General features: G+C 44.2%; 5 protein-coding genes across 10 annotated transcripts in view; 4 read left to right on the top strand and 1 right to left on the bottom strand.

Annotated features, from left to right (window-relative positions):
• Nucleotides 1-9,258, bottom strand: part of si:ch211-175m2.5 (uncharacterized protein LOC568697 homolog) — a 14,453-nt gene extending 5,195 nt beyond the window's left edge. Inside the window, exons 1-4 of the mRNA XM_056600640.1 lie at nucleotides 8,991-9,258; nucleotides 8,741-8,890; nucleotides 8,125-8,224; nucleotides 7,806-7,936 (exon numbers count right to left, since the gene is read on the bottom strand). Of these exons, the coding sequence (XP_056456615.1) occupies nucleotides 7,806-7,936; nucleotides 8,125-8,224; nucleotides 8,741-8,890; nucleotides 8,991-9,044 (435 nt within the window). The 5' untranslated portion in view covers nucleotides 9,045-9,258. The remainder of the gene's footprint in view (nucleotides 1-7,805; nucleotides 7,937-8,124; nucleotides 8,225-8,740; nucleotides 8,891-8,990) is intronic.
• Nucleotides 9,259-9,268: 10 nt separating this feature from the next.
• polr2g (RNA polymerase II subunit G) lies at nucleotides 9,269-11,756 on the top strand. Its single transcript, XM_056600643.1, has 8 exons — nucleotides 9,269-9,443; nucleotides 9,556-9,665; nucleotides 10,009-10,168; nucleotides 10,628-10,678; nucleotides 10,774-10,839; nucleotides 10,959-11,030; nucleotides 11,204-11,237; nucleotides 11,463-11,756. Exons 1-8 carry the CDS (start codon nucleotides 9,432-9,434, stop codon nucleotides 11,474-11,476), a joined length of 519 nt encoding a protein of 172 aa, XP_056456618.1. The 5' UTR covers nucleotides 9,269-9,431; the 3' UTR covers nucleotides 11,477-11,756.
• A 109-nt stretch (nucleotides 11,757-11,865) lies between these two features.
• Nucleotides 11,866-19,974, top strand: eef1g (eukaryotic translation elongation factor 1 gamma). Its single transcript, XM_056600635.1, has 10 exons — nucleotides 11,866-12,098; nucleotides 12,957-13,115; nucleotides 13,362-13,425; nucleotides 13,978-14,120; nucleotides 14,251-14,394; nucleotides 14,504-14,633; nucleotides 16,059-16,266; nucleotides 17,709-17,881; nucleotides 18,530-18,654; nucleotides 19,466-19,974. The coding sequence occupies exons 1-10, from the start codon at nucleotides 12,087-12,089 to the stop codon at nucleotides 19,622-19,624; spliced, it is 1,317 nt and encodes a 438-aa protein (XP_056456610.1). The 5' UTR covers nucleotides 11,866-12,086; the 3' UTR covers nucleotides 19,625-19,974.
• A 12,998-nt stretch (nucleotides 19,975-32,972) lies between these two features.
• ahnak (AHNAK nucleoprotein) lies at nucleotides 32,973-71,162 on the top strand. Of its 5 annotated transcripts, XM_056600620.1 has the most exons (7): nucleotides 32,973-33,269; nucleotides 41,265-41,332; nucleotides 47,698-47,755; nucleotides 48,250-48,285; nucleotides 49,606-49,762; nucleotides 49,867-50,117; nucleotides 50,224-71,162. In XM_056600620.1, exons 5-7 carry the CDS (start codon nucleotides 49,606-49,608, stop codon nucleotides 70,270-70,272), a joined length of 20,457 nt encoding a protein of 6,818 aa, XP_056456595.1. In that variant the 5' UTR covers nucleotides 32,973-33,269; nucleotides 41,265-41,332; nucleotides 47,698-47,755; nucleotides 48,250-48,285; the 3' UTR covers nucleotides 70,273-71,162. The 5 variants fall into 5 exon arrangements, with proteins under 5 accessions (XP_056456595.1, XP_056456598.1, XP_056456594.1 ...); XM_056600623.1 differs by lacking the exon at nucleotides 41,265-41,332; XM_056600619.1 differs by lacking the exon at nucleotides 48,250-48,285.
• Nucleotides 71,163-71,689: 527 nt separating this feature from the next.
• klhl4 (kelch-like family member 4) lies at nucleotides 71,690-137,162 on the top strand. 2 transcript variants are annotated; one of them, XM_056600625.1, is made up of 12 exons: nucleotides 71,690-72,134; nucleotides 103,559-104,053; nucleotides 113,641-113,808; nucleotides 119,686-119,822; nucleotides 120,668-120,864; nucleotides 124,097-124,309; nucleotides 126,501-126,687; nucleotides 127,106-127,330; nucleotides 131,368-131,530; nucleotides 132,520-132,732; nucleotides 134,273-134,444; nucleotides 135,574-137,162. In XM_056600625.1, the coding sequence occupies exons 2-12, from the start codon at nucleotides 103,563-103,565 to the stop codon at nucleotides 135,631-135,633; spliced, it is 2,226 nt and encodes a 741-aa protein (XP_056456600.1). In that variant the 5' UTR covers nucleotides 71,690-72,134; nucleotides 103,559-103,562; the 3' UTR covers nucleotides 135,634-137,162. The 2 variants fall into 2 exon arrangements, with proteins under 2 accessions (XP_056456600.1, XP_056456601.1); XM_056600626.1 differs by lacking the exon at nucleotides 103,559-104,053 and having other exon boundaries at nucleotides 71,694-72,134.
• Nucleotides 137,163-144,179: the final 7,017 nt, after the last annotated feature.

The raw sequence follows: 144,179 nt of genomic DNA, 5'->3' as shown, positions 1-144,179 counted from the left end.
AGCGTCCACCGACTCGGATAAGACCCATTGTTGGATCCATCTCCGGTGTAAGCGTACTGAGCTTACTGCTGGGCAGTACTGGTTTACCAGCCCTGAGACACGTAATCTCTCCTGGGAAGCAGTCTGCTTGGCTAGCCTTCAGCAGGAGGGCTTCGGCGTCAAGAAGGTCCGGTTGAGGTAGGGATGGGTCAGCCGCCGCCCCATCAAATAACTGCTGGGTGGCGTTGACCAGGTCTGTCCAGCTGTCGAACTGTGTGACGTCTGGTGTTTGAGGTGCCAGACTCATCTGTGTGAGGCCGCAGAAGATACTGTGCTTGAGCTCAGCAGCATCTTCTGGCTCTGTGGAGGTGGGAAGCGATGGCCAATTTTTAGGTGGACCACGGAGGAACGATGGCCCTTGAATCCACCGATTTGGCGCCGCCAGCTCAACCAAAGTCTTGCCGCGGGTGAGATCGTCGGCTGGATTGTTGGCCGTGTCCACATACCGCCAGGTGTGCAAGGACGTCAGGTCATGAATCTCTGAGACTCTGGTTCCAACGAAGCCCTTGAACCTGCAGGACTCGGATGTCAACCAGGTTAAGACGGTGGTGGAGTCAGTCCAAAGGAAGGTCTGGGTGATGCTTAAGGTGAGCTCTCGATGAACGAGGGAGGACAGCTGGGCTCCTGTCAATGGTGCATAGAGCTCTAGACGTGGCATTGACTGCTGGCGCTTCGGAGCCACCCTAGACCTTGCCATAACGAATGAGACATGGACAGTGTCGTCACTCTTCGTTGTGAGGTAAACTACCGAACCGTATGCCTGTTCAGAGGCATCACAGAATACATGCATTGTATACTCTGTGGCATCATTGGCGATGTCCTGTGGTGCGTAGGTTCGCGGTAGGGAGATATTTACCAGCTCCGGAAGTTCCCTCTCCCAGCTGGACCAGGCCTCAAGGATGTCAGAAGGAAGGTTTGGGTCGTCCCAGCTCCTCTTCTTCGCCCACAGTTTCTGGACGAGAACCTTGGCCCGCGTTGTGTAGGGAATGATGAATCCAAGAGGATCATATTGTCTGGCCAGCACCTTGTACACGTGGCGCATGGTGGGAATCTCGCTCTCCATCGGCTTGGGCTTGTAGCCAAGTTGATCGGTCGGACAATGCCACCGTAGGCCCAGAGCCGGCTCCTGAGGGTCGGTGCTCTTCTCAGCTAACCATAGCTCTGTGCTCTCTGATCTGGCAGTGGAAGGCAGATGGGAGACGACAGATGGGAAGTTACTTGCCCACTGCCGGATCTCAAATCCTCCCGAGGCCAGACACTGCCGCATCTTGTCCACGAGGAGCTTGGCAGACTCGGGTGTTGAAAGGCTCTGGAGACAGTTGTCCACGTAGAAGTACTGCTCTATGGACTGCAGGATGTCTTCGTTTCCCTCTGCGTGGTCTTTGACGTGCTTCTGCAGCGCAAACGTTGCACAGCATGGGCTGCTTGTTGTACCGAACGGCAAGACTTGCCACTGGTAGATGTTAGGTTGCTCTTCTCGTCGCAGGTTCCTCCAGGCGAACCTCAGCAATGGCCGGTCCTCTGGTAGGAGCCGAACCTGATGGAACATTGCCCGGATATCTCCACTGATGGCGACAGCATACTGCCGGAATCGCAGGAGGACCCCGATGAGCGATGGTCCAAGGGTTGGACCTGGGAGGAGTTGCTCATTAAAGGAGCATTTCACCGGTGCAGACATGAATATGTATTGAAATTGGGTCCTATATGTAGTCGAATAATAAAATAAAATTCTAATTTGGTGCCGTCTTGACCGAGAAAAGGCAGAAAGTGACTTTTTGGCGCTTGTGGATTGAAGACAACAACTCCCACCATGCACAGCTTCGCTGGCGGCCACTCCCGCTGATCATCTCCGCCTATCGGACACCTCCTTGTTCCATCTACTAATGGAACAAATCAGCGTGGAGCTTGAACCGACGTCACTAGAGTAGTGACGCTTGCACAGAAGCATACGGCCGACATCTTTCCTTATTCTGGGTGGAAATAGTAACATAGTTACGCCATTAAATGCGTTTATGTAAACATTTTTAGCGAGAAATGTGCATTTTAATTTCATAATGTTCGCTCATTGAATTTGAAGGATGTTTGGTTTGATAGTTATGACGAAGAGGGAACGCTCCATTCACTTGCATGGACAGCGTCTCTGGTCGCTAAGCAACCTCAACGTCTTGGCGGACTATATTATTGTTATTTATATCCGAGATTATTTAATCTAACCCGATCTAAACTCTATCATGTACCCAAACATGGCGGCGTTTGGGTTTCCTACCTCCGACTCCTAAATCCAGCGCAGCCACAAGCGCGTTGAACCATTTTTGTGACACACAATGATCAAGCGACAAGTTAGGCACGTTACACGCGTTTGGTGTGGCCGTAGGCCGTGTCCACCAAAAGCGTTTTTTTATGCGGCTTCACCCAAAAAATCGGCTTCGTGTGGACGGGGCCAAGAAGGCGAACACACGTCACCAAGACGGGGAGACAGCGCCAGGCGACTTACGCCACTATCTGCCAATGGATCGTGGATGCCTGGGCTGATATAACAGTCTCCACTGTGGTCCAAGCTTTCACGAAGGCAGGAATAATCACTGAACTGCCAGGCAACAGCAGCGACACTGACTCGGATAATGACGAGAGGAATCCGGGCATGTTGGATGCCGTACTCGCCCAACTGTTCAATTCGCACACACAAGAATTCGAGGGATTCGTAGACGGGGAATGAACTGAAAAAGGTGAGCTTACTGTTAAGAGATATTGATCAGATATTGTTAATATGCACATTAACGTTTGAACATCGTTACCATGGGAGTGACCGGAGTTGTCAGAACGCTTAATACAGTTTGACTTTATCTGACTGTTTTGTTGACATTCTCTTTAGCACAGCTCGGTCTTGTCGATGCATAACGCAACCCCAGTCAAACGTTTGACTGCAGTATCTTCTATTCTATGCGCCTAATAATCCGGTGCGCCCTATATATGAAAACAGTTCTAAAATAGGCCATTCATTAAAGGTGCGCCTTATAATCCGGTGTGCTTTATAGTACGGAAAATACGGTAGTCCTCGTTTGTGTTTCTTTCGAAATGGTGAACTTTTGCATGGAGCCATCTTCTATGTCAGATCCAGTACCCTCCGCCAATGTACTTCAGTTTTAGCAACAGCCTCTGTTATCTTAGCTTCAGACGCTGTGGATGTTAGTTTCTGCTGGTGAAGTCCCACCCACTGGCACTGCTCTAATAGGTCTGTAGCGTCAGTGGGTCCCACCCCCTAGAGGGGGGTGGGACTAGTGGTTGTAGTCTTACGAGAATCATCTCCTCTTACACTTCCTGTTTTCTTGTACGCAAAAATCGTCATATTGCGTCATAAAAAACAGGAAGTGTTGGAAATCGATACGGATCTCTCCAGTCTCTCCAGAAAATAAGGGAATGATGCTAGACCATTCAAAAATATGCGGGGGGTTCTAAAAATACAAAGCTTATGTGAAATGGGTGAAGTTGCCCTTTAAGGGAGAGGCCGCAGTAGGTGAAGGAGCAATCAAAGACTAGGCGATCCTTGCCGTTGTGATGGACGAGGTGATGGGGAATAAACCATGACTCACTGGACTTATCCGTCTCTTCTTTGCTGAGCTTGGTAACGCACCCTCCATCGATGAGCTTTTGGATCTCTGCTTCGTAGACTTTAGCCTTAGCTGGGTCTTTTTCCAGTCGGCGTTCTGTGCTGCGGAGCATTGGCATGACTGCTTCAGCAGCGGCTTTCAGCAGTGGCGCGTCCTTAGCCCGGAGCAGAGGTGTGGCATACCGGAATGTGTCAATGACCTTCACCCTCTCAGTGCGTGCTTCCAGGATGCTCACGGCCTCTTGGTCCAGACGGGACCGTACTGCTAGCTTCTCGCTTCGAAACGGGAGGACGTCGAGCTGCCAGAGACGTTCAACATGTTGGTAGTAGTCGTCTGGCGCTGGCTTGAGAGATGTGAAGTAGCATGAAGCAGCATGAGACCCGAGACCATCTGGACCCTGGAGCACCCAGCCGAGCGCTGTGTGTACAGCTGTGGGCTCTTTGGCTGTGATCAGGTGGGTGCAATCTGCACCGATTAGCAGTAGCGGACGCACCTTACTGAAGTTATGCAGCTGGAGGCCCCTCAAGTGGCGATAGCGCTTCTGAAGTGCAGTTACGGGGTAAGATTGCTCTGACAGGGCTAGCCTCCCCGCTGTGAAGGCACCCTTAACCAGGTGCTGTTCTGAAGGCCGTGCCAGGGAGGCCACATGGAAGTTTACCGACGCACCAGTGGGGCGAGCCACATCTTGGCGGATCGTCCGCAGAGCGAGAGATTCGGCTTCGCCTTTGAGTTCCAGGTGACGAACGGCAGCTGGCAATATTATTGTGCGTTCGGCCCCATCGTCAAGGATCGCGTAGGTGTGCAGCGACTTACTCCCATGGCTAAGGATGATTGGCACCACCTTGAGGTACACCTTTCCTCCTTGCTTGGAGTTGGCTAGTGAGGCCCGATCCTCTGGCGTGATGAGGTAGACACCGGGACCTGGCTTGGTAATGGTATGGAGAACTCTGAGGTGAACCTCCTGACATTCACTGCACGCTTTCTTCAGGGTGCAGGCATCTTGCTTATGGTTGGTACGACCACACTTACGACAACGCTTGCCGTCTGCTATCCACTTCTCGATCTCTTCCGGTGAGTGCCGGACGATGTCTGGACACTGTGATAGGTAGTGATCGGCACTCTTGCAGAAGAGACATATCCTCTCGAACTTCTGCTGCTTGGCCTCCGACCTAAACGTGTCTGAAAGCTGACGGCTGTCAGGTTTAGGCTTGTCGGAGCCATGATAAACTGAGAGGTTGCGAGGCCTGGGCACAGGAACTTGCCTATCTCTGTTGGGGGCCTGTGGCCCTTCAGTCCGATGGCGCTGTGCCATTCTTGCGGATAGTCTTTGAGCTTCAGCCTTCACCCTGAGCCAGTCTGAGAGGTCTCGAAGGTTGTACGGGTTTAGGCTGTTTGTATTGAGGCAACCTTGAGCCTGTAGATGCTCCACGAAGCCGTCCCTCGAGTGCTTCGGGAGCTTACTCAGGAGCCGATCGACATGGCCGGTCGACATCACTTCCATTCCGTTGGGCCCTTCCAGCGATGTAAGCATTCCCACTAGCAGGTCGACGCTAAGGGCGAAGCTCTGGAAGGCTTTGGAATCTCCTGCTTTGAGGTCAGGAGAGTTCAGGATCGTGGAAATCTCACTTTGTGCGAGTTGATGTGGCTGTCCGTATTGCCGCTGTAAGGCCTGCATGGCGGCGGTGTAGAGCTGCGCATAATGCCTGCAGGACTGTGCAATCAACCTGGCTTCATCCAGAACCAGGTGCTCCATAAGTACACGGTACTTGTAATGCTCAGAGAGTTCAGTGTGGGGGCTGAGTAGGTGGTCCAGCGTCATTTTAAGGTCAGTGAAGTCTCTCTCATTGTCGTTGACCAACTTAGGCATTTTTGGTACTGGGACTGGCTGCCTGGGAGGCTGGAGAGCGGATGGCATCTGTGTTGGTGTATATTGGGGCTGAAGGGCATACTGGACCGGTGCTGGAGGCACCAGCTGATAGGCTGGCTGAGTTGTTGGAGCAGGCTGGGGGTGGTACACCGGTTGTGGATGATGGCTCAGCTGGTACTGTAGTAGAGGCACCAGCTGATAGGCTGGCTGAGTTGTTGGAGCAGGCTGGGGGTGGTACACCGGTTGTGGATGATGGCTCAGCTGGTACGGTGGAAGAGGCGCCAGCTGATAGGCTGGCTGAGTTGGGATGACTGGCGGAGGCTGATACGCTGTCTGCTGGGGGACAGCAGGTGTGTATGGTAAGGGCGCCACTGCCCATGTGGGTGGTTGACAGGTAAACTGCTGAGGCGTGCCTCCTGGGTGCTGGCCCACTGGCTGGAGAGCAGCTGCAGCTGGTAGCTGGTGTGCGTGGTACTGCGCTGTTGCAGTCTGGGGTTGATATGTAGGCTGTGCAGGCGTAGATGGAGAATGTTGATACGCTGTCTGGGGTTGATATGTAGGCTGTGCAGGCGTAGCTGGAGCATATTGACACGCTGTCTGGGGTTGATATGTAGGCTGTGCAGGCGTAGCTTGAACATATTGATATGCAGTCTGGGGTTGATATGTAGGCTGTGCAGGCGTAGATGGAGCATATTGATATGCTGTCTGGGCAAGTGTCATTGGCGTAGGCTGATATAGGGCCTGTACGGCCGTTGGCATATTGGCGCACATGATCTGCACAGGCGATGACACAGGCTGGTTTGGATGGAAGGCAGGCTGGTACCCCGCTGCTGTTGACAGTTGTTGGCCCACTGCTTGCATCGCCTGGGAGTTAGACTGTGTCGTGACCATACTCGTCGCAGTGGGAACTGGCGGCCTAGGAACTGCTCCGAATAGCGGTGCTTTATTGTTGATGGCAGGGACTGAGTCAACGTGTAGCTCTGCTGCCTTTGGCCTAGTGTACAACCTGTTTGAGACCGCAATACTGCGGTTGTTGTGCACAGCGACGATGTTAGCGACAGCTTATCTTGAGGCTGGGTAGGTGGTCCCGGCTGGGGGGATAACGACTGCTGCTGAATAACACGGCTGTCTGGTTGGGGGTCCAACCAAGGTGATTGGTTCGACGGGACACCTAGACCAGTATATGGCGTGTGCTGTTGCGTAGGAGGACCTGGTCCGCTTGCATCGAAGCTGTATTCTGTTAAGTGCCGACTGTAGCGGCTCTGTTCGGAGGTGGGTGGCGATTGGAGCCCCACAGACACGTGCTGGTGGCTGGGCAGACTGCTAGCATCCGATGCTAAGTCCCATTGACTCGCCTTATCGTCGACTGCTCCTGGCGAAAAGGGACAGGGAGGGGGCCCGAGCGCGGTGTATAGCTGGTCACCTGTAGCGGCGGACTCGGTCTGCAGGCTGAGTGACCGCAGCTGCTGTGCGCTGGCGCTCTCGATGTCGTCTTTGAAGGAGGCAGTATAAGGCATGAGGGACTGTGGTAAGCTGACCTGATAGCCCTGCATGTGTGCTGGAAGTTGTCGCGGCCTTCCTCGTCCTTGTGTTCCGCTTTCGGCTGCTGCTGTTCTCTGTGCGTCCATGGCTCCGTCGTGGGTGAAGTATTCCGGTTTCGAAGGACCAATGTTGTAGAATGTATGTGTGTATTTGCTTGGATCACTTTATCCAGGACGGTAACTCCGGTCAGAGAGTAGACGCATACACAGGGAACAGTTCAGGATGTTTATATCTCTTGCAGACGAATGACATCAATGATGGCTTCAATAAGCAACCGAATGAATGACGGAATGGATGAACAGATGTATGAATAAATGAATGATGTAGGAATGATTTTTTCTTCACGAACGCATTCTCTGTCATGGCGTGTTAAGCAGTCGCGCGCAACGAGCTCTGGCGCAGCCCCGTACAACTCGTAACTCTAGGACCCTACGACGCTACCTGGGCTGCCCAAAGTGCCTGAATAGAAATAACACTATATATTATACGATACGATATTACAAACTAATAGGGAATTTACAACAGTGCATCTACTTTACGTGATCATAATCCAAACATTCAAAGAATTATCTTGGGCTCTCTTTAATATTGTTGTTTGCATAAGCATGAACAGCTCCGAACCAACCAAGTCTAGAGCACTGTATATGTATTCTCTGAACTTGCTTAAATAATGAATAGTCAGACTTTTAACCACAGCCCAATTAGGCTTCAAGTATATTGTCCCCTTTGCAGGGACTGAGGGTCTGTACCTGGTCGGCCAGAGTGGGTTTCTTGGAGTAAATCCGGTGCAGGGCGCTGTGGGACACCACACAGTAGAGACACTGGTTGTGCATACTTGTGGCCACCACGATCAGCTCCCGGTCGGCCTTGGTCAGCCCCCCTTAGACGAGGACACAATCACACAAAGAGTCTCACAACTGGAGAGAACAAACACACTGTGGAGGAGCATTGTGATATGGTGTGTGATGGTTTGTGTACATCGACAGGAGAAGCAGAATCTAATAAAAGCACAACGAATCTGCCCTCGTTCTGACCATCAACACAGACCAGCCAAAACAAGGACTTTACCTGTCTCCTTGTTCATCAGTTCATTGTAGTAGGCAAAGAAGGTCCGGAACTCTGCCGGTCGGTGAGAGAGGGCTTTGAAGACATTGGGCAAGAATCCCCCCTGAAGAGAAATACTGTTTAATATACTGTTACAACCTATAACTAAATACATAGTTTATTCTCCGCTGCTATGGATACTGTACTGTGTAATCATATATATATATATATATATATATATATATATATATATATATATATATATATATATATATATATATATATATATAGTCCTTTATTAATCTGGGAGCTGCATTGTTACTACCCAATGTAATGAGCTTGTTAAAAATAAGTACTCAAAAAAGACAGCATGACAGACCATAAATTAAGATACAATACTTAATCATCTGGCGGACACATATACACACATTGGGAATGTTGAAGTATAACCATGTGGGGAATGTTGAAGTGTACAGAAACATGGGGAATGTTGAAGCATACACACACATCGGGAATGTTGAAGTATACACACACAGGGGGAATGTTGAAGTATGCCTCCAAAACATATGAACTGGTTCTGTTCATGATTTGGTGTGGGGTCGGGCTGACCGCTTTACTACCGTGTTAAGAGGCTTGATACCTTTGTCTCAACCTCCTCCATCACTGCCGCTATATCCTCCGGTAGGTCCTTCTTGGGGGGGACTGGGTACCGGCTGATGCTCGGCGGGGGGGCGGTGGTGCAGAAGGTCGCCTTGACCGCAGCTCGTACCCCCGCGGGTCGGAGGGGAGCCTGATGAGTGACAGACAGTTAGTCAACAGTGCTAACACAGAGCTGTTCATGTTGCTTCACGTTGCATTGTTGGTCTTACGAGAGATCAAACGAAACTCACAAACATGTAGAAAGCAGCAGGACGTAGTAACTTCAGATGTCCACTGCCGGCCATAGTATCGAGGTTAGTTGACAAAATGGTTCTTGCAATAACCAGAATGATAATATAAGAAATAAACACTATTATTATTCTTCAACGAATAGCAACTCTATATCTCAACTTGACAATGACATAAAGTTTGTTTAGAAAAACTGTCAGGGGGCGAGTACAGGCTCGGCTGTCTATTGGTTCCCTGGTGGAGCTATTTATAGAGCAGCCCACACATTGGTCCCCCTCGCCGCCAGAGGGATTGTTCCAAAACTCAACTACCTCGATGGTTCATAACCCGGAAGTGTTTTAATCGTGGAGAAATCAAAATATCGCTCGCCGCCACTCATTTCGGATACACTTCGGGCTGTAAACAGACAATATTAATTTGGAGAATATTGAACATTAAAAGACATGTTTTACCATGTGAGTGGAGGAATGCACGTGTCTACAATAATTGATTCAAAACCTGAAAATTGTTCGATCATTTCCCCAGTGGATGAATCTGTAGTGTCCTTGTGTTCCTTGTGTTGTGTAGATCTCCCTGGAGCATGAGATCCTGCTCCATCCTCGGTACTTCGGACCGAACCTCCTTAACACCGTGAAGCAGAAGCTGTTCACGGAGGTGGAGGGGACTTGCACCGGCAAGTGAGTGTTCGTTATCATTTATCATAATTTATGGCTAGACAATCATCAATGTTGGGAGAAAGACTGCACGAAAGTCATTTCGTGATTTTCATCCAGACCTATAGCACGAGCCCTCGTGTGATTAACTGCTTAAAGGTGACAGGTTTAATATTCATTATAAAAGTCTTGGATTACTTTTTTATTTTCGAAACCGACCATTGTTATCGATTCTTAAAATAATGAAACGCTATTCGCTGCTAGTGCATCAACCAACAGGCATAGCAGCAACATTCTCAGTATATCTTCATGGCTTGTGCTGGGAAGTTATTTGTCCATTAAAACATTTTGAATGTGTCCTTCCCAGGTATGGGTTTGTTATCGCGGTCACCACCATAGACAACATCGGGGCGGGGGTGATCCAGCCCGGCAGAGGCTTCGTCTTGTACCCCGTCAAGTACAAGGCCATCGTGTTCCGGCCCTTCAAGGGGGAGGTGGTGGATGCTGTGGTCACTCAGGTCAACAAGGTGAGACGGATGCTGCTTTCAGATTTGCTGTTTGGGAATTTTGCAGAATAAACATGGAGGCATTTTGTATGACTTAGGAACAACAGCTGAGCAGTAGTGTAAGGAAACACAGTTGCACACAATATTCAGATTACTATCCAAGTACACCAAGTACTTTTCGCTACATTATTTGGTAATACAGGCTTCAGAAAGGTTGATGTATGGTCTTGTAAGGGCATTCAGCCTTGTTTGGTTTTATAGCTCTACTAAATGGGATTCTCACTTGGCCTATCCTAAAGCTTAGTAATGGTTAATATAAAGTATTTAAACGGTGAGGGTGGGTAGGTATGCATTCCGTCATGTAGTCAACTACCACTAGCCAAGGCCTTGTCTTGAAAAGTTAATGTTGAAAAAGTGGTATGTGTTGTAATTATGTGTCTGCCTATACTGACTTAGAACGTACACCATTTACCTCTGTAGGTTGGCCTGTTTACAGAGATTGGCCCAATGTCCTGCTTCATCTCTCGTCATGTGAGTGGCCTAAACTTTACTCTTGTAGTGGTTGATAAAGCTTAATGTTGGAAAGAAATGTGCAATTTAATGACCATATGTTTCCTATTTTATAGTCCATTCCCTCCGAGATGGAGTTCGACCCCAACTCAAATCCTCCTTGTTATAAAACAGTTGATGAGGTATGTGCTTCTTTTGTGTTCTGCCCCATCCACTATTTTGTTCTCTTAACCCACACACATGGTGAATGGGTATGCTGAAGTCGCAAAAGCATATTTTGATTACTTTTCTATCTGCTAAGGACATTGTAATCCAACAAGATGACGAGATCCGTCTTAAAATCGTCGGGACGAGAGTGGACAAGAATGACATCGTAAGTCTACCTATCAGTTAGACCTACCTCTGCATTTAAATATTAATTTGCATTTAATTAGTATAAAATCGATATTGCTGAATAAAGGCAAGATGGCCATTCCTTTTTCAAATGCAAAGTCAAACTGGAATCTGGTAGAATCCCATTCAATTGTTTGTCTTAATTTGTTTCAGTTCGCCATTGGATCTCTTATGGACGATTATCTGGGTAAGTGTGAAACTGAATGTTTCAAGTGGCTCCCTTTTGTTTGCATTTTATGAATTTAGAGTAATCACATTGCATTAAATCCTTAACTTTTTAATGTTTTTCATTATTTCTTATGATAAATGTTTTTCCTCGCAATTAATTGTGTGAAATAACTGAATAGGTATATTTATTCTTAGATCAATTACTGTTCAATGAGGTCAAATCAACACACACTTTGTTTTCCAGGTCTCGTCAGCTAAGCTTTGGCCATGTGGGTGTGGAAGACGGATTTCTATCTGGAAATATTTTGACAAAACATTGAAAAAGATAAAGTTTGCTACTAGCTGGAAACTACAATACTTAGTATATCAATAACATTATTTTTGTACGGTTAATAATTTTTCAATGGTACATGTTTCAGTTCTAAGTCATGACCAGTTCACGGAGCGATGCATGTGTCATCTGCATATTAATTGTTACTTTTTATTTTTTACATACATTGTCAGTAATAAAATATTTTGTTATTTGAATGTGTGAAGACTCCTTCATGTTCATGACTCGTTTCGTTTTCAATTCAATGTCTGCAGTGGGCATCATCAACATTAGACGATTGGTGCTTTAATCACCCGAGGGGTGGGAAATGTAGGCGTAATTCGATATTTATCTTTAATAAATTGTCACACACACGTGCAATTTTACTGATCATTTTTGTGAGTGATTCAGTCTCTTATTCACTCTAAAGGATATGGAAATTAACCCTAGAAAATGTTAAAAAAATAAAGCCGGGTGAACGCGGATATTGAGCGACGGACCCGGCTGTAAATACGTCAGTAGGCCGCGACGGCGGTCTTCCTTTCTCTCGTTCTGAAGATGGCGGCAGGGGTAAGTAAAATGGAGAGGTGTCTATTTTGGGGAATTTCCCTAAACATTGGAGTGTAATCGGCCGAACATCACACCCATCCGTGTTCTAATTCAACGGCTCGATTCGCAGCTGACTTAGTCAATGTGTTTTGGCCCTGTTTGTTTGAGTATTGGCAAGAAAGTCATTCACGGTTCGTGTTGGTCGAAGCAGCCCTGACGTAGCATGTACCCTCTGTGGTCCACCCCGAAATTCCGCCTGTGATGCTCCAGCCTTCCCTAGTCTGCCACGTTCACCTCTCGATCTCCGGTACTCCCAGCCCGGACTCCGCCATATTAACCTCTCTGTATATGGTACTCCCAGCCCGGCATCTGCCACGTTAACCTCGGTCTCCGGTACTCCCAGCCTTCACTAGTCTGCCACGTTAACCTCCCGGTTTATGGTGCTTCCTCACCGGCGTCTGCCACGTTAACCTCCCGGTCTGTGGTTAGGAGCACTGGGCCACTGTTTTCATATTTCGTGCGATGATACAATGATGAAGGTCCAGGCAAAATCGGACCCATATTTGACCATTGTGACCGAAGTTAGCTTGTCAACGTAATGGTTTATCAGCAATCAAACGATTTCAACAAACGATTGAAGGCTGTCCAACAGGCTTGTATGGGTTATTAAAACCGTGGTGACAAGTGTGACCTACTGTCACCAAGGCCAGGGCATTGTGGGCTCTTTAAATTTAGATCCATTGTTGGGTTTGCGACCAGTTGATTTTGGACTTAGTTTTTACACGTAGCCGTCTCAAACGATGTACAAATACAAACCAATCGTCTCAGTCTAATGCAGTCTCTATTAAACTTCCTTTGTCATGTCTTCTCCCCCCACAGACTCTGTTCACGTACCCAGACAACTGGCGTGCCTTCAAGGCGCAGATAGCAGCCCAGTACAGCGGTGCCCGGCTGAAGGTAGCTAACAACGCCCCTGCCTTCACCTTCGGACAGACGAACCGTACCCCGGCCTTCCTCAACAACTTCCCTCTGGGCAAGGTGGGTGTGATGGACATTCAATCTGAGGAGTGAAGTCTCCAGTTGTTCCAGAAATGTTCGACCATTCCAGAGATGACGAGGCCAACCCTGATAATTGACTATAATCCACATTAGTGTTAGCAATCTGGTCTAGTGGTTCAGTAATAATGAAGCTATTGAGCCGTTCCCCACTCGGGTTCAGATGGCAGAGGGGTTTATTTAAATGTTGCTATCAGGTTTTGTCTCATCTCCTCCACATCCCCACAGGTTCCGGCCTACCAGGGCGATGACGGCTTCTGTCTGTTTGAGAGCAACGCCATTGCCCACTTCTGTAAGTCCTTACTGCATGACCTTTATTCTATATAGTATACTTTAAACTGCACTAATATTAACCCGATAACATAATCTCATTGCCGTATAGGAGGCATTTTTGTTTTTTTTACTGTGTATTTGTCTAGGGAAATGTTGTCTGAAGCCTTTAATGAGCTGAGGGTTCTCTCCCTGTCATTGGGCAAGGCGGTGTCTATTCCTGGCACCAGTCTCATATCTGGAAGGGGAAGAATGATTGAGCCATATTCATCTCAGACTTGGGCACATCCTGCCTGACAACTGATCTGTAGACGTTTCTTTTTAAATTATTTATCGTGAGAAATGCTCTCATGTCCACCCCCCATCCAACTGGATTCCTCTAGTGGTTCCATGCTAACAGTGTTTTGAACACGAGATGAGATGCTGCTAAGAAGTTGACACCTGCTAGAGATCACTTCAGAGGATGTCTTGTGCACTTGACGTTGATGCCTTGCTTGCACTGCTGTATTGTTTGCGTAGTCAGGATGAGGCCGACTGATGCGTGTGTTTCTAACTCCGGTTCTCTGCTGTGCAGTGAGCAATGAGGCCCTGCGTGGAGCCACTCCCCAGGCCGCGGCTCAAGTGCTGCAGTGGGTGAGCTTCGCTGACGCAGAGATCGTCCCTCCGGCCAGCGCGTGGGTCTTCCCCACTCTGGGAATCATGCACTTCAACAAGCAGGTACGGCCCTCCGGTGTCTGAAGTTGATCTTATGAAAGAAAAGAGACTTTTTTTTTTTTGTAATTGCAAATGCAATAATCTTTCGGTGTTCGTTTACCGTGAATAAATGTTGTGAATGCTGCTTTTCCAGGCCACAGAGCAGGCCAAGGAGGAGACGAAGAAGGTGCTGTCAGTGTTGAACCAACACCTCAACACGCGTACCTTCCTGGTGGGCGAGAGGGTTAGCCTGGCTGACGTCAGTGTGGCATGCGCCATGCTCTGGCTGTACAAGCAGGTCAGAAACACACAGCGAGATGCCCGCACAAACATGAACGTCTTGTTTCTGTCAGTCTGCAGCTGTAGAAGCCCTTCAACACCCTCTGCTCTGTCCATCTTACCTGCAGGTGCTGGAGCCCGCCTTCCGCCAGCCGTACCCCAACGTGACACGCTGGTTCACCACCTGCGTCAACCAGCCCCAGTTCAAGGCTGTGCTGGGCGAGGTCAAGCTCTGCGAGAAGATGGCTCAGTTCGATGGTGAGCTATAGGCATGTTTGGATTATACTACTTTATCCTAACTTGAGTTTTTTCTGTACAGAAGGCATCATGGAATATTCTGGTCTCAATTTTGTTTTGTACTTTACTTTTTCTTAATCCAAAGGACATTGCATTTAATGCACAATTTCGATATGCTAACTACGTTTTTTCGTTTATTGGTTGTTCATTATATTTTGTACTTGATGTACTATGACAATCTTGTTAATGTGGATAAAAGCCATCTCCCTGTCATTGGGCAAGGCGGTGTCTATTCATGGCACCAGTCTCATATCTGTCAGGGGGAGAATGATTGAGCCATATTCTTCCCAGCCTTCTCAATCTAATGAGAAACAGGCTGTTTCATGCTATGGCCAAATCAATTTCTTTTTTAGGTTACGTCATTCTGTAATTTAAGACTACTAGAGCTGTGCAGTGGACAGGATAAAGTGGCCTCTAGTGGTGAGGTTGTAGATAGCGTTCAACTGAAGTCCATTGGTCAAAAATCCATTACGGCTCAATGGACTGTGCTTGGTTGTTGCTTTCGGTTATGTAGAGCGCCAGGTCAAAGTAGGAGGGGACAACGGAGCGGGTTGAATTTGTTTTCTGACTGCGTCTCGGGTGACCACGACCGGCGTTCTGCCAAAACAAACGCCAATGCCCACCTGCGACCTCTACAATGCTAGAGGCAGGCTTATGGCACTGTGGGGTGTTTTAAAGTGAGGACTCAATAACAATGTTTCTGGTGCTTCTGCACACAGAAGACATCTCACAGGCTTGTAGAAAAATATTACATCAACATCTGCTTGCCGCTGATGAGACAAGCTAACTCTTGGTAATTGTACTTTAAATCTCAAATTACATTTCTTCAACATTATCATTTAATGATGACAAACCCAAGTGTTATTTAATGTAACATACACTGCAATTGTATACTTAATGATTAAGATTGATGCTTTTAGAGGTGTTCCCTGAATGTTCTCTGGTCTATTAGGCGTTTCCGTTATCTTCTCCTTTTATAAGTCCTTAAGAAAATAGGTTGAACAGTAGCTTTAAAAAAAGCAAAATGACATGAAAAACAATCGCAATAATATCGTGTATCCTTATCCGGCCTGAATTAATGGTTGCCGCATGTATTGTTGCCGTATCGGCCATCCCAGATATAGCCTTTGACTTCGAGCTGCGACAGCGGTTCTCTCACACGTTCCGAAAGAGCCCCTGAACACTTTGACTTGGTAAACAAGGGCTACACAGAATCTGTTGACTTTTCCATTGTGCTTCTGATGGAAACCATATTGGCCGTTTGGAAAGCCGGCGACAGGCCTCCCACACGGCTGTGGATTTCACAACGCTCATTCTAGAACCCCCTCTGCCCGAGTCCAGCGAGCCAAGCCCATCTAACCCACAACATGTGTTCTCCTCCCGCAGCCAAGAAGTTTGCAGAGATGCAGCCCAAGAAGGAGTCTGCTCCGGCCAAGAAGGAGAAGCCAGCGAAGGAGAACGCCAAGCCGCAGGAGAAGAAGAAGAAGGAGGAGAAGAAGGCGGCCCCCGCTGCCGACGAGGAGATGGACGAGTGTGAAGCCGCACTCGCCGCAGAGCCCAAGAGCAAGGACCCCTTCGCCCACCTCCCCAAAAGGTACGGCCCCCGACCAGTCTGGGCCCTCCCATTGGCCGGCATGGTAGATGTACAGACCACGCCCAGGCTAGGCTCTCTTATTGGACGCCATGATCGATGTACAGAACACGCCTAGTCTGGCCTCTCCTATTGGACAGCATATTCAAATCACCAATGGGAATGCATTCCTATGAGACCTGTCCCATCATATCAGTCAAAGAGCTCTGGCAGCAGATGAAGGCTCTAATGTCCTTGTCATTACCTGCTTTTAACTAGCAATGCAAACACAAAACCAGTTAAAGGAGTCAATTGTTAATATTTGCCTTTAACCTCTGTCACTAGGCCTCTTCTCAAGGTTTTTGCCAGAATAACTGACCGAAAGTTAAGAGTAGATCTGCACCCCTACAAGATGACAATTGTGATATTGTTGTGCAAGTCAACAGATCAATCTGGATGCTACTGGGACAGTAAAATCTGTAACGAAGCATGAATGCAAGATTTATTTTCCGTCTGGAATATATTTAATGTTTGAGTTTCCTTTGGGAGATATTTTGTTTTTAGGGCATTTTAGCTGATGCTTTAGCCCAGAGTGACACGTTCATACACGCATTCACACAGCGACGGGGTTGTCAACCACACACAGCTCGTCTGACCCAAGGTTAGGTGCCTTGCTCAGGGACAACTCGGCTAGGAGGAGCCGGGCATCGGATGGCAACCTTCCTGTTAAAAGTCATCCCGCTCTACTGCCTGAGCTACTGCTGTTAGATGAAGAGGTTGATCTTCCGTCACTATTTTGCCTAAGCGAACTAATAATGAGTTGAGGATTATCTCTCTGTCATTGGGCAAGGCGGTGTCTATTCATGGCACCAGTCTCATATCTGGCAGGGGCAGAGAGATTGAGCCATATTCATCCCAGCCTTCTCAATCTAATGAGAATCAGGTTGTTTCATGCTATGGGCATATGTTATCTAATTATTTGATCTAAAAATATCTTCCTTGTTCTGTATTATATAAACTATAGTGATGTGTGGGGTTCCAGCCGTCCATGGCTCTATTTCAGTACACAATGGGGATGTTGAATGCATATTGTAAACCTCTCAAATGGCTTTTTTCTTGTGGGGTCATTCTACATAGCTCCAGCTATTGGATGGAACAGCGATTACAATCGTAGGAGCATTGTGCAATGTCTTTGATTTTAACATTACTGTGTGGACTGGTCACCTAACCTGAAGTACTGTTTTATTGCTGAGTTGAAATGTGTTTAACGTAGCATAATGGACGCATCGTACAAACGTTCTGTTAATCTATTTATTTGGAAGCAAAACTATTGTGTCCTGGTCTAACATGTGTAAAGGTGGAGACTTGCCATACATTTTTTTGTTTTGTTAAATTGGCTGTAAATTGTCAAAATGTAAAAGCTGTCCTGATTCCTCCAACATGTTGTTGCTGGTTTTGTGATGCAGCTCGTTTGTGATGGACGAGTGCAAGAGGAAGTATTCCAACGAGGACACCCTGACCGTTGCCCTACCCCACTTCTGGGAGAACTTCGACCCTGAGGGCTACTCCATCTGGTACTGTGAGTACAAGTACCCCCAGGAGCTCACCCAGACCTTCATGAGCTGCAACCTCATCTCAGGTGAGACCTGGTCCTCTTGGAGGGGGGGGGGTGGGGGGGGGGAATATCCAAAGTATAGTTTATTGTATTTCTGGTAGGGTCCCATTGTCATTGGGCTAGGTGGTGCCTATTCATGACACCAGTCTCATATCTGGCAGGGGAACAGATTAAGCCATATTCATCCCAGCCATCTCAATCTAATTAGAGGTTAACCCGGGTTAATGTGATGGAGATGCTATCCGAAGTCAATAAGGCAGAATTATTGCTGGGCTCTACCATAGACCTGAAGGCTCTACTGGTCAGCACATGGCTCACCCAGTGTCTCTACTGGTCAACACATGGCTCTCCCAGTATCTCTTAGGGCTGCTCGATTATGCAAAAATCATGATTATTCTGGTCAATATTGAAATCACGATTATCCAAACTATTATTTTTGAGTTTGAAAACATGATGTATCTATTCAGCATGTCTCTGCCAAAAAACACTTTGTAACTGATTTTCAAATCTAAAATAATGTACAGATATGTATCCAGCTGTTCTTCACTTTCTATTAAACATTTGATGAAAAAAAAATTGTTTAAATCGCAATCAAAATTTGGTTAACTGCCCAGCCCTACTGGTCAGCACACGGCTCACCCAGTGACTCACCCAGTGTCTCCTCCCTCTCAGGAATGTTCCAGCGTCTGGACCGGCTCAGGAAGAACGCCTTTGCCAGCGTTATCCTGTTCGGCACCAACAACGACAGCTGCATCTCGGGCATCTGGGTGTTCAGAGGCCAGGAGCTGGTGTTCCCTGTGAGTGTTCGGCTCAGAGGGGTTAAACTAGAGCACGGCTGGGTTAACCCACGCTTTGAGTACGACGTGTAGAAACACTTCCTATCAGACATTGGGGGGGGCGGGGGAGGCGGCAGCAATATATCGATCTTCTTGTCTTTTTTTTGTTGCGCGCTCGTCAATGGATAAAATAGGATAACATGATAATTATCAGTCGAGCAGTGTCCTTATTTGTACATGGGTATTATAATAGGCTTCTGAATCCCTTTTTATTCAGTTAAGATACAGGAAGACTTGTTTCATGTATCCAATATGATATCCAAATGCTATATTATGTCTCTGGATGAGTTCCCCTGTCATTGGGCAAGGCGGTGTCTATTCATGGCACCAGTCTCATATCTGTCAGGGGAAGAGCGATGAGCTATATTCATCCCAGCCTTTTCAATCTAATGAGAAACGGGCTGTTTCATGCTATGGCCACATCTTGGACAAGCAGAGATGGCTTTCTCAAAAGGTATCTGCTTGTCATTTCCAAACATAAGCCAGTTGACTATATAATGGGCATGAGGCTAAAAGATGTCTGAGTGAAATAGGCCAGTCCCTTTTCTTTATTATCGGTCTTAATTAGTGGGTTAAATTACATCTCATTTAACCCACTGATTAATGTACCAACTTATAAATGGATTATGTATGCAATAATCTAAACGAGACGCATGCAGAGATCCCTAAAGAGCACATCTAGAGAGATTCTGATGATGGGGTTCTTATCTTTTATCTGGTTAAATGTCCCGGTGTGTAACGGCCTCTAACCCGCGGTCCCGTCTCTCCCCAGCTCTCGGAGGACTGGCAGATCGACTACGAGTCGTACAACTGGCGCAAGCTTGACCCCAGCAGCGCCGAGTGCAAGACCATGGTGAAGGAGTACCTGGCCTGGGAGGGCGAGTTCAAGCACGTGGGCAAGCCCTTCAATGAGGGCAAGGTCTTCAAGTGAGAGGAGGGACAGTCGGCTGACGGAGCACTGGAACCCTAAAGGAAAACACGGACTTCAGTCACTTTGTACTTATTAAACGGGAAGAAAAAGAAATTGGAGCGTCGGCTTAAAGTAACGACAACCAAGATCGATTTGCGTTACCCCCCTTCCCGCTCAGTGGCTTTGAGTGAATAAAGCATTTTACCCCAATTTCATTTCTGGAATTTAATTTGTCTATTTTGTTTTCAATTTGACTTAAAGGTTTTTTTTTATATGTTTTCTCAGTTTAAAACAATTCATATAAAGAGCTAGTTCAACTCTGTACAGGTTATAAACGATGATAAGTAGATCACTGGATCTGCAGGCCATGATTATCAGTTGGGCAAACCTTTTTTCTTTTGTATATTCCTCAATAAAACCTTTGGCAAATGGGTACAGTGGACTTATCTCATCTCTGCAAATAACGACATTGACAATGGACAGAAAATATGCTTCTGCAAAACCATTTTCCGCCTGTAGAGGGTGTGCAAACTCTACACTTGAGGTCCTCAAGGTCAGAGATGCGTGTCGCAGATAATTCTTTGGGTGGGGGGTAACGGCTGCCTTGTTTGTGTTTCTCCCTAGTTCCACAGTAGATGCCACGCCCCAGCCCCGTTCTCAACCCTCAAGAATCCTTGGTTAAACTCGAGATTGTCTGTAAAACATTTTGTTTAGAAACTGACCAACTTTCTATTCATCACAGCGGGACTCACCGGAGGGTTTCAATGGTGCCTCTAAACAAGTCTTTATTTTTCAGATTTCACATCAAAATTTTCCCAAAAACATCTGCATTGTTCACTTTACTGAAGGGAACGAAACGAGTCATTTAGTGGCTAAAACGTATAGGAAAGGTTAGCGTTCAGCCAATCGGCCCACAGCTCCGAGTTGGAGTGACTCATGTAAGGATACGGCTGCCATTGTGTTGCATTGGCTTATAAGCAAGACCCAACAGGACGACGCAGTCTACAGATCAGAGCCACGCCTGCACCCTAAAGAAAAGCCTTTTGCTCCGACTGTAAACGCTAAACAAGTAAAGCAGGCCATGTTTTAGAGCAGCTTCTATACGAGGGCGTCTCCCCCGGGATGATCTGCTGATCAGTATGAACGCTCACAAACGCTCAGCGGGGAAATTAGAACTTTCTTTCCTGCATGGTTTCCTTCCTTTGTGTTTTTGGAGGATTTGAGGGGGCATTATTCACCGGCTCATGATCGTCTTATTGTCTTGACACATTTATCCTTGAATGACTGGTGTGTCCCCGCCCAGTGGTTCTTAAGCTGATAAAAAAGCCATGTTTTGTTACCCAACACCACATTGATATTTTCTACACACCTGGCAGCGGGCGTGGCCGGGGCCGTTCAGACAGGCCACGCCCTATTCCATGATCAGTCAACGCTGTGTCAATAATGCAGGGTTTCATTGTTTCCCACTGAAGGTAATCGTACAATAAGAAATATATTGGTTTGACACTTCTACTCGTGAAAAGGACGTTTACATGATGTTTAAATTATGAGTTTTTTATTAACAAAGGAATAAGAGGGTGCAGGAATAATAATGTATTGGACCTATTATATTCATTGAGTTTTGGTGTTTCTCTCCCACTTTACACTCCTCCACTGATGTGTCTTCTACACTCCAGGGCCCTGAAGGCCAGCACCACTCACAGCGAGCGGCCTTTACTCGAGTCCAAGACACCCGTTACTCTCCAGCCACATTCCCCTGTGGCCTCTCTCCCCAGGGTTATCATTTCCTCTGCCACGGTGGACGGAGGGCCCGGCCGGCCCCTGCTGTCAGACAGGAGCTGTGAAACAGGGGCCTCCGATTGTTGCTCTGGTTTCAATACCGAGAAGCTGGGTGTAGATTCAGAGAAGTGAAACTTAGAAGTTGGTAGATGCGTGTGTGCCTTAATGTGGCAAGGACACACACCACCTTGGGTAGTGGTTGTTGGATTTAACTCATTGTGAAATAGACCTCATGTCTTTGTTAAAGTGCTCATTATTTCTTTACTTTAATGTATGGGTGGCCTTCTTGATAGTCTTTTTTAATAAGAGTGAAATAAATCATGATAGCTTGAATATGCATGTTTGTTTTAGAAATCGTTGAAGTTTAAAAGTCGCTTCTCTACAAACAAAAACCTAACTTGGAAAGACTCAGTCAGAGGAACTTTTTCATCCGAGTGCAACCTCAATGTCTCATATTTTCCTACAGGTTCAGACTGCAAATGATTCATTCTGGACAATCACACAGGCCTGCTATCCAAATGTTGAATCATGGCGGCCATTTTAGTTTGTTCTGCGGTCTCATGGAAATCAGAAAATGGAAATGGTCCCACAACAGCAAATCGCCCAAGTCCTTGAACACATGACTCACCCATCCTGTGGATCGGGCTTCAATAGTAGGCTGTAACCGGAGCGACTGCGTCCACACAACGCATTACAGCACAACCCATGTAGCTAACCCCTCGGCTGCTCAGTGCTGCTGCTATGAGGCACTCTGCTCCCCCCCCCCCCCTTCGTCTTCAAACAGCCATGAACAGAGTTAAAGTCTTAAAGTGAAGTAACCCACCAGACAATAAAGGGTAGCGTGCCAACACCAACACTGTGGCCATCAAGCTCTGAAACCTCCCTCCCCTGAATTCCATCGCAGGCCCCAAACTCACGATTAATTTTTCCTTCCTCTCTTCCTGCCATTTGCATCTGCCATCTAGCCGCCCTCCCTCCCTCCCTCCCTCCCTCCCTCCCTCCCTCCCTCCCTCCCTCCCTCCCTTCCTCCCTCTCTCCCTCCCTCCTTAGCTATATGGACATATTCTGTACTTGAAATAATGTTTTTTCAATCTCTCTCTCTCTCTCTCTCTCTCTCTCTCTCTCTCTCTCTCTCTCTCTCTCTCTCGCTCTCATAAAAGGACACCGACAAGACAGAGACCCAGTGAGCTGGGGGTGAGGCTGTTGCAGTGTATGTGTGACAGCCCCCACCCTCACCCCCCAAGGAAAGGCGGGCACTGGCGTGCATGTGCAGAGCATCTGGTACACCAGTGTGAGCCGCACATGTGGTGAAGCGGCGTGGTGGAGGGGGCGGGGCGGTGGAGGGCTGCGGCCCCGGTCTGACGGAGCCACGCGGGGGTCCAGGGGCTGCGCTGCAGAACCACAACAGTCCTCTCCTCCATCGTCCTGGAGAACACTACTCCTCATAACAAGAAAACTACTTCTGCTGAGCTTTTTGTTGTCAATGCAGAGTGTCTGATTGTCGTGGCGGCGGTAGGGACCGCTGCACGCTGCCTCCAGCGCGCTGCCTCAGCACACTGTGTGGTTCTGTTCCCCTTCCTCTCTGGAGCCACTCGGCCCTTAAATAGGAATCTCCCCACCTCTGGTGTGTTTACGGGTCTGCTCGGAGGTCTGGTCTTAATGGGCAATATAAGAGGGCCTCACTAGGAGGGATGTCTCCAGAGCTCCCCCCCCCCCCCCTCCCTCTGCCACCCCCGCTACTACATCAAACAACAGTCACCATGCTAGTTCAATGCTGTTAGTGGCCACGTCAGGGGTCTGCTTGTTACCTCAAAGCCCTTTTTGTTTAACTTTCTATTCTATTCATTCTGCGGCTACATCACATTCATTTACACACACACACACACACACACACACACACACACACACACACACACACACACACACACACACACACACACACACACACACACACACACATATTTAAGGGTAGGGAGCTGGAACTGTTGGCAGGGATGTGGATCATCGCTCCGGTCCCTAAAGAGGTCCACTGCTCAGGGCATACCCCCCCTCAGACAGTGTCTGTGTGGTCGGCAGACAGACATGCATATTCTCTCCCAGGATTCCTGCAGAAAGCCATGAGTGCCGAGCTCAGCCAGGTCGCAATAATTAATGAGATAGCAGCATGTATGCCTAAAAAAGCGAGATTGGACTTTTTGCAAATGCGTCTGAGAGCAGATGTGAGCAGATATGTCCACAGCCCCTAAGTTTAGAGATGTTCCTGAAGGCGTGTAACCTTCTGATCTCAGCTGCTCGCTGGCTCTTTTCCGGGGTGTGGAGTGTTTTCACACGATAGGGGCACTTAAAGTAGAGCACGCAGCACATTGCTCCGCAGCACAAAGAACATAGTAATGCAGCCCAAGAATGGAATGAGGGGGGTCAAAGGTGAACCAACTGAGGGCAAATAGCTGAGGAGGGGAAGACAAGATGATACACAGCATGCAGTCTGGACAACATAACAATAGCTGTACATAAAACCCCTCTTCTCTATGTAGTGCGTAGTTTTAATATGTATTTATTAGTTGTTGTGTGATTGGTTGAGGTTGCCTTGCAACGGGACTTACCAGCGGAGAACGGGAGGGAGGGAGAGAGCGGAGACAAGATGGAAGAGAGGAGAGGTTCTGCAGAGGGAAAACAGGCCGCCCCTGCATTTCTTCACGTGAAACCCCAGAGCGGCAGCGGGCTCATGTTACCACAGCGTGGAGGTGGGATGCTGGAAGTTATGCTCTCAAATAAATCCACAAGTGCAACGGTGGAGGAAAAAGAACAATATATTTAAAGTCAGTTCCTCCAATGATGAAAAACAGGCAGTTGTGGTATTTTGAAGGAATACTAAAAGTAACGATGGAAAAAACAGTGAATTTATAAATGTACATTGTTTACCTTTACTCTGCAGTGAAATAAACGATCTCCGTTTTCAAGTGATTCAATGAGATCTATAAATTCATTCCATAATCAGTGAAATACCGAAATCCGTTGAAAAAGGATTATGTAAAAATCTATACATCAATCAGGATAATTATCAAATTCTTAACACCGAAGCATATTGCTTACAAATTGACCCCAGGTTATACTAATTCCCAGTGGGAAAGTTTAGAATCAAAACCGGCTTATCCTGCCTGAGGATTTGAACAGACAATACATGCATGATCACCACGAGCATCATGCACGGGCTTGCTCCTCGGTGCTCCGACATCATTAGAAGTCGTTGGAGGTTATAACTGTTGGAACATTCCCAGCTATGGCTGGAATGCTGAGCGATGGAGAAGGGCATCGGGCCGGTGTGTTGAAACACAACAGATCAGAGGAGGGGCTCTGTCGAGCAGTAGACCACTTTCACTCTCTCTCTGCGCTGAGGGATCTACTGGGCTGAGGTAAAACCACTGTTTAATCAACTCTGTATTGTTGACACAGATCTGAGATTGATTTACATACAAATAACACGTACATTCCAGCGTAGCATCTATAGATTGGTGAGTCAACATCGAGGCCCCTCTGAGACAGGGCTGGAAACCCTGACGTTAAATGTTGAAATGACGGGTGTGTCAACTGTCAATATACCTGAGGCAAAGTCCTCACACAGTTGCAACCTGACGCACAAGACTGAGCCTGTCAGAAGATTGTGGCGCATTCAGATGAGCTGGATGTTCAGAACAAACATCGCACTGACGATATTTGACTGCCGATCGGGCCACGCCCTGAAGTAAGATTTGAATGAGCCCTGCTGTAGGAAGTCAAACACACACAGTATCGTTTGTTACTACAATACAAACTTCTTTGTGGCATGGGATGTTTACACACACACACACACACACACACACACACACAAACACACACAGAGGGCATTGCTATGGCAACATCCCTTTGAGGACCTGCCCCCCTCGCTTATTATGTTGCTATGGTTAACATCCCAGAATAGTTCTTTTTTTCATTCTTGCCCATCCCCCACTTGTGTGCGTGACTCATAACTTACAGTGGAAACCACAATTCAATCTGTCTCTCGTTCCCTTATTTTCCCTCACATTCTTGTCTTCACCAGAGGGCCAGCCTGCCGCTCTGAATCATGTGCGTGTGCATGTGAGTGTGCGTCAGTGTGTGTGCATTCGTCAGTGTGTGTGTCTGTGTGTGTGTGTGTGTGTGCATGTGAGTGTGTGTGTGTTCATGTCTGTGTGTGTGTGTGTGTGTGTGTGTGTGTGTGTGTGTGTGTGTGTGTGTGTGTGTGTGTGTGTGTGTGTGTGTGTGTGTGTGTGTGTGTGTGTGTGTGTGTGTGTGTGTGTGTGCATGCGTCTGTGTGTCTGCGCATGCATTCGTGGTATGGGGGAATTCCGAAAAGATCAGCAATCAGAAGTTACCATGGTTATAGAAAATATCATGTCCGATCACCCTAGTATGCTCTACAGTTGCACAAGGTTGCATTAAAGTGATCACTATCTTAGTTTACATTTAATTGAAGACTATTTGTTACTACTTCTTAAAGCAGAAGGGCTTGATTTGATTTGTTGGTGTTCGTGTTTTGTGAGAATGAAGGACTTGTTTAGGTCCTGTATAAACTTATAGGCATGGGGAACTATTGATGAAGAGCATGTGGCCATTGATCATCAGTGCTGATCTTAGAGTAATCCATACAGAGGAACCCTGTGGTGGAGCAACGGTTGATTAGATGACTGATCTGTCCACAAGCTGTAAGTATGCAGAAGGCAGATTCTGCTCACATTCCATCACCTTATTGTGCACAACTTGATCAGTTGGTGATGATTGTTTTCTACAATTGTACACGGGCCATTCCTGAGGAGTGTTTAGGTGACATGCTCTGAAATGCCCTTTCCTTTTACCAATAGGTTTGTCATTTTTAATGGTTGCAATGACGATAGTGTCACTCTGGTTGAGTTATATTCTGTTTTGTGCTAAATGTTAAAAGACGAAGTACCCCACCGCTGGCGATGAGCGTGTTTCAACCTAAGGATGAAATTATTGCATTGACAGGATTTGACTCAGTTCCAGTGGTGATGTCACAGCTGGTTAGCTGCCTATGATTCTGGCCTGTTTTCCAAATGGTAACATTGTTTCTAACCCATAGTACAAGTTACTAAGGCAGAATAATTTGCTGTTTTTACCTCATTGATATCAGACATCTATGAATTAAATACATAAAACATTGGAAGAATTCTTACATGTATGATGATCTGAAGAGCACATCCTCATCATATGCTACTGCTTCTGAAAGGTTAAAAAGTAGTAGAAATATACAACTGCAGCTAATTATAATGACTTGCATTGTTAGATTGCATTTTAGATTGCAAGTTGCATTTAATAATTTATAAAGACAGACAACACACCGTGGCAGACACACTAAGCACAGGCCAAGGCTAATATATCAGAAGACAAATGCATAAAGCAAGTGTAAATGTACCATACATTCATGTTGTTTACCCAAGGCAGGACTGTAGTATAATGGATAAAGTGTTTTTGGGGGACAGTGCAGGCCAACATCTCATGGCTGGGTAAAGGATCTTGCTGACTCACAGAACTCTGCCTTTTGCCAAACACACTGCTGCCATGGTATGGACGCAAGAACGGAATTCTTCTGAACGTCGATGTAGTATTCTTTATTCTGGGTGAGAAGCCAGGGGACACAGGAGTGGCTCCGAGGGTCGTCTGCCATTAATTAAACTTGTGTTTCACAAGCTGCGGATCCCGGAGGCGCACGTATCACACCCATCTGCACGGCCACACCTCCGGCCGACTCTAATTGATGACCATCTGAACCGCGGCTGGGAGGACTCATCCCTCCCTAATCTCACCACAATCTAGTATTTAACTCAATCCCTGCAATGGGACACCTTTATCGCATATGACACGGACACACACATACACACACGCACAACAAACACCCAAACTACACACACATAAGTGTGTACTGTTTGCACACCGGCACTCCCCGGAGCACACGCCCATCACCGGAGCACTGCAACGTCACTCTCAGAATGTAACCTTGTGATTCTCATTCGCTGCTAACTTCAGAGGCTGGCTGTGTTTGTGCTGTCGCCATGGGCACGCCCGCTGTGACTCACCGCCGTCTGAGCCAAGATATTAGCCAAGGTTCAACCCGGGTGACACACCTATAGCATCAGAAACACCCACACACACACACACACACACACACACACACACACACACACACACACACACACACACACACACACACACACACACACACACACACACACACACACACACACACACACACACACACGCACACACACACACACACACACGCACACACTTCAATTCAGCAGACTGACCCCAGGGAGGGAGAGGGAAGAGAGAGAGATACAGAAGAGAGACAGACACAGAGGGGAAGAGAGCGAGTCACTGAGGAGCAGAGAGAGACACACTGAGGGGATAGAGAGAGACACTGAGGGGCAGAGAGAGAGACACCGAGGGGCAGAGAGAGAGACACCAAAGGGCAGAGAGCGAGTCACATAGGGGCAGAGAGAGAGACACCGAGGGGCAGTGTGAGGGAAACAGGGGCCGGTGGAGGAAGCGGAAACAGAGATGAGCCGTCTCACTGGAGCCGCTCCGATGTGTGAAAACAAGAGCAAGGGGAAACAGGTTTAAGTGACGTTGTGAGCCGCATACGTTCAGCTGGGGTTTCAAAAAGACTAACCCAAGTTGCAAAAACATACATATTCAGAACTGAAATTACACGGGAGAGCAATTTCCATTGTGCACATTTGAGCATTGGACAAATTCTCAGGGGCTGAGGAGTAGTATTGTTGACTGAACAACTGCAGTTCAAACGCACGGAGAACCACACCTTGGCTCAGACAAAACCCTTAAAGGCACAACACTAAGTCAATAGGCGCAGGATCTCCCAGCTTCATAAGGCCTGGGAAGAAACAGAGTAGAAGGATGTAGAACTTAGAACCATATGTTAGTAATTTGTTATTTTGTTTTCTGCCTATGTTACACATGCTTTTTTTTTTACACATGACTTAACCTCTCTCTACTCTATCCCTCTCCGACAAACACAACAGAACAAGTGAACTCCTGCATGCAAACACGGGCACACACGCACACACACACACACGCACGCACGCACGCACGCACGCACGCACGCACGCACGCACGCACGCACGCACGCACGCACGCACGCACGCACGCACGCACGCACGCACGCACGCACGCACGCACGCACACACACACACACACACACAAAGGAACAGTGAGGTGGTCTTCTGGAATGACTGCACCCTGTCTTCTAGATGAGAACAGCATCAGTCCACTCTTGACTCATTGTAGTTTGAATTCATTTAAGTCTGTATTCCATTCCTTGTTGGTGTATGGGTGCATCCAACTCTGTCTCTGTGTGTGTGTGTGTGTGTGTGTGTGTGTGCAGTTGCGAGGATTTTTCTGTGTGTGATTGCGTGCATTTGTGCATGTATGTGTGTGTGTGTGTGTGTTTCAGGGTGTGTGCCACACCCTGCTCTCGCTTCTCCTATGCAGGTCGACAAAGCAGCACAGTAACTTCCTCTGTTTGCTCTGCTTCCAGGCTGCGTTGTTTGCAGTATTCCAGCGTGCTAAGTCTGGGTGTGGCCGGCCAACCAGTAGAGTCAGCGTGTGTCCCGAGGCTCAAACCTTGCGGTACACACAACAAGAAGAGCCCCACAACAACGGACATATTAAAGCACCTGGATACACAGGGAACCCCCCCCCCCCCCCCCCCCCCACACACACACACACACAAAGACTTACTCACAAATACAGAACAGGCGTGTATGGGGTCCATGCATGCCTTTAATGCGGGAGAATGTTCATGACATTGAGCAAGAGAGAAAGAGAGACGGGGAGATCGTATATTCATGTGTCAATCTCATACCTAGAACGTAAAGACTTCCTGATCCTCGATTAAAGCGTGATTCAACCTTCTGTGTCTGTCTCATGTGATTGTGACTCATACTGCTTCCTGCCAGTGTCCTCTGATATTTCACCTAGCATCCACCATAAAGGTCATCAATCGTCTGCTGATCCTGTAAAGTCACGTCCATAATGTTGCAAAAGAAGGGTATCAGAACGGAGAATATGAAGACACCAGAACCCACCTTCACACGCCCTGCCGGGTTAGTCGCCACACATAGCCCAGCCCTGTGAGTTTTTTTTCTTTTAATGCTAAGTGTATAGTGATAATGGTCGGATGAGGACTAGCATGCATCAACAGATATTGCTAGCGGCCTTATGCAATGGAGACGTACGCACACACCGGACCAGGGTGGAGAGAACCTGCCCGATGCTCTACAGCTGGGATATATTGGAATAGTAACAGGGGCTGGAGGGTTTGTGAAACATATTTAGCACATTCAAAAGTAATCGGACACATTCTCTTTGCAGGCCAAAGAGAAACAACAAAAATATCAAAACAATGATTTGTGGCTTCACTAGAATTTCAATCATTTAGTTATATTATAGTTTGAAATCTTCCTCTTTGACGTCATCATTCCATTAAACACCTCCCAGAATATTCTTACGTGGTAGACCTCTGGTCTTAAAGAACACAACAGAGGTCCCTGTTGGTGTGTTGGTTGTAGGTTCAGGCAGGGCTCTATGCTAACTTTTTTTTTCAGGAGCACTTGTGCCCCTCAGCTAAAAGATTTAGGAGCACAGAGAAAAAAATGGTTTTAGGTTTTTGTTTAGAACATTGATTAGCGTGCTGAAATTGCAATGGGGGGGGGGGGGGGGGATCATCGATCCAAGGACTGATCGGATACACGGCTACTCGAATACTAAGCTACCCTGGGCGTGAATATTCAATACAGCGGTTGTAGCACACAATAAAAGGGAAAGTTTTCAAATGATAGACTTGGAAAATGTTGCCCTTTATTATACATAAATTTGCTGTTGGTGTATTAGCCTAGGACAACACCCTTGCCAGATTATTTATCTAAATAGCCCTATGTTGTTAGAATTTACTGACTATATGCAAAGTCTACGTTCGTGCAGTTGGCCTACTCGGCGTTGACTCGGTCCTAAAAATACAATATTATTGTAAATGATATCACATAAAAACAGCGGTAGCTAACGTTAGTTGAATCAAGCAAACAAATAGCTGTTGTTTTTGCTCCAAAAAGATTGACTTCCCTCGAAAATAACATTAGATAGTTCCTTCAAATTACGGCTGTATGGTATGGACAAAAATGTATACCACGGTATGATTTGAGGCATAGATGGTAACGGTATTATATCAAGGTACCTATGTTAATTGTATCTGCTAATTTCGATATAAATGCTTCTGAAGGGGTAAAATACTGGTAAGGCAGCAAAACTGCATATATATATATTTTTTTTTTAATTCAAGTTACTTCTATCTCTGAAACACACTGATGTTTAGAAGTATGGATTTGTTTCTCCACTTGCTTGAGGACCTTGCCGTATAGTTTTGGCATCTCAATTTGGCTGAAGAAGTCACTCGCACGCGTGCTCCTGTTTTGTTTTTCTCGTTCGCACGCTGAAATATTCACTCGCAAATGCGAGTGAAATGGGCGCACTGTAGAGCCCTGGGTTCAGGAGGGGATGTTTACACACCAGTCATGAGGTGTGTGATTCTATTACAGAGTGTGAGCGGCTGCATGGGTCTTGCGTTTCATGTGGACAAGGTTAACATGGATTTAACGTAACATATTGACATTGTTATAAAATGTTTACGCATCAAACCCAGCAGTCCAGGGTTAATATATATAATAAAGTTATTGTTTTATTCTTGTAGTATTCTTTATTCTTTTAATTTGTCTGATTGTTCTTTCAGGCTATGTGAACAGGACCATGGAGGCTGTGCCCAAAGGCCCATTTGGTTCCTTTATTCCTTTAATCTTGAGTGCTATGAACGCACCATTAACCAGGATACAATCACAGCTTAAGAGAGGTGTGTATGTGTGTAACGCAACTTATGTCATCAATATGATAACCAAATCGAATTATATTGAACTGATAACCCAAACCCTAACCCTGCCTAAAACATTTATCAACCTGTGAATGATCTGAGGCTTAAGATTGATTTCAAAGGGCGATGACTGTGCGTTACGTTATCGGGGCCGCTGACGGGATCATCCTTATGCCAACACTGGATATCAGGAGGGTCGGATGGGGACAGGGCCCTGATCCAGAGACCCTATAACAGAAGAGGCCCCTGGTCCAGAGGCCTTATGGTCAAACGGGGACAGGGCCCCTGATCTAGAGACCCTATGGTCAGACAGGGACCGGGCCCCTGATCCAGAGACCCTGTGGTCAGACGGGGACCGGGCCCCTGGTCTAGAGAACCCATAACAGAAGGGTCAGACAGGGACAGGGCCCCTGATCCAGAGGCCCTCTTGTCAGGAGGCCTTCAGGAATATTGGGCCCTAGCACCAAACCCTGACACATACATTTTATTTTACTAAACATCTTTGTCTATTCGAAAGCTTTAGGTTATTTCAAAAAGTGTGCGTTTCTGTGCGTTTAGCGTGTGTGTTTGTGAGTGTGTTTGAGTTGAACACATCAACCTACCATTGAACCATTGAACGTATTGTGTATTTAACTCACAATATGTATTTAAAATGAATCTATATATTTAGTGTGGCACATACATGCACACACAAACACGCACACGCACACACACACACACACACACACACACACACACACACACACACACACACACACACACACACACACACACACACACGCACACACACACGCACACACACACACACACACACACACACACACACACACACAGACACATCTTTACTAGGACAATGCGTTCTCCAAAAACATTTGGCGGTAAATGTTTTTTTACTTAATCCTCTGAAGTAAATGGAATGTGGTTCAGGCTTTGATTCAATATTGATGCACATATATCTCATAGATCATGTTAATTTAGTTAAAACATTCAGTTCTATGCTCTTGTTTGCTTCTGAGCTGAAGGTGCATGTCTTATAACAGAAGCAGGTTTGTGTGGCATGAGGTGGTCCATCTAATATTCAATACGGACATTATACATTCTGACCTGAAGCTGCCATGGCTAGTGGTTGTTTTAAATGTTGTACCGGTATCATTGCATAAACTATAATTATATATTTATAACACAATTAATGATTGTGCTGTGAGTAATTGTTTACCGGCCTTTTCTTGCCAGTTCATAAGTGTTCATAATTCCTCCCGCCCTTCTCTCACTGTAACTTCTGTCCCAAAATGCTGATTAAATTAACTATTTAATCTCTTCTTCAAAAGACCTGCACAGTGTTAAGTGTTATAATTGCACACAGTGAATATAATATATTCATATGATGCTGTTATAACTATTAAGCAAATAAACTTTCATTTATTATTTCTCCACTTTGCTTTGATGCATCTATATAAGAGTTGAGGCTAAAGAGGACTGCCTCCTTAAGAAGAAACAAAAGTTGTTGAAGAAAAAAAGTTCAGTGTTGCTTGTCATCGGAGCCCCTATGACTGCAGTAGGTGGGCCGACCCATGGCACCCAGTGACCACTCCTTTACACCGTTCCCCTCCCCTCTCTCTCTAGCGTGCTTACCAGGAGCCCTACCCAGCTCTCTTCCCGACCATTCTGTGAAGCCCGGAATAACACACACGCAGAAAAAGTGTAAGGCAGGCAGAGGAGAACACAGGAGGGGCGAGGAGAGTGGGGAAAACGCCCTGGAAACTCGGCTGGTACTAACAGAGTTCAAGTATTTTAAACACCAAGTTGAGACTGTAAAGAAGTGATTTTCACGGGCTGAGCCAGAAGGGGGGAGAGGACGACCTCCGAGGATGCTCCGGCTGGTTTGAGACTGCTTGGCGCACGGTCTGCGCAAAGGTGAGATTCTTAAAAAGCATCCAGATAGACCGTTTTTGTTGTCGCTGTAAATCCTGATGTGCATTGAAAGTTTTCAATTAACTTTTGAAAAACTTTTTTTTCAAATCTTTACCATGGTTTTGTGAAATAACTTTAATACGTGAGACAGTTAAATTAAACAATCGTCAACGATGTTGGGATAATGCAACAATAACAGAGGAAAAAAAGTGTGAATATAGTTGAACGGTGTGTGTGCTTTTTGGTTCTGATGGAGTGGGTGTGTGCCGTCACTACGAGCAGAAAAGACTCGAGTTACATTTCTTTTTCTTCCACGGGGACAAAACATTTCAGTTATGTAGGCCTACTTAAAAATGCCCGATTAAATTTAAATACTTTTTATATTGTTGTCTACGATGTTGACTAAATGCACCGTGAAATTATTATTCCTATTTATTCACAGTAAACTGCGCAGTTTAACATGAACGAAGCCCACAGGGTACGACTTGGTTTTTTAGTCATACGTTTACTTTAGGACTGTGCTTTATTTGTGGTGGTGTACTTTTTGTAGGTATAAGTTGAAAAGTTAGCAAAAAGTTGTTAAAACTACGTCAAAGAATTGCAAGAATAGCCTGCGAGTTAATATCCTTGGGTGTGGATCTGGGTCCACCTCCTCCCTCTCGTTCCTCCCCCCTCCCCTCCTCCCTTCCTCTCCTTCTCCTCCCAACGAGGCGCACCCAAAAACAGAGACGGACCGCTTTCCACACGTAGCCTGCTTTATCCAATACATGTGCCACATCTTCCGTCGACACCGCCGACTGCCCTTGTGCCACTCTAGAATGAAGTTCGAGTCGATATAAAACTGAGTAGACTACTTCACTTATTTCTCTCATTTCCCATGTGTATGGTTTACTTTACATGTTGTGAGGAGAAATATGAAAACAAATAAAGTTTGGCCGATGTGTTCGGAGAAGAAAGGGGGAGGAAAAGATCCTGGGGAGAGAGAAAGAGAGAGAGAGAGAGAGAGAGAGAGAGAGAGAGAGAGAGAGAGAGAGAGAGAGAGAGAGAGAGAGAGAGAGAGAGAGCGAGAGAGAGAGAGAGAGAGAGAGAGAGAGAGGGAGAGGCAGCAGTGAGTTTGAGGGGGATGTGGAGGAGGGGGAGGGGAGGATGGGGTATTGGAATGTAGTGGTTTGGAAAGACACGCTAATTGAAACCAGGTTTGAGGTATATTTGGGGGAACCAAAGCAACACTTGGGAGTGAGTTCAGCGAGAACGTCGGATTGTATCTGCTTTCCTTTCAAAGGGCGGGGCTGTTTAGGCAACACGGCGAATATTGTCACAATTCAGAAGGTATGCATGAAGTGTATACACGCTCAAACTAAAAACATAGTTAGTGTCGCATTTAAGACATAATGTTTGTTTAGGCTGAAAACTGAACGTTTTAATGATTCACACGTAGACACCAGCCGTTGTGTAGTCGTGTTGGAAGTGGAGTTGCACTCTGTGTGGTTCACTCCCTGCTGCCACACCCTGAAGTCATTTAGAGTCAGAAAAGTCTGGTCCCGTTCCACTTGGCTTCAGCTTCACTCACACACAACACGCTTCGGTGATGTTCCCCCTGAAGGCTTCAAACCAGCGTTTCTATAACGTTCTTCGTTAAGTGGTGGATCGTGAGACACCAGTTCTGTGAGAAGAAAGACCCAAAGGCCACGAGCTCGGATAAAGGTGGTGCTATGCAGGACGCTTACATCAAAAGCGCTTTGAGCATTTACACAGTTTCTGCATTTCCTGACTAGTGGTGTGATGGTGTCGTGTTGTATACATTAAGCGAGGTACCAGACAAAGACGATAAGCAAGGCCGATATCTATCTATATCTATATATCTAGGGCACAGACACCTGGGACCAGTTTCTGACTGCCAGTTACCTTTGTTATCCATTACATGTGTACCGCCTTGACACCAATAATAATATATAATTCTATACAATCACGCTGCAGTCATTTAAAGAAAGGGAGGACCAACTCATGTTAACCCGTCTGTTAACGCCGTCACTTTCAGAGGATCCGGACGTTTTCTAAACCTTGTGGCTAATAGCCGTTATCTCCAACCCCCAGAGCATCCCTCCCCCCCCCCCCCCCACACACACACACACACACACACACACACACACACACACACACACACACACACACACACACACACACACACACACACACACACACACACACACACACACACACACACACACACACTCTCCCCTGAACATTCTTAGCCTGCCATTTTCATAGTATCTGTTCCTAGCGCTGCTGGCCCTGTCGTCCCCACAGAGTGCAGCCGCTGAGCGAGGTCGTTGGCTCGTTGGGCGTGAATCGGAAGTCGCTCGCCCTCCGGCACACTTCCTCTGCTAGTTTCCTCGAGGCTCCGCTGAGGCACACGGCCACAGGGGTCTGACAGGAGAGAGAGAGAAGAGAGAGAGAGAGAGAGAGAGAGGGAGAGAGAGAGAGAGAGAGAGAGAGAGAGAGAGAGAGAGAGACAGAGAGAGGTAGAAGGACTAGCCAATTCCAAAAATGTTTGAAGTTAGTTTCTCTAAGTTATTGCTTCTCCCCGTTGTCTGGTTGCTGTCCCTCAGACAGAGAGCTCTGGGAGGTTCCCGTATGGGGACTGGGTCCCTCATCTGATCAGGCTGTGTAGAGTGCGCAGATATTTGCTCTGACATTGTGATGGCAGAACACAGTGGCAGACATGAATGGCATGTAGTCAGACCAAGAAGACTCTCTCTATGGGCTCTTAATGCCAGGCAGCACATAGAGCTATGCAGTGTGCATAGATGGAGCAAAGGTATTCCAGGGTAGAAGCACATGGCGACCCTTCCTTCATGACCGTCGAGCAGAGGCGTCATCTGGGACGTTCAAGCATGAACCTCAGCTAAACTAGCGCAAGTGCTAACATTTGCATTGGGCCAAACCCGGCGCTTCAGTTCTGATAGCTTAGACTCAGAGGGACCTCACATGAATCGCTATCCGTGTGAGTCATCCACACACACACACACACACACACACACACACACACACACACACACACACACACACACACACACACACACACACACACACACACACACACACACACACACACACATAAACATGCACGCACACACACACACACACACACACACACACACACACACACACACACACACACACACACACACACACACACACACACACACACACACACACACACACACACACACACACACATGCCCCCCCCCCCCCCGCCCATACTGGTACATGCCAGGTTTATCGCAGTACAGAGCCTGTATTAGGTCCATATGCCCCCCCCCCCCCACACTGGTACAGCCCCACCTTCCCAACACATCATCTGTCAAGCTCTGCATTACTTTGAGTCAAGGAATTTCCATATGGTTCCTGTGAAAACAAAGTTACAACTATTTGGAATGGAAAAGTAGAAATCTGTCAGTGGAGCAATGCTTGGAATCTTGATGGTGAAAGACTTGGGTCTTTTTCTTATTTAGGTTTGCCATTATCTGGAAGCAGATAAGAAAAGACACTCCTCCAAATCTTCTCACTATCGTCTCCTCAGCCCTCCTCTTCCAGATGTGCTGGTGTGCTCTGGGTTCTTCTCTCAGTTTGTTTCACCTTGTTTATGTCCTGCGTCTGTTCTACTCATGATGTCAGAATTTTAACTTGTTGTTTTGGGGCTTTGGTCACAATGGTTGTTTATAACACTTACTTGCACTTAACGTGTAATTCACAATGTACACCTACTAATCTGTGCTGGAGATGTTTGTATCCAGAGTTTCTCATCCATTCTCTCTCCCTTTCATTTCGCTCCATCTATTGTGTAGCTAGTTAAAGGACAAGGCCGGCCTGATTGCACCACAGCATTAGGTTTTTCTTATTTCTGATATTGGAGAAGCCATGCTTTTTTTTTTCTATATTTAGGAAATATATCTCATACAAAAAATAACATGAATACATAATTCTGCCTTTCCGTTGCTTTTCACGTGTGTTTTTTTGTTATTCCAGATGTGATGGTCAAACTAATCATAAGACTTGATTTGGACAACCAAAGCCGTGGGTTTCTCCCTCAGATTGTTTAGAAACTTTTTGCAGCAAAAAGGAAGTCTGTTTGCTGAAACAGAACTGTGACATATGAGTAGGACAAGAAAACATTGTTGAGTTTGGCTGTGTCATCAGCAATTATCAAATACTAACATATCTCAGCCTTGATCTCAGTTATACAATTGGCTTCCTTACTGACGAAATCGTAACCATCTCCTTTACCTGCTCACACACTGGTTAGTGGCTCATTGTCGCTGAGTTCTTTAATCAAGGCTGAAGGCCGAGGACGGTTTATTCTCCCATCCCCCAAAACTTGATTACTTTTGAACAATCATTCATGATCTCAATGTTCCCGCGTTCTACTACAACCTGTGCAGTGGACTATCTTGCCACTTCACAACTCCGATATGATTTGCAAATATGCTTTTGGAGAGCGCTCCCCAGCTCTTTGTTTAATCTGGCAGACCTAGAGAGAAGAGGGGGTTTATTTTATTCAGATTTTCCATTTAGTTGTTGCCTTTGCTCCTGCCAAAGTCACAACGGTTTGATCAACAGCAGGCTTCTGGCGTCTGGGGGCCGGCGTCGCTCCTCTGCAGGACTGTGGTTTGGTTTGGTTCTGTGGACTGCGCAGCACAGGAACATTTATTTTGACTTGCATTCCTTTTGAATGCGTCACAAATGCAAGCAGTCCTATCAGTGTGTGCTTTTAGGATACGCAGTGAGGCTGGGTCTGCCTCGGTATCCTGAACCACTGCTCTCATTCTTTACCACCATTAGATTTACAAAAAGAAAGAAAAGGAAAATAACTTGATGCTCTTTCTGAAGGGAAACTATGTCAGATTTGCACTCCCCTCACACTCTCTCTCTCTCTCTCTCTCTCTCTCTCTCCCCCCTCCCTCTCTCTGTTGCTCCACCCCTCTCTCTCTGCTGCACACTGAGAGGGCCTTGTTATTTGCCCATAATCAAATCTTCTCGGCCGCTGAAGAAGTCTGCGTCCGAATCAGACACACGTTAGATCTTTAATCACTGTCACAACGCTCCTTTTTCTCTGTTCACTCAATTTGAGCATAGCCAATCACCCTTATGGATCAACTGAAACTCTGAAGCAGGGCCCTCTGAACCAAGGCCTCTGAACCAGGGCCCTCTGAACCAGGGCCTCTGAACCAGGGCCCTCTGAACCAGGGCCCTCTGAACAAGGGCCTCTAAACCCCTTTGAACCAGGGCCCTCTGAACCAGGGGACTCTAATCCCCTCTGAACCAGGGGCCACTTAACCAGGGGCCTCTGAACCCCTCTGAACAAGGGCCCTCTGAACCAGGGGCCTCTCTTCCCCTCCGAACCAGGGCCCTCTGAACCAGGGCCCTCTGAACCAGGGCCCTCTGACCTAGCTGGTTGTTGTAGCAGGGGGGGTGGAGGGGCAGAGGGGCGGAGGGGCGGAGGGGCGGAGGGGCAGAGGGGCGGAGGGGCGGAGGGGCGGAGGGGCAGAGGGGTGGGGTGGCGCCTACAGCGCTGAAGGACAGTGGCCACTCCGGATGGCTTCGGGCTTCCGTGTTTGTTTCTCGCCAGGTGCAGTGGAGCCGCTAGAGTAATTGTCACGGTGACAGCGCAATAACGCACATGTTGATCTTTGAACGATGGAGATGATGAAGGTGACAAGTGTGCAAACCTTGAAATGATGATCTGAATCTTCTCAGTGAGACGTGACTCGTATCTCCAATGTTTCACAGGTTGTGCGTAAACTGTGTATATTGAGGCATGTGCTTATCTGATAGTGTGCGTCAGCCATGTTTGTTCACGCTTGACTGGGGCAGTTAACCAGTCAGACCGCTATGAGGTAGGAATGGTGCGGATAGGTACACATCTGGGTCTGGTGTGTGTGTGTGTGTGTGTGTGTGTGTGTGTGTGTGTGTGTGTGTGTGTGTGTGTGTGTGTGTGTGTGTGTGTGTGTGTGTGTGTGTGTGTGTGTGTGTGTGTGTGTGTGTGTGCGTGTGTGTGTGTGTTTGTGTGGGTGTGGGTGTGAGACACTAAGTAAGCGATTGTCAGAAGAGTTTGGGTGATTGAGTGAGTGAATTCGGGTTGTGAGCGAGTGAGGTTGAGAAACAGGACATTTCTTGTTAGTCACCGCAGGGAGAGGCTGGGCACCCGTCCAGCTGGCCACCGGCACTATGAGGAATGTGAGTGTGACTGAAGGCCTGGGTGGGGTCGCTGTGGGCGGCGGGGAGGTGAACCTTAGCCAGTGGAGCGCAGCGCGCAAAGAAACCAACCCACCTTGCATCGTCTTCTCTCGTTTTTATTTATGCATAACTCTTTGTTCACACACCCGCCCTCCCCCCAATGTTCACACTTAACCTTCAGTGTGTGTGTGGGATGTGCATGAGGGTTTGTTTGGTTGTGTGCAGTGTAAGGGGCTCTCCAAGGCTCATGTGGTTCGCTCATCACCTCCTCCCTGACTTAATGCTTCATCCATAATTTCTCCCATTTGAAACATTTGTAATATGTTTGTTTCTCCAAAACAACCACGAGACTCTGCCTGCCGTTCATCACAGCCTTCCATCTCTCTCAGTGCTTTCACACAAAAGGCCGCTCGCTAAAAGGCAGTGAATTAGATTTACCGCCGCTAGGGATGAAAAGAACTTGGAGAGTGTGGTGCATGTTCAGAAATCCCAAACTAATGAAAGCCTGCTTTATTTTCAATCGTCTATGTGAGTTATATTTACAACTGCTCGCCTTTAGGTGCAATAGGGCCAAATGGCACACACTAAGCATATACAACAGAGCATATATTTAACGAGAAATTAGGGGAGTTTAGCTGGATATCTAGAATTATCTCCCAAACACAGTTATTTGACACAGTTTCTTATATGTAACAAGCATTTTAGACTTTTGAAGAACCATAGGTTGGGGTTGGGTGTAATGACAGGGCTTTGCATGAGAAGAATGTTTTCTCTGTCTGCTACGGGACATGTTCCCACTAGCAGGATGGCTGTTTGTGGGACTCAAATCTGGTTGTTAGTATTGAGACGGGAGAGGAAAAGGTGGGGGGGTGGGGGTCTCCACAGCATTGCATGATGGAGCTTTACTCCTCCCATTGCTGTTGACGTTGAAACTGATCCTCTCTGCAACACATCTGTTATTTATTGTAAGAGGCGATTTCATTCACTGCGACAGGACAGTGTCGTATTGATGAACTGTCCACAGACAAATGATTAGCTTCACTAATCATTGAACCACTAATCACCCCACGTAGATAAATCCTAATGCCTGAAGTCTTGGGCGATGTTCTTGGTGTCAGACAGCACACTGCTGCTCGTGGCCGGGTGTGGAATGAATGTGATCTTTATGAGGCCCCGTGCGGGGCCCCACTGCATGGTGGTAACACGGAGACCAAATCGCCGTCCAGTTGTTGCATAACTAATAAGGCGGCCGCAGAGACACATATCGGTCTGTACACAGGAATGTTTCTACTAATGGTAACTTAAAGTGTGAGCTCCGTTTCTCCCTTCGAGCGTCTCTGAAGGAAAGGTGAAGCCAACTGCTGTAGGAGCTGAAGTCATCCTGGAGAGCTCGTCTGTCAATGGGTGGATGGATGCACTCTGAGGGCTAACTGCTGAATTACAGAGCTGGAGCCAATATCTGGATCTGTGATTGGTTTAATGCATAAACTCATGCTTATCATAATAACTATTCTGAGAGAATCCTACACTGAGGAGAATTGAAAGATGAAAACCGAAACCAAATTTAAACAATGAGTCTCTTTAAAAGATCTGGTTAGAATATGGGAGGAATATAGTTTGTTTCTGTGTCATTTCAACAAAAGATTAAGTTATGAGGTGCAGTAAAGCATATCTCTGCTAGTCTATTTAGGATTAGTGGTGTATAAAGTTAACCAGTGTGTTAACAATATCCATCGTTGTTGTTTTTCTCATTGCGAACAGACTCTAGGAAGACGGGTGCTGAAGATCTAGAACCAGGGAGAACGTTGGACCTGCTTGAGCAATCCAAAGTGAGTACCCAAACAAAAAGAATACATGGTTTTATTAATCTTAAAAAGACAGCCTATAGTAGCTTGCCTCATGGGGACGTTGTATTGTGTGGTTGTCGAACCATCTCCGCAGCGATTCTGGCATTGGGCCTTTGAAAACAAGAGGAATGTTTGTTGCGATGCTTCCTTTGAACCTGGAAGGACGATCATTCAGCTGTGAATGACTTGTGTCGTAGTAACCTGGCTTCTCCTGCAAGCTGTGCTTCTGGCCTCCTTTAACCTCCCCCAAAACACACAGACACACACAAACACACACACAAACACACGCACACACACGCACACACACACGCACACACGCACACACACACACACACACACACACACACACACACACACACACACACACACACACACACACACACACACACACACACACACACACACACACACACACACACACACACACCACACTTCCCCTTCTAAGCACTTAACCGCGTCTGGTCGACCACCTGTTTTGTCCGCCCGCTCCGTCTCCGCCCCCCTCTCGCTGAACCAGCCTGTCCAGAAGCAGCCATTCCTACACTGGGTTCCTGTGTGCGTCTTGGCAGCTGTCAGGGTCAGATTTAGTTTTCAGAGTATAGAAGTCAGGACCCAAAAACAATGCTCTTGACCCCCCCACCCCCCTTTTACATGCCTATGAGAGACCAGGCGAAAAGAGGCGTCTCCGGAACGTTTGGTGGTCTCTGGCTGGTTGAGAGACAATTTTGTCTGGTCAGTTGACTCCATATATGACAGGCTCTCTCTCTCCTACTCTCTCTCTCTCTCTCTCTCTCTCTCTCTCTGTGTCTCCCTCTCTCTCTGTCTGTGTCTTCCTCTCTCTATCTCCCTCTCTGTGTCTCCCTCTCTCTCTATCTATATCTTCCTCTCTGTGTCTCCCTCCACCCAAACATATCATTACTGCAATACAAGAGGATCAATAGAGAGTTCCATTCATCTTATTTTTTGAAGCCCCCTTTCATGGTTTCCCTCCTTCATTTCTTTTCCCTGTCAGTTTCCCAAAATGTTTTCCAACCTATTATACCTCCAAATAAAATCATTGACTCCGGTCCCTGTCAGATGACATCGTCAGTGATGTCATCAAACGCTGTGTTTCCTCAGGAATGTTGCTCTGAAATGAGAGGCAGAAGAAGAGAGGAGCGTTTGACTGTGGCCTTTCCATTTTTTCCTGTCTGTCTTATGATCCCATGAACAGACTACTCCTTATTGAGCCGATTGTCGTCCCCCCCCCCCCCCCCCCCCCCCTCACACACATCACATGCTATCACTGATTATTATTCCATTTCCACCGTGCACTCTCTTATTTATGACATTTGGTCGGTATACTCTGAGGAGGGAGGCTGTGTTGAGGAGTGGTGGATGTGCCTCATGCTGTCACACGTTATTCTGACCGGAAACACAAATATTTGGGCTGACTGCCCCCACATCCCCCTCTCTGACACTTTCTCTCTGGCCTTCTCACTTTTCCTTCTTACCCTTATAGATCTCTCTTTCTCTCCCCCTATTTGCCTCTCTCGCTCTCTCTCTCTCTCTCTCTCTCTCTCTCTCTCTCTCTCTCTCTCTCTCTCTCTCTCTCTCTCTCTCTCTCTCTCTCTCTCTCTCTCTTTCTTGCTCTGTCCGTCTCTCTCTGTCTGTCTCTGTCTCCCTCTCTGTCTGTCTCTGTCTGTCTCTCTGTCTCTCTCTGATCTGTTTCTGTCTCTCTCTCTGTCACTCTCTCTCTCTCTGTCTCTCTGTCGCTGTCTCTCTCTCTCTCTCTCTCTCTCTCTCTCTCTCTCTCTCTCTCTCTCTCTCTCTCTCTCTCTCTCTCTCTCTCTCTCTCTCTGTCTCTGTCTCTCTCTCTCTGTCTCTCTCTCTCGCTCCTTCACTCTTGCTCTCTTAAATACGTCCCTTCCCTCCATTACATTCCGGCGTGTTATTTATTATTATTATGTTTTCTGTCTCGCTCTCTTTGCTTCGTGCCCCACCCAATAAAGTGATTGGGCGCCAGGAACATGTCAGAATAGATCCATGGTGAAGAGACAGATAAAGAGAGAGAGAGAGAGAGAGAGAGAGAGAGAGAGAGAGAGAGAGAGAGAGAGAGAGAGAGAGAGAGAGAGAGAGAGAGAGAGAGAGAGAGAGAATCCAAAGAGTGCTAGAGCAATATGGTAAAAGTAGTCGTTAAAGATAGAGAGTGGGAGGAAGAGAAAGAGAGGCAACATGGGAGTTTTAGGGTAATAGTTAAAGAGAGGGAGAGCAAGAAAGAGGGAGGGAGAGAGTTAGAGTTAAGGAGAGGGGGAGGTGGATCGTTAGATAGTAAGTTAGAAAGAGAGAGGGAAAGAGAGAGAGAGAGAGAGAGAGAGAGAGAGAGAGAGAGAGAGAGAGAGAGAGAGGAAGAGGGGACGGGATGCAGCCTTATTTTGGGATGGAGAGAAACAGAACACAGTGGTTCTCTCCTCCTTTTCGTGCAGGGAGTTGATTGGAATACATACACAGCTATTGCTTTTTGCCCTCCTTTCTGAGTATGGTTTAAACTGGGGGTGGCCATTCTGCCCTTCTCCTGTCATAACCTGGGGGGGGGGGGGGTTATTCCTTCTGTCATTATAGTGTGCACTTGACACTCTTTTCGGCAATAACTTAATAACTTAATAATTTATCTTTCATGTGTGTATATATTTCTGTTAAAACTTATTTAATACTTATTTAACTTGTATTTTAAGCACAGGAATACAGAGTATGTCACACAAAAATTTCAGTGCACATTCTGTATGGGTATGTGACAAATAAAAACCTTTTAATCTGGAATCTCAAACAAACGAATTGATCCACCTTCTAAAAAGCTCCCTACATTCCCGTTTAGCAAATGTACAAACAAACAACGAAAGTGAGAGCGAGGGAACAGAGAGAGAGATGGATGAGGTATATTCAAGGAGATGAGAGGTTTTCAGATGTGTCTAGCTGCTAGCCAATGAGTAGCGTCATGTTTCGCATGAGCTGCCAGTGGTATCTCTGTTGTTGTCTGTGTCTCTGTAATCTCTCCCTGATGCCCCTGGCCCTCGGCCACCGTCTCACGGAGGCTGTCTGAGGGCTATTTCAGGGAAGCGTTTCCAATTACCCCGAGGCATTGCAAGCATCTCACAATGTACCCCATCATTCCAAACCCACAGCTATTTATTGACCAGTGTTAATTGGCCGAGGGCAGTAATGTCCCCCCGGCCCCCTGCCAGAATGGACCCCCCTCTTCCTGTTGACACTCACACGCTTATGCTCAGTTTTAATAACTTTATTTGATACCCCCTTGTATACATTTACAATATATCCTTCTATTTAGGTTCAATCTTTTTTTGTATTTGATAGATTGGAGATCTGAATCCATGATGGGTTTTTCTATGCATCACACGTGACGACCTACGGGTTTGAAGAGAGGAGAGCAAAACGACAGCCTAACTTTATTGCAGGGAGGCAACAGATTGGGAATATCATAAACAACATTCCAACATGCCAGACTTATAAAAACACACACACTCACACCCGCACACATACATATACACAAGCACACACACACACACACACACACACACTCGCACGCTCACACACACACATGCACATATACATACACACACACTCATACACACACACACATACATACGTACACACACGCACACACACTCTCACACACGCACACACACACAAACATGCTCACACACACACATGCTCACACACACACACACACACACACACACATACATACGTTCACACAAACACACGCTCACACACACACACACACACACACACACACACACACACACACACACACACACACACACACACACACACACACACACACACACACACACACACGCACACACACACACACACACACGCACTCACTCACACACACACACGTAAAGGCCAAAGTCATGTCCCTTGTATTTACCAGAGGTTTTGCCGCTGTGGCATCAGAAACAGTTTCAATATCCCACCTCATGTTTAGGCATCGAGGCAAGACCTGTAGCTCGGAAAGGAATATGAAACACATATTGCACAGCTGCTGTCATAGGTCTAATAACCCCCCCCCATATACATTATCTGTTCCCCTGGTTCCTCTCTCAGGCTTATCTTGGAGAGCAGCGTGTCACCAAAATTACTGACGACTGCTTTAACAATATGATGGTGAAAGGGAATGGTGTCATCCCTCCCTCCCTCCGTCCCTCCCAACCTCACACAAGCTGCGTCTGCAGGCTTTATATAGGATCATACTGCAACACTTGTTATTTATAGAATGAACCATTTAGTTGTTGCATGCCACGGAAAAAAGGAGTGAGTTAGTTATTATCACAACAAATGAAGCGTGATCCTATGTAGGCCTATGCAACGAACGGAAGGGAGAGAGAGAGGGAGAGAGAATTTTACACTTTGCTTTCCGATAGATCAAGATTTTACATGCACACACACACACATATTTGTGAAGCTGTAATCAGTTTTGGATTAATATCAAACAGCAGTGATCCAAATAGTGACAGACAGACAGACAGGCAGACAGACATGTCACGGCGGCTTCTCTGTGTCGTCTCTCCTGGTACTTTTTGTGGCCCTATAATGAGCAATTTGGCAGCACATCCATAACACAAGGCTGCCCAAGGGGACATTACAAATGACGCATTTGTAATGCGTCATTTGTAAGCTATTTCATAAATAGTCATGCCATTACAGAACATGTCTTAATATTATGCCTTATTTGTGAGACAGCATAGCTTGATACATTTCCTGAGTTGTAGCAGGATAGTCCATGTTCCACATTGTGGTTTGAGAGAGATGGTCTTTGACATTCCTGCTACAATCTAGTGCTTCAAATTGTAGACTAGCACTTTAATTGAAACAAATCATACATTTACAAAAACAACCATGTTTATTATCAAGGAAAAAAAGACAAAGTGTCACTTCTTCCGGGCATAAACTCACTTATCACCCACTCTTAGTAATATCTGTATAGATGGCTCCTATTGTCTCTGTTGTCAGAAGATAGAATCACTGAGTTGTTCTCCAGTTGCCAAGTAAACCAAATAAAAACCCAATCATTGATACTGTGTCTGATATCATGTTGTCTCGTTGTGTCTGGTATCATATTGGTTGATTATGGCCCACATGACAACGTGCAAAATCATACTAAATCAGTTAGTTGAATAGTTACAGTTCATCCAAGGCATAATCATTTCACTATGATTCTGATTGATCTTTTTGGACAAATGTTAGTCCAGGACATAGTGTATTCCTACACTTATAAGAACAGACACTTTAATGTCACTAAAGCATGAAGTGTGGAAGCCACTTGTGGCTACAGAGTCCTGGCTCAGACAGCCTTGTGTCATTGCAGGGCTGGCCTGTGAAGAGGTATTAATGAAACAATGGGTTGCCTGTTCCAAAGTGTAGTTTGGGTAGGCTAGTCAGCATTTTTCCAGAAGCAGGGACAAATGTAAACAAATAACTTTTATTTTATTTTTGTTGTTGCTATTGATGTTGTTGCGTTAAAGGGATAAACACACTGTTAAAGAAGGCTGAGACGGTTGATGTCTGGTAAATGTCCTTATAAGCCCAAAGCTGATAGAGGCCATGACTTCATGAAGGTTGTGTCATTGCAAATTGATTGTCCCTGAAGGATTCAACCCTTTAAGCAAGCCATCAATGTTACCTCAGTTGCTCACTAATTACAAGACAGTTCATAAACTGCACAATGTTACGATATATGCTACTTTGACAAATGTTTTTCTTGATCAACATGATCAACATTAGTTATAACATGAAGCCACGTCAAATAAAATATGATCTAAATTGCTAGTGCTCTTTGGCAACTCTTTGGCGGATGTCAACATACAAAGACTTCTGGTATTTGTGTATGTAATTGCTGTTGGGTAGTTGTCTGTTTGTATGTACATTTATACATGTTCTCGTAAAGGAGGCATCTTTCATACTTGCATCCCCCTCCCATGACATTCGAGAGCTGTACGCACCAGATTTGACTTCTTTCCCCCAGGCCAGGGTGTGGTCTTAGTTCAAAATGTATAAACACAGTCAGCAAAGATAGAGAGGTGGCACTTTGTTAGCCATTGTAATGTAATCCTTGTGGACTTGTCTTGCTTGTTCAATTACTGCCATCTAGTGTTTATTCTAGGAAAGTACAACAGAATAAGGTCTCAAGTTCTTAACCGAAGCAAACTCCTAATAATGCCTGAGGGTTGAAAGGGAGAACATCCACTATTTTGTTAGAATAAGTGTTTTGCTGTATGTCACAAAGTCACATTCTGTGATACTTTCTGGGCATAATTGCTTAATCTTTATATTTTCTCCTGTTACAGAACAACAAAAGCATTTCCATCACACCAGGCCACAAAAAGAGAAGAGTCAAAACACAGGGTATGTGCTAAGGTCTTATGATTGTTTCTTGATATATATGTACTTTGATTGTGTATAATTGGGGGTCAAGCAGCGAAGCTGCGAGACAACCATTGTTGTTGTTGTTGTTGTTTCCTATTATTATTCTGTCATGGGAGTCTATGGCAGCCCATAGAAAAACCATGGACAAAAGTTTTGAAATATGGCACACTGATTCAGTACACTTCCATGATCCCTCACAGCCAATTTGTGGTCACTAGCTCATGCACTCTAGCGCCACCAACAGGTCAAAGTTGGTCATGCATTCATGTTTATAATTTTTGACCAAATCATCCAATATTCACCTTTGGCCATGCCGAGTTCAACGCACCCCCTATGTTGTCATTTTGGGCCATGATGGATTTTCCGCCATCTTCATTTTTATCAAAAACCTTCAAAATACATCACCTATCACAGAATATGATCTTCAGACCATGCCTGACAAAACTTATTGAATAGAGTTTTCTAATTCACAGCCAATCAAATTTGACCGCGAAGCCGCCAAACACCAAGTAAGCCAATTTCTCAGAGGCCCTTTGACATATCATAACCAAACTTGGTACGTAGACCCATTACATCATCTTGGGAACACTCATCACCTCTAGGGGGCGCTGTAATTTATGAAGATGTGTTTTAACTCCTCGCTCTTCAAATGAGTATATTTCAACCAAATTTTCAATTTCTGGTGATACTATCAGACCTCCCCATATAGCTAGTAAATTATTTATCACGGAAACATCTGTGAAAGCCACTCAAATTCGACAAAGGAAGTAAGCCTATTCTAAGCAGCCCTTTAACATATCATTACCAAACTTGGTAAATACACCCATGGCATCATCATGGGGACACCCAAATAATTTGGTAACCTTTGACCTATAGGGGGCACCGTAATTAATGAAGATGTGTTTTAACTCCTCTCTCTTCACATGAGTCTCAGCAGCCCTTTGACATATCATAACCAAACTTGGTAAATAGACCCATAACATCATCATTGGGACGCTCAATGAATTTAGGGACTTTCGACCTCTAGGGGGCGCTGTAATTAATGAAGTTGTGTTTTAACTCCTCTCTCTTCACATGAGTATATTTCATCTTATTTTCAAAGTCTGGTGATACTGTTAGACCTCTTTATAGCTAATATATTATTTCTCATGAAAACATCAGAATTGGGCTGCCATGTTGAAAGTTGTCAAAATCAATAGTACATATCCACAGGCCACAATCAAACTTGACGGCAAAGCCGCTTAACAGTAGGTAAGCCTGTTCTCAGCAACTCCGGGGACACCCAAACAATTTGATGACCTTTGACTTCAGGGGGACGTCAAACAGGAAGTGAGCTCATATCTCTGCAAGGCTTCCATGTATCCAAACCAAACTTGGCTCATAGTCTTATGACCCTATCCTGATGATGCCCAAATAACAGATTTGGTGACATTTGACATCTATGGGGACATTGTTAGCAGCAAGTCTATTCCAGCCCTTAGAAAGCAACTTAAATGTATTTTCATTATGATAACCATTTGCCAATACCTTTCATTGTAAGTGAAATTACTTAGAAGGTCATCATTTAGCCACCTAACCAATTATGTCTGTCCACCAAAATTTGTTTATGGAGTCCTATTCTGCTTGGCCCCCTCATTGCTGCTCGCAGCTTTATTTAATGCAATCATTAAATCCATCAATAGACAATTCTTTCTTTTTTTCTTTCTTTCTTTCTTTCTTTCTTTCTTTCTTTCTTTCTTTCTTTCTTTCTTTCTTTCTTTCTTTCTTTCTTTCTTTCTTTCTTTCTTTCTTTCTTTCTTTCTTTCTTTCTTTTCTGTCTTCTTTTGCAGATGGCTGAGGAGGACGGGACTAGGGAGGTGCTCTTTCCAGACTGGGAGGGTACGGACAAAACTGGGCTCACAATCGAGCAAACGGGTGAAGGAGAAATATTTGTCAAAGAGGTGAAAGATGAGTCACCCGCAGGGCGGTCCGGGAGAGTACATGAAGGTACAGTAATATGCGAAACATGCATAAGATTAATAGTATACAATTTCAAGTATTTTTGTATGCATTGTTCTAACACGTTTCTGTCGTGTCTCTGATTGGTTAAGGTGACCAGATTGTGGGGGCTACCATTTACTTTGACAATATGAGCTCCGAAGCCACGGCTGACATACTGAAGACATTGAACCGCCACAAAGTTGGACTGAAACTACAAAACAGAGGGGACAAGTCCCCTGGGCGCTCCCCCCTGACCACGCCCCTAAGCACGCCCCTGAGCACGCCATGCCGCTCGCCGATGGGAACGCTGACATGGGAAGGGAAGAGCCGCTTTGGAGGTTCCAGTCCGGACATCGTCCTGGTTAGTTTGGTCCTTTTTTATGTTGAATGTTTCTATCGTTTACGCAATTGTCGACAATGAGAGAATTGACCAGACTGACAGGTGTTTCAATGGCTTCTACCAACAGAGTGGGGACGATGAGGACTACAAAAGAATATACTCAAAGAAGATCAAACCTAGGCTGAAATCAGAAGATCTTGCAGAGGGAGTGGACGTACGCACCGAGCGGCATAGCAGCACAAGCAGTGATGGCAGCACCATCACCACCATCACACGCCGCATCACCACCTACACTGTGGATATGCCTGGAGGCATCAGCGAGCAATCTGAACTTTCAAGCCCCGAGGTCAAAGGGCTAAGATATGAATCTGGTGATGGATCATCATATAGTATCATTTCACAGGGGAGTCCATCAGGTAAAGATGGAGCAGAAGAGGGAGCTTTTGAGCTAGGAAATGTATCATTAACCAAGCCACAAGTTAGTTCAACAGAGACACACTGGAGTACTGGAGGGTTGAGAACCACAACAACTTCCAGGGAGATGGAGGGAGATGGAAGCTTAGGAATGAGGCTAAAGGGGCTACAGTTTGGAATGTCAGGAGGTAACGGCCAGGGTGGTATGAGTATGTCAAGGGGGCTTGGTGCCCACGGAGATGGAAGTGGGCACACAGGCATTAAGCATGTTAAAATAGGGGGTTTGGAAGGAGGAGAAATTGTCAGCTCAGATGTTAAAGAAGGATCTATTGGTGTGTCTTTGCCAGGAAAAATAACACGCTTCTCCTCCTCATCAGATGGCAAGGTAGAAGGGGGGGATGTCGACATGAGTTTTGGAAAAGGGAAATCTCATGTCTCTGACATTACAATTGGTCAAAAGAGGACAGTGGGTTCAGGCCAAATTGGCCTTTCAAGTGAGAGATTTGAAGGGGGTTTAGAAGGGGGAGACTTTGTCAGCTCAGATGTAAAAGGAGGATCTATTGGTGTGTCTTTGCCAGGAAAAATTACACGCTTTTCCTCTACATCAGTAAGCAAGGGACAAGTGGGAGATGTGGACATGAGTTTTGGAAAAGGGAAATCTCCTGTCTATGACATTACAATTGGTCAAAAGAGGACAGTGGGTTCGGGCAAAATTGGCCTGTCCAGTGAGAGATCTGATGCAACATCCACAGATATTGACACTGAATTAAGAGAAGTGAGCTTGGCATCAGGATTTAATGTGAAAGGTGCTGCTGAAAAGCTAAATATCAAAGGGAAACATGTCTCAACAGAAATTGTAGATATCGCTCTGAAAGGTACAAATCTTGAACGGAAAATTGATTCTTCAGAGCCAACCTCATTGGGTGACGGAAAGGCCATAACAATAGATAATGGAGGGGTTGAGTCTGAAATTAATCAAAAAACGTCCATAGGATCATTTGGATTCAAGGATGCAAAAGTGCAAGGTCAAAGTGTCAATACGAATCTTCCTGAAGCTAATATTGTGATAAAAAACACTGAAAGCACTCTCAAAGGACGAGACGCTGATATTGTAATGGCAGACCTTAATCTGAAAAGACCAGAGCTCACAGATATGAATGTGTCATTACCAAATATTCACGGTCAGAAGAAACCACTTAAAGTTGACATCAAAGGACCAGAAAAAGAGGTTGGCCTTGATGGTAAATATGAGAAGCCAAAATTCAACATGCCTTCCATCTCAGGTCCTCAGATTTCTGGGCCGAATGTAGATGTAAACTTGAAAGGATCCATGATCAAGGGTGATTTAGATGTGGCAGTTCCAACGATTGACAGAGACATAAAAACAACAAAAGCTGATGTTGAAATTGAAGGATCAGAAAGTGGATTCAAAATGCCAAAGGTCAAAATGCCATCCTTTGGCTACGAAGCACCAGAATTGAAAGGAAGAGATGTAGACATTAATGTTTCAAAGTCGGACATTGACATTCAAGGACCTAACGTTGATATCAAAGCACCAGAAATGTATATTGAAAGCAGAGATGGCAAAATGAAAGGGTCCAAATTCAACATGCCTTCCATCACGGGACACAAACTTTCCACGCCAAATGTGGACTTCAACTTGACAGAACCTACAACCGAGGGCGGTGCAGAAGTGTCGGTCACAAAGACAGATGCAAACATCAAACCACCGAAAGTGAAATTTGAAGAACCAGATGTTGATATCAAAGGGCCAGGAGGCGAATTTCAAATGCCCAAAATTAAAATGCCATCATTTGGCTTCAAAGGTGCAACGATTGAGGGACCGAAAGTTGACATTGACCTTCCAAAGGGAGACATTGACATCAAGGCACCTAAAGTTGATATTGAAGGACCAGGAATCAATGTTGAAGGCTCAGATGCCAACATTAAAGGATCAAAATTCAAAATGCCATCCCTCTCCGGACCTAAAATTTCGATGCCTGATCTAGACTTAAATTTGAAAGGATCAAAGCTCAAGGGGGATGTAGATATGTCAGGTCCAAAGATCAAAACAGACATCAAAACACCAAAAGTGGAAATTGAAGGCACCGACGTTGATATTGATGGCTCTGAAGGTGGATTTAAAATACCGAAAATGAAAATGCCATCATTTGGCTTTAAGGGTCCAAAGATTGAGGGACTGGATGGTGACATTAACCTTCCAAAGGCAGAAATTGAAATCAAGGCTCCCAAAGTGGATATGAAAGGACCAGAATTCGATATTGAAGGCCCAGATGCCAAAATAAAAGGATCCAAATTCAAAATGCCCTCCCTCTCAGGACCTAACATTTCGATGCCTGATCTAGACTTAAATTTGAAAGGATCAAAGCTCAAGGGGGATGTTGATATGTCAGGCCCAAAGATCAAAGGAGACATCAAAACACCGAAAGTGGAAATTGAAGGCCCGGACGTTGATATTGAGGGCTCCGAAGGTGGATTTAAAATACCAAAAATGAAAATGCCATTATTTGGCTTTAAAGGTCCAAAGATTGAGGAACCGGATGTTGATATTGACCTTCCCAAGGCAGAAATTGACATCAAGGCACCAAAGGTTGATATGAAAGGACCAGAAATCGATGTTGCAGGCCCAGAGGGCAAAATTAAAGGGTCCAAATTCAAAATGCCCTCCCTCTCCGGACCTAATATTTCAATGCCTGATCTAGACTTCAATCTGAAAGGACCAAAGCTCAAGGGTGATGTTGATATGTCAGGTCCAACGATCGAAGGAGACATCAAAACACCAAAAGTGGAAATTCAAGGCCCAGACGTTGATATTGAGGGCTCTGAAGGTGGATTTAAAATGCCAAAAATGAAAATGCCATCATTTGGCTTTAAAGGTCCAAAGATTGAGGGACCGGATGTTGACATTGACCTTCCCAAGGCAGAAATTGACATCAAGGCACCAAATGTTGATATCAAAGGACCAGAAATCGATGTTGCAGGCCCAGAGGGCAAAATTAAAGGGTCCAAATTCAAAATGCCCTCCCTCTCCGGACCTAACATTTCAATGCCTGATCTAGATTTCAATCTGAAAGGACCAAAGCTCAAGGGTGATGTTGACATGTCAGGTCCAACGATCGAAGGAGACATCAAAACACCAAAAGTGGAAATTGAAGGCCCAGACGTTGATATTGAGGGCACCGAAGGTGGATTCAAAATGCCAAAAATTAAAATGCCATCATTTGGCTTTAGAGGTCCAACGATTGAGGGACTGGATGTTGACACTGACCTTCCCAAGGCAGAAATTGACATCAAGGCACCCAAAGTTGATATCAAAGGACCAGAAATCGATGTTGCAGGCCCAGAGGGCAAAATTAAAGGGTCCAAATTCAAAATGCCCTCCCTCTCCGGACCCAACATTTCAATGCCTGATCTAGACTTCAATCTGAAAGGACCAAAGCTCAAGGGTGATGTTGACATGTCAGGTCCAACGATCGAAGGAGACATCAAAACACCAAAAGTGGAAATTGAAGGCCCAGACGTTGATATTGAGGGCTCTGAAGGTGGATTTAAAATGCCAAAAATGAAAATGCCATCATTTGGCTTTAAAGGTCCAAAGATTGAGGGACCGGATGTTGATATTGACCTTCCCAAGGCAGAAATTGACATCAAGGCACCAAAGGTTGATATCAAAGGACCAGAAATCGATGTTGCAGGCCCAGAGGGCAAAATTAAAGGGTCCAAATTCAAAATGCCCTCCCTCTCCGGACCTAACATTTCAATGCCTGATCTAGATTTCAATCTGAAAGGACCAAAGCTCAAGGGTGATGTTGATATGTCAGGCCCAAAGATCAAAGGAGACATCAAAACACCAAAAGTGGAAATTGAAGGCCCAGACGTTGATATTGAGGGCACCGAAGGTGGATTCAAAATGCCAAAAATTAAAATGCCATCATTTGGCTTTAGAGGTCCAAAGATTGAGGGACCGGATGTTGACATTGACCTTCCCAAGGCAGAAATTGACATCAAGGCACCCAAAGTTGATATCAAAGGACCAGAAATCGATGTTGAAGGCCCAGATGCCAGAATTAAAGGATCCAAATTCAAAATGCCCTCCCTCTCCGGACCTAATATTTCAATGCCTGATCTAGACTTCAATATGAAAGGAACAAAGCTCAAGGGTGATGTTGATATGTCAGGTCCAAAGATCAAAGGAGAAATCAAAACACCAAAAGTGGAAATTGAAGGCCCAGACGTTGATATTGAGGGCTCTGAAGGTGGATTTAAAATGCCAAAAATGAAAATGCCATCATTTGGCTTTAAAGGTCCAAAGATTGAGGGACCGGATGTTGATATTGACCTTCCCAAGGCAGAAATTGACATCAAGGCACCAAAGGTTGATATCAAAGGACCAGAAATCGATGTTGCAGGCCCAGAGGGCAAAATTAAAGGGTCCAAATTCAAAATGCCCTCCCTCTCCGGACCTAACATTTCAATGCCTGATCTAGATTTCAATCTGAAAGGACCAAAGCTCAAGGGTGATGTTGATATGTCAGGCCCAAAGATCAAAGGAGACATCAAAACACCAAAAGTGGAAATTGAAGGCCCAGACGTTGATATTGAGGGCACCGAAGGTGGATTCAAAATGCCAAAAATTAAAATGCCATCATTTGGCTTTAGAGGTCCAAAGATTGAGGGACCGGATGTTGACATTGACCTTCCCAAGGCAGAAATTGACATCAAGGCACCCAAAGTTGATATCAAAGGACCAGAAATCGATGTTGAAGGCCCAGATGCCAGAATTAAAGGATCCAAATTCAAAATGCCCTCCCTCTCCGGACCTAATATTTCAATGCCTGATCTAGACTTCAATATGAAAGGAACAAAGCTCAAGGGTGATGTTGATATGTCAGGTCCAAAGATCAAAGGAGAAATCAAAACACCAAAAGTGGAAATTGAAGGCCCAGACGTTGATATTGAGGGCTCTGAAGGTGGATTTAAAATGCCAAAAATGAAAATGCCATCATTTGGCTTTAAAGGCCCAAAGATTGAGGGACCGGATGTTGATATTGACCTTCCCAAGGCAGAAATTGACATCAAGGCACCAAAGGTTGATATCAAAGGACCAGAAATCGATGTTGCAGGCCCAGAGGGCAAAATTAAAGGGTCCAAATTCAAAATGCCCTCCCTCTCCGGACCTAATATTTCAATGCCTGATCTAGACTTCAATCTGAAAGGAACAAAGCTCAAGGGTGATGTTGATATGTCAGGTCCAAAGATCAAAGGAGACATTGAAACACCAAAAGTGGAAATCGAAGGACCAGACGTTGATATTGAGGGCTCCGAAGGTGGGTTTAAAATGCCCAAAATTAAAATGCCATCATTTGGCTTTAAAGGTCCAAAGATTGGGGGACCGGATGTTGACATTGAGCTTCCCAAGGCAGAAATTGACATCAAGGCACCCAAAGTTGATATCAAAGGACCAGAAATCGATGTTGCAGGCCCAGAGGGCAAAATTAAAGGGTCCAAATTCAAAATGCCCTCCCTCTCCGGACCCAACATTTCAATGCCTGATCTAGACTTCAATCTGAAAGGACCAAAGCTCAAGGGTGATGTTGACATGTCAGGTCCAACGATCGAAGGAGACATCAAAACACCAAAAGTGGAAATTGAAGGCCCAGACGTTGATATTGAGGGCTCTGAAGGTGGATTTAAAATGCCAAAAATGAAAATGCCATCATTTGGCTTTAAAGGTCCAAAGATTGAGGGACCGGATGTTGATATTGACCTTCCCAAGGCAGAAATTGACATCAAGGCACCAAAGGTTGATATCAAAGGACCAGAAATCGATGTTGCAGGCCCAGAGGGCAAAATTAAAGGGTCCAAATTCAAAATGCCCTCCCTCTCCGGACCTAATATTTCAATGCCTGATCTAGACTTCAATCTGAAAGGAACAAAGCTCAAGGGTGATGTTGATATGTCAGGTCCAAAGATCAAAGGAGACATTGAAACACCTAAAGTGAAAATCGAAGGACCAGACGTTGATATTGAGGGCTCCGAAGGTGGGTTTAAAATGCCCAAAATTAAAATGCCATCATTTGGCTTTAAAGGTCCAAAGATTGGGGGACCGGATGTTGACATTGAGCTTCCCAAGGCAGAAATTGACATCAAGACACCCAAAGTTGATATCAAAGGACCAGAAATCGATGTTGCAGGCCCAGAGGGCAAAATTAAAGGGTCCAAATTCAAAATGCCCTCCCTCTCCGGACCCAACATTTCAATGCCTGATCTAGACTTCAATCTGAAAGGACCAAAGCTCAAGGGTGATGTTGACATGTCAGGTCCAACGATCGAAGGAGACATCAAAACACCAAAAGTGGAAATTGAAGGCCCAGACGTTGATATTGAGGGCTCTGAAGGTGGATTTAAAATGCCAAAAATGAAAATGCCATCATTTGGCTTTAAAGGTCCAAAGATTGAGGGACCGGATGTTGATATTGACCTTCCCAAGGCAGAAATTGACATCAAGGCACCAAAGGTTGATATCAAAGGACCAGAAATCGATGTTGCAGGCCCAGAGGGCAAAATTAAAGGTTCCAAATTCAAAATGCCCTCCCTCTCCGGACCTAATATTTCAATGCCTGATCTAGACTTCAATCTGAAAGGAACAAAGCTCAAGGGTGATGTTGATATGTCAGGTCCAAAGATCAAAGGAGACATTGAAACACCTAAAGTGGAAATCGAAGGACCAGACGTTGATATTGAGGGCTCCGAAGGTGGGTTTAAAATGCCCAAAATTAAAATGCCATCATTTGGCTTTAAAGGTCCAAAGATTGGGGGACCGGATGTTGACATTGAGCTTCCCAAGGCAGAAATTGACATCAAGACACCCAAAGTTGATATCAAAGGACCAGAAATCGATGTTGCAGGCCCAGAGGGCAAAATTAAAGGGTCCAAATTCAAAATGCCCTCCCTCTCCGGACCCAACATTTCAATGCCTGATCTAGACTTCAATCTGAAAGGACCAAAGCTCAAGGGTGATGTTGACATGTCAGGTCCAACGATCGAAGGAGACATCAAAACACCAAAAGTGGAAATTGAAGGCCCAGACGTTGATATTGAGGGCTCTGAAGGTGGATTTAAAATGCCAAAAATGAAAATGCCATCATTTGGCTTTAAAGGTCCAAAGATTGAGGGACCGGATGTTGATATTGACCTTCCCAAGGCAGAAATTGACATCAAGGCACCAAAGGTTGATATCAAAGGACCAGAAATCGATGTTGCAGGCCCAGAGGGCAAAATTAAAGGTTCCAAATTCAAAATGCCCTCCCTCTCCGGACCTAACATTTCAATGCCTGATCTAGACTTCAATCTGAAAGGACAAAAGCTCAAGGGTGATGTTGATATGTCAGGACCGAAGATCAAAGGAGACATCAAAACACCAAAAGTGGAAATTGAAGGCCCAGACGTTGATATTGAGGGCACCGAAGGTGGATTCAAAATGCCCAAAATTAAAATGCCATCATTTGGCTTTAAAGGTCCAAAGATTGAGGGACCGGATGTTGACATTGACCTTCCCAAGGCAGAAATTGACATCAAGGCACCCAAAGTTGATATCAAAGGACCAGAAATCGATGTTGCAGGCCCAGAGGGCAAAATTAAAGGGTCCAAATTCAAAATGCCCTCCCTCTCCGGACCTAATATTTCAATGCCTGATCTAGACTTCAATCTGAAAGGAACAAAGCTCAAGGGTGATGTTGATATGTCAGGTCCAAAGATCAAAGGAGAAATCAAAACACCAAAAGTGGAAATTGAAGGCCCAGACGTTGATATTGAGGGCTCTGAAGGTGGATTTAAAATGCCAAAAATGAAAATGCCATCATTTGGCTTTAAAGGCCCAAAGATTGAGGGACCGGATGTTGATATTGACCTTCCCAAGACAGAAATTGACATCAAGGCACCAAAGGTTGATATCAAAGGACCAGAAATCGATGTTGCAGGCCCAGAGGGCAAAATTAAAGGGTCCAAATTCAAAATGCCCTCCCTCTCCGGACCTAATATTTCAATGCCTGATCTAGACTTCAATCTGAAAGGAACAAAGCTCAAGGGTGATGTTGATATGTCAGGTCCAAAGATCAAAGGAGACATCAAAACACCAAAAGTGGAAATTGAAGGACCAGACGTTGATATTGAGGGCTCCGAAGGTGGGTTTAAAATGCCCAAAATTAAAATGCCATCATTTGGCTTTAAAGGTCCAAAGATTGAGGGACCGGATGTTGACATTGACCTTCCCAAGGCAGAAATTGACATCAAGGCACCCAAAGTTGATATCAAAGGACCAGAAATCGATGTTGCAGGCCCAGATGCCAGAATTAAAGGATCCAAATTCAAAATGCCCTCTCTCTCCGGACCTAACATTTCTATGCCTGATCTAGACTTCAATTTGAAAGGACCAAAGCTCAAGGGTGATGTAGATATGTCAGTTCCAAAGATCAAAGGTGACATCAAAACACCAAAAGTTGAAATTGAAGGCCCAGAAGTTGATATTGAGGGGCCTGAAGGTGGATTCAAAATGCCCAAAATAAAAATGCCATCATTTGGCATTAAAGGTTCGAAGTTTGAGGGTCCGGATGTTAACATTGATCTTCCCCACGTGGACATTGATATCGAAGAACCTGAAATTGATATCAAAGGACAAGAAATTGACGTTGAAGGCCCTGGGGGCAAGATAAAAGGACCCAAATTCAAAATGCCCTCCATCTCGGGACCTAATATTTCGATGCCTGATGTAGACTTCAATTTGAAAGGACCAAAGCTCAAGGGGGATGTAGATATGTCAGGTCCAAAGACTGAAGGAAACCTGAAATCACCAAGAGTGGACATTGATTCACCAGACATTGATATTAAAGGTGCAGGAGGCGGATTTAAAATGCCACACATGAAAATGCCATCATTTGGCTTCAAAAGTCCAAAGTTTGAGGGGCCGGATGTTGACATTGACCTTCCCAAAGCAGACTTTGACATAAAGGCACCGAAAGTTGACATCAAAGGACCAGAAATCGATGTTGAAGGCCCAGATGCCAAAATTAAAGGATCCAAATTCAAAATGCCCTCTCTCTCCGGACCTAACATTTCAATGCCTGATCTAGATTTCAATTTGAAAGGACCTAAGCTAAAAGGCGATGTAGATATGACAGGTCCAAAAGTCAAAGGAGACATGAAAACACCAAAAGTGGAAATTGAAAGCCCAGAAGTTGATTTTGATGGTCCTGAAGGGGGATTTAAAATGCCCAAAATTAAAATGCCATCCTTTGGATTCAAAGGTCCAAAGATTGAAGGACCGGAAGTTGACATTGACCTTCCCAAGGCAGACATTGACATTAAGGCGCCCAAAGTTGATATCGAAGGACCAGAAATCGATGTTGAAGGCCCAGATGCCAAAATCAAAGGATCTAAATTCAAAATGCCCTCTCTCTCTGGACCTAACATTTCGATGCCTGACCTAGACTTCAATTTGAAAGGACCTAAGTTCAAGGGTGATGTCGATATGTCGAGTCCAAAGATCGAAGGAGAAATCAATATTCCCAAAGGAAAGATTAAAGGAGCTAGCATCAACATAGGATCTCCAGGGGTAGACCTTAAAGGGCCAAAGCTGAAGTCTCCGAAATTATCTGGACCTAAAGTATCGTTGCCTGATGTTGACTTTGGTATGAAAGGGTCAAAGTTGAAGGGCGGTATTGAGGGAGCCATGACATTGCCAAATCCTGTAATTGAGGGTCCTGATATGTCAATTGATAGTCCTGATGTATCTAAAAAGCACAAATTTAAAATGCCTAAATTTGGATTCAAGGGAACAAAAGTCAAAGCTCCTGAATTAGATGTTAAATTAGCGCATGGAGATGTAAAAATCAAGGGCTCAAAAGGAAGTTTAGAGGGTCCTGAAGTAAACATGGATGCAACTAGTCCTAAAGTAAAAGGATCCAAATTCAAGATGCCAACAATATCAGGCCCAAGAATAACACTTCCTGATGTGGATATGAACATTAAAGGACCTAAGACAAAGGCTGACTTTGATGCATCCCTTCCAGATGTTGAATCGGACATCAAGTCACCACATTTTGACTCAGGCTCTGTGGATGTGGATGTTAAGACTCCAGATTCTGGCTTTAAACTTCCAAAGTTTAAAATGCCAAAATTTGGCTTCAAAGGAACCAAGATGGATGGACCAGATTTGGACATTGACCTTCCAAAGGCAGACATTGACATCAAAGTACCCAAAGTTGACATCAAAGGACCAGAAATCGAGGTTGAAGGCCCAGATGCCAAAATAAGAGGACCAAAGTTCAAAATGCCCTCTATCTCCGGACCTAACATCTCGATGCCTGATGTAGACTTCAATTTGAAAGGACCGAAGCTAAAGGGTGATGTCGTTTTGTCAGGTCCAAAGATTGAAGCGGACTTCCAAACACCAAAAGTTGACATTGAAGGTCTTGATGTTGATATTGAAGGGCCTGAAGGTGGATTTAAAATGCCAAAGATCAAAATGCCATCATTTGGCATCAAGAGTCCAAAGCTCGAGGGTCCAGACGTGAACTTTGATATTCCCAAAGCAGACATTGACATTGAAGCACCAAATGTGGATATCGAAGGACCGGAAATCGACTTTGAAGGCCCAGATGGCCAAATTAAAGGGAGTAAATTCAAAATGCCCTCTCTCTCAGGACCCAAAATATCAATGCCTGATATAGACTTCAATTTGAAAGGACCGAAGTTCAGAGGTGATGTGGACATGTCGGTTCCAAAGGCTGAAGCAGACATCAAAACACCAAAAGTAGAAATTGAAGGCCCAGACGTCACTATTGAGGGCCCCGAAGGCGGATTTAAAATGCCCAAAATTAAAATGCCGTCATTTGGCTTCAAAGGTCCGAAGTTTGAGGGACCGGATGTTGGCATTGATCTTCCCAAAGCAGACATTGACCTAAAAGCACCTGAAGTTGATATCAAAGGACCAGAAATCGACTTTGAAGGCCTGGATGGCAGTATTAAAGGGAGTAAATTCAAAATGCCCTCTCTCTCAGGACCAAAAATGACAATGCCTGATATAGACTTCAATTTGAGAGGACCCAAGTTTAAGGGTGATGTGGACATGTCAGTTCCAAAGATTGAAGGAGACATCAAAACACCAAAAGTGGAAATTGAAGGGCCAGACACCGATATTGAGGGCCCCGAAGGCGGATTTAAAATGCCCAAAATTAAAATGCCGTCATTTGGCTTCAAAGGTCCGAAGTTTGAGGGACCGGATGTTGCCATTGATCTTCCCAAAGCAGACATTGACATTAAAGCGCCTGAAATTGACATCAAAGGACCAGAAATTGACGTTGAGGGCCCTGGTGGCAAAATAAAAGGACCCAAATTCAAAATGCCTTCAATGTCAGGACCTCATATATCGATGCCTGATGTTGACTTCAATTTGAGGGGACCAAAGCTCAAGGGTGATGTAGATGTTTCAGGTCCAAAGATTGAAGGAAACCTGAAATCGCCAAAAGTGGAAATTGAAGCACCAGATATTGATATCAAAGGGGCAGGAAGCGGATTTAAAATGCCACACATGAAAATGCCCTCCTTTGGCTTCAAAAGTCCAAAGTTTGACGGACCGGATGTTGACATTGATCTTCCCAACACAGACTTTGATATCAAAGCACCTGAAGTTGATATGAAAGGACCAGAAATTGACGTTGAAGGCCCTGGTGGCAAAATAAAAGGACCCAAATTCAAGATGCCCTCCATCTCAGGACCAAAACTTTCAATGCCTGATATTGACTTCAATTTGAGAGGGCCCAAGTTTAAGGGTGATGTTGACATGTCAGTTCCAAAGATTGAAGGAGACATCAAAACACCAGGAGTTGAAATTGACGGCCCAGACGTTGATATTGAGGGCCCTGAAGGCGGATTTAAAATGCCCAAAATTAAAATGCCGTCATTTGGCTTCAAAGGACCAAAGTTTGAGGGACCGGATGCTGACATTGATCTTCCCAGTGCGGACATTGATATCAAAGCACCTGAAGTTGATATCAAAGGACCAGAAATTAACGTTGAAGGCCCTGGGGGCAAAATAAGAGGACCCAAATTCAAAATGCCCTCAATCTCGGGACCTAATATTTCAATGCCTGATGTAGACTTCAATTTGAAAGGACCAAAGCTCAAGGGGGATGTGGATATGTCAGGTCCAAAGATTGAAGGAAACCTGAAATCACCAAAAGTTGAAATTGAGGCGCCAGATATCGATATTAAAGGTGCAGGTGGTGGATTTAAAATGCCACATATGAAAATGCCATCATTTGGCTTCAAAGGTCCGAAGTTTGAGGGACCGGATGTTGACATTGAACTTCCCAATGCGGACATCGACATCAAAGCACCTGAAGTTGCTATCAAAGTACCAGAAATTGATGTTGAAGGCCCAGATGCCAAAATTAAAGGATCCAATTTCAAATTGCCCTCTCTCTCCGGGCCTAACGTTTCGATGCCTGATCTAGACTTCAATTTGAAAGGGCCTAAGCTCAAGGGTGATGTAGATATGGCTGGTCGAAAGTTCAAAGGAGACCTCAAAATACCAAAAGGGGAAATCGAAGGCCCAGATATCGAGGTTAAAGGTGCAGGAAGCGGATTTAAAATGCCACACATGAAAATGCCATCATTTGGCTTCAAAAGTTCAAAGTTTGAGGGACCAGATGTTGACATTGATCTTCCCAAGGCCGGCATTGACATCAATGCACCTGAAGTGGACATTAAAGGACCAGAAATGGACGTTGAAGGCCCCGATGCCAAAATAAAAGGACCCAAATTCAAAATGCCCTCAATCACAGGACCAAAACTTTCAATGCCAGATGTAGATTTCAATTTGAGAGGACCCAAGTTTAAGGGTGATGTGGATATGTCAGTTCCAAATATTGAAGGGAACATCAAAGCACCAAAATTGGAAATTGAAGGCCCAGATGTTGATATTGACGGGCCTGAAGGTGGATTCAAAATGCCAAAGATCAAAATGCCATCATTTGGCATCAAAAGTCAAAAGATTGAGGGACCAGAGGTAGACTTTGATCTTCCAAAAACAGATGTTGACATTCAGACTCCTAATCTTGATATCAAAGGACCAGAAATTGACTTTGAAGGCCCAGATGGCAAGATTAAAGGGCCGAAATTCAAAATGCCCTCCATCTCAGGGCCAAAACTTTCAATGCCTGATATAGACTTAAATTTGAAAGGACCAAAGCTTAAGGGTGAGATAGACATGTCAGTGCCAAAGATTGAGGGAGACATCAAAGCGCCAAAAGTAGAAATGGAAGGCCCAGATATTGATGTTAAAAGTGCGGGAGGTGGATTTAAAATGCCACACATGAAAATGCCATCATTTGGCTTCAAAAGTCCAAAGTTTGATGGACCTGATGTTGACATTGATCTTCCCAAGGCAGACATTGACATCAAAGCACCTGAAGTTGATATCAAAGGACCAGGAATTGATGTTGAAGGCCCTGGTGGCAAAATAAAAGGACCCAAATTCAAAATGCCCTCCCTTTCAGGACCTCATATTTCAATGCCTGATGTTGACTTCAATTTGAAAGGACCAAAGCTCAAGGGAGATGTCGATATTTCAGTTCCAAAGATTGAAACGGACATAAAAACACCAAAAGGGGAAATTGAAGGACTTGATACTGATATTAAAGGTGCAGGAGGTGGATTTAAAATGCCACACATGAAAATGCCATCATTTGGCTTTAAAAGTCCAAAGTTTGAGGGACCGGATATTGATATTGATCTTCCCAAGGCAGACATTGACCTCAAGGCACCCAAAGTTGATATCAAAGGACCTGAAATCGATGTTGAAGGCCCAGATGCTAAAATTAAAGGATCAAAATTCAAAATGCCCTCTCTTTCCGGACCTAACATATCTATGCCTGATCTAGACTTCAATTTGAAAGGATCTAATCTCAAGGGTGATGTAGATGTGTCCGGTCCAAAGATCAAAGGAGACATCAAAACACCAAAATTGGACATTGAAGGCCCAGACATTGATGTTAAAGGTGCAGGAGGCGGATTTAAAATGCCACACATGAAAATGCCATCATTTGGCTTCAAAAGTCCAAAGTTTGAGGGACCGGATATTGATATTGATCTTCCCAAGGCAGACATTGACCTCAAGGCACCGAAAGTTGATATCAAAGGACCAGAAATCGATGTTGAAGGCCCAGATGCTAAAATTAAAGGATCAAAATTCAAAATGCCCTCTCTTTCCGGACCTAACATATCTATGCCTGATCTCGACTTCAATTTGAAAGGACCTAATCTCAAGGGTGATGTAGATGTGTCTGGTCCAAAGATCAAAGGAGACATCAAAACACCAAAATCGGACATTGAAGTCCCAGACATTGATGTTAAAGGTGCAGGAGGCGGATTTAAAATGCCACACATGAAAATGCCATCATTTGGCTTCAAAAGCCCAAAGTTTGAGGGACCGGATGTTGACATTGACCTTCCCAAGGCAGACTTGGACATCAAGGCACCCAAAGTTGATATCAATGGACCTGAAATTTATGTTGAAGGCCCAGATGCCAAAATTAAAGGATCCAAGTTCAAAATGCCCTCTCTCTCCGGACCAAAAATTTCGATGCCTGATGTAGATTTCAATTTGAGAGGACCCAAGTCTAAGGGTGATGTGGATATGTCAGTTCCAAAGATTGAAGGGAACATCAAAGCACCAAAACTGGAAATGGAAGGCCCCGATGTTGATATTGAAGGGCCTGAAGGTGGATTTAAAATGCCAAAGATTAAAATGCCATCATTTGGTTTCAAAGGTCCAAAAATTGAGGGACCGGAAGCTGACTTTGAACTTCCCAAGGCAGACATTGACATCAAGGCACCCAAAGTTGATGTGAAAGGACCAGATATTGACATTGAAGGCCCTGGGGGCAAAATAAAAGGACCTAAATTCAAAATGCCCTCCATCTCAGGACCTCATATTTCGATGCCTGATGTTGACTTCAATTTGAAAGGACCAAAGCTCAAGGGGGATGTAGATATATCAGGTCCAATGATTGAAGGAGACCTTAAATCACCAAAGGTGGAAATCGATTGCCCAGATATTGATGTTAAAGGTGCAGGAGGTGGATTTAAAATGCCACATATGAAAATGCCATCATTTGGCTTCAAAGGTCCAAAGTTTGAGGGACCGGATCTTGACATCAATCTTCCCAAGGCAGACATTGACATAGAGGCACCAAAAATTGATATCAAAGGACCAGAAATCGATGTTGAAGGCCCAGATGCCAACATTAAAGGATCAAAATTCAAAATGCCCTCTCTCTCTGGACCTAAAATTTCGATGCCTGATCTAGACTTCAATTTGAAAGGACCTAAGCTAAAGGGTGATGTAGATATGTCCTGTCCAAAGCTCACTGGAGACATCAAAACACCAAAAGTGGAAATTGAAGGCCCAGATATTGACATTAAAGGTGCAGGAAGTGGATTTAAAATGCCACACATGAAAATGCCATCATTTGGCTTTAAAGGTCCAAAAATAGATGGACCAGATGTTGACATTGAACTTCCCAAGGCAGAAATTGACATGAAGGCACCCAAAGTTGATAGCAAAGGACCAGAAATCGATGTTGAAGGCACAGATGCCAAGATTAAAGGATCCAAATTCAAAATGCCCTCTCTCTCAGGACCTAACATTTCGATGCCTGATCTAGACTTCAACTTGAAAGGATCAATGCTCAAGGGGGATGTAGATATGTCAGGTCCAAAGATCAAAGGAGACATCAAAACACCAAAAGTTGAAATTGACAACCCAGACGTTGATATTGAGGAATACGAAGGTGGATTTAAAATGCCAAAAATGAAAATGCCATCTTTTGGTTTTAAAGGTCCAAAAATTGAGGGAGCAGATGTTGACTTTGATTTTCCCAAGGCAGACATTGACATGAAAGCACCTGAAGTTGATATCAAAGGACCAGAAATCGATTTTGAAGGCCCTAGTGGCAAAATAAAAGGACCCAAATTCAAAATGCCTTCCATCTCAGGACCTCATATTTCGATGCCAGATGTTGACTTCAATTTGAAAGGACCAAAGCTCAAGGGGGATGTAGATATATCAGGTCCAAAGATTGAAACAGACCTTAAAATGCCCAAAGTGGATATCGATTCCCCAGATATTGATATTAAAGGGGCCGGAAGCGGATTTAAAATGCCACATATGAAAATGCCATCATTTGCCTTCAAAAGTCCAAAGTTTGAGGGACCAGATGTTGACATTGATCTTCCCAAGGCAGACATTGACATCAATGCACCTGAAGTGGACATCAAAGGACCAGAAATTGACATTGAAGGCCCTGGTGGCAAAGTAAAAGGAACCAAATTCAAAATGCCCTCCCTCTCAGGACCTCATATTTCGATGCCTGATGTAGACTTCAATTTGAAAGGACCAAAGCTCAAGGGAGATGTAGATATGTCAGTTCCGAAGATTGAAGGAGAACTGAAATCGCCAAAACTGGATATTGATGCACCAGAGATTGATATTAAAGGTGCAGGAGGTGGATTTAAAATGCCCAAATTCAAAATGCCATCATTTGGAATGAAAAGTCCAAAAGTGGAAGTTCCAGAAGTTGATGTCAATCTGCCAAAAGTGAACATCGATATGGGATCACCGAAAATTGATGTAAAAGGTCCAGATTTTGATGTGGACCTTCCAGAGGGTAACATCAAAAGTCCAAAATTCAAAATGCCATCCATCACTGGGCCTAAAATGTCCATGCCTGATGTAGACCTTCAGCTGAAAGGATCTAAACTGAAGGGTGATGCAAATGTGTCCTTACCAAATGTTGAAGGAGACATCAAAATCCCAAAAGTGGAAATTGAAGGTCCACATGTTGACAGTGTAGGGCCTGATGCTGGATTTAAAATGCCAAAGTTCAAAATGCCGTCATTTGGCTTCAAAGGTTCAAAGATTGAGGGGCCAGATGTAGACTTTGATCTTCCAAAAGCAGACATTGACATTGAAGCACCTAATGTTGATATCAAAGTACCTGAAATGGATGTTGAGGGCCCTGATGGCAAAATTAAAGGACCGAAGTTCAAAATGCCTTCCATCTCCGGACCAAAGCTTTCCATGCCTGATTTAGGCATCAATCTGAAAGGACCAAGTATAAAGGGTGATTTAGATGTGTCAATTCCAACGATTCAAGGGGACATCAAAGCACCAAAAGTGGAAATTGAAAGTCCAGATGTTGATATTGAAGGTCCCGAAGGTGGATTTAAAATGCCAAAGATTAAAATGCCATCTTTTGGCTTCAAAGGTCCAAAGATTGAGGGGTCTGGTGTAGACTTTGGTCTTCCCACAGCAGATATTGACATTCAAGCACCAAATGTTGATATCGAAGGCCCAGAAATCGATGTTGAGGGCCCTGATGGTAAAATTAGAGGGCCGAAGTTCAAAATGCCCTCCATTTCCGGACCAAAGCTTTCCATGCCCAATATGGACTTCAATCTGAAAGGACCTAGTATGAAGGGTGATGTAGATGTTTCAATTCCAACGATTCAAGGTGACATCAAAGCACCAAAAGTGGAAATTGAAGGTCCAGATGTCAATATTGAACGTTCTGAAGGCGGATTTAAAATGCCAACAATTAAAATGCCATCATTTGACATCAAAGGTCCAAAGATTGGGTCTCCAGGTGTTGATTTTGATCTTCCCAAAACAGACATTCATATTGAAGCACCTAATGTTGATATTAAAGGACCCGAAATTGACATTTGCGGCCCTGATGGCAAAATTAAAGGGCCGAAGTTAAAAATGCCCTCTATCTCAGGACCTCACGTGTCGATGCCCGATATAGACTTCAACTTGAAAGGACCGAACCTTAAAGGTGATGTTGATGTATCAGTTCCAAAGTTTGACCAGGACTTGAAGACACCAAAAGTCCAAATGGAAGGTCCAGATCTTGATATTAAAGGTACAGGAGGCGGATTTAAAATGCCACATATGAAAATGCCCTCATTTGGCTCCAAAGGTACAAAGTTTGAGGGACAAGCAGTCGACATTGATCTTCCTCAGGGAGACATTGACATAAAAGCAACTGCAGTGGATATCAAAGGACCAAAAATGGAAATTGAAGGTCATGGTGGCAAAACAAAAGGGTCAAAATTCAACATGCCCTCCATCTCAGGCCCCAACATTTCAATGTCTGATTTCAGTTTGAAAGGACCCACGCTAAAGGGAGATACTGATGTTTCCGTAAAAGGTGGTCAATTTGAAGTTGAAGGTACGGACTTTGCTATCACAGGGCCCAAAGTAAAATCTCCAGAATTCAATACCAACCCAATTGAAACCGAAATTGATATCAACCTGAAACGTCCAAAGGTGAAGGGAGAATTGGGTCCCTTTGGAAATGGTGAGGGTTCTGATCTCAACATCAGAACACCTACAATTAATGTTAAGGGTGCATCTTTGGAGGCTGCAAAAACAAGTGTGACATTTCCCAGGTTCAAAGGTCCCAAATTTGGAATAAAGGCCACAGAAGCCCAAGGACCTGAAGCAAAACTTAAGACCCCAAAATTAAATATGGGTGGCAAAAGTCCAAAGGCAGATATGAGCCTTCCAAGTGCTGGAGCACATACCAATGCCCCTGATATAGACCTAAATGTTAAGGGAAAGAAAGGAAAATTTAAACTTCCTAAAATGAAGGCCAAGGCAAAACCATCTGAAACTGACATGGACACTCCAATGGTAGAGCTGGACGTAGACACACCTGGCCTTAATGTCAAAGGAGAGAAGGCCAAGAAGCATCTATTTGGTAAACTGCATTTCCCTGATGTTGAATTTGACATTAAATCGCCCAAAGTGAAAGGGGATATCTCTTCGTCAAGTGGTTTGAGATCCTCAGACATAGATTTGCCATCTGGCAGCCTAGATGCTAAACCAAAAGATACAAATATTACGAACACCACAGAGGGGAAAACATCCAGCGGCCTTCCGTACCCAGAAGGTACAGTAACATTTCCCAAAATCAAAGCTCCAAAGTTTGGCATTGCTCTGCCCCATGTAGAAGGTCGCACGGAAGTTGGAGTAGATATGGATTCAGGAACAGCAGTTGGTGGAGACATTAAAATACAGTCTCCCTCTGTTAGTTTTCATGGTGGTGCACAGAATATTGAAGTCCCAAGTCCAGAACTTAGTCAAGGAAAAGTGAAGGGTAAGATGCCAAAATTATTTGGCAAATCCAAAGAGAAGGGTGGCAGTGGAATTGATTTAAATGTGGGGCCGGATTTTGATATAAGTGAGAGTGGAAAGTTAGAGGTAGGTGGTGGCTCAGGGCTTCATCTGTCAGGTAAAGGAAAATCTGCCTCACTGGATCTATTAAAGCAATCAAAGCACCAGCCTTCTTTGAGTGATGAGACTGGGCTTGCTCTCAGTTCACCATCAGCTCACTTAGAATCGGAGGGTGGTGACATTTCTTTAGATCTAGGGGGAGCCAAAGTCAAAGGAAAGAAAGGAAAGTTAAAGTTTGGTACCTTTGGGGGTTTTGGTGCAAAGTCAAAGGGATCATATGAGGTGTCCCTTGGAGAAGATAGTGAAGCAAGAGTTGAGGGGAGTGGGGGTGTTTCTCTCCCATCCAAAAAATCGAGATTGTCGTCATCCTCAAGTAGTGATAGTGGTTCTAGAGGTTTCCGCTTTCCAAAACTTGAGCTATCTGTGTCACCGAAGAAATGAATTATAAGATGAAATAAACACTCATGCACAATCTAATTCATTATTTTCAGAGTGTTCAGAATTTAAATATATACTTTGGTTAATCCACAGACAATTTCCAAATTGTATTCACCACACGTGAGATTGTTTAAAGTCCCATTCAATTGTAAATAAGATGGAATTGTATTGTAAAATTGTATGACTTCTTTTGTACATAGTCAAATTTATTGATCATCTACCATTGTACCAAATTATCACCAATAGTTAATTTCCATTTGCTTTGATAAATTGTTGTTAAAGAAAGTATGTTATATTTGTATCTATCTGTCTGCATGAAAAATAGATATAGTAAGAATAGCAATATCTATTGAAATTATGTTTAATCATCCTGACAAAAAGACAAAATATAAATTCACTTGTTTCTGTGTATAAAAAATCGCCCTTTGCTTTGGAATTTTGAAACAATGTAAGCAACGCAGAAATCTATTAACTCAATTTAGAGCTGGAACTTCATAAACATTTCTTTAGAGTGTTATAATGACCTTCATTGCGATACATTTTTTGGAAACCATCTATTCTAACTGCTGTTAATAATTGTCACTTGTTTTTTCTGGGGAATCCCAATATATTGTGTTGTATTTAGCAAAGCTTTGCATTAGCTTCCTTTAATGTGGATTAAAAAAAAATTCAGCCATTATTTTCTCAGTTCTATCCTCCCACTATCCTTATTTTACAGTGTACACAATCCTGTTGGCTCAACCAAAGATGCCATCAATATCTGTGATTGTGTTGGAAAAGTAACATGGTATCTGTTATTTGTTTAAGATTATTTCTATCCTCTGGGTCTTGCTGTGTTCTTTGTTGCTTTGTGCATTGTGCAAAATAAATCAAATAAACAGTTGAGTATCTGATTATGTGTTCTTTACTGTTTATTCCCCAATATTTCCCTTACCTTACTTAAATAGTTCCACATTGAATGACGAACAAAAAATGCATCTTACATCATATTACCGTATGTTAATATTGTGTTAATATGAATTATTGTTGTGTTAATATGAAATTTGTAATTTTTATACAATCTCTTTAACACATGAACAAACTGTCTCTTAACTGGAGATACGTAATTACTAATAGAAGTGATAAGATAGGAGAGATTTTTATAGAAATGAAAGTATTAAGGACTTAGTAGTGGTACTTACTATGAGCTTATCTCTCTCCCTGTGTGTGTGTGTGTGTGTGTGTGTGTGTGTGTGTGTGTGTGTGTGTGTGTGTGTGTGTGTGTGTGTGTGTGTGTGTGTGTGTGTGTGTGTGTGTGTGTGTGTGTGTGTGTGTGAGAAAGACACACGCACGCACACACACACACACACACACACACACACACACACACACACACACACACACACACACACACACACACACACACACACACACACACACACACACAACTGCACAAAGGTCTGCTCCTTTATATCACATTATAACCAGGACCATTAGTATACTTGGAAATTTGGAATTACAGCTTTATGAAATGCCATAGCCTTCATATATATAATGAACAAATACCTACTTTGAAATGTAAACCTTGTGAAATCATGTTTTGCTTAGAACTCAGGAAGCGGCCCTTCTGTTCCTGTTGAAGCAGTGAATAGGAAGGAACATTTCACGGGTTTCCTGTTCGAGAGGAAAATACTCAGCTTCCTCCCTTGAGAGGCAAATATATTTGAATTTGAACGGGGACATTGGACACAAAAAAATATCCTCTGGAGTTGGGATGTCACAGTGTTCAGTGAGGATCTTGTTTAGCTATCTTTGTTCAAGGACTACCTTCGATTTGGAAGATCAGCGGAAGCCTCAGGAGGAGCCCTTTTGTGTCTGTTTCCAAGGTAAGACAAAACCTAGAGGCTAAGAAGTATCTACAATTAGGTTGCAGTCTTATTACGGAAGGGAGATTTACACAGTTGGCTACCACAAAACTGTTCATTTTGGTCTTGTTCTTTAATAAATATGTTATAGGAGTTCTGTTGCGACTGCAGTCAATCCTCCTCTTAACAAGATATATTATTATTATTGGTTCGGGAGATCTCTATGGGATATAGATTCCGTTTTCTCTGTACAATTTTGCCCCATCCCATGGGGCCTCCAGTGGGGGGGGGGGGGGTTCCCTCCAGGCTGTGATGGTAGCGCTGTATCAACAAGGTAGTGATGGTCATTTCTGGGATGCATCAGAAACATTGAGATTGTTGTTTGCATTTTATTGTGATGTCTCAGATTTGAGAACACCAGCTAACTTGTGCATGCCTGTGTGCGTGTGTGTGTTCTTGTGTGTGTGTGTTCTTGTGTGTGTGTGTGTGTGTGTCGGCATTATGTTATTTGCTGACCTTTAGCACTTTAACTTGTGTTCCTCTTCAATATGGACAAGGTCACAGAGACTGTATATGACATATCTCTGTGCGACAAAATAATGCATTTGGAAAGGCAAGCCCTTTGATTCATAAAATATATTTAATGCAATAATCTTAATACTTTGCACTAATCATTTACTGTACTCATATTTTCCCTTGAGCCTGTATGACAGTGATAATGATGATGTAGCCTAAGTCATGACAGGGATGGTACTGATAATGATCAGGACATTGATGATAGTGATGTCAGTAAGAATAGGGGTATGGATGACGACATGATGATAATGGTGACCGTGGTTATGGTTATGATAATGAGAAGATGGTGACAGTGACAGATGATGACAGTGACAAATGGCGACGGTGATTATTAGGTGAGTGCAGCGCTCAACCATTGTTATTCTTAAGCTTTATTATTTCTTTCTTTCTCATTTATTTATACTTTTTCAGAATCAACAGTTCAATTTCATAACTGCTTTGTATATTTGCCGTTGGTCTTCCATTAAGGCTGAGCGTGAGGACGTCTCCCGCCTCAAAGAGTGTGTGACGTGATGACGTCATCGCGCTCTAGCTTGTGCCAATCACAATAGCAAAGCACATCGGTAGTTTCTCTGATGCTAAAATGATTAATTGATTGGAAATAAGACAATATATCGGGCATATGTGAGCGGGGCTCCCGTTTATATGGCTAGAGATATGTCATATGAAAGCTGAGACTCCAAGGAGTCCAACGGTACAAGCCCTTGCGTTTTGTGAGTTTAACTCGATTAACTAAATGTGAAAGAATAACGTCAATAACCCCCCCCCCCCACACACACACACACAACAGTAACACTGAGCCAACATTTATTTTCGCCTTAAACTATGTGGCTTTACTAAAACTTATTTTCAACCTCACTTTTCATCACAGCACTCACCGCATTTTCTACAGGAAATTATATTTTCAAGTTATTATAATTGTAATATTCATTGTAATCAGGTGAGTGCTACATGCAGCGCTAAACTATTTTTTTCTTACGTTTTATTAGTGTGAATTTATTCCAATTTGATTTTAACATCTGTGTCTCTGTTCAAATCTCTCACTTGATTAAAGCTATTCAACATTTCTACTGCCTACTACTACTACTATTCCTACCACTACTACTACCATTACTGCTACTCCTTTCAATACAACTACTTCAGCTACTACTACTACTTCAGCTACTGTGACTATTTCAGCTACTACTACTTATAATTCAGCTACTACTACCACTTCAGCTACTACTACCACTTCAGCTACTTCTACTTCAGCTACTACTACTAATTTGTCTTCAACTACTACTTCAGCTACTACTACTTCAGGTACTACTACAGCAACTACTACTGCTACTTCAGCTACTACTACTACTTCAGTTAGTACTACTTATACTTCAGCTACTACTACTTCAGCTACTACTACTACTACCTTCAGATTCTTCAGTTCAATTGATTTTACATTTCTTCATTTTCAGCAATTCTTTGCGCTTTTCATTCAGCCGTCAGCATTCACACGCGTTTTCTGAAGGAAATGCAATTTCTAGTTAGTGTGAATGCTGTAGCATTCACACTCTAGATTTTGAAATCTTTATTAGTGTGAATGCTACAGCATTCACACCACACGATAGATATTGAAATCTTCTAATTAGTGTGAATCAGGCACGGCGCCAGGATTCCAGTTGTGGATGGGCCAGACCAATTGTGGGTGGTCCTTAAATTAAAAACGTTATCAAATCCCTGTTTAACCTTACACAAATGACTGACTAATATACTGTTATATTATCTGTGCATTTAGAGTTTTGAATAGCTTGATGTTCTTTAAATATTTCGTTGCATTGTAAAAGGTTTCAGTGCATAGGACGGACCTATCCCTTAGAGGCCTTTATACACTGCCAAGCCGGTCGGGTCGCGGCTTGGCACGCAAGGAACGTTCTTCTGCGTCTTTCTCGTAGATCGCACCATCTTTCAACGTTTTACATGATGGTCAGCAGTGCGTGGATTTCACCGTCTCTCCAGTTAGAACTGCTGATATCGCTGCGTTATTGTCTCTGTTGTAGAGACAACGCAGCAACACCTCTACCCAAGACCCCCCCCCCCTAAACCGCGGCGCGTCTAATCGAATTTATATCAAAAAGAAACCTCCAGTATGTGCAGGGTCCGGGAGTGTAAAAACGTCTCTTGGCTCTGACCAAAGAAGAGCGCTTTGGAATCTCCATTACGCACCATATCTGGCTGTGCTTTAGCGCGTCACTCTATAGATTTACGGCCTAGAGACTGTAAAAGTGGTCAGGAATCGAATATTTCCCACATAGTTGAATTATGCTTGTATAACATGAGGCAGACTATTTCATAATTCTGTTTAATTGTTTTAAGTTTTCAACAATATTTCGATATCATTAGCAACAGACTGAGCTTGGCTTATTATACAAAGAAGATGCATTCAAATGTAGCCTATAGGCTACTATGAGATAATAATTAATACTAATTATTGCCTACCGCGATTTCACGGTCATCCACGAAGATAACAGCCCTTTAAGCCATATCGGATCAAGCATCAATATCAACAAAGTTTGCTGCATTTTTTTAAGAAAAAGTGGGGTCTGTTGAACAGTGGGTGGTCCTAGGTCAGTTATGCCACCCATAACGCCTTGCCAGGTGTGAATGCTGTAGCATTCACACTCTAGATATTGAAATCATTATTAGTGCGAATGCTGTAGCATTCAAACTCTAGATATTTAAATCTTTATTCTTATTTGTATTCTTCTCCCTCCAGTTTTTTGGTCTTCAACTGCTCTGCCGTACTTTCAGCTCCAGAAACCATTCAAATATTAAACGTTCAGCTCTTTAACGACATGATGGCTAAATATCAGTGTTTTTCAACTCTTTTAACTTTTTTAACTATTCAGCGTTTCCACTTTTTTTTTACCATGGGAGTCATTTCCTCTGGTACTTCAAAGGCCCTATTTTAACAGTATGAAACGCAAGTGAGAAGCGCCAAATGCAAGTAGCTTTGTGGGCGTTTCTATGGCGATGTTGCTATTATACCAGCAAACACCATTTGCGAATTCCAGGGCTGGGACCTGGACTGCTTCAGGGGAAATGGGAGACTCAGGGAACTCAGGGGCTGGGACCCGGACTGCTTCAGGGGCTATGGGGAACTCGGGGAACTCCGGGGCTGGGACCCGGACTGCTTCAGGGGACACAGGGAACTCTGGGAATTCCAGGGCTGGGACCCGGACTGCTTCAGGGGAAACGGGTGACAAGCAGAAGCCTGCAGCGGCGAAGATGAGGTAGAGGGCGGGCCCCTTCTGGAAGGTCTTGAAGGTTTGGAAGGCGGAACCCCTCGGGAAGGCAAGGTAGAGGGCGGGTCCCTTCTGGAAGGTTTAGAAGGCGGCACCCCTCTGGAAGGCAAGGTAGAGGGCGGACCCCTTCTGGAAGGTCTGGAAGTTCTGGAAGAGGGGCACCCTCGGGAAGGAGTAGGGTTCAGGAACCGGACAGGGCTCGGGGGCCGGAGTCAGCTCAGGGGCTGGAGAGAAATGTGAACCGGATGGCACTCCAAACTCACCATCCCCACTCTGATAGTCCGTAAGGCACTCTCCAACCCGGGCCTTGAAGCGACAGCGCTGCACGTACACAGCCTCCAACAAAAAGAGCGTCCGCTGGGTCCAATGATGGTCGGATCATTCTGTCAAATTTAGCGGGTGGCAGGCAGGCTGGTAGGACCCAATCGCAAACAGTTCAGGTAAAAGGATAATTTATTAACTCAAAAGGCAAGGAACACGGGTTACGCGGGTAACACAGAGAACACCGGGAACACAGGTAACGCACAGGACACAACTCACCACAAACTAAAATGATCCCACCAGGAACAAAGGAAAGACAAGGGCTTAAATACCACACACACAGGGCACGCAACGAGTAACAGCTGAAACACATTAGGGGAGGGAGCAGTAATCACACAGGAGGGAAACCTGACATGGGGAGAAACAAGACAGATACCAAAGTAAAACAGGAAACACACCAAAACAAGACAAGGAGACAGACCCTGACATATACTGTATATGAGTTCAAGGTGTATAATGCGTATATTCTGCATGTGTATGCATGTCGGCCACACTACAAGGTGTGCATGTGTGCAAGTGTGATTTAGCCCCCACCATTGTCCATCTGAATCTTCTTTATGAACTCTTCGGCAGGGGTGTTGAAGTGTACTTTTACCGTATCCGGTCGGCAAAACTCAGAATTCATCTTTCTTCTCCAGGAAAGACTTCAGTGCAGTTCTTTGTTCATTTCTCAAAGAAAATGATAACTTCAAGTCTTGAAGAGTCGCGGCCAAAGCCGAGTCGAACGACAGCTGTTTGCCAGCAGCAGCAGCCATTATTGTTTACCTTTAACGAGGGACCGTCGCAGCTCTGTCGTCATTCGGCTCGATACCGCCCCTCACGATCTGATTGGTCTTTCCCATTTTCTGTTTCCAGCAGCGAAAAACTACGACAAATTTGCTGCCGCTAGGGGCGTCTAGATTTCTAGGCTAAGGGTTGCCGTGTTACCGGTAACACCGAGTTATTATTACCTATTCTTTCCAGTAATAAAAAAAAATATCTGTAAAAATGTATAATATAATTATAATTAAGAAAATAAAAATTTGTTAAATAGGCCATAGTTCTGCTCTGTGCGGAAGAGAATTGGCGCGCTTCCTTACAAGATCGGTAACCATAGCAACGCCGGTAAACAAACCCAGCGAAGCCCAATCCCTACGAGAGCTCCCCGCGCTACAGCCATCCGGAGGCGCACAGAGCCGTGATATTATCTATAACATTATATTATACTATTATGTATAGAACGTTATAAGACGTTGTCACCGAGAATTGGCGCTCTGCCAGACGCTGTCACCGAGTGTGAGAGGAGAGTTGACGGAGAATATGGCGATTTACCTAGTTTCAAAGTTTATACCGTTGATACTCGGTAATACCGGTGTTGACACGAGTGTATTACTCGGTGTGAAAATGTACACACCGCGACAACCCTATTGGGTACACTTATGTAAGATATCCATCCATTCAACGCTGCATTACAAGTGTATTGTTGAAAATCCTATTCGAACAATAAAAGGTGAAAACCACAGTTTTGTGTTTTGGCTTGTTTTGCAAAACAGCGTTGGAAACACCTGACCACCAGTAAACACTCGCGAACGACCAATGTAGACTTCACTCGTTAAAACATCATAAGCAAATTGCCCGCAAATTAAATCCCCTACAGTTTAGGATAATCACACAGGTTATGCGAGAACATATTTATGTCAGGATAGGCATACCAGGCTCCAAGTCTAACGTCACATAGGCCTATGTCAATCTGACAAAACAACTATAACCCCATTGGCATAGCATCGTACCGTATGTAGCTGCTAGCTTTAATCTATATATACAATGCATACTAGCTGGAGCACCAACCAGAATCAGATCAAAATCGCTTAGGACCATGGGTAACCATAGGCCAGGTCATCACGAGCAAACAAAACCAGCAGCAAAGTTTACGTAAACCAATTTCTTACCTTATGTGGCCCTCCAATATGCAGGTTGGATGATGTATCCATATCGTTATCCAGTGTCACAAACATGCTTTTAAGGACCGGAAGCAAAAGGACCGGCTATTTTCTGAATAAAAATGTCAATTTTGGCTGTGTGTCTTGAAACTTCTCGATTATAACGCTGTGTACAGACAGCACACGTTCACCCTCCTCCCCCTCCCCCTTCCCCCTTGCGCCTATCGCATGATTTTGACCCGACGATTTCGGTTGAGTATGTGGGGATTTTTTATTCGTTATTGGTTTGCACATTATTAAAAGTGGTGGGGACAAAATTCGTATTTTAAATAGTATTGGGGACATGTCCTCCCCGTCCCCCCCGTAATCTATGCCTATTGCAAGTCAACAACGTCATCCTCAGCACTTGATATAAGCAGCTCAGCCTGCGACACCCGTTCAGTAGTCACTTATCTCCTTCCTCATATTTTCTATCGCCTTCAAAACTGCATCAAATCTTGACGAAAACTAATTTTTCATAGAGCTTAAAGCAGTCAATATTGCGCCTTCATTTTCTCCCACAAGTTCACCTTCTCCGCTGGCCTCCTCGGCCTCCTCCGCTGCAACCGCCGCCATGTTGTCTTTGTTAGCTTGCTTTGCTTCGCTAGGAACACGGTAGTCCGTTAATTCGGCTGTGTCGGAGACGCTTGGCCGTTGTTTTTGCCACCCTTCGGCATCGCGGCATAGACTCCAACACATTCAAATTATTTTGTTGCAAATGAGTTTTCAGTAGAAATTATAGTAGCAAAAGCAGAGAACTTTGAAACACGAAAATGCGGTGCGTGCTGTAGTGCAAAGTGGTTGGAAATATTTTTTACTGAAGCCACATAGATTAATACATAAAGAAACGTTAAATGGCTTAAATCAAGTGAAGTGATTTGATCAAAAGATCAAACGTCTAAATGGAGTAAAGAATGTAAAAATGAAAACCATTTAAGAAAATGTAAATGGTTGAAAACAAATAAAGTGAAAGCCCCAATGAAAAGCGCAAAGCATTGCTAAAAATGCAGAAATGTAAAATGAATTGAACTGAAGAATCTGAAAGGTCAAATGTATTGCCCTGCACTGCTGGTGTGTGTGTGTGTGTGTGTGTGTGTGTGTGTGTGTGTGTGTGTGTGTGTGTGTGTGTGTGTGTGTGTGTCTTTAAGAGAATAGCGAGCCGGTGCCTGATTAAAAATAGCCCAATAGAGCGGGAAAAACGGCCCAATCTGGCAACAATGCCCGAACATCCTACAAAATTAGCCAAATCTGGAGGGAAAGACCGCCCAATCTGGCAACACTGCAGAACTTCCTCACGCTCCAGCGTCAACGTAAATCAATGAGACCAACTGAAAACGAAGCCGGTATGAGACTAAAACTGTGATTCTGAATGAAGTATAAATGATATCGAAATTCCGTTATTATTGAAGATACAAGTGTGTCGATTTTTCAAACTGTTTGAATGAAGGTAAACGGTTGAAAAATGATTGAGTTACGATGTCTTAAAGGTTGGGTATGGGATTTGCGAAACGCCAGCAGATTTTGAAAATACACAACTCAAATGGTCCTACCCCCTCTCCTTCAACGCTGACTCTGACTCCACCCATTCCAAGTACCTGGACGCGTAATCATGCACGAGCGCGAACACAGATGCGCGAGAGCGAGCCAGGCTAGCGTAGGGTTTTCCTTCTCTTTGCTGGTGGTGGTGGTGGTGGTGGGGATAGTAGCGTCTTGTCTGCCATGGAAATTGTCTTCTACTGCTAGGTCCAAATGTGGATTAACTAGTTCCAGTAGCTACCGCAGGATAATAACAAACAGGAGCTTGCTCTGGGTCACGAGTACTGCACGAAGGGGTCGCACGCGGGGCGTGGGGGAGGGGGAGTGCAGTACGACCGTTTGATTGACGTACTTACGGTCCAATGCAACTTGGTGGCTCTGGAAATCATTGGCTGGAGTTTTTCGAGCCCTGCCCGTTCCACAGATGATTGACTTGTTTAATTTTCATGTCAGTACTTCTAACTCAGTGGCTGTAAGTGGGTTATGATAAGGATTTCAAGTCATTTTGCAAAAATTGCCAAAAAAGCGAATTCCATACCCAACCCTTAAAGGTACGAACACACCAAACGCGTACCCCGCGTACGACGCGTATAAAATCGGCAATTTTTCCATAGGGAACCATTGGTTTACGCGCGTATGAGCTGCGTACACGCGTTACATGCGCTAAAGCAACATTTTACCCGCGTTAGCGGCGTATGAGCTGCGTACATATAAGCGCGTACATATACGCGCGTACATATACGCGCGTACGCGAGGAGTTAAATTTTTTAAACTTTTTACGCTCATACGCATGACGATTAGCCGCGTTGCCCAATCAGCGTTGAGCTTGACCCGACGTCACTGGCAGAGAGTAGTGAGCTTGGACAGAAGCATACGGCCGACATCTTTCTTTATTCTGTGTGGAAATAGTAACATAGTTACGCCATTAAATGCTTTTATGGAAACATTTTTAGCGAGAAATGTGCATTTTACTTTCATAATGTTCGCTCTGTGAATGTGAAGGATGTTTGGTTTGATAGTTATGACGAAGAGGGAACGCTCCGTTCACTTGCATGGACAGAGTCTCTGGTTACTAAGCAACCTCAACGTCTTGGCGGATTATATATCTGCTGATCAACACTACGAATGCTGGAAACACACCAGACACACCATGTGAAGTTATTTAACCCAATTATTGTTATTTATATCCGAGATTATTTAATCTAACCCGATCTAAACTCTATCACCCAAACAAGGCGGCGTTTGGGTTTCCTACCTCGGACTCCAGCGCAGCCACGGCAGACAACTTTCTTTATTCTGGGTGGAAATAGTAACATAGTTACGCCATTAAATGCGTTTATGGAAACATTTTTAGCGAGAAATGTGCATTTTACTTTCGTAATGTTCGCTCGGTGAATGTGAAGGATGTTTGGTTTGATAGTTATGACGAAGAGGAAACGCTCCGTTCACTTGCATGGACATGGACTCATCTAGGCGCGTAGGAGCGTAGGCGCGTAGCTGCGTAGGACAATTTTTTTTACACAAAATGGTCAAGCAACATTTTAGCTGCGTTACGCACGTAAATCTTACGCGGGTTACGCGTTTGGTGTGTTCGTACCATAAGAAGTGGAGTGTCAGAATGGGCAGACGTCTTCAATAAAAACAACTGAAAACGAAGCCGGTATGAAACTAAAACTGTGATTCTGAAGAAATTTTAAATGATAATGAAATTCCGTTAGGAAATTATTGAAGATACAATTGTGTAGATTTGTTAAATGGTTTGAACTAAGATAAACTAAGATCAACGGAAAATTGATTTAGTTACGTCTTAAACTGTTTGAAGTACCGGACAATATCATTGACAACCATGTTAAAAAATATATAGTATTTTAAAGTACAATATCTTAAAAAGTAGAAAATATTTGAAAATTTTGAAAAGAAGCGCACGATTCCAAGCTATTCTGAACATTTTAATTGGAAATTTAATTGGAATGGAGTCTCTTGGTGAAAAATTGAGGAAGAAGATCCATAAGTTTGCAGAGAATAATAAAGAGGAAAGAAAGAAAGAATAAAGCTTATGAAGAACAACAGTTGAGCTTGCAGCACTCACCTAATAAAACTAACCTTGCATCGCATGTAACATCGCATTTTGAGGGACTACTTTCTCAGCAGCAGCGGAATTTTACTTTGCTCCGGTTAGTTGTGTAACCGAATCACTGCAGCAGAAATTAAACAAAGAAGCGTGGGACCGAAGCGGAAATTAACGACTAGGCAACATGGTGGTTCAGTGTGCATTTAGCAATTGTACAAATAAACGCTACAGATGGGCACCACAAAGATTCCACCAATTTCCAGTGCGAGATCCAGAAAGGACTCAACTGTGGTTTGTTGCTGCTGGCTTGGACATCGGAAACTGTTCGCAAATGGAAACTGTTCGCAAATGGAAACGATAATTTCAGACCAGACGACTTCGAGAAACCCCGCAATCTAGCGAACAAGACATCACTGAAAATGAATGCGGTGCCATCCGTCTTTTCAGATGCACCAACAGCCACTGAGGAACAGGTAATAACTTTTGGTAGGCTACTCTAGCTAATAAAGTTTGCCCCTTTCATAATGTTAGCCTACTGATAGATTGATGATGAAAACGTCAGTGGAGATAGCGGTATAGTTGCAGTTTAATGCATTTTGGAGAGTGACAACGTTAGCTAATGGTATTGAGAATGAGGAGTCACGTGGTTTTTGGGAAGGGGAGGGGTTTGAGCCCGTCCGCCATGCTGGCATCCACGGCTACCGGTTGCCATGGGCAACGTAGTCAGAGCGGCATAGAGATGGAGGAGGAATGACGCATGGAGAGACGCAGGAGACATTACGAAATAGAAATGAAGAAATACACGGAGGAGAGTAAGGCGAAGGAAAAGGGTCCTTACAGGAACAAACTCACTGCCAGCGCCAAGCAGAGGTATGAGGAGAAGCTGTCGGACTTAAACGACGACGACCCATACGAGCTACCTGCAGCAGAATGGGACAGAGACCTGGGTTCTCATTTATAAGCGTTGCGTACGCACAAAACGGGGCTGAAATTGTCGCACGTGACTTTCCACGCCAAGGTTGTGATCTATAAAAAACTAACTTGACGAAGAATGTGCGCAGCCCTAAGCAAACTCTGACCCATGCATACGCATGGTTTGAAGGAAAAGGAGAATTGGCGACACAGACGGTGTGGTGGTGAACTGAAGTCCGACTGAAGAAATGTAGAGTGAGAAGAACGATTATGTTTTATCATCGCCCTTCATACGTTTAATTTCAACCTGTATCATGCGTTAAATGTAATCAGAATAATTTATGTCAACTGCGTTATTTCTCAGTTATAACTCCAGAAACATCTCCTTAGAATCTAAATGAAAATTCAAAATGAAAATTCTCTATATTTAATCCCGTCACTCCATACTGTCCACTTAAGGCGCGACTGCATGGAATAAAGCATCTGTCCAAATGTGTCAATAACATAATATTTTTATGTGACACTGTAAACACATAATCAAATGTCAATTAAAATAAAGTGTGGAAAACCAAGCCACATACTCCTCATCACAATCGTTATATTATTGTCCGTTCCTCTTGATGCTTTTCATGACAAATCAGGCATTAAAAGGGGGTTATGTTCAAGAACATTTTACGTGGGTGATTACAAACTGATTATCCAAGGTGTTCTCGTCAGTCTTATTACCGTAACCTTATAAATACAGTGGTGAGCCCCATGCGTAATGCTGCACCATGGCACTGCTGGCACTGCTGGAGGACCATGCAAATGGCAGGATTCGGAGGGAGAGGGTCTTCAGGGACCATAACGATTTATTGATACATAAAAATATGTACCTTTATGTCAGACCACTTATTTTTTAATTCTGGGACTTCAACAAGCTTGCAGTGATCACCGGGTTGTAACCAGGATTTGGTTATAAACATGAAATCTAACTCAGCAGAAAAAATAAAATCATTTAAAATAAAAGTCTTATTAGAGAGAGATCTTACATTTAAAAGAGACATCTTAAAAGGTCTATGCTGGGCTAAAATCTTTACTGGGGTTATGGTCCGGATCATTGTTATGTTATTAATATTTCTGTGTTTAGGATTCCTGTTGAGTTTGGCCGGTAGGCATCTAATCGTTACAGGAACCCTATTACTAATGGAAATGGTGCGAGAAAGATCCGGATCCGCCTGTGTAATGATGGATTGTATAGGGAGGCTTTCCGGTGCGAGTGTCAGCGACAGATGTGACTGGCAGGAGGAACTGACGGGGGTAACAGTGATCTGAGTGGGCGGATGTTTCGGGGAGAAGGGGATAAACAGTCATGCATGTGAGGTTGATTGAACAGTGTGCTGTAGGTTAGCCGTTAGCATTTTGTTACCCCACCAGTTAGGGTGAATACCGTCTGGCCTGAATAAATGTGAACGGTCCCAAAACAGATCGAAATTATTAATAAAACCAAATTTTAGAGCTGTGCAGGTGGACTGGAGCCAGGTGTGGAGGCTGAGAAGTCTGCTAAAATGCCCCGCTCCACGGCCCAGAGAGGGGATGGGACCAGAAAAGTAGACACTCTTGTCACAGGAACTTAAAAAATGAAAGAGGTTGTAAAAATCTTTTTTGATGAGCTCAGACTGCTCACGAGCAGTGTCGTATGTTCCGACATGGACAATCACACGTCTAATTGAGGACGGGAGCGAGCGCAGAAGCCCCGGAAGTTTGCTGATGATGACAGGGACCGTGGCTCCGGGGAACGAGTGAGTTGCAGCGTTGAAAAAGCGTGTGTTCCTTATAATGGAGTCTCCGACTATTAATGTGGTCGGAAGGAAAAGGGGCAGAGGGGCTGACAGCCGTGGAACCTCTGAGCCAGAGAGTGGAATCGCGGTGTCCACGCTAAAGGGCCCAACAGGAGAGAGAGGACGCGGGGCAGCGATGTCAGCACGGGGAGCGGGACTCACCGGCTGAGGGCGAGGAAGAACTCCGGAGCGTCTCAACACGGCCTCCCTAAGGATCCAATGGCGGGATCCTGCGGCATTGTTAGCCATGGCTGGTGTAGCAGGGTCGTGCACCCATGTCGGAGCCCTGCTGTTTATGGTCGATGCCTGTGTACGGTTAAAGAAGAAGGCCACACTATTTCTATTTTAACAGTTCTCAATAAATAGTGTTAAAGGGACTCTTACCTTTGTTGCATTTTTACACTTTTTTTGGATAAGGTTAAATTGGTATTAATAAGGTAATAACACTCTAATATGCAAGACAGACCCACCAGGAGTAAAAACAAACAATTATTTTACTCTCATAATATTTAGTGAAAACTTCAACCAATAAAATTCTTCGGACCGAATGACCTTATTGGCCGACAGACCTGTCTGTTTGCTGCATGGATATATAAGGTTTTCCGTCTGCTTCTTGTGGCGCATTCGGGCCCGCGTCATCAAGGCGCGTCCTCAACTAGAGGGTTTGTTTTGATTCCACGGCAGACAGTAGCGAGTAGCGACTGACGATGGCAGACCAAAGTGGTCCACGGCGTACTGAAACTGCACCATTCAGTCCGATTAGGGGACTCATCTCGGACTCAGACTCACAGAGTTACCCTCCTCTGGAGCCTCAGGAAGACCTCCAGACTGTTGGCCACCAACTGCACCATTCAGTCCGACAAGGGGACCCGATTCGGCCTCAGAAGCCAAGTGGTCCCGCTCCCCTGGATGATTCTCAGGACCTCCAGACCGTTGGCAACCAACCGCACCACTCGGTCCGATTACGGGACCCATTTCGGACTCAGACGCGACGTTGTCCCGCTACTCTGGAGCTACAGGAAGACCTCCAGAACGTTGGCACCCAACCGCACCACTCAGTCCGATTACGGGACCCATTTCGGACTCAGACGCGACGTTGTCCCGCTACTCTGGAGCTACAGGAAGACCTCCAGAACGTTGGCACCCAACCGCACCACTCAGTCCGATTACGGGACCCATTTCGGACTCAGACGCGACGTTGTCCCGCTACTCTGGAGCTACAGGAAGACCTCCAGAACGTTGGCACCCAACCGCACCACTCAGTCCGATTAGGGGACCCATTTCGGCCTCAGACGCTACGTTGTCCCGCTACTCAGTTTGTAATGCTCATACACCTTTCTTATACTCAGTGGGACCACTGTCCTTCAACATGGGGCCTCAAAACGGTATCGCACGAAGCCCATAAAATTACAGTGAGCCACCTGCTAAATTATATATATATATATATATATAACTATATATATATATATATATATATATATATATATAGTTATATATATATATATATATATATATATATATATATATATAGTTATATATATATATATATATATATATATATAGTTATATATATATATATAAATATATATATAGTTATATAGTTATATATATATATAGTTATATATATATATAGTTATATATATATAGTTTGTGTGTTATGTGTTACATTATATTTCGTTGTCCGCTATGCCAGTTGTTCTATGTGTATGTATTGTAATGTTCTTCTTGTCAATCAGCGTGGGGGCGAATCATTAGGTCAGCTGGGGGAGGGCCTTGGAAGAACAGGAGGGTGGGGGCCTGCACGCGAGTGAGACCGTGTTGGGGGATATATATAAGGACACAGGGGACAATGCACCTTCAGTGTTTCCTACAGAACATGCTGATTATCTTGAGGAAAGCTTAAAACAATCATGCAAAGGACTGATGTTGGTCATCTTGGTGTGGTGAATTTTACCCAAACAATCACCACATTTTCTGTGGGCAACACTGTCATGAACAGAATCTCAACTAGCTTTGCTTTAAACAACATTGATGGTTGGCCATCGAGCATTTTTTCCACGACGATCGTGTGAGGCATTGGAGCAGTTTTTAATGCAGCAGTTATTTCCAGGCATTGTTGTAACAGTACAGATTTGCAACAACCTCCTCTGCTAGCAGCTACAATGTCAACATTAACGCAAAGCTGGACTCGGAGGGGCCGGGCGTACCTTCCAACATGGCGGAAGGGGGGGGGGGGGGGGGGGGGTTACCGTGGTAACTAGGGTGGGGCTCTGTGCCGTGACGACAACTACTCATTCTCAATAGCTACACACTTGGTACCAAACAAACTAGTGTCCAGCTCCAGCTCTTGCATCTGTGGGATGAATAAGTCCCACTCCCTGCAGCTAAAACATTCGTCCTCTGTCTGCATTTGTATAATTTTTTTGCACTGGCACCACCAGTCTCCCGTAGTTCTGTGCCGGTTCTCTACTGCAGCAGCGGGGGCTGTCTCTAAAGACGCTCTTTCTCGTTCTGCCCTTTGAGCATCCATCTCTCTCAATTCTTCTTGTATTCCGGCTCGTACAGATACGGTTCGTTGGATACAACAAATTCCTCATAATCGTCTTCAAGAGCAGACGCATCGCTAAGTCCTCCAAACGTGGCCATATCTCATTTATTGAATAGGCTAATACAATTCCTTTGTGCACCGTACTCTGTGTCTGTAGCAATGACAGCGGCAGGTAAAAAAAATATTATAGAGCCGGTAAACTAGGTATCAGTCCGCCGCTGCCGTAGCCTACTACCAGGAATATAACACTGCTGCTGAGACACAGCAAGTCCCTCAAAATGCAATGCAATGCAACGTTGGTTTTATTTCTAACATTATTGTATCAACACAGACATTTACATCGACAGTCTGGCGTTATAGTTGATTTGCCTCGGGTGTGCTGTGGAGTGGGTAAGACTGTTTTATTAGCAGGCTTGTATTTCCCATTGCCGTGCACTAGCCTAGCACGAGCAAACTCTGAAACTAAAAGGACTGAATGAAATGTGTTAAACTGTCTCCAATGATAAAGAACACCAAGGCTAACTTGGGAATAAGGCCCTATGTCCAAAATTCAGAACTACCCCTTTAAGATGTTACTCAATAAATTGTTGACCGTTTATCTTCGTTCAAACCATTTAACAAATCCACACACTTGTATCTTCAATAATATCTAAACAGAGTTTCGATATCACTTAAACTTTCTTCAGAATCACAATTTTAGTTTCAAACCGTCATATTCTACAGTTGGTCCCATTGAAGCCGTCTGCCCATTCTGACACTTAAATTACTTACGACATCGTAACTCTGTTAAATTTCAACCGTTTACCATTGTTCAAACCATTAAATCTTACATCTACACATTTGTATCTTCAATACTATCCAAACGCAATTTCGATAGCATTTTTTTCAGAATCACAGATTTAGTTAAAAACTGGCTTAGGCCTATTTTTCAGTTGCTCTCAATGATTTCCTTTGACGCCAGAACGTGAGGACGCTCATGCCCACACACACACACACACACACACACACACACACACACACACACACACACACACACACACACAGACACACACACACACACACACACACACACACACACACACACACACACACACACACACACACACACACACACACACACACACACAGCTTTATTGCAATTAGATTTTAACATTTTGAACTGTTCAAATCTTTCACTTGATAAAAGCTATTCAACATTTCTACTGCCTACTACTACTACTCCTACTACTACTAATCCTTCCAATACTACAATACTACAATTACCACGACTACTTCAGCTACTACTACTACTTCAGCTACTACAACTACTTAAGCTAATACCTACTACTTCAGCTACTACTACCAGTGGTTCATTTGAGCCGGATCCTGCCGGAACAAGATCCGGCACCTCACTGTGTTCCGGTACTTATTTGGGCAGATCCGGTACCTCTCATAAAAATAAATAAATTAAAACATGTTTAAAATAAAATAATAATATGTATATATAAATTTACAGAACAAATACCAAGAATTTCATGTTGTTTATTAACGTTTAGCGTCATTTGAATGTGTCGGAGATCTGTTGACGCACAGAAAAGCTGCGGGCCAACAAACCACCCCCGACACTATTGAAATCCGCCGCATCTGACGAGCAAGCAGAGAGGAAAAAACGGTTACCATGCATGACCACATGCTTGTGCACAAGTTAATAGAAATCATGATCAATTAATATCATAGAGCAGGATTGTGAACGTTTACAACAGGCCTATTCAACTAGCGGCCCGTGGGCCAAATGCGCCCCCTCTTAATTTTTTGCTGGCCCGCAAGAGGTTGCATGCAAAAAATAAATAAAATAAAGGAGATACATAGTTGCATGCAAATCAGGTTTCTGTGTGTAGCCGGTGATACTAGCCAGTATCAGTACCCCACAATCAGGAACTGGCATCACTTATTCTGACAATTTTTGGCTCAACCGACCAGGAATACATATTATTATACATATGAGTCTAGCTTTTCTCATATGAATGCAATCAGAACAAGGGCACGTTGCTCCATGAGCTATGAGAAGCTGCATGAGTGTCTCAGGATGTGCCAAACTAGGCAAACAAGGCAGTGCAATCTTTCTCGCTGACTCACTGGCTCAAAATGTCTCATATGTACAGTAGTTCTGTGTTGTGATGATTCAAACAACATTGTTGAATTCTAATGCGTGTCCAAAATATGTGAGAACAAAATCTTTTATAATGATACGATTAAAAGTGAAGAAGGAAGGAATGCATCTGACAAGTTTATTCCATGTAGTAGTACTATATATTAAGTTAACACTACTTTAAGTACGAATTATTTGTAGCGATTCATTCACGTAGTTTTACTCTGTGTGGCCCATGAACCCCCAGTGTTTTTCCTTTTCGGCCCACTTGTTGAGGAGGTTGAATAGCCCTGTATGTCAATCGGCAAAATGTGTCAGCGTTGGCCGACTAACTATTTTTAATTAGGATATTGATCATGCGTGCCTCCTCTTTAAAACAGAATTTGTTTACGATAAAAAACAATTTAATTGAACATACACACAATAAAACAGAAACGAAAATTCATGCTTCCCGCAGTGTGCCACTCTGGTATTGCGCGGGTCTGCAGGATCGCACTCTTCTCAACCTCAAGTTGGTAAAGAAGTCACGGTCACGCACGACTCCGTAATCAACGCTTTCCAAGCATCGGTGGACAAGATCTCACGGAGGGAGGCTGCTGCTTCGCTGTAAATTTTCTCCATCCGCACAGTCATAGTTTGGCAACATGGCACTGTGTAATCCGCCTCGAGAAATGGAATCAGATCGCGGAAGACTAACACGTCACGTCTCTGGCAAAGGCTGCCGTGTTTAAAATAGTTAGGCAAGGCAAGGCAAGGCAACTTTATTTATGCAGCACTTTTCATACACAAGGCAGCCTCAAAGTGCGTCACATATAAACATTTTCATGCCATAAAATAAAATAATAGATAAGTAAAAGAAAATATGAAAAGAAATTAGTCAAATATAAAGTTAAAAAGGCATTTTAGTAATAAAATAGAAAATAAAGGCAAAGTTAAAAAAGCAAAGTGCAATGTATTAAAGATTTAGCAGGAAGCTAAAGCAAACATACAATTCTTCAGTCTTGTTTTAAAGGTGCTCAGAGTTGGGGCAAGTCTTAAATCCTCAGGGAGCATATTCCAGCTATTTGTTGCATAGTAACTAAATCCTGCATTCATGTTTACTCTGGGGATAATTAACAGATTGGTCTTAGAAGATCTTAGTAGTCTAGAAGGCTTATGTAGTGGAAATATATCAGTTAAATATTTTGGGCCTGGACCATGTAGGGATTTATAGGTTAGCAACATGATTTTAAAATCAATTCTCTGACCTACAGGAAGCCAATGTAACGATTTAAGAATTGGTGTGATATGTTCACATTTTTTGGTTTACCAGTTTATCACTAGCTTACTAGTGATAAAGGCATGTACACGTTTTTGTAAGTCTTCAGTGGACTTGAGCCCTCTAAGTCTTGTTACATTTTTAAGGTGATAGATGCAGATTTTGTAACTGATTTGATGTGACTGTCAAAATGTAAATCTGAATCCATGATAACCACTCGATTTCTGGCTTTGATTGACGTTTTCAGGGACAGAGGGTGAAGGTGTTTCCGTTTTAGAACCAAATACAATTATCTCTGTTTTGTCCTCATTTAGTTGAAGGAAATTTCAGCACATCCAGTCTTTCACTTGCTCAATGCACTGGCACAGAAGATCTATGGGCCAATAGTCATTAGGTGATAGCAATACATAGATTTGCGTGTCATCAGCATAGCAATGATGGTCAATATTGTTATTTTGGATGATTTTCCCTAGTGGGAGCATGTAGATGTTGAATAAAGAGGGTCCGAAGATCGAACCTTGGGGGACTCCACATGTCACCTTGGTTGATTCGGATACAAAGTCGCCAATGGAAACAAAGTAGTTCCTATTTTGTAGGTAGGACCTGAACCAATTTAAGACTGTGCCTGAAAGCCCCACACAGTTTTCTAATCTGTCCAAATGTAGGTCTACAGTTATGAATGCAGCACTGAGGTCTAGTAGCATTAGTATTGAGGTTTTGCCAGAGTTTGTGTTAAGACGGATGTCGTTTACAACTTTAATAAGGGCGGTCTCAGTGCTGTGCAGGGGTCGAAATCCTGATTGGAAGGTGTCATAGCAACCAGTTGATGCCAGGAAGTGATTAAGTTGCTGGAGGACAACTTTCTCAATGATTTTACTTATGAAGGGTAGATTTGATATTGGTCTTATGGCCCGGCCAGACTACACGATTTCAGCCCGATTTTGCCCCGATTCTTTCGTCGCAGACGAATTTGCGAATCGTACACGATTTTGAGGAGTCGGCGACGAGACGAGGTCTTGTAATGTGACATGCTTGCGATCTGCGATGTTTTTGTCTGCGACGTTCGAAAACCCCACGACGAAATGTTTGGCATGTCAGAATTTTTTGGGGAATCGCATGACGTATACATTGTTGACATGATAGATAGATGGATAGATAGATAGATAGATAGATCCTTTAATAACATGACATGAGGGAACCACGCCCCCAGTTGCGTGAGGGAAGCCCGCGAACAGCTTGAGCTCACGCGCAGTGTTTACCAACTGCCTTCACTGCACTACGCTGATTAGGAGTAACAACCGCAAAAATGAATTCGATCAAGAAGATCTGGCTTTGTTGCCAGGCTACGTTGTTGCTGCGTCTATTTAGACTGTGTTGACGGTCTCTATGGTTAATGCTGCTGCGTGCTGACGTCTCGGGGACGCACAGCATGCTGGGGCGCGTTGGTCGTTATTGGTGGTGGGAACTGGGCTAATAAAGCTAGTGGGTGTAACACCGTTCGCTGTCTACACTATCATCATTCATGCACATCTACAGTCTACTTTGTATAGTTCATGTCACGCGCAACGCAACTACTGTGAGGAATTGCCGCATTGAGCAGAAATAAACAAACGTGCAAACGTGAATGATACAAAGTAGAGAGCATCGCACTGTCGAATCTTGTTGTGTGGCCAGTCTTACTACGAGACAAGCCCCGATTTCCTGGCTCTGAGATCGTAGTAATAATAATAATAATAATAATAATAATAATAAATAAAATGTATATAGCGCTTAATATGGTACTCTAATCGAACGATAAGACGCTTAAAGTGTGACACGTTAAATCGTGGAGGAATGTCTGAGAATCTTGTAGTGTGGCCAGTCTTACGACGAGACAAGCCCCGATTTCCTGACTCTGCGATCGTATAGTGTGACATGGTAAATCGTGGAGGAATGTCTGAGAATCGTGTAGTCTGAACGGGCCATTAGTTGTTAATAATCGAGGCATCTAGGCTCCGCTTTTTAAAAAGGGGTTTTATAACTGCAGTTTTCAAAGCTTTTGGGAAATTGCCTGACTGGAGAGAGTTGTTAACTATCTGCAATATGCCTATTGCTAGGCAGTCGAAAACATTCTTAAAGAGGTTGGTCAGTAAAGTATCAAGGCAACAGGTGGATGGCTTTAGTTGTGTCACAGTTTCCACAAGAGTTTTAGAGTCTATAACATTAAAGCATGCCATCCTTGCCACGTTACTCTTGCCTGGACAGGGTGGTAGTCCAACATTTTTTTTTGAAGTGGAGACATTGATGGCGCATCTGATGCCTTCAATTTTATCAGTATAAAAAGCTGCAAAATCATTGCATTTCTATGTGGAATGGAGATCAGGTGGAATTTGTGTTAGGGGGGTTGGTCAGTCTGTCAACCCCCCAACACTAATAATGCAAAAAAAACGGGTTTTTACATTATTAGTATTGGTTTTAATGATATTGGAGAAAAATGTCTAAATTGTAGGCACAGAGGCTCTCTTTATAGATATCATGGTGAATATGAAGTTTTGTTTTACGCCAGATGCGTTCAACCTTCCTGCATTCTTTTTTCTGTGCTGTTACAGAAGCAGCTTTTCTCCAGGGTGCCTTTTGCTTTCCAGAAATCGTTTTAACCTTGCAATGACATCCATGACTTTCAACATTTTCAAATTAAAGTTTTCTACAAGATCATCAGCAGAACATGGGTTGAGAGGTGGTAGCAAGGAGATGGCCTTTTTTAAAAGTACATTAGAATCTTCATTGATATACCATTTTTTGACAGTATTTTATTTTGTCTGTATGTCGGGAATAAAAGATATGTTAAAGAAAACACAAAAGTGGTCAGACAAGGAAGGATCCGTTACAGAGATCATAAACTTTGAGGCCCTTTGTAATAACCAGGTCTTGAGTGTGCCCCTTATAATGAGTAGTCTCTTTCACATGATGAGACAGGTCAAATGTGTCCAAAATGCTAAAAAGTTATTTTGCACACTTGTCATTCCAATCATCAGTGTGAAAATTGAAGTCACCAGTTATAACTAGACAGTCAAATTCTGTGGAGATGCTAGACAATAATTCTTTGAAGTCGGAGAACTCTGGGGGAGCATTTCAATACAGCACGAAGGTATTCAAATGATGGAAAATCACCAAATAACATCTGTTTCCCCTGAAATACATTTTTACAACAGCAATCCCTCCACCTCTTTTTCCAGATCTACATGCACCAAAAAAGTTATAGTTGGGAGGAGCTGTCTCTATCAGAACGGTTGCACTGTTATTTTGTTCCAGCCATGTTTCAGTTAAAAACATAAAATCCAGTTTAGAAGTGGTAATAAAATCATTAACTAAAAATTATTTGTTATTAAGAGACCTAACATTAAGTAGACCCGTCCTGATGGTGTTGTTGATAGGCTTTAAGGTTGTTTTTGGTTTGGAGGCAATAGGTATGAGATTTGTGAGGTTAGCAGTGTGTCTACGTTTCCCTTTGTTTACTCTCTTAGTGGTTACAGCGGGAATGCAAAAGTTGCCATGTTATGACGTAGGCAACCTTGGGTTCAGTAGATTATGTGTGTGGGGGGGGGCGGGGGCTGGGGCACCCTCCGCTTGGGTGTTATCAGCCTGTGGCCATGACGTGGCGATGCTATCATTGACACAGATGCAAGTTTGATGCCAACATATTCCAGTTTCTTAAATTTAGCTGGAATATCGCAAAGGGAGGAGACAGTGGAGCTGGAGTTGTTGTGGCTATGGGAGAGATGAGGCTGGAGGTCATCGTCGATGGGGGAATGCAGAGGAGGGGGGTGGCCGTTCCTCGCCAAGCCAGCATCAGCGATGGGGGAAGGCACAGTGTCGATGGCGTCAGGCGGGCTGTTGTCTCTCTTCAAGGTCTGTGGGCTGTCTGCTATCTGTGTGTCAGATAGTGGCAGAGTAGATGTGTGGGAGAGGCTGTAGTCTCGCTTCTTCTCAACCTGTGCTCTGAATGCGGCCTGTGTGTCAGGCCATGGAGATTTGTTGGAAAGCGAAAAGAGAAGATTGTCCCTTAACAGTTTTGAGCATAACCTATTTGCGCCCCCAGAAGTCCTGCATGCACAATAATCTGTGAGATTTTGGGGTTTCCCAATATGATTGTGGCTAGTTTCTGGTTGGTATCACTAACCATCACATCTGCGAAGTAGCATGTTTTGATCTTCTTACCGGTTATATCCTTGATGGTCGAGTCTCCTATAATCAGAGTGTCTGGTTCATCTGCTTTCTGTGAGATGGGCCCTGTTGGCTTGAGGTGGTGGTGGCAGACGCATGCGCAGCTTGCCTCCGTTGCAACTGGTTCTTGTTCCATCTCTTTCCGCACCGTCCGTCCAAATACATTTCGGGGCTCAGGGGTGCACGGGTGGCCGACTATGGAAGTAAATCTGTGCCATCAGGTTTTGAAAATAAAAACACATTGAATTATAAGCACTGAATATTTATGCATTGAAATAACCTATCTGCATTTTTTGCCTCTGAATTTAACTCTTTACATTTTCAATATATCATATTCACATTTATTTTTCAATGTTAAAAAATTCAACGTTAAAATATTCAACTCAAATATTTTCAACGTCCCAAAATTCAGTCCGCCAAAGTCACCAGCAAAATTCAATGTACGAAATTCAGTGTTGACATCCGGGGACCCAAGAAAGAGCAATCCATCCTAGATCGCGGTCAAACGAGTGGGCGCGTCATTGGATACCTGACTCACGCGGGAAGGCAAAACAGATTTAGCCATGTCCAACGGCAACAGCAGCAGTAACATTGCTTCGGTGAGTACATTTTTCTATATATATATGCCATTAGTATGGGTTGTTTCTGTAAGATTCAGCAGTGGACAATACTAACGGACACTTGTACATAAGAAGGACGTCGAATTGAAAAATAAGGGTAGTTCGGAATTTTGGACATAGGGCCTGATTTCCAAGTTAGCCTTGGTGTTCTTATCATTGGAGACTAGGCTAGCGCAAGTCAACGGGCATATTTTGATGCTGGTTTATAACGTCTTTATTGAAGATTTCAGGGGTACAGTTGTAACAGTCAGGTTTATAATATGTAGCGCAACTAGGTGGCGCTTCCCTCTTTTGTTTGGTTATACGAGATAACGTGGAGTGAAGAAGTGCGTGCTCTTCCGCTCGGCTAGAATAAACAGCAGTATACGATCGAAGTCTCCCTTTTTAATATGAGTTATTTTATTTAGTAACTGATTTGTTGTAGGCAGGAATCCCGGACTTTCCACCCTTGTGTTAAATATATATAGTGCCATGGAGACCTAGCGTGGTATGGTCAAAAGCTTATAGTATACTAAAAGTGCCGTGAGGAGAATCTCGCATGTTGTTGCCTCCTTCATGCTAACCCTGACCTACACCATCGCACGTTACACAGTATGTGGATAGACCAATTGCCTCTATCAAATAATGCTCCCAATGCAGAATCACGTTATGTTACACCACTACTCACCCCATGAACATTGTTTATGCTGTTTTATAACGTATATATTGAAGATTTCTGGGGTGCAGTATGTGCAATGTATGTAATGTAAAGAAAATAGCACTTCAAGAAAAAACATAAATAATCAATTAAACTAAATAAATAACTTCAACTACAAAAGTGTAGCAAGTATTGTTAAAACTTGTATTTGTGAATGGGATTATGCATGTGTGGGTTTATATATGCAATAGCTCATAATTATTCAAAATATCCAATAATACAAACATTTTATTTTGAGTTACGTTATTTCAATGCATAAATATTCATTGCTTAGAATTCAATGGGTTTTTATTTTCAAAATCCGATGGCACAGATTTACTTCCATAAGTGATGCACAACACTGCTTAGAGGGCTCAAAATGAACACTCGCCGAGTCGCCAAACTGGGTAAAGTAGTCTTAAGTTATTGAGTCCACCCGCCACTTTGGCTGGACACATCTTGTCCTTCAGCTACAGAGAGCTGAGAGCAGTCAATTGTATACAGCAGTGGGTGCGGTCGTCCTGCCGGTTCAAGTAGGATGACCTGAAACCTGTATAAAATCAGCTGTCTTGACACCACAGCAACATCATGTGACATTTAGAAGAAGACTGCAGGAACATTAACAATCAAAACATGTCAGGGTATGAAAAGTAATACTAGTTGTATATTATGTACACTATCTATTATTAACTAGTTAGTTTCGTCGTCTGGGACGTCTCGCTAGCCTTCGTGACACTCCTCTGGGATCAAGCTCTTTCAACAACAAGCGCACATCCTCTTTCCTCACACGCAGTCCATGCTCCCTGCATTTAGCGTACATCCATCGGTACCCGTGAAGTACTGCAGTTGGTCGCTAATAATATCCACCAGGACCGACAGGTCAGAGTACGCCTTGCGGCGAGAGTGTCCCCTATCTCGCAGTATCCTCTTCAGAGGTCTCTCACTTATGTGGAAGGCGTGCCTACTGGCAAGTATTGATTTGATGTCCAAATATTTGAAGCCAAGCTCAAAATAAACGACGATAAATCTCCCAAGCTCCGTCGTTGTGGTTGTTAGTATTTCCTCTGACCCGGAAGTTAAATTCTGACCCGGAAGTTGGTTTGCGATATCTCGCAAACCAAATTATTAGTTTTCTCTCTGCTTTTTCTTTCAACCAAAATTATTTTTTTCCTCCATGATCTTTGGGGGGCTCCGTACCATTACTGCTGCTTTTGCCGTTGGACATGGCTAAATCTGTTTTGCCTTCCAGCGTGAGAGTCAGGTATCCAACGAGAATGACGCGCCAACTCGTTTGACCTCGATCTAGCATCTAGGATCGATTGCTCTTTCTTGGGTCCCCGGATGTTAACACTGAATTTCGTACATTGAATTTTGATGGTGACTTTGGCGGACTGAATTTTGGGACGTTGAAAATATTTGAGTTGAATATTTTAACGTTGAATTTTTTAACATTGAAAAATAAAGGTGAATATGATATATTGAAAATGTAAAGAGTTAAATTCAGAGGCAAAAAATTCAGATAGGTTATTTCAATGCATAAATATTCAGTGCTTATAATTCAATGTGTTTTTATTTTCAAAACCCGATGGCACAGATTTACTTCCATACCGACGCATGCGCAGCTCGCCTCCATGGCAACTGGTTCTTGTTCCGTCTCTCTCCGCACCGTCCGTCCGGAAGCATCTCGGGGCTCAGGGGTGCACGGGTGGCCGACGCATGCACAGCTCGCCTCTCTGGCGACGGGTTCATGGTCGGTCTCTGTTCGCACTGTTTGTCCGGACGCATCTCGGGGTGCATGGGTGGCAGTGCAGTCTGTGCATTTCCCAGTCTCCGTGCCTGAGATATCCGAGTACAGAGGCATGTTGGCGATAGGAAAGTCAAAGGCTTTTGCTGCTGTCTGATCCGGGAGTCATTAAAAGTGGCAAAATGTATTGTTGAATCGAGCGATGGAGGACGACGGAAACAAACTATATATTGTTAAGTATTATGATCATGAAATAAAATAAAATAAAGGATGATAATGATGAAATAAGTAGTTTTTTCCAATGCCTAGCGGAGCTTCGGGAAACATGACCTCTCTCTCTGCTGCCTCTCTCCCTCTGCTAAATTGAGAATATTGAGAAATCCACCCCCCCCCCTTCATCCGGGACCTCCCACTTTACAAATTAAGCACCGACTACTACTACTACTACTTCAGCTACTACTACTACTACTTCAGCTACTACTAATTCAGCTACTACTACTACTACTACTACTACTACTACTTTAGCAACTACTACTACTACTACTTCAGCTACTACTACTTCAGCTACTACTACTACTTCAGCTACTACTTTCAGATTCTTCAGTTCAAATCATTTTACATTTCTTTATTTTCACCAATGCTTTGCGATTCATCCGTCAGCATTCACACGCGTTTTCTGCAGGAAATGCAATTTCTAGTTCTTTCCTTCCTCTTTAATATTCTCTGCAAACTTTGGGACCTCCTTCCTCAATTTTTCACTTCGAGACTCCATGAACTCCATGTTCATATTAGCTTGGAATCGCACACTTCTTTTCAGATTTCTTTTAATATTTTATACTTTTTCTATTTTATACTCTTTATGTCTTAATCTATGTGGCTTTATTAAAAAATATTTTCAACCTCACTTTGTACTACAGCACTCACCGCATTTTCTGCAGGAAATGCATTTTCTAGTTATTATTGATATCGGCTCATATTATTATTAGGGGTCCTCACCAGATTGACCTGAAGTCAAATTTTTTTCAGAATATTAATCTATAGAATCAGACACATTTATCCAATCTGGGTTTTACGCCCTAAAAATTTATACTTTTCCCACAAATTTATATTAAAGCTAAACATGATAAAAAGATTCACAGGCTACAAAAATAATCAAAAATTCACCAAAATCGCCCCATAAAATCTTTAGACCAAGTCTCACAAAAATCATCGCACAGAATTTGTTTTACTTAGTTCCATTTGAGAAATATTGGCCAATAAATTTGGAGCAGTTAGTCCATTTTTCTTATATGACCATTTTGTAATGCGTAAAAAAAACATACGACTATTATTAGGTGGATACCAATACCCCCCACTACTAATAAACCCAAATTGTGGTACTGCACCCAAAGGTGGCGCTATTTAAAAAATTGATTGTATTACTACCATACGGCTATCGTTAGGTGGATACCATTAACAGTGCAAATTTTCTGATCTGTACTCTTTTAAGAAAGCCCTTAATTCTCTTGTGAAATGTGTGCTTGGAGTTTTCTTGATGTTGCGTGCTTATCAATTGACATTTTCACAATGTGAATGAAGCTTTGTGTAGTTCAGGCATGTCAGTGGCTCAACGGGATAATGCTGTGAACTGGTGATCCTTAGGTTGAGAGTTTGAATCCTGATTAGAGCATTATGAACAAGCAGAACATGACATTCTGTCATTGCCACTCATTTAAGAAACACAACATTGAACAGCACCTGAAATTCATCAGGCAATCAACATTCCGGCTCATTAGTTTCCAAGAATCGGACTGCCAAGACACAGTATGGCATTAAGGGGAACTTCTTCGTTAACCATTTTTTCCTTTATTCCGTTAACCAATTAATTCTGTCATATTTATATTTCTTCCGTTAGTGTTCTTGACTACCAATGTTTAATTTCCCCAGATTTTTCAGGTATTTGCTTTTAAGAAAGCCCTTATTTCACTTGAGAAATGTGTGCTTGGAGTTTTCTGGATGTTATATGCTTATTAATAGACACTTTGACCATGTGAATGAGGCTGCAGTTTAGGTTTATCAGTGGCTCAATGGGTTAATGCCTTGTACAGGTGATCCTTAGGTTGAGAGTTGGAATCCCGATCATAGCATCATGAACAAGCTGAACATGACATTCGGCCATTGCTTTTTAAGTGGAACATCTTCATCAACATCTTTCCTTCATAATTATATGTCATATTTATATATCTTCCATCAGTGTGTTCTTGACTTTATATTTTGCTCGGACCCCGTTAATCACCGCTTGCGGTTACACTCATTATTATTATTATTATTTGTAGTATAATAAATAGTCATATTGTTGTTATCTTTTATTTATGACTATATTTTTTGTGTTATTAGTAATATCTGAGTTGTAATAGTAGTAATATCATCTGCCAATGCCACATCCTATCATCTAGCCCCACATCAGCCAGCGGTTTAGGAGATGCAGGTGTGCGCTCCCAGTGAAGCAGATGTCCTGGGATAATGCGGTTTTCTGCAGCGGCGTTAGCTGACACCTCATGTGTCATGTGGGGAGTGGGTCCAGATGGTGTCCTTGGCTCACAAATCAAAAGAGACCAAACCCACGACCTGCAACAAAAACATTAACACGTAGCTTGCTGAAACTGTGCTTTATAACATGGATGCAACCAGGCTAGGAAATCTTATTGCATGACACTGTATAATATCTCCTTATCCATTTCACAGTGTTAGCATTGTATTGTTAGTGAGAGAGTTAATAGGAATAAGTGTTAACCTCCAGTAGTGAAAGAGGCCAGTGGGTTGGGTTGGGGAGCCGCCTGTGAGGTCGGAATGCATTTGAGACACTCAACAGGATTCAGATCACGGCATGCCTTCAGGTTCCACCTTGACTCGCCTTTTTTTATCTGGTAATGTGCACAGCTGAGCCCACCTGCAGTGGTTTGGCAAAGCCAATGACACGGTGATAAATGAGTCCATCACTGGGTGAGAGTAGCAGTGCGGGGAGGCCCTTGTGGAGTGACGGCTTACGACGGTTCAGTTCAATGAATAGTTGCTATATACTGTAATTCGGCAATCAAGAAATGAACTGCAAAAACTAAAAAAGCAAAATCAAATGATGCAAACCCATCTAATTATTTGTTTGAGCTGCTCTCCCAAAGGAATATTCATTATGCATTCTAATGACCGATGAGCAAAACTTGTTATTTAAATAAAACAAGCGTCTGCTAACCCCTTGTGGGTCCCAGAATTAAAAACGACGTTAACCTAGGGCCTACCTCTCTGCTTTATGTCATTAAGGGGGCGGGGGTGGTCTTTAGCAACCTTTCATTTTGTGTCCAATCTGAAATATCTTTCCACCAGGAATAGCAAAACTGTTATCCCCTATTTCACAGGAAAATTATGATCAATGTTCGCGGCACAAAGCAAACTTGGCAAAATTATTGCCTCATGTGAAAGTTAGACAAATTGGGATATGATAGGAACATAAAGTGATAAACACTGTTTATCCCTTATCCCTGTGAAATAAGCTGATGCAATTACTTCAAAGATTTCCACAGTTCTTCAAAGAGACGTAGTGCGAACTAGTGCAAACTGTCCACACTTCTTTTATTGCTGCCATTCAATATAAAAGTCAATTGACCGGCTGAGCTCTTCTGTGAATTAAAATGTGGTACTGTGGTGCTTTTTGTTACTGGTGCGGAGATCATTTGGATGACAGTAAGAACGACCAATAAAAAAGATCATCAACAACATAAAGATATTTGATATAGCTGACTCCAGGAGACCTTAGGTTCTTTATTCACCAATTTAATGTAATGGCTATCTGCTCATTTAGCAGATAGTGCAGTGGAGGGGCTACTAGGTCATTGAACAAGTAAAGGAAACGATCTTCAGCTCAAGCAACAGCAGTCCGTATTGCAGCAGGTAGCCATGGACAGATAAACCAAATATCTATTATTTAAATGTTAAAATACATTTATTTTTGTGAGGACCTGACTGGAGTGGTTGGTGTAGGGGTGGTGGGTGTTGGGGTCGGGGTGGTTGGGTGGGTGTTGGGGTCGGGGTGGTGGGTGGTGTGGTCGGGGGGGTGGGTGTTGGGGTCGGGGTGGTGGGATCGGGGTGGTGGGTGTTGGGTGTTGGGGTCGGGGTGGTGGGGTCGGGGGTGGGTGGGAGGAGGGAACTGGCATCTAGTTCACCTTGAAGGGTCATCAGCCGTGTTTCTCCTGCAGTCAGGCTTTGGAGGCTGGGAAGTCAGAGAGGGGGGTCGGCGGGGGGGTCCGTATTCTCCCTGCGTGAGGCGCTTCCTACGCTCTGAGATATGGCCCCATGGGATCTCTATTGATGTGAAAATAGCAGAAATAAATATTACAAGGGAGTATGTGCATGTGGACGGGAGGTTGTTTGTGTGTGCATTGTTGTCTATGCACTGTAGTCTCAATCAATCAATTATCTATCTAACTATCTTTGTATCTATCGATCCATGTATCTATCTGTCTATCTATTGATCTGCCTGTTTCTCTCTCTCTCTCTCTCTCTCTCTCTCTCTCTCTCTCTCTCTCTCTCTCTCTCTCTCTCTCTCTCTCTGTCTCTCACCTTTCTGTCTCTCTCTCGCGGTATATATAATTATATATATCCTTTCTCCTTTTGTAAGTATTTGTGTATGCTTGTGTGTGTGGTTGTTTGTGTGTACATGTGTGTGTGTCTCTATGTGTGTCTTTCTCTCACACACGCACGCACGCACGCACACACACTAACATGCGAACATGAGAGAGACATAAGCTGATAGTAAGAGAGAAAGTACAGATATGGCAGCCAAGTGAGCCGTCCATCTCTCTCCCTCCTTTAGCCTGCCCTGATTTACTTGCCTTCAGTATGACCTCATCATGCTCCACGGCTCCACAGCAACTCTCAACTCCCCTTAGCACCGACACATACACACACGCACGCACACACGCACACACACCATGCACACACACCATCCACACACACACACACACCCACACACACGCACGCACACACGCACACCCACACAACTACACACACACACACACACACTCACACTCACACGCACACACACACACACATAGAGCGGAAAGGGACTGGGCAGGGCTATTTTCTCGCTTGTTTCCATAAATCTGCCGGCGTTTGCGTGTCTGCACACAGGGGAGATGTGCAGGAAATGTGTGTGTGTGTGTCTGTATGTCTGTGTGTGTGCGTATGAGGGAAAAACAAAGAGGGTGCTCAAGAGAGAGAGAGAGAGAGAGAGAGTGTGATAGAGAGCAAGACAAGGGAGAAGAAGGGAGGGAGCGTGGATCATGCATGTGCATTAACTCCTCCTGCTACAGCAGCAACAGCAACAGCAGCAGCAGCAGCAGCAGCAGCAGCAGCAGCAGCAGCAAGCAAACAGAATCACTAACAGCAGTGGGAGAGACAGAGAGAGAGAGAGAGAGAGAGAGAGAGAGAGAGAGATAGATAGAGAGAGAGAGAGAGAGAGAGAGAGAGAGAGACGGAGGGAGCAGGCAGAGGAACAAAAGCTGCGGCGGATGCTTGTTTCCATTTTCCTCACACACCTCCAGTGACAGAACAGCGGAGAGGTGAGGGGAGGGGTCTCCACAGTGAGCTGTAGTGAGCGGCGCGCGCGGAGACAATAGAGGAGGTCTGAGAGGGCGCTGTGCACTCAGTCAGAGGAGGAGGAGGAGGACTCAAACCAAAGGCTCTTCTTCTTCTCCCCCTTACTCTCCTTCATGTTTTTGGGGACCCCCCGCTGTGCCTCCTCCTTCGTCTCCAAACCGCCAGGAGGATGTCGGGGAAGAAGGACTTTGACGTGAAGCAGATCCTGCGGCTTCGCTGGCGCTGGTTCAGCCACTCCTCCCAGAGCTCGGCCGGCGGAGGCGGCGGTGGCAGCGGCGGCGGCGGCTACCTCCAGCAGGATGGCCTGGAGCACAGCGGCCGGGGGACACCTGGGCAGGGCCGGCTGAAGAGTCATTCCCGGGACAGAGGAGGAGGAGGAGGAGGAGGAGGGCTCCGGAAGGGCAGCAGCCCTGTCCACAGCATCCTGGCGCCCACGCAGGGGGGGCCCACAGCGGTCTGCGCCCGTGCGGGACATCAGTCATCGCCACGGCACCACCAGCACCACAACACAATCCAGAGCCTGCAGCTTAGCGAGAACAGCCCCAAGGGGGGTCCCACGGCCGGGGTTTCAGGGAAGGAGGAGGGCGGCGGTGGAGGCGGCGGGCAGGAGGGGGTGAAGGGCAGCAAGGACCAGGCCAGAGACGCTGAAGCCAGAGAAAGGTATGGACCTCCAACAGGGAACTGTCTGACAGGGAGAGAGCGAGAGGCAGACAGAGGGAGGGAGGGGGAGAGAGAGAGAGAGAGAGAGAGAGAGAGAGAGAGAGAGAGAGAGAGAGAGAGAGAGAGAGAGAGAGAGAGCGCGAGCGCGCAAAGAATTCCTCTGGGAATGAAACACAGTCTTTATTTCAAATGTAAAATCTGCTTTACGATATTGAAACACCAAGGTCATTTTAATCTTTATATTCATCGTATATGCCAGCACCAAAGGCGTGATCCCACGGGTGTATGTGTGAATTTCTATGCGTGCGTTTGCTATTATTGTCATTGGAAATTGCAGTTCAGCCACAAATTGACCTCAAATGTAGCAAACAAGTGTGGGAGTCTTATCGTCCAATCAGTTTCCAATATCTCTCAGAGTACATTTGTTTATTATCTTTAATCAGCTTTGAATAGCTCCAACTTGCACATGTAGCATATATTCCCCAGAAGACTCTCTGATTAAGCAGAGGATGAAAGCGCCCGGTTGCTAACATCATTTCATTATTTACTGGAGGGCCAGTATAGCAGCCACTCAATAACTTAACCGGGGGGGGGGGGGGGGGGGGGAGACAGTCAGCTCAAGGTAAACTGTAGAAAGAAAATACCACATATTCTTAATAATTAATTCGATGGAAAGCCTTTACTTCCCTCCCTCCTCCCCCACCCCACACACACGCCTTGGGTTTTGTGCAGAAGATTACGAGCCTGAGAAGTGTGTTTGTGTGATTCCTCAGAGTGCCCTAGGGATTTACACAACACACACACACACACACACACACACACACACACACACACACACACACACACACACACACACACACACACACACACACACACACACACACACACACACACTAATAGATTCAGCCACCCTTTTAAAATTGGGAGGTAAGGAAGAGAGAGCCTTTGCATCATGTGACTCATGCTAAACAACAACAAGGAAGTGTGTAAGGGGGGGTTGAAGCCATGAATTATCAAAAAAAGTGCATCAATTAAACGTGGAGTCAAATCTGTGTAAATAAGAATTATGTGGCTCTGATACCATGTTCACACTTCATTTTCTAGCATCTATTTATAACTTTACACACCGCGATTCCACTGTTTAAACATTGCTGATGCCTAACTAGCTTGCTTTAAGCAAACGCTCTACGAAGCAAGCAATCAGGCAGGTCTCGCTCATAGAGCTTGGGGCTATGTGTGTGAAGCCATGTGTGTGTGAGTCTATGCTTGTGTGTGTTGAAGTGTGTGTGTGAGTATGTACAACATTTTTGGAGGATTTATCTAAGCATGAATGTGGATGCACATGTACAGTGCATTTATTATAAAGTTGTATTACAGAGTAGTTTTACTGATGTCACCTGAAAAAAAAAAAACAGACCTTTGATCAAGGTTGAAAAGACAAAGTCTTTTTGAATCATATGAAGCATTCAAAGGTTATTGAGTCTTCATCTTTGCTTCTTTCACCTGACATAAGAAAATAACCAAGTGAACCGGCCCTTTGTTTTAATAGCACCGCCATTCTAACCATAGATATCCTTCTAAACACATTCCCTGCCTCCCCCTCCAGAGAGTGTTAGTAGTACATGCCACGCGCAGAGTGTACCTCGGGGTGCCTTGCATGGTAGGGCATGAATTATTCTGAATTAAAATGCAGTTTTTTGAATCAGCAGCATGTTCAGCTCTAGGTGTCAGCATAATTGGCAGATGTTCATGTTTTGGGGTCCCCGTGTGAGCAGAGTGCATGCATAAGATATTGCGGCTAACACACAGACCGTGTAGCTGTCCGTCCCTCTGGGGGGCCGTGGGTTCGAGGCCGGCCCTGTGAGAGACAGCGGTAGCATCGGGTTGTTCAAACATTCAGAGGGCCTTCTGCTGCTGCATCGCTGAACCCACTTCGGGCTAGCCATCGCACTCATAGTATTCTGATGGTATTCTCATAGTATTTTGATAGTATTCTAAAATTGTAGATGCTAAATACTAAATAAATCAATTTGATTCTGAAAATAATTTAAAGAATAAATACAAAAATGTAAGAGAGAGAAAGAGAGGGATAGATGGATGATACACACAGTGTTATCATGTTTTATTCCAGCGGCAACATATTCTTTATCTCTCTCTTTCTCTCTCTCCCTCAATTCATCCGGAAAAATGTATTACCCTGTATGATGCCCTGTTTTACATAATTATTGAATAAGGAAGTAGCTCTTCCTGATGATTCAGGAGCCTGGCATGCGGTGAATCGTTGGAGCGGGTCGAGAATGTTAGCATAACCCCGCTTCGACATGAGCGATGATCGGAAAAATTCATTTCTACAAGATACTATTCCATCATGCTTGCGTTTTAATGCAAATGCCGTCTCATTAAATGTGAAAATTTCAATATCATTTCAATCTCTTTAAATGTAAACCCATCATTGTATGCAGGAGTGTTGGGCTAACAACGTTTAGGGTATTGTCTGTGTCGCCCAATGAATCTGCCTGTTCAATGTTAGCTTAGCAGATTCGTGGGTGTCACTTAAATATGTACATTAATTGTTTTTACTAGCTGGGTGGCCCTATTACGTTTCACATCATAACTCTGACGCATAATTCATCGTAATCTTTTAGGCTATATCAAATTATACGTTTCCAGGTTGTTTTTTCTCAATATCCGGAAAATAAATGTAACTTGAATCAGAATTCTGACGGTTTCTTGAGATCAATTAACTGCTTGATATTTATTTTTTGGAAGTCGCACCTAATAGACAGTGGATAGTAAATCTTTGCTGAAGTATGGTTTAGGGATTGATATTGTGCTGGACTTCTGTGTCACATCTGAAGAATAAATATGTGTACAAAAGATCAGCAGGTGGCCCTTGGTGTTGGTGTTGACACTGGGTCTGGTAACGTGTTAATCTGAGATGTTTAGTGTATAACAGTGTTGAGGCACCGACAGGTGTAGAATGTTGGCTGTCAAATATAATTCAGAATGAAAGCCTATGAAAAATCCCACGGAAGCAATAAATAGAGATAAATACAGTTTGTGTAAGTATTTCAATTCAATGCTCCAGCTGCACATGAAATACAAACAATTAAGCAGGCATCCAAAACCTGTTGGCCTAGCACACCTCCACCATTCCTGTTTATGGGTCCTGTCCATTCAGATAACCTCTCCCCCCATTCCCCAGGCAGAGTCTCAGTGAGAGGAGTTAACCTTAATGGAATGGAAACTGTGACCTCTCACCATGTACACACCAACAGTGGCCTGCTTTTAGATTGGAAGATATTCTCTTCTTCACTACCTTGGAAAGAGAAACATCAATACCACCTTCTCCCCTGACGCTAAAACCATTTTACAATTTCTAACCAGTAGACTTCCCTCAAACAAATGAATGAATTAATTCAGTTGTTTAGGATGCATTTGTAGTGCCTAACATTTTTTACAAGATTTGTGTAAATGACCAAAGTAAACCTTTCGTTTGATGATCTGTAAGTGCGATTTTAAGTCATTTTGCAGCCAAATGGAATTCCCCCAGCAAGTTGTCCTTTTTCTTTGAAAGATTCCGAATTTAAAACATATTCCCAACGTGGAAGCCTCTTTAGCGTTGAAGAGCGGAGATAAAGCAGAGCGCTCCTTTGCTGGTGGAGAAAGGCTTTGAGCGGCGTTGAGGTGAGATATCGTAGTATAATGTGCTGGACTCTCCCTTCTTAATGCTCAAATGAGGATCACTCATTCTCCTCCAAGAATAGGCCTGATTCAGAAAATAATCCCTGACGCAGCTCAGCATGAATTTTAAATGCATACTATTATCAAGAAGCCATTATTCATTTTCAAGTGACCCCTGGTTTTCTTTTTTAATAAATCTGTATTGAATGAGTGTCACGGTTAACGGGGCGACGTATTGTGATGTGAAGCCTGGGGGAGGGGACGTAATAACACAACATTAAGGTTGTGATTGAGGAGTGTCCAGAGCAGCTGTAAAGTGAGGGCTGGGATATTGTGCTGGGCAGCATTATGGCCCGGAGGTTCCACAAGGATTTAAATCCTTTACATCAGCAGCCTACCTGTAGGCCTATGTATCCTCGGCAAAGTAGCTAAGATACTTACTGCATTCAGTCATAGTAATAGTAGCTACATTACCAATTTAGTAAGTAGGTCATCGCTTTTATGTAAGCATTCATTTTTTAATTCAAGTTTTGGGGAGATGTTTAACGACAACATTACGTTTTTAAATTGTTCATATCGTATCATTGGTGTTTTATCGTTTTAGTTACAAAGTTTCAATATTTTGTTGCAAAATTAGTTTTTTATTGGTTTCCCCAGAAAACATGTATAACTTAAAGGAGACATATTATGCAATTTCACAACAGGTAAACATAGTATTTGAGTTCCAGAAAACATGTTTTTGAAGCGTTTTCATAACTGTTGGCGAGGTACTTTCAGAAATGCATATCTCACTCCAAAAAATCATGTACAGACTTATTTCAAAGTTTGTATGCGTGTGGGAGCACCAGAGACCCAAAACAACACCCCAAATCCCAGGAAAAGGGTTGTTTTCATAATATGTCCCCTTTAATACATATGCAATTAGGATTTATATCATATAAAAAATTCTCCCCAGAAAGATAGCAGTAGGGGACATCAGTCAATTTCTACCTTCTATTGCCCAATTGTTTGTGATAACCTTTTATTTTTTAAATAACTTATGGATAACTGTCGTCAGGGATGCCCCTTATGTTGACATTAAACACAAATTAGCCCGACTTCTCTGAATAGTTGTTTGCGTCAGCCAATCCCTCAACATTGCTGGCGATTATGAATTTAAGGTCGTCGTACCTCTGTGTTGTGCGACGTGGTCAACAGCTTTGGTGTCTGGAACACATTCCTCTCCTCAGGTTGTCTTTGAAGGACAGATGGCCCATGTTGTCCTGTTATTGACTACCATGAATGAGTCCACAATCGTTCAGCCTGAAGCATCACGCATAGCACTTCTATAGGCATGATTAACAATCGATTGACCCTCCTCCCCGATGTTCTGTGAGCTCGGGGCGTTGGGGCGTCGACACCCCATCGCCACAGTATGCTTCTTCTTCATGACCATGCGTCGTGAAGAGGAAGCAAACTGTGGCAATCGGGTAAGATAGACACAATGATACATGCAGAGTCTCTTTATCCTTCAGCAATACTGCAGGGTTTTGGCTCACAGAACCTCAAAATGACCACTGTGGTCGACAACCCAAACAACAATGTAAATTCCTGTTTCATTTCACAACAACATAAATAGGAATAATTGTCAACAACTTCACAACACTGACCAATCATACCTACGTCTTACAAGACACTAGAACATTATAAAATAGACCTCAAAGTAATACAATAAACATAATGCATGCTGGGAAACAACTGAATATACTGTGTAAACCTGTCTCTACAATACAAAGATTGCTGGGGTCATACTAGTTTATTGCACTATGATTGCCTCATCTGACATGGTGTGTCTTGGTGATATGTAGTTGGATCCTGTCATTCGCAAATACTGTTTTAATGACCCAGAATCCCATTATGTATTCTATGAATCATACAGATACCAATGCTTTTAAACTTCTTCCAAACACGATCAACCTCATTGAAATATCAGTCAATATGAAAAAAAACATTGATCGATATAAAAGTAGCAACCTTTTGGTTATCGATTCAATAACGCTGACACGGCCCCCCAGCCCTGCCTACACAGTGTGGGGATCGGCTGGGGGCGGGTATAGGCAGAGCAAAGGTAATGATTCAATTTTGTGTTAATAACCAGAGCAATCTTTACTGCACAACTGAAACGCAGGAAGGCCCTGCAGGCCGTTACCGCAGCGCCTCCTGCTCCTGCTGGCAGATCGGAATATCAAGGCTCAGAGCAGGACGGGAAGCACTTCTGTGGGAACAACCCTCCTCTCAATATTAAAAAGGTTTGCCTGCCCGTGAAGAATTATATCAGGAGAAAAATCTGCCTTGTCACCCTGGCTCTAGTGAAGTGGATCCTGTGATAACGGAGGGGATTGGGTGAGCGTTGTGCTGCACGAGGGCAGACTCATCCTCCTCTGGGGGGCCTGGATACCATTAATGATGTATTGGATGGCCAGATTTTGTTCACAAATCTGTATGGCGGTATCCTGGGAATATCTTGGAACTCACAAGGGGAAGCAGGTTAACAACATGAACATGACCTGATATCACACTGTCTGGCTGCTCATTCTAATACAAGATGTTTCATCGCCGTTAAGGGGCATCAGGCTGTTGTTATCCCTTTGGAAAGACACACGGGCACCAACGGGTCTGCTTGTGTTCTTTTGCATCTCAATGCGGACCTTCTATTTCAAAGGATTTGTTTCCAACTGGCAATTTAGACAAAAATGGCGGTGTTTTGTTCAATACAATTACACATGGAGCAGCACCAGAGAGCTGAATTAAGAGAGCTGTCTGGTTCCTCCATCATCACCAGCAGTCTGACATTTATATTGTATTCATATGTTACATTTAGAAGTCCAAATCTGATACCCAAATAAGTAGCGTTAATAAGGACAGCTTCAAAGGATAACATTGAAACCCAACCACTGCGGTATTAGCCATAGATCAGAGTGAGATTGAGATTAATTGGCTGTTCTGTGAATGTAGAATCATTGCAACCAAATCCAATCATCGGCGTCAGGGTGTGAGGTCTGGATAAGTGAGGAATATGACGAAGGTGTGTTCTTCCCGACACACTTCGAGGAGGACGGGACGACGGACCAAACGCCTGTTTTATCCTCTCCTACCATTTCTATTCTATCACTTGCTCTGTGATAGATAGGCTAATCTTTATTTTGCTGACGGCATCACAAATGACTGTTAAATTATCAATCTACGCATACAGGATTACAACGAGGGGATTTAGAGGGGTGGTGTCTGTAACCAGAAATCATTATTCATCAGAGCCACCCTGGCTCATGTCATGCAAGGTAAAACTTCGACACATAGTTAACAATCCCAGGGGTGTGACCATCCGCCGTGCTGTGCTTTAACAACATCAGACCGCACGCCTCAGGGAGGGCTGTTAGTCAACATCCTTCCCAGACCTCTCTCTCTCTCTCTCTCTCTCTCTCTCTCTCTCTCTCTCTCTCTCTCTCTCTCTCTCTCTCTCTCTCTCTCTCTCTCTGTCTGTCTGTCTGTCTGTCTGTCTGTCTGTCTGTCTGTCTGTCTGTCTGTCTGTCTGTCTGTCTGTCTGTCTGTCTGTCTGTCTGTCTGTCTGTCTGTCTGTCTGTCTGTCTGTCTGTCTGTCTCTCTCTCTGTCTCTCTGTCTCTCTCTCTCTCTCTCTCTCTCTAACTGGGTATGGGTATGGGCTATGGGGGTCCAAGCACAGCGTTATAAAGTCTGAGGACGGCAATGTCCCCCGGTCTCCCACTATATCGCCGATGATCCCTTGGCTGAAAAGGAAAATAAACACCTCAGAGACATTTACAGCTCCCAAGAATGTGATACCAAAGCAATTAGTGTCTGGGAGATTTGTAGCATGGAAAAAGCCTCTTCCACACGCCCCAGAGCCCCAAATACAAAGGTAATGCATCAGGGATTCATTGGCCTATTGCAATTTGCTCTTGTTTGGTGTTCTTCTTGAAGAGTCCCCGAACCAGTAGGGGATTATGAAGACAGGGCGATAAATTAATTTTGTATTTAGCATAAAACCTCCCAATAAAGAGTAGACCATAGGGCTCTGTAGTGGCCAAAGTGCAGTATAAACAAACCCCCCGGTGGGAGGATGAAATCACTTATTCAAAAGAGATAAAGGAAAGTCACGCACCTGGCACACATTCTTTATGATTGTGCATTAAACACATCATTAGTAAGCCACATGCTACTCTATGATTCTTGCCTTGTCAAGTGGTACAAGCAGATACTGGCCCCGTAGTGACCCACTGGGGAGCCTGATGCATCCCCATCAGTCCAATGCTGAGCTGCTTTGCTCTTCAATGGCTAATGCGGCTCACAATAAAAATGGCAATGAGGAAAGACGAGGCAAAGGCAAGCTATTAATAGCGGTGACATTTCACAGCTTTTCAGAAAGACACACACACACACACACACACACACACACACACACACACACACACACACACACACACACACACACGCGCGCGTGCGCGCGCGCACACACACACACACACACACACACACACACACACACACACACACACACACACACAGACACACATCCCTCTTTCAGACAGACACACACACACACACACACACACACACACACACACACACACACACACACACACACACACACACACACACACACACACACACACACACACACACACACACACACACACACACACACACACACACATACATAAACTCCCTGCCAGAACCCAAAAGCAAACTTTGCAAACAATGTATCTTCTTCTTGCTGCAGAATGGATTTTAAATACCAGATTTCCCGGGAGAGAGTCAGATTAGGTCTGTTTATGCAGCGTTCCAAACAAGTCTCATATTTCAATGCGTGGATTTGCTCCATAACGGACAGCAAAGTGACTGTCCCGGATCACCGTGAGACGACAGGATTACTGGGAATGCCGGTAATTCATCAGCGGCAGCAGCCAATGGGGAGGCAGTATCAGGCCTGCTTCAGGAAGACACTCGCCGCTTTCAAAGCCTTGCCCATCTTTGAAACGCATGTTGTGCTCAGTCGGAGGCAGCAACAGATAGAACGTGCACACACACACACACGGCACACATATCCATTCACGTGCAAGAGCATTTGCACTTGAACACAAAAAAACACACACACAAACACATTCATGTACACATGGCACACACACACACACACACACACACACACACACACACACACACACACACACACACACACACACACACACACACACACACACACACACACACACACACACACACACACTCATACACACATGCAGATTGCACGAGGAAGCATGTGTTGTGGAGATTGCGCAGCTCCTTGTCCCTGAAGGCGGAAGGCTTTATTTATCCACTTATGTGAACCATGTAGTGCGGAGCCGGTTTAATTTCAACTCAAAGTGGCGAGAAGGATTGGGTTGCACTGTAGGGATTACTGCCTGTAGGATAATCCCAATTGTAGCTTCAAATGCTGCTGCTTATCACCGAGGCCACAGTTCTGGGTTTTCAAACTAAACATAAGGGAGGTAAAGTAATAAGCATTCAAATTATATTCATGAATATAATTTCCATTTGTTTTCATGCGTTAGCACTTTTCTTTTAGGATAATCATATTAGTGGGCCGCGCTTTGTTCAAAGTCAGCGCCCTGGGCCTTAATTATCAACAGGCCGTTTCGTTTACACCAAACTTGGTTTTTTGCAAAATATTGTATTGATCCTAGTTTTAAAAAAAATATTGAGCCCCGTTCTCTTCATTGGAGGTAAAAATATGCAGAAGATATTAGAAGAAAACAACAGCTGTATGGAACCCAGAGCAGGTAACAGGTCTTACGCTGCCAGACACTCATTGGTTGATTGATTCCAGTCCATGTTTCTCCCCCACCCCCAGGTTGGCTCTCAGCACCTCCTCCAGGATGACCTCCAACGGCTCAGAGGAGTTCTTCCAGGCCACAAATCACGCAGAGCTCACCTTCCGCAAGATGGAGACCTACCTCCAGCACAAACAGCTCTGCGATGTCCTCCTGATCGCAGGAGATCACAGGATACCGGCACACAGGTGGGTTGGCCGGCAGGCCGGGCGTTCCTGCTGCCCAATGGGATCTGATGCACCTTCCTCTGCATTAGCTCTGACATATGGAAGCTCATTTGGATAAACTTCATTAAAGCTGTCAATGCATTCATTTGTAACCATAGATAAGAGGCGGCAGGGGGATTCCCACTCTCCCCAAGGAAAGAGGAAGAAATCGGCAAATATCACCAGAGAGAGAGAGAGAGAGAGAGAGAGAGAGAGAGAGAGAGAGAGAGAGAGAGAGAGAGAGAGAGAGAGCGAGAGAGAGAGAGAGAGAGAGAGAGAGAGAGAGCATATTAAAGGCCCACTATGCAACTTCGGGAATTTCTTCGCTTTTTTCTTGATTTTGGCACGCACATTTCTCTACACAGCGCCCCCTTCAGTTTCGTAGTAGATATTTTACAACACTGTCGTAACAACTCGTTGACGACCCTTCCCCATGCACTTCTACGCGAGCCATGTGCATTTGTTTTCAAAGAAGCCGGCGAATGCGTGGAGCCATGTCCGAAGTAGATGTTCATAAAGTGTAGGCAAGGTTATGCATTTTTAAAATTGTGAATTTGTATTGCAATAAACATAAAGCCATCCTTTTTTATAGTTGACGGGGAGAATTTATATCCTAGATTATAATTGTTTTATCTTATGTTGAACAGAACAATCAGTGTAAGAGTGTTGGCCAACATAATAATCTAAATAAACAAGAACCTGGATTCGGGGATTCAGTCTGTATCTGGGGGACGAGACAGACGAAAAGCAAAACATCAATGGAAACAAAGGTGTTTATATGGTTGCAACCAACAAGCAAGCTAGAAACATACAGGGCTCACAACAAAACGGTCGAGAAAACAATTTTTACAGGGCTCACAACAAAATGGTTGAGCAAACACATTTGTACAGAGGCTATCAACATCAACAATGTCAAAAGCAACACGGCCAAATCGGAGTCCGATTTGCAGTCTTCTTTTTCTTTCAGTTCATGCTATTCCTGAAAAGCTTGCCCAACGTTTACTCGTGTCTGGCCTCTCTGTCGGTCAGTCTCCCTTTTCTCTTCTTCTGTTCCTCCGACATTGGGTTTCTCCGTCTCTTTTAAGTCGGCTGATATATGATGAATGTAACAATCCCTTAGTTACTTGTGTTTATATCGAGCCGGTTCCGTGTTTGGGGGTCTGTGCCGTAAAGCAATTCGTTACTTCGCGAGACCCGAGACTCCCGCGAGAGTGGGCAGCGGGTCGCCGGCAGAAACATATTCCTTTTCTCCGCCAAGATGCGCAAGGGGGAGTCGAAACAACGAACAATCGAACAAAAATGTATAATGGAACCATCGCAATGACTCCTAGCCTGTTATATTAAGGTAAATCAAGCCAAAAAAGTTGCATAGTTCCCCTTTCACTCGTGTCTGATCTCTTTTCTGGTCCATTCTTCTTTTGTTCCACCGACAGTCGCCTCTTGGGTCCCTTATCAGTCGATTGATCCATGATGAATGCAACAATTGCCTCGCAACTGGCTGTTTATATCTAGCCGGTGCCATGTTTGGGTGTGTGTCTGTGCCGTAAAGCATTTTCGAAACTACAATCTGACTACATTTTCGAGGATACTTCCGCTGCGTCACATCCGAAATGTCCCGGTCCGAGCAGATCAAGTTGCATATGCGCTTTTTCACTGTAGAGGCGACATGGGAAAATGACACACCCACCAATCAACCCAGAAATGAATGCAGAACCATCAGCATAACTCTCAACCTGCATACTTAATGTCATTTTGGCTAAAAAAGTTGCATAGTGGGCCTTTAAATGGCAGTTTCCTTTAGCTTGCAGTTTTTCCACATGGCAGTGATTTTGCTGAAAGGAGCACATACAAATTTTAAAGTTTTTTCAAACTTCATTAAATCCATGTTCAGCGGGTCTGCCGCTGCTTCGGTGGCTTTGATGTAATTACACCGCTTCACCATTTTCTCATCAGCGCGTCACGCCTGAGGAAATGCAGAGCGCAACACTGATGTAACAGCATTAGAGGTCGATGTTTATGTGCCATCCATCGGGTGTATCACTGACCGGATGAGGAAGCCCTTCATTGCACATGTGCCATGCTGCAATGCTCAATCAGGCTGGTTGTTCACGACTGTCCATCATGACTGTCCGTCCGTCAAGATACCTGCATCGATGTGTGACCAGTACAACCGCAATCCAGGGAAAACCAAGGGGGCAACACCATAATTAAGTAATGGCATTGATCTTTGTGTAACAAACTGTAATTTTGCAGCCTGCCAGACCGCTTTAAGTCGCCAGCAGCTTTGATTTTCTGTATAGATTTCAAGTGCAGCAGTAATAACCTGTAGAGTGTTGCTGAAGCAGTCGCGATAGATGTTAAATCACAGATCAAAGCTGCAAGTACAGTAGCTGCTTCACTGTGTTTGTTAACCTCAGCCCACAAAGGGCTCCCATTGAGCATTATGTAAAGGCTGTTGAACGGGCCACACTCTTTGGCAAACACACGCCACAACTAAGCAAACATTAAATAGGTTGAGTTCCTCGTACGCCGGATTACGATAATATGTTATTTGTCTACCCAACCTATTTTGTTGACACTTTCCTCAGAAAAAAGCCTATATGGTATAATGGCTTCTAATCAGCCCTCGCCTTCACGTTTTAACCAACGTGTGAGGTGAACTGTGCAATAGCGTAAACAATATTAGCACTCAGACAGTTGAAGCCATTAGCAAAATAGGACTGTTGTTTTAGTAGATAATTCAGTCTGCTGAACCCTTGCACATTTTAATTTGAGTCATGCTGAACAGCGAATAATTGCGGATTTCTGGCCTTAATATTCCTAGACGGCTCGGAAAAACAGCATGAACGATAATATGTGCTCTGAATTATTGACAGAGAACAGAGCAACATAAAAGTGATGGACCCTTTTTACGCTCGGCAGACTCATTTTCTTTTATATATATACTTTATTGATCCCGGTGGAAATAATGGACTGGTGGCCTGGTGCCTGGGTCCAGGGCGGCGGCCTAGTGCATAGGTCCAGGGTGGCGGCAGGGGGATTAACAAAACAGGGATGTGGGAGGAAACCGGAGCACCCGAAGGAGACCCACGTGAACACGGGGAGAACAAACTCCACACCCACAGGGTCTGAACCAAGGACCAATTCCTGCTGTGAGGCAACAGGGCTCACAAACAGTGCCACCGTCCCAGCCATGGACATAATAAAGGAGGTGCTACGCCTTCTGCTACCAGCCGGAGCAGATTCCAATTGGTAACATGAACTAAATGAACATATATTCAACAAGCACAGATGGCTGAATTGGACAAGTGTTCACTAATTAATAGAGTTCTACCCATAGTAACCCACATTTAAAGGAAAAAACGAAATAAGCATCTCAGAATCAGAATACAATATGTTTAAATATTGTTATCAAGAGCTCTAGTTAAAGCTATACTGCAGGGTTGCCAACTTTGGGACTTTGGTTGGAGTGAGACTCTAAAATATTAGTGTGAGCGGCTAATTTTTTGGACGACCCATAACCCTAAAAAAATGTTTTATACAAAATAGTCCTCGTTTAGTATAAACCCTCATCTATGAAAAAAAGTTAAAGAATGGAAACGCTTTTTCAAAATGTACAATCTGGGCCACCTTGAATCATTTGGGGAATTTAAAAGTGCCACTAGCCCGATTCTCAAGTATTCCAAGATATGCCCTTGGCTAGCCTCTACCCCCGTGAAAATCGACAAGATATACTATTTTGTATTGGCAAACGTCCCACCAATATTTATACCACTTGCTTACTCTCTATATGTCATTCATGGTTTTATATTTATAATTTTTATTTTACTTTACATTTAATTCTTCATAATTCAGGCATTACAGAACTTTCATGGTCATAAATAAAAAATACGAACTGCAGTTTAATTTCTTTGTTTGTTCTTGAATTGACGTAGAATGGAGAAAAGGCTCATGGGATTGGGAAATGCGTTTATCCAATAAACAGATCGAGGTCAAGTCTATTTTCGGAAATGTAGGGGGATATATTAGTGGCTCCACGTCGAATGGTATGACCCAAGATACGTCAGACAGAGAAAGTGTGCAAATTCGACGGTACCACCTTGTCATTTGTTTACCCAGGTGCCATGGCAACACCATTGCTACCTCTCATTGGCTGAATCTTTGAGAACGTTGTAGACTTAATCGATATAAGGTGGCGGGGAGACGAAGCTCTGTTCGTTTGTATATTTTATTTACGTGACCATATTTTTGTTTTATGTTAAAAAAAAAGAATCAAAGAACCAGTTCTTCTTGTTTTGGGGAACAAGTTCTTGTCGTTCACGTTCGGGATTCGTTGGTTGTGAACGGATCAGTCGCGACGGACCCATCCCCAAACGCGCATCAGTGGGCTCCGACTCCGGCTCTGAACTCTCTCTGACCTTTTCAAACGCAACTTAGTATCAGGTGCGTGGTTTTCAGCGAATCAACGATCAGAGAATACTGCCGTGATCACGTTGTAGGTAGGCAGATGTTACAGCTGTTAGTCTGCTCCTGCAGAAAATTAACGGGAGGATTTTTTATTTTGGCGTGACATTTCTTGCGTGTGCGTGACAGCGTGAGATTGATGGTGAAAGCGTGAGAGTCACGCCAGGGGCGTGACTGTTGGCAACCCTGATACTGTACGATGTGAGAGAGCTAGCATGATTTTGAAATTAGCTTCTCTTCGGAGTTCCGTTTAACTCCTCCCCCACCCTTCAGGACTCCCTGCCCCCACCCCTCGACCCAGAGCCGTGCACGAGCGCTGCTGCTGCTTACGGGTTACTTCAACGGCAACCATTGCGTCACTTTTCAGGCCATTCAACTCCCTCAGCTGTCGCCATCGCTGAAAAGCTAATCCAATATTTATTCTCGTTTTTCCTCGAGCAGTCTCCAACTTCTTTTTTGTTGCTGCCTTTTCAGTTTCTGTCTTTCTTTTTCTTGCCTTTTTAAAAGGATGAACCGGGGCAAGTAACGGTGGCAGTGGTAACTTCATTTGTTTCTCTTCCATTGTGTAAACGTTGTAGGCTCACTAGTCCACTGTCATGAACTACTATGACAACAACGCTTTCTTTGCCCTCCGTGAACGCGCTCAGGCCGGCTCAGGCTCGTACACAGAGGGGAGGGAACGTGCAGGCTTGTGATTGGTTCTTTAGATTCGGGTACAGTGTCTCCGATTGGTAAGCATTTTAACAGGTTTATAGCAGATACAGAATTCGTTTTTTTTTTCGCTTCTTTTTCATTGCACATAAGTTATTTATTGCTGTCAGGATGTAAAAAACAATTTCAACAACATATTAAAAAGTGCATATTACTGGATCCCGTACAATATGCCTTTAATGATCAAATAGTGCATATATGTGTATATTTGTATTTTTTTCCATTTTTGTAAGAATGAATCAATGGTTTGTTCGTTCTCCTACGACTTCAGCTCAGTGTGTCCCTCAGACTGGTCCTCTGTGTGTTCTTCAGACTGCTCCTCAGTGTGTTCCTTCTCCACAGACTGGTCCTCAGTGTGTTCCCCAGACTGGTCCTTAGTGTGTTCCTCAGACTGGTCCTTAGTGTGTTCCTCAGACTGGTCCTTAGTGTGTTCCTCAGACTGGTCCTCAGTGTGTTCCTCAGACTGGTCCTCCGTGTGTTCCTCAGACGGGTTCTCAGTGTGTTCCTCAGACTGGTCCTCAGTGTGTTCCTCAGACTGTTCCTCAGTGTGTTCTTCAGACTGGTCCTCAGTGTGTTCTTCAGACTGGTCCTCAGTGTGTTCTTCAGACGGGTCCTTAGTGTGTTCCTCAGACTGGTCCTCAGTGTGTTCTTCAGACTGGTCCTCAGTGTGTTCCTTCTCCACAGACTGGTCCTCAGCTCGGTGTCGGACTACTTCGCCGCCATGTTCACCAACGACGTGCTGGAGGCCAAACAGGAGGAGATCAAGATGGAGGGTGTGGATCCGGAGGCGCTCCGCTCCCTGGTTCATTTCGCCTACACTGGTGAGAGCTCATAAAGATTCGCTGCTCCCCATAAGCAGTTATAGCACCGGCCTATGACTGATGGCCGTGTGCAGGCCAGATTACACCAGATCAATAAAGCAATGTGTCAATGGAGGAGGGGGAAGGCGGGGGGGGGATAACACAGAAGATGATAGGACTGACTTTATGGTTCTTTCATGCGTCACTTCATCTGGGATGTGGAATTCCACACAGGCAACCGAAGCAGAACCCGCTGGCCTCATCACAACCTGGTTATATTCGGTTTCCTTTGAAGAGGCCTTTGGGATTCTGTGATATGTCCCCAGCGATTAACAATATTCATTAATGTTCCCACTTAATTTTAAGGCTAACCATTGACTGTTTATTGGGAAAAAGTGAATGATAATGAAGGTTAAATGATTCAGTTGTTAAATATGTTAACATTATAAATAAAAAAATTGTGACATATGTGCATCATCAACCATTTCACTCTGTTGTTAGTAATTTGTTTTAAATTATACATTTTCTAAATTCTTCCTAAATAAGTTTCAGTGTTTTTTTGTAGCAACATGTTGCCCAATTAGCAGGTCGGGGTTAGGCATCTCTCTCAAGCATACATGTTTATTTTTATTTACATTATATTTCCTCTTTTGTCTTTCTCTACGTTGCTCTAGTTTAGCTAGGCTTTATTCGTTATTTTCTCTGGGCTGGGCATCAACCGACGCAAGACTATCCTGCCCCTAGTTGTGTATTCATATCTCGTAGTAGTTAATACACGTAAAATCAACCATGGAGCTCTTTCTGGTTTTCTCTGACCTTCTGTGACCTTCTGTGACCTTCCGTGACCTTCTGTGACCTGTGTCCAGGTGTACTGGAGCTGAAGGAGGAGACCATCGAGAGCCTGCTGGCGGCTGCGTGCCTGCTGCAGCTCTCGCAGGTCATCCAGGTGTGCTGCGGCTTCCTGATGAAGCAGCTGCACCCGTCCAACTGCCTGGGCATCCGCTCCTTCGCAGACGCCCAGGGCTGCCTGGACCTGCTGAACGTGGCCCACTGCTACACCACGGTGGGCCCCCACTCTGGGACGGGTTCTCCGGGCTGCATGGGGGGGCGCTCCGGCACATTCCCAGAGACACCATCCTAGTGTAGGAATAATGTGTACATTAATCCGGCTTGAGTCATTGAAGGGCATTGACATGTTTCTACATTAAGTAGTAAGCCTACTTTAACTAATAATGTATGTGTGTTTTTATGACAATCTTACAGTTCGTCAGTTTATTCTGTAATTTGATCCTAGCGAGGCCGGAAAACAGAGCAGTGTCTTATTGGGAGGAGGAAGAGGGAACGGTACAGATGGAGGGTGGTGATGTCAAAGCAGTGTTGCAAATGGATAAAAACACCTTCCTCGATCCAAACAGAGGCCGTATGGTGTTGTAGAGATAGTGGTGGATTATTGGTGCACATGGTTCCCTTTGAAGCCACAGCCTCAGTGACCGGTCGATGCCTCATCACCAGCATCTCGGTTATATATGAACAGCAGATATATATCATTACAGCAACAGAAAATGCATGAGACCATTTTAATCGAAATTGAATAGTTTCATGTTTTCAGTTGATCTGATTTGGTATACGCGGCTGTTGCTATGGAGATATGCCACTAAGTGTGCACATGGACAGATAACTCGCACTTGTAAGGTAAAAAGGGTAAAGCCATTCCTTTATACTTATATCAGCGTGGAGATTGAGGCCTGACCGTCCAGATCTGTCTCTCCTCCTGCTGCCGCGCACAGTAGCGGCGCTGGGAGACTGACAGACAGAGGGAGCCTTATCTCCTGAAGGACATCTGCTGCTGGGTCTGTTTACGCCGCGACCCTCCAGCGGGCGAGGGGTTAAACTAATCACTGAACTGCAGAAGAGGGGCCAAACTTCCTAAATTGCCATGGTGATGAGCAGTAGAAAGCTGGGGGGGTGGGGGGTTCCGGGAGGTCCTGTCCTCTGGGTTTCCGAGGGAAGCGGGCCATGTTTTGATAAGCCTTGTTTTTCCTGGTTAGGGTGTGTGTGTGTGTGTGTGTGTGTGTGTGTGTGTGTGTGTGTGTGTGTGTGTGTGTGTGTGTGTGTGTGTGTGTGTGTGTGTGTGTGGGGGGGGTCGGGGGGCCTGCACCTCACATCCCTTTCCTTTCTGAAAGTACGTCTTTTTGTTATTCCCCGGTGGTCACAAATATGTGAAGTTCTATTGTTCACTGGGCTGGTGGGCGGTCAGGCTTATGGCACTTTTGGTTCGTGTCACTTTTATGCTTTAACGTTTTGGGGAATTTCAGTCCAATATACAAAAATGTAACATGTACGTTTTGATAGTTTGTTCAGCGACCACTAAGGAAAAGTCCAGGAGTGCATTGAAGTGCTTTGGGGGATATACTCATCAGCAGTCTACTGCTGAACATATTGTGGCAACACAATTACCCTTAGCTCTCGTTAAATCAATTAGCATCCACTCTAACTAATCTTGTTTATTCTAGCAGTTTACTCTCCAACGACTTTTTCTCTAACATCTCAAAAGACCTCCTTCTTCAACAGCCCATAATTAGTCCTGTTAAGCCCAAGGTATTCAATTTAGCTGTCAGCAGTTTGAGACTTGTAATTACAAATAATCTGTCAGAGCAAACACAGCCCAGCTCCCTCAGTAATACCACAACAGATCAATGCGTGTCCCTTTTTCATTAAGACTTGTTGCACTAAGCTCTCAAAGCCCGGCGAGCGATAAAATGATTAAACTGCGCCGCTGACGTGATATATCGCCGATCGATACGCTGCGTGTGTTTGGTTAATTGTAAGCTCATAGGTGCGGTCGCTATGAGCACATTGCTCCAGCAGATTGGCTCTCGCTAAAGGGTACGATGCAGGAAGAACCAGGGTGCAAAACTAACATGTTGGAGGCCAAGCCTTTCATTGTGTGTGCTTTAACGTTGGGCATAACAAAGATGTATAAAGCACTGGGCTTTTATAGGAGCCGCCGTATAATGGAAGTGCCCAGCGACAGTGCCCTTGAAGAGGCCGTCACGGAGCGCTGGTATATGTCCCGGGCTCGCAGCCCAGTAAATGGAAGATCAATCTTACGGGGGGGGGGGGGGTGTCATAAAGAACGACTCTCCCACCCACAGCGGGGTTCTGAATTAGCGGGATAGCGATGTTGGCGCTGGTTGTTTACCTCCCTGTTTCTAATCAAACTTCAATGAACTGCTGGGAGCCTGTTTCATCAATTATGCCCTGACATTAAGCACCTCAAATGAAGGCTTCTTAATCCTCCACAAGGAAGTGCTGAGGATTTCCGTGCTGTTTTTTTGGTGAAATATTTAATGGTCCAGTGGTGGAATATGTGTCTGCCGCGTACACACTGCAATTTCTTAGAAGCAGCGAATTGCCTCCTTGGCTCATAAACTTGTGTAATAATCTCATGGGCTGCGTGAGACGACAGAAGGTTCAGCTGTTAGCCTGCGTGGATCATACATGTTTGTGAAGCGGGTCTCGGTCATATTCGTGAATCAACACTTTAAAGAGCGGGTTAATATCTGTGTGGGGCCAGGCTGATTGATCCCCTTATTACAGTGTCTCGGAAACACTGATTACATTAGCTGTTAGATACCAAAAGCTATTTGCTGGGGTTGTTGTGATGCCAAACTTACGATTGGATTTGGCTGTTGTCATGACGATTAATATTTCGTAACGACTGGAACTGAACGGTAATTGCAGTAAATGGGTTCATTGCAGGCCAGCTCCTTAGTTTAATTTTGATGATGCATGAAACAGGAAAAAAATAAGTTTTCCATGAATGGGTTATTTCCAACAGGAGGTAAATCGTACTTATAATCAGTCTGATCATCATCAATTGTTGTGGAAATACTACTATACATTAATATTAAATATCTTTGAGTCCTGGAAGTATGCTGAAAGGCTTCGCAAAAACAGACACGCAACCAGACACAACACCAGACACACAACCAGATACACGGAAACACACGCACACACACGCACACACACACACACACACACACACACACACACACACACACACACACACACACACACACACACACACACACACACACACACACACACACACACACACACACACACCCCTCTTTTAATAGCTGATGATTATCTGCACCCCCGCCCCCCCTCTCTCTGTCTCTCTCTGTCTCTCTCTCTCTCTCTCTCTCTCTCTCTCTCTCTCTCTCTCTCTCTCTCTCTCTCTCTCTCTCTCTCTCTCTCTCTCTCTCTCTCTCTCTCTCTCTGTGTTACAGGAACACTTTCTGGAGGTCATCCAGAACCAGGAGTTCCTGTTGCTCCCCACAGCGGAGATCGTCAAGCTGCTGTCCAGCGATGACATAAACGTCCCAGATGAAGAGACCATCTTCCAGGCCCTGATGATGTGGGTGCGCTACGATGTCCAGAGTCGACAGCAGGACCTGGGGCTGCTGCTGGCCTTCATCCGTCTGCCTCTGCTGCCCCCTCAGGTGAGCGGTGCAGGCAGTTGGCGTATTGTGTGGGGGTAGCACCGCTGCGTTGGCTCAGCAGCGAGTCACCAGCGAGTCAAACCCTGCTCGTCCTTCTCAGGAATCCATGGGTTGAAAGCTTTGCTTGGGTTCCTAAACTAAGCTAAACCATTCTTTCTGTTAATTAAATTAATTAATTACGTATTTCTACGTTATTATTTGTTATTTATTATTTTCTCCTCCTTCCATTCTTTTATGTTCTTTCTTAGTTTTGTGGACACAAATGTAATTCAAATCGAATTGCATAATTTGGAAATGCTGATGAGGAAACATAGCTATCAATATGCTTCTTTAGATGATTATTCGATAAATACATGTATATCAGGACTCAAAGATGCAGAGTTAAGCTGTGGAAAACGACTGAATCTCATGAAACAATAACAAGAAAATGCTATGAAGAGGTTAAATGACCAGCAGTCCATGAGGGTTCTTTATATTCAGTTCATGATGTAGATAATATAACAAATGTCATCCATTCGGTTTTGGCCAACAAAATTGACAAACGTTACGTTTAAATGTTTCTTTGGCCAGCTGATGGGGGACGCTGTACCAGAGTATGGTCATATAGGTTGACGGGTTATATTGACAAATGACCTATTCTGCTGTTTATGTTGGAGATCAAGTTGGTATCCAAGTCAACACTCTATATGCATAAATGTAATAAGGTTAAACGCTATAAGAAAACATTGAGCTAAACTGGGAATTAGTATGATGAGGGACAGACGTGCATCACTCAGGCCACCACTTTATCACTCACTGGGTTGTTTTGCAAAACAGTATTTTTTCCTACTTTGCAAACCTGTGGGAAATGTCTGTTTTTAATGTGTGGCACTTTCAATGCCTGTGTTGGTGGAAGGCTTAGATTGAATAGGTATTAACACCGTTTATGCAAAATGTCAACACAAAAGGTAATTTACCAATACAGTGTCAACTATTTTAAGGTGTACTTATTTTAAAGTATAATAGGATATCAGTGCGATAAAAAAACATAGGGGGAATGTCAATTGATGCTACAGGATGGAATAGGCTTGTGTTAAAGTGACAAAGCGCAAGTCACTTTAGCCCCTTGCAGGGCTTATTGGAGACAGCAGAGGCTATGCTTTGATATTATCGGTCTCAGAGCTGAGCTTGCCGGTGTGGACATCATCACAACCATTGATCAATTTGGATGTAAAATAACTCCTAAACCCATACTTTGTTTTATAGGTCAATAATATGACGTTGCAATAAGTTAGAATAAGAATAGTTCATTTCATGGTGTCTTTAAATTGTTATTGGTATTTACCTTGAATAAAAAATGCATAGCGCTAAGAATAAGAGTCAAGAATAAATTATGCAAATACAATTAGAAATAGGAAACAACATAAAGTATAGAGTACTTTTCTGCAGATCTCATGTTACTCAAAACAAATGTGTCCATATGTCACCATAGTGAAAGCAGGGTCTCTAGCTTGGTTGTGTTCTGAGCTCCTATGCAGCGGTGAATGAGAGAGCAGCACCTTGCCCTGGGGTTCAGAACCTCTTAATGCCTCTCCCCCACAACATGCTCCTCCTAGATGGAACTGCTGTGACACCAAAGCGCTGTAGCTTCTGCCACAGTTGGTATGAACATTAATATCTCTCAGCTGAATGATCTGGTAGTCATATTTACATTTGTTTTAAGCCCTGCAAGTACAACTGTAATCTCCCGCGGTATATGTTAAGGAAGAGTATATGAATGAAAAATACCCCCGAATGTTTTTGGATAAATCAGTGATATTGAAATAGGCAGCAACGATCAAGAGCTTGAAACAATGGTCATTAGACATCGTTTTCTATGTTTTAATCCCTATCGAAATATTATACGTGCTTATTTGTTGCCCATGCTTTAAGCATTGTGCAATTAGTTACAGAAGATCATCAATATATGGCAAATAGGCCTCTTCAAATTATATTCATGCACATACTTAAAATATGTTTAATTGCTAAATGTACCGTAGTTTGAACCCAATTTTTCGTTGACAGTTAAATTGGAAAACAATGTTTATGAATCATTTTGAAGAATCATATTTCTTCAATGAAGAAATTTCCACTATGAAAAACAAAAATACCATTACGATGTGTTATCCAATGTGCTTATCCTCATTAAACTCACCGGCCGTATGCTCTCCAGCTCCTGGCAGATCTGGAGAACAACAAGATGTTCTCAGATGACCTGGAGTGCCAGAAGCTGTTGATGGAGGCCATGAAGTACCACCTGCTGCCTGAGCGGCGGCCGATGTTCCAGAGCCCACGCACCAAGCCCAGGAAGTCCACCGTGGGGGCGCTCTACGCCGTGGGGGGCATGGACGCCTCCAAAGGTAACGATGAGCCAGCGCCTCGTTAACCTGAGGGTATTATTCCAGTACAGACAGAGAAAAAGGGCTGTGGCCGCTGTACGAAGCTAACAAGTTGAACTGATACACTTGTTCTGTTTACTGCAGCAATTGATTTGATTGACATTCTTTTAATTTAGTAAGTTTATGTGCAGGGGTATATTCGATCTTTGTCCCTATCTTCTGCCTTTACTTTACATTTCACTTTCAATGATTGTTTAACTTTATAGTCTGTTAATGTCTGTCTTTAAATGTTTAAATGTCTTCCCGCCTGTAGAGCGCTTTGAAGGGCCTTTGTTTTTGATAGCTGCTGAAAGACCCTTGCGTTGCTTCATGAGCCTCCCATCATCCCCACTATTGAAACTAACAGAACAATGACCCTGGTACTGATCCCCCGCCCCAGGCTCCACCACCATAGAGAAGTACGACCTGCGCACCAACACGTGGATCCAGGTGGGCACCATGAATGGCCGGCGGCTACAGTTCGGCGTGGCGGTGATCGACAACAAGCTGTACGTGGTAGGGGGGCGGGACGGCTTGAAGACCTCCAACATGGCCGAGTGCTACAACCCCGTCAGCAAGGTGTGGTCCGCCATGCCCCCCATGTCCACGCACCGCCACGGCCTGGGTGAGCACGCCCCCTCACTCTCATTATGTTAACCCTATCCCTAACCCTATTTCACAAACTGCTTTTACCTTTGGCAGCGCTACAGACTCACTGCAGTTGATAAGCCAGTTGTACAAAGTGAACTCCTTATTTATGAGGCATATACATTAAAAGACATTAGTAAGCTATTCATACTATGTTATGAATTATTCATAAGCTAATTAGATAGTAGTTAGTAAGATTTAGCTTCAGTTGATGATTTCAAAACTATTTTAAATGTTTTATTCATGCTTTATAAACACTTAATAATGCTGCATCTAAACATTTCACTTTAAGTCGATTTGGGCAATGCGTCTCTAGAATCCTATTGCCTCATGTTGCCCAGTGTCCCTCTCATGTTTTAGTGATTATTAGACGCATTGTGATAGCTTGTTTATTACATTTTAATGATGAACTGAAACTTTCAACGCATTTTCATTGCGCTTCATTAAAATGTTGCATTACGACAATCTGCCAATTATTGTTAGCCTACCTCCTGCTGTGCAGACAACACAGGGCTCATCTTTAGTCATGATATTCATTGGCATCAAATTAATGTTGGATAATTATAATATCCAACATTAATTAAAATGCTAACTGATGTTGTAGATATGTTAATTCATCCGTAAAGATCAGGGCGTTAGCACATAAAACATGATCGTTTTACTAATTATTAGGGGTCCGAGCAGCGAAGCTGCTTGATCCCCCATTGTTTCTGTAACGTTTTTTTCTTTTCCCTCAAATTCTGTAAAATTCATACTGCAGCCGTAAGTCGACAATTCTTGAAATTTTCAGGTAAGGTTATCAATAACCCCCAAATTTGTGGTACTGCACCCAAAGGTGGCGCTATTGTACAGAAATCATGAATTAGGCTTATTTCTCCTCACCAGATTGACCTGGACTCAAAATCCTTTCATAATATTAATCTCTAGAATCAGATGCATCTATAAAACATGATAAAAAGATTCACAGGCTACAAAAATAATCAAAAATTCATAATAATTTCCACATAAAACCTTTAGACAAAGCCTCACAAAATTCATCAAACAGAATTTGTTTTATTTTGTTCCTTTGAGAAATATTGGCCAATAAAAATTGTCTTATGTGACCATTTTGTTATTTCATAAAAAAACATGACTATTATTAGGTGGATACCACTACCCCCCACTACCCATAAACCCAAATTGTGGCACTGCACCCAAAGGTGGCGCTATTTAAAAAAAAATTCTCCTTACCAGATTGACCTGGACTCAAAATTCTTTCATCATATTGATCTCTAAAATCAGATGCATCTTTTTCACCCCTGTCTTCTGCTCTAAAAATGTTTACATTTCCCACAATTTCATAGAAAAGCCAAACGTCCACAGTCTCAACCCATTTTGCCTAAATTACCATTTTGTTATTGTATAGTATCTACCATACGGCTATCATTAGGTGGATACCATTAACAGTGCACATTTTCAAATCTACACTCTTTTAAGAAGGCCCTTAATTCTCTTGTGAAATGTGTGCTTGGAGTTTTCTTGATGTTGTGTGCTTATCAATAGACATTTTCACGATGTGAATGAGGCTTCATGCAGTTCAGGAATGTCAGCAGCTCAATGGGATAATGCGTTGTACTGGTGATCCTTAGGTTGTGTTTGAATACAAATTAGTGCATTATGAACAACCTGAACATGACATTCTGTCATTGCCACTCATTTAAGAAAGACAACATTGAACAGCACCTGAAATTCATCAGGCAATTATCATTCCGGCTCATTAGTTTCCAAGAATCTGACTGCCAAGACACAGTATGGCATTAAGGGCAACTTATTCGTTTACCATTTTTCCCTCATTATGAACTCTGTCATACTAATATTTCTTCCGTTAGTGTTCTTGACAAAAAATGTTTAATTTCCCCAGAATTTCAAAGATTTGTCAGGTATTGGCTTTTAAGAAAGCCCTTAATTCATTTGAGAAATGTTTGCTTCGAGTTTTCGGATGTTGTGTGCTCATCAATAGACATTTTCACCATGTGAATGAGGCTACATTTCAGGTTTGTCAGTGGCTCAATGGGATGATGCTTTGTACTGGTGATCCTTGGTTTGAGAGTCCGAATCCCGATTAGACAATGTTGAACATGACATTTGGCCATTGCTCTGCATCCCAGTCACCTGAAAGCCGAGACAGAGTATGGCATTAAGGGGAACATCAACATCTTTCCTTCATAATTATATGTCATATTTATATATCTTCAATTAGTGTGTTCTTGACTTTTCATTTTGCTCGGACCCCGTTAATCACCGCTTGCGGTTATATTTATAGTTGTTATTCACAACTCATTAGTATAATGGACCAATATTTCCACTTCTAATTATCTGCTTTGGAATCCATCACTTGCAAAAATACAATTAATCAAATATCAACTGATGCAAGCATGATGAAACAGGATCAAACGTGATCTTAGAAGCAGGCTATGAGATTATGATGCATGTCTATTTATGTCAGACACATGATGATAAAGACCTGGATGATATGAAAACAGCCCACAAGGTTTCAAACTCACAGTTAGAGAGATGAAGGTTGCACTGTTGGCTTGCTGTGGAAAGAAATATCCTTTTGAAAAATACCTTTTGATACATTTTATTCTTTTTATTTTTTTTACCGTTTGCTCATATCAAAAGCTAGGTGGGAGCTCTGGCCTCACACCACCTGCACCCCACCACCACCCCCTCCGCTCTTCTACGGCTGATACTTCCCCTATCTGGAGCCTTTTGATTTACAGTTGAAACGTGACAGAGCGGGGAGATCTTGTCAACGTTAGGTAGAGCGCGTCAGCTCGCTCACCCGTCAAGATTACATCGTATGGATTAACCGCCGTTGTCTTTGATCCGTCTGACTCAGATATCGAGCCCACCCCAGCCTCGCTTCTCTGCTCCTCTCGCAGTGGCGATGGTGTTGCTGATGGTTTTGTGGCATTTGGAGAAGGAATAGGGTTGAACTTGTTGCTTGCTCTAATACCTACCTTCTTCTTTTTAGTGAGTCTAATTAGAGTGACCTTAATTATAAGGGACAACAATTTTTTCTCATTTGAGAGAACTGTTCTGTGAGCGGGTGTATAGATATTGTTCCAAACAAAGCCTCCATTTGGGTTGTGCTGGTTGAAAACCACTTTCCATTGTGACAGGGAAAACAACATATTTTTACATTCTTCCTGTTTGGCCGGTGGCGTTGGAAAGCGCTGGCGCCGTGACTCACTCAGGAAGCGAGAGCAGCTCAGGAACTGCCACCTCCGGCGGAGTTCTCTCCAGGAACCCTTTCTGAAGAAAGACGTTACATTTTGTTGAAATTGTATTTCGATTATTAGCATTAATATTATGGTGCATGGAATCAAATTGTGTTTGCGTTCAATGATTTTAATTTTCAACATCTTTGAGAGGATTTTATAATAGCACAATAACTGTTTGTTCTGGAGGCCGTGTTTGCTGTGGCGATGATTTTCAAGGATTGAATGATTTGAATTGCTAACATCTTTCATAGGTTTTGCAATAGCATTATTAGGTCTGGAGACAATGTTTGCTGTAGCGCAGTGCTTTTACTATTGTTATGTGGCTAGACTTGCATTGTTCATCATCTGAATATTATCCACCATTTGCATAGTGACATGGCAACACTGGGGCCGAAGCACTTTCATTATCCTGAAATAATGAATAAGTGCTTCACTTGGGGGTACACATATTACTCACTTTGACCTCTGCATCCACCGCAAATAACCTATTTTGTAAATAATTGAACAGATTGAAATTGAAATACTAATTTGTGGCTGCACATATGGTGCACTAACCACACATAGCAAACAGTCCAGGGTTGATTCTGACCTGCGAGCCCATGCTACAACCTACCTCCCTCTCCCTCTTCCCTGTACTCTCTCTCCTCTTTCCAGAACAGGTAGAAAAGCATTGAAAACACTAAGGGAGGTTTTCCTACCTAGAGTCCTAGAGGCTCACTCCTTTTCTGTGATGGTGTGTGTCCTGCAGGCATCGCAGTGCTGGAGGGGCCCATGTATGCGGTGGGGGGCCACGATGGCTGGAGCTACCTGAACACGGTGGAGCGCTGGGACCCCCAGGCCCGACAGTGGAACTACGTGGCCAGCATGTCCACACCCCGCAGCACCGTTGGGGTCACAGCGCTCAACGGGAAGTGAGTCTCTCTCTTCTGTCTTCTCTCTCTTGACGGTGTCAACAATTCCTCTTTGTCTTTCCAGCCTTTCTCTTCTCTCCTCCCTCGCCCTTCGGAGGCTCTCCCTACAGCTAGCTACAGCTAGCAAGATCTTTATAGTAATGCACTGGAGGTCAGAGTAGAGACGGAGATTTTTCAAGCTTAAAGTACGGGACATCATACGTAAGAATGGGCTACTTTTGGCTTTTTTATAAAAGGGATAATTAGTAATATGAAGAGCCGTTTGGGAGCCAAAAGAGCCGACTCTTGTTGGTGAGCTGATCCAAATGATCCGGCTCACTAAAAAAAGGCCGAAATTCCCATCTGGTCGCACATTGACAGTAGCGTCGTCTTGTTGTTTAACTTCTTGTTGAGTCAAACTTTTTGTTTTGACTCACGGAAAGGGCTCGGTAAGTGTGGACTCAAACCCTCACGCTCTTTGGAATTCGTCATTGGGACAGCCCTAAAGCCTTTATAATTTTGCGCGAATGCCCATCAAAGTCTGTGAGTCCGTGAGTCCGGACATTGGGATTGGGCCAGAGAGAGAGAGAGTCTTGACGACGCAAATCTATGGTTCAGTGTTAGGAGATACTACTTAAGTCCCTGGAGTTATTTTGGCAACTGGGTCAAAAATAGACAAGAAAGATGTTTATTCCCCCCCCCCCTCCCACCCACGTCCCCCACCGCCTTCCTGCGGGCAAGCCTGCAGACAGAGACAGACAGACAGATGGTCGGGAGGGGAGGGGGAGGAAAGAGGACGCTGTCAAGGAAAACTGCAAAACATAAATGATACTAATAGTTGTTAGCAGTAAGGCAGGATCCTCTTACTGGAAACCATGACACTTGATTGATGATTGATGAATACTTAGAATTCCATAATGAAGCCATGTGCTTCATACACCTTGTGTACGTACAGTATGAAGACGAGGCCGTCTGTGTTCAGGCTGTAACCCGGGGGGGGGGGTTTCCAGGCTGTTCGCTGTGGGCGGTCGTGACGGCAGCTCCTGCCTGCGCTCCATGGAGTGCTTCGACCCGCACACCAACAAGTGGAGCATGTGCGCACCCATGGCCAAGAGGAGGGGCGGGGTGGGCGTGGCCACCTACAACAGCTTCCTGTACGCCGTGGGAGGACACGACGCCCCCGCCTCCACCCACTGCTCCCGTCTGTCTGACTGCGTAGAGAGGTCAGTACCCCGTCTGTCTGAGTGTCTGGAGAGGTCAGTACTGCTCCCGTCTGTCCGACTGCGTAGAGAGGTCAGTAGCCCGTCCGTCTGACTGTGTGGGGAGGTCAGTACAGCTCCCGTCTGTCCGACTGCGTGGAGTTGTCAGTACCCCGTCTGTCTGACTGCGTGAGGAGGTCATACTGCTCCCGTCTGTCTGACTGCTCCTGTCTGTCCGACTGTGTGGAGAGGTCAGTACTGCTCCCGTCTGTCTGAGTCTGATGACAATGAAAACCACGATGCATCATGGGATATAGCTGCATTAATGGAATTACGTAGTGCACTACATAGGGAACCAGATTCGTACAAAATACTTCCGTACTCAATACGCAATTGTGCCGCATAAATTATTGCGCTATATGAGTGAGGTAAGTGAACCAATGTATACACACAGGATAAATAGGGCTTAGAAAACTGACGCCTTTCGTTTTTGAATTTATGTAAGGCCTTTCTGCTCCTTTTGGCTGTTGGTATGTGTTATTCAGACTGGTATTCAAGAAGGAAACCAAAGCAAAAACTGAAACAAAGAACAGCTAAACAATAATCTTATCTTTTTCATCGGTCTGTAATTGTTAAGTCAAATGTGATGAGGTCACGTTATCGTAGACGGTTGCATGGGGGGTTTTTCTTTTAACAGTATCTGGCCCCATCTGGTGGTCGAAGTAACGTCCTGCATTTGACAATCTGTGGCTAACTGCCTCGAATACCATTCCCTTTTAGAGTCGATTTTATGATCTGTTTCACAGATGTCATCATATACATATATTATATTTATATATATTTATATATATATATATACATACACATTTACATACATATCATTTGACCCTAACCTTGACATGCGTAGGATGAAATTGATACATATTTAATTCTGAATAAATGTTTTCTAAATGCAATTTTTTTTTATGTGTTCCAGATTTAGCACCCACTCAGAACCAGTGTACAATGTTTTCCAAACATAGTATCAGAGGTCATCCAAAAGCAGTGGTTAATAATTGAACCCAAGTTCAAAGCAGATCCAAATATATCTGCGTTAAAGACCTTGTACCCCCAACAAGGTTTAAAGTCTGCTTATAAACAACGTTATTATCTCACAAGGTCAACAGTGTACCACAGGGCTGCTACTAACCATTGTTTCTAGATTGTGTTAGGGGATTAGGCTAACGTTTACTGTTTCTAATTAATTAATTACCGTAGTAATTTAGCCGATAAAATATCAAAAATAGCAACAAACTCCCGCGACCAGACTGCATAGTGAGGTCTGAAATGTGCTTACTCCATCTGACAAGCAGCCAGATATAACTGAAGTATGATCGATGAACCAAACTTCTGAAGAATTAAGCTGAAGATTTGTTTGGTGTTTATGCATGACAAGTGACTTAAGTGATGAATAGATTATCAATAATGAGATACAAGACATTTTCTGTCCATCGACTGGTCGATTCATCGACTGTTGGTCGTGGCTCTGGAGCCTCCATGTGTTGACTTCTTGATTCCCCTCCAGGTACGACCCAAAGACGGACGTGTGGACCACGGTGGCGTCACTCAGCGTGCCCCGTGATGCGGTGGGCGTGGGGTTGCTGGGGGACCGGCTGTACGCGGTGGGGGGTTACGACGGGCAGTCCTACCTCGGCACCGTGGAGTCCTACGACGCACAGAACAATGAGTGGGCTGAGGTTTGTCGGCCAATCACCATGTACACGATGGTCTGACGGCCAATCACCATGCTCATGATGGTCTGGCGACCAATCATCATGTCCATGATGGTCTGACGGCCAATCACCATGCTTTTGATGGTCTGATGGCCAATCACCATGCTCATGATGGACGCTATTCTTAGTTCAACATGTATAATCACTTGTACTATCACTGCTGCATGTAGCTTATACTCAGGTGACTTATGCAATAAGTCTATATATATATATACATTATGATTTTATGACTTTCAATATTTGTATTTATTCACAATAGGCTACGATAGACCTAATGAATCTCTAAATGCCACCCCATGCGTGTCACAAACACGCATGACCCAGACAACAACTATGCCCACAGCTCTGCAGGTATAAAATACAGAATAGGGTTATGATAAGTCACAAGCACTGCTCCACTTCCTTCTTCCCGAATGGCATTCAAAGTGAATATGTTGTAACTCGGCCTATAACCAACCTACCCAGCAATTCTTGTGCAAATTGAGCTCAACTTTTTGAACTATCCTGCTGACAGACACACAGACAGACAGACAGGAAGATAACCATACCTCTGAGGTTGAGGTCATCACAATAATATGGATTTCCTGTTTCAATCACAGCTACATATTTACATTGGAAGGTGGTGTTCGCATACATTTATTAGACCACATGGTTTAGAAAGTAACATTTCAAAACTTGTCCTCATTGACTTTATTGTCCCCATCGACAACACAGAGTACAGCTCCAAACAATGGACCCTTTGCTGGGCCTCCTCCTCCTTTCACTGCCTGTGTTCTCATGTGCAGATGAAAGCCTCTAATCACGGCCCTTGTTGTTTACAGCCGGAACACTGTATTGCTATTGTTGTCTGTTGTTTTGTATCGTGTGTGTGCGTAATTAAGTGCGTGCGCATGTTTGTGTTTGTGTTGGGCGAGTTGTGTGGATCCCCTGGAGAACTCCTCCTGCTGGTGATGGTGCAGGTGGTTAACCTCTCTCTCTCTCTCTCTCTCTCTCTCTCTCTCTCTCTCTCTCTCTCTCTCTCTCTCTCTCTCTCTCTCTCTCTCTCTCTCTCTCTCTCTCTCTCTCTCTCTCTTCCCCCCCCCCCCCTCTGCAGGAGGTACCCCTCAACATTGGCCGGGCGGGTGCCTGTGTGGTGGTGGTGAAGCTGCCATGAGCGCACTCTCTCGCTCTCGCTTTCTCTCGCTCTGTGCTGCTCTCCATCACCCGGGAAACCAAACACAGAGGGGAAAGAAAGAAAGAAAGAACGTGGACAAATGAGAAACCCACCCTGACTTTAGGTCCTCTTGAGAACCACATGTTTTCCACAGACTTTTTTTGGGAAGGGGGATGAGGATGATGAGGACACATGGCGGCTCATACCAGCCCTTGTTTCTATCGTTGCCCACAGAGACTTTGTTTTTTTCTCTCCCCTCGAGAAGATGGAATGCACTGCACATTCTTGACATTTTCAACCGATCAAGAATTTTTTAAACGCTTTGGCTTTGCTTTAGGGAACTTGTGCCAAGCTTTTGTTGTGGTGTCCATTTGTTGTTGGTTGATTTCATGTCGAGTATGCATTCCAACAATGATACAGATTACAGTTGTTTTTTTTGGTGTATGCAAAAAAAACAGGAGAGGTTACCTACAACCCAACAGTAGCATAATGTCCCTGCTCTGCCACCAGCAATATTTTAGGGTTAAAAAACAAACAAGATCATTGTTGCTTTTAATAAAAAAACAAAACAAAACGAAAGTATAAACTACCGCACAGATTGTGTTTAACAGTTTATTTCCTTAGTGGTTTTCTTCTAAATAAGGATTTCTCTGTTAAGGACAATGTTTATGAAGGGTCCACTGTGAATAAAGAGGGCCATATGAGTTTAGCAAATTCAACCTTGGTATTGCTGAGATAGTTTCCAGGAGAGGAGGAGGGCTTTTGCGATGTTCAACTCTGCTGAATAATGGGCTATTGGATTCATTGTTTTTTTTGCCTTAATGTTGTTTTTATTGATCCTGTAGTGGAGAAACACCAAAGTCAATTGCTTGTCATTGAGGTCTTCTTTCACATTAAATGAGACGTTTACAAAATTGTAAAAAAATATTCTAGCACTATATCATATTGATATTTTACATAACAGTGTACAGGCATCTGACGACTTGCTAAAACTGCATCTCTGTTCGCTAGACGTATGCCTAAAAAACCAGCGCAGTCAGTGACTCAACCTTGTTCTTAAGCTTTGGGCATGCTAGCCAATCGAATGTTTTCATTTGAACTGTGCAATGTTAAAGCTTTGTGTTTAAAAATACAGACAATTATATGCCCTGTTGCTTTTCAAAGCATCCAATGGCTTCTGGGTACTGCAGGAACCTCTCTTTGATTCCTCCTCAGCTACCTATACAGGAGGCGCCAAAGCAAACATGTATTTTAAAAACATTTTAAAGGTGATTTTACACTTCAATGCAGAACAATAAGACAGCTTTTTCCAATTTGGTTTAGTAGAGTTCATGACACTGGTTGGAATGTCTTTTTTTAATTTGTTAATAGTTTTTTGCAGTCCTTTAAGATGAATATAATAAAACCAATCGTAAAGAAACTCTTTGTAACAAGAATTCTAACATGACTCTGAGGCCAAATATTGCTTTTAATGTTTTTATCATCATTTTGTACAGCATGCAGAACTACCAAATAAATAACTTCATTGTATACCTTATATTACTTAGTGTGTCTCTAATCACAACCACACACACACACACACACACACACACACACACACACACACACACACACACACACACACACACACACACACACACACACACACACACACACACACATACGCAAACACACTCTGCTGGGACAGCTTAGGTCCGCCTTCACAGCTGCTGTTTCAATCCTCCAATGAGGGTGGTGTGTCTGGAACATCCCTCCTCGGCCAAACTGCCAGGGGTGACCCTATACCAGGGCCCTACCCTAGTTCCAGACAGCTGCTCTCTCAGTGCCTCCAGACAGGTCTCTCCGTCGCTGCAAGGTGGATCAAAGGAGACTCAGTAACACATGCAGTAACACATTCACGCACGCATGCAATGAGGCAAGAAACCCCCCCCCACACACACACACACACAAACACAAAAAGTCACAGAGGGCCGGCAGAAAACAAACCCGCAGTAAGATCACTGTGTATGTGGGCATAACAAGGGGCTTTCCTCACAGAGACTGCTACAGGGACATTGCATTCAGCAGGCACACTGGGTTGATGCTGTGCTAGTGCATTGCAACAAAGAAAAGCAAGTTTGTTCTGCAAAGTTGTATCACTTGTTCTGATGACCAGATTATATAGAGTCCAAGCAATAGCTGCATTCATCAATTGCATTGTTAACCAGAAGACCAATTAGCAGGGAATCTCTGCTTTTTGAGCAGATTCCCCATTGTATCTCATCTGTACGAGGGGGAGACCGGCCTAGCAGGCATAGATCTAAGTGACCAGCAAATAATGGGCTGTGTTTCGGTTTTTTGATGCAATTTAGATAGAGATGCAGTTTGAATAGAATACAATAAAAGATGACCCAAGGCCAGGCTACTGAGGCATGCAAGTTTTTACTCATGTAAACAAGAGCCCTGCAGTGAACGATCTCCCTTCCAGACAATCTTTAACAAGCCTACACCGACCAACAGAGAAATGTCTGAACAAGAAAATAAAGAATGCTGTTTCTGTAAGCGAATGGTGACTTTGAATGTATATTAACCCACACAATTGTACTCCTATAAATTAAGGTTAGAATGCAGGTTGGTTTATTAGTGTTTGTTATTAAGGCTTAAGTGTTTCCTCACGCGTTACATTTAAATGAACTCTGGGAAATTAATTAGGCTAGTCATTATTAATAGTTAAAATGCTTCTCTCCGTGACCCTTCTCCAGGCCTCTGCGTTTTATCACTTATAATAAAACTTTCATAATCGAAATGAACTAGAACCAGTATTAACCGCCTCTATAAAAACGATTCTTTGTTTAAATAAAAAACCTTTTCCAAACTTCACTTCTAGTCATTTTCAAACCTTGGACAACATAGGAATTCCGTTGTGGTTAATTTATTGCAATTTTGATTTATTTTTCTATTTCGACACAGAAATATTACCTAAATAAGACATGATAAACGTTGCATTGGAGTTTAGCTGAATTCACCCACGCAAGCATGTAAAGTCAAAGATATCAGACTGCGTTGCCCATGTTCACTGAAATACAGCCATCTACATGTTTGTATTAATCTTACCAAGAGAGGGCGCTGTTTAACCGCAGGACACACAGAAGAAGCGACTGCTGCAGACGGGGAGATTCAAAGAACCCTACTACCAATAATGTTCATAATAAATGTCATCCTGCATTAGGAATGCCAAGGACAAAAACTTGAGCTAATAACCCTGCATAATTATTGAGACGCAATGATGAAACGTTAAGAAATTAGATGTTAATTTTTTTGTTTCTTTCAAGGTGGCGTCTTGCTGAGCTGTGAGGAAACGCTGCATAGACTGCATTGCGAGCTTAACTCTATCTCGTGTTGATGGGGCTCTTTCCCTTCACTAAGAGTCCGGTTTTCAAAAAAAAAAGCATGCATTTCTATTTTTAAACATTACTCCTTCATTAGTCCTTCTTAGATGTGAGGCAGCAGCTGGTCCGAACAGTGTTGTTCATTGTTCTAACAGTGAAACACTGGGACGAGATGATGAGAGGAGAACGCAACACCAGGCCCGGTATTACAAACAGAATGGCATATTGGATGATGTTGCTCGTGAAACTGGAAAGCAAAGGGAAGGAAATATGCCACGCTTAGACCTGCCTGTAACGTGTTCTTTACTGTGCTGTTAAACCAATAGTAGCACAGAGGCCTACTCATATCTTAGATGTATTTCAATGTTTCTTGTCACTGTTCATCTAATTCTAGAAATAAACTTTATAATTCAACAAGCTTGGTTTCTAGATGCCCAAAGATTGGACATCGAATATGCCTGTAACTATATTTGTCGATTAGTTGAAAAAAAATAGAATACATAATAAAAATATAGCAACCCAGGGAAAACAATTACCATCAGCAAACAAATGAACTATGATAAAGTAACTAACCAAATATATGAAAAAAAATTAAGGTATACCGACGGTATTTCGCAATGCAGCACATATTGTCTATCTACTTCAAGATTCATTATTTTATCTATGATCAATAACTGTCTTACTTCATCAGAGATTTCAATACCAGAAACAAACCTCAGCTCCAGTGCGGTTGAACGCGAGAGCTGCGTTCAGACTGGAGCCGTAAGCGAGACAACAGTTAAACTAAGCCTCCACGATCCAACACAAATCCAAAGAAAAGACGCGTGCTTCTGTGCCTTGCTCTGATCAAAGGCAAGTCGACGAGTGTGTAGAACGCATCTCTCTCCGTCTCTCTGCCTCAATCTCTCCCCACCCCCCCACTTATCCAACCCCCCCTCCGTTTCCCTCTGCCTCTAATGTTAGTTGAATACATTGTCATCTCATTATCTTTGAAGACCGAGGAGAGGGGGGGAGGGAGGGAGTGTATTGGGGAGGAGGAGGGAGGGAGTTGGGGTGGGGGAGGGGGGGGGGTACCTCCCTTTGTGAGTGGGCCCTGTCTCCACTCTCCAGCCATCTTCAGACCACTTGGGGTGCTGTGGAGTCCCGTCTCAGTCCATCGCGTAAGGGATATCAGACATGTCCATCTGCCATCCTCCTGTCCACCATGCAGCCAGCAGTCCGGGGTACGCACTCACCAACATGCCAGCCACCAGCTAGGTGTACGCCCTCACCAACATGGCAGCCAGGAGCCCGGGGTATGCCCTCACCAACATGGCAGCCAGCACCCCGGGGTACGCTCTCCCCAACATGGCAGCCAGCGGCCCAGTGGACGCCCTCATCAACATGGCAGCCTGTGGCCCGGTGAACGCCCTCACCAACATGGCAGCCAGCGGCCCGGTACACGCCCTCACCAACATGGCAGCCAGCGGCCTGGTGTACACCCTTACTAACATGGCAGTTAGCAGCATAATGATGTGATCCAGATGCATCGGACACCAGCCTCCCGAGTTGTAAGTGGGGAAATCTACAAGTTTTCTTGGGGCATTTCATGGAGGCACGCCCCCTTTTGCCCAAGCCCCCTTGGATTTCTGAGAGTATAACGAGTTCAGTGATGACGCTCTCAACAAAAATGGCGGCGCCCATAAAGAGATGTATTTTCTTTGTATTTCTACAATGTTGGTCATTTTAATGTCGATTTTCAATGCTCTTACACACTTGATTAGATTGCTGCTATATTCCGGTAATGCCGAGTTCTTGAAGAAAGTAGTCCAATCCGGATTGTTTTGAACTCACTTTATTTGTTCAAGTATTTCGGTATGGTAACTATGAAGCAAAAGGAGGGGAATTGTATTGGACACCCGTGTGAGCGACAAACAGCAGGCCACTATATCTAACTCGCAAGTTTGGACTACTGGATGTTTCTGAACTCCAATCTCACTGTCGCGCTTGTTAGGGTCAAGTGGGCGTGGCCTATGTGAAGTGGGCGTGGCCGGTGTGACGTAATGGCTACGCCTTCCTCACCTGTCTAAAGGTGCTGCCATCTGTGGCTGGAGTAGTTGTTGCAGCTTATGTGTTCGATCCTGCTTCCTAGTGGCTATGTGAGGGTAATACAGCTTGTGTGTTCGATCTTGCTTCCTAGTCGCTATATGGGGGCAGCTTATGTGCTTAAAATACGTAACAGTACAAAGTTATGCATAGTCTTGATGTGCGTGCAATACAATGTAAAGTTGTGTTGTTTGTTTTTGAGCTGGTTTGCTAAAGAGGCTAATGTAGCTAACAATAATGCCCCTTTTCCACTGGCAGGCACGTTTCGGACCCAGCACGCCTCAGCCCAGTAGTGAGGGTGCGGTATAGCCCAGCTCAGTTACGGCTCGCGTTTACCGCCTACAGTACCCTTACGGTAGGGCAGGTTTAAGCCGTATGCCGATAGCGGCGGCAGCTACGTAAGCATCGTGATCTCATAGCAGCCCGACACAGTGTAGCCTGCTAATAAATCCAAGGAAACAGAAGAACATGCACAATGAACAAAGAGCAACAATGTAGGATGTCCAAGAAGGACGGCAATCTTTTGCGCAACATTTTCTTCAATAAATGAAGCTTTCGCCGTTGCCCAGAAATAACTTGCGGGTAATGTGTATGTGTGTGTGTGTGTGTTTGTGTGTGTGTGTTGGCAGTAGGTCCTAGGGGCGGGCTAGATGAGTGTTGGGAGTAGGTCCTAGCGGCGGCTGGGTGTGTGTGCTGGTGTTGTTTGGAGGAGTGCATTAAGTTTGCGGATTGACGGGGAGGGATGGAAGAAAACAGGGTTCATGGTGGTCGAGGTCTAGAAGAAGAGAAGAACAAATGCTCCCCCCGACCCTCCCCCCCCCCCCACACCCCGATCCATTCAGCTATCAGACACTGCCCGGCCTGATCAGCTGATGCAGGCCATTCTTTGCAGTGTTTTTTCCAGGAAGAACAGAAAACTAATTTGGCCCCCGAACAACAACTGACAAGAGCAGGAGCCGAGGCCCCTGTTCTCTACTGACAGCTGCAGAGAGGAACATTAAAACATTCACAATCAATCCCTCTCTCTCTCTCTCTGTCTTTCTGTCTCTGTCTCTGTCTCTCTCTCTCTCTCTCTCTCTCTCTCTCTCTCTATCTCTCTCTCTCTCTCTCTCTCTCTCTCTCTCTCTCCCCCTCTCTCTCTCTGTCTCTCTCTCTCTCTCGTCTCTCGCTCTCTCTCTCGGGGAGCAAAGCAGAAGTAAAGGGGGAAGAAGCCGTTGAATTATTGTATAAGAGCATTAAGGAGTGTGTTGTGTACGTCGACGTGTGGATGTTAGTCACTCGGGAACACAGAGGCATCAACTGTGGGCCTGTCACATAGTGAATATGGCAAGTGTTGTGCCATCAGCTATCCCCAAAACACTGCAATGAGCACTTGTGGGGATATAACTGGTAATCATTAAAATATCCTCTTTTTGGCATGTGCGTTGCATTCACCTGACGTATACATGTCAAACAGTTCTTTGAACGGTGTGAGGAAACAAAATATGCGAAGGCAACGAGATGTGTGCTGGATGTACTCGATGCATGTCGGATCCCGAGGATTCACAGGGTTTTTTCTACTGGCTCTGAATGCATGCATGGACGGGCTGTCAGGGTGAGGCTGCTGTGGACAGTGGCTCTGTGTGTTTTGTCAAGATGTGTGTCGAGCCCCCCCCTCCCCCGCCCCTTCTTCGTCTCTAAGCCGACTTCCTCTTCCTCCCCTCTTAGGCCAGTCATCCACTGTCTCGCATCTCGTTGCCAACACGCCCAAAAGATCCAACATCGTCTGACTTCTCGCAGGAAAAGGACGCAATTAGAGCGCTGTGTGTGTGTGTGCGAGTGTGAGAGACATCCCTTTTGCATAAACCAACGCGCTTTTCAATCTATCATTTTAATGGGCCTCAATTTTTTACCGTGGATCACAGAGTAACAACACCAGCTGATTCATGTGGGATTCAAACGGGACGCCAACGACCACCGATGACACTTTCTGCAGTGTGTTTGTTTTGCTTTCAACAGAAGTTTCGATCCTTTGAAAGGCGGCCTTCACTACGCAGCCACAGAAAATAAAACAGTTTATGGCGCGGGAAGAATTTTAGAAGTTTAACATGAAAAGACATGTGGAAATCAAATGAGCAAACCAGGCTGATGTATATACACTTTGAAGCGATACACAAAAACACAACAGCGTACAGCTCTTCAAACAAGGTTAGCAGAGAGAAAGGGATGTGTTCCAGCTCACACAACATGTTTCAGCTGAATATGTTTGTGTTGGTTGATCTCACTTCCCTCAGATCTGTAATTTAGGAAATCCTGTCGATTTTAATAAAAACACACACAAACACACACACAAACACACACACACACACACACAAACACACACAAACACACACACACACACACACTCACACACAAACACACACACACACACACACACACGCACGCACGCACGCACGCACACACACACACATACAAATATCCTTATCACTGGAAGATCCGGGTATGAACCGGCACCCTATAGAACTAAATCTCTTGCTTTGTAAAGACTTGGCCTGCCTTCCCTCTGCTGCCAGATCCTTTCTGCTTACACGCTATTGTTAGTGAAGATGAACAGCCCACGACAATTAAAGCTGTGGACCATTACTTGCGCAGAACAGGGGGTGGGGGGTGGCTCTGTCTTTTACAGCTTGAGGGAGAACACTGCAGTTATCTGCATCTGTTATCCCGTGGCATAATGGAGGGGCAGGGGGTGGATGTAGGGCGGCCTGCGATCGCCCTGCACGGCCGTCGCCCGCGTGCCCTTCGTGATATCAGCCCTGGTCTGGATAGGTTGGGTTCTTTTAGGTACAAATTGTCGAAGATAATAATTCAAGTCCAAGCACATGATTTTGATGCTGATGTACGGCCTAATCAGTGCGTGGGATATAGTTGTTTTTATTTACCTGGAAAAAAAAATGTGTGTGAGACTATTTATATATTACAATTATAATTATAACAATTAATAAAATAAAATAACTATCAAATGGCTATGCAGAATATGGAAAATCAAACAATGTATTTGACTGTGTATACAAAGATGTGATTGGGGGAGTGTGTGTGGATGATGCCGGTCTA

The sequence above is a fragment of the Gadus chalcogrammus genome, chromosome 10 (genome assembly GCF_026213295.1).
Source record: "Gadus chalcogrammus isolate NIFS_2021 chromosome 10, NIFS_Gcha_1.0, whole genome shotgun sequence".
Lineage (NCBI taxonomy): Eukaryota > Metazoa > Chordata > Actinopteri > Gadiformes > Gadidae > Gadus > Gadus chalcogrammus.
Note: the sequence above shows the minus strand (reverse complement) of the source record. Positions and strands in the feature narration are given on the sequence as shown.

Bases quoted from the DNA above. Each gene is read 5' to 3' on its own strand.
- polr2g (XM_056600643.1), top strand. The intron at 9,666-10,008 runs GTGAGTGTTCGT...TGTCCTTCCCAG, and splicing joins GAGGGGACTTGCACCGGCAA to GTATGGGTTTGTTATCGCGG. The intron at 10,840-10,958 runs GTATGTGCTTCT...CTATCTGCTAAG, and splicing joins GTTATAAAACAGTTGATGAG to GACATTGTAATCCAACAAGA.
- eef1g (XM_056600635.1), top strand. The intron at 14,121-14,250 runs GTACGGCCCTCC...CTGCTTTTCCAG, and splicing joins TCATGCACTTCAACAAGCAG to GCCACAGAGCAGGCCAAGGA. The intron at 18,655-19,465 runs GTGAGTGTTCGG...GTCTCTCCCCAG, and splicing joins GCCAGGAGCTGGTGTTCCCT to CTCTCGGAGGACTGGCAGAT.
- ahnak (XM_056600622.1), top strand. From the start codon at position 49,606: ATGGCTGAGGAGGACGGGACTAGGGAGGTGCTCTTTCCAGACTGGGAG. The intron at 49,763-49,866 runs GTACAGTAATAT...TGATTGGTTAAG, and splicing joins GTCCGGGAGAGTACATGAAG to GTGACCAGATTGTGGGGGCT. The intron at 50,118-50,223 runs GTTAGTTTGGTC...TTCTACCAACAG, and splicing joins CCAGTCCGGACATCGTCCTG to AGTGGGGACGATGAGGACTA.
- klhl4 (XM_056600625.1), top strand. From the start codon at position 103,563: ATGTCGGGGAAGAAGGACTTTGACGTGAAGCAGATCCTGCGGCTTCGC. The intron at 119,823-120,667 runs GTGAGAGCTCAT...ACCTGTGTCCAG, and splicing joins GGTTCATTTCGCCTACACTG to GTGTACTGGAGCTGAAGGAG. The intron at 126,688-127,105 runs GTAACGATGAGC...CCCCCGCCCCAG, and splicing joins GGGCATGGACGCCTCCAAAG to GCTCCACCACCATAGAGAAG.